This window comes from Amblyraja radiata, chromosome 1, assembly GCF_010909765.2.
Source record: "Amblyraja radiata isolate CabotCenter1 chromosome 1, sAmbRad1.1.pri, whole genome shotgun sequence".
NCBI lineage: Eukaryota > Metazoa > Chordata > Chondrichthyes > Rajiformes > Rajidae > Amblyraja > Amblyraja radiata.
This window is the reverse complement of record NC_045956.1, coordinates 70,190,839-70,335,017: the sequence shown is the minus strand read 5'-3', so window position 1 is coordinate 70,335,017 and position 144,179 is coordinate 70,190,839. Positions and strand designations below refer to the sequence as shown.

Here is a 144,179-nt window from a genome sequence, read left to right as displayed (position 1 = left end):
GTACAGAGGAGATTTACTAGAATATTGCCTGGGTTTCAACAGCTAAGTTACAGAGAAAGGTTGAATAAGTTAGGTCTTTATTCTCTGGAGCGCAGAAGGTTAAGGGGGGACTTGATAGAGGTCTTTAAAATGATGAGAGGGATAGACAGAGTTGATGTGGACAAGCTTTTCCCTTTGAGAATAGGGAAGATTCAAACAAGAGGACATGACTTCAGAATTAAGGGACAGAAGTTTAGGGGTAACATGAGGGGAAACTTCTTTACTCAGAGAGTGGTAGCGGTGTGGAATGAGCTTCCAGTGGAAGTGGTGGAGGCAGGTTCGTTGGTATCATTTAAAAATAAATTGGATAGGCATATGGATGAGAAGGGAATGGAGGGTTATGGTATGAGTGCAGGCAGGTGGGACTAAGGGAAAATAATTGTTCGGCACGGACTTGTTGGGCCGAGATGGCCTGTTTCCGTGCTGTAATTGTTATATGGTTATATGGTTATATGGTTTGAATGCGTCAGGTCTGAGCAAAGAGGATCAAAACAAGCCAGAGGAGATATGGACATTCTTTTAGGGCCAGCTGAGGACAAAGGTAAATTTCAGAGTCCACAGGTTGGAGTTGATGCGGAATAGCCAGAAACCGGAAGAATTGCTCGATCAATTTGTGACCCGGTGTCGAGAAAAGATTCTCCAATGTAACTTCACTGATCCCGAGCTCAATGAAAGAATCATTGAGTTGATAATCACGTCAACGCCCTATGAAGGTTTACAGTGAGAGGGTCTACAGAAGCCTGCGGGAAACACCATTCCAGAGGCGCTTACATTAGGCAGGCAGTATGAGGCCATTGCAGCAGGCAGACAGTGCATTGCAGATTTAGAGCCCAGGTCTTGCAATATAGATGCAGTCAAGACAAGAGGGACAACGAAGCAAAAGCCGCAAGATAAGGAGAGACAAAACCCTTGTGGCCAATGTGCTTTGTTTCACAAGCCCAAGCAATGCCCAACGTATCGCGACACTTGCAAGAAGTGCGGCAAGAGAGGGCATTGGGCAAGTTGTTGTAGGTCTAAGAAGGGTAATATACAGCCATCTAAATTGTCAAGTGGCAAATACAAACAGGTTGACGAGGTACGGTAACAGTCCCAGGGAGATTATGCATTGTACTGCGACAGTCAAGATGAAGGATCTCATAAGTTTTTCAATACTATCACCATTTCAAGTCTGGACAGGATGTCTCCAATAGGCGACGAGGCATTTGTAGTGTTGAACATCATATGCCCATCGATGAAGGGGCAACATCGACTGAAGGTGAAGATATACACCGAAGCTGGAGGAAATACCCTTCCCCTTCGGGTCATACAAGACTTGTATCCACGTGACAATTATAAGCAGTACATACGACCATGCAAAGTCTGACTGATGGCATATAACAGGACAGAAATCCCTTGTTTTGGAACTATATCCATTTCATGCCGATACCAGGGATCGATGTGGTGTCCTCAAGAATTCTTCATGGTGGACATGGCAGGACCCGCAATCATAGGCCTCCCAGGTATCAAGCAACTTCAGGTCGTCACGGTACATGCCATGGGAATAGAAGAGTACCCATCAAACGCTCCAGAAGGGGCAAGACAGTTTCAACTCGGTGGGAGACCTAATGAAGAGATGGCCTAATCAGTTTGACAGGATTGGCAACTTCAAGGAGCCAGCCACCCTTCATCTCAAGGAGAAGGCCACACCACACATAGACGCACCAAGGAAATGCAGTGTCCATATCAGAGACAAGTTGCGGGCCGAGTTGGTTAAAATGGAGGTTGATGGAATCATCAGAAAAGTAACTCACCATACGGACTGGTGCAGTTCGATAACAACCTCCGTTAAGAAAGATGGATCAATCAGGGTCTGCCTAGACCCAAAACGTTTGAATGCAAGTCTCAAACGCTGCCCACACAAGATCCAAACCCTTGAAGAAATCAATCCAGCTTTTGCCTATGGGAAATTTTTCACCAAACTCGATGCAAAAGCTGGCTCTTGGGCCGTCCGACTTGATGAGGCAAGCCAGGAACTTACCACGTTACAGACACCTTTTGGCAGGTATTGCTACAGAAGGTTACCTTTTGGCATGTTGGTGAGCCAGGATATATTCCAGCAACGTATGGACACAATCATAGAGCAGGTTCCTGGATGCATCTGCATTGCAGATGATATTGTCGTAATGGGATCCACGGAACAAGAACATGCCGATAATCTGAAGAAGCTGTTGGAGACAGCGTCCCAGGAAGGACTAGTTTTCAACAGTGCAAAGGGCGTAGTGAAGGCTAAGTCCATCAACTTCTTCGGGTCAGCCTATGCAGACGTAGGCATCAGACCAGATCTTTGTAAGGTGAAGGACATTCACATGATGCCAACACCACAGGACAAAGAAGATCTGCAACGGTTCCTGGGGATGATGAATTTTTTGTCGCCCTACATCCCAAACTATGCTGACCAGGCCGCCATCTTGAGGGATTTACTGATGAACGATGTCCCATTCTTGTGGCACGAAGAGCACCAGATGGCGTTCTGCAACCTGAAGGGCAGCATACAAGAGGAATCTGTACTCCAATACTATCGCCCAGGTGCTCCTGCCACCCTCGAGGTAGATGCGTCATTGAAGGGAGTAGGAGCATGCCTTTTGCAGGAAGGACGGCCTGTTGCATAAGCTTCGAAAGCTCTGTCTTCATGCCAGTCCAACTACTCCAATATTGAACGCGAGACTCTTGCTTTAGTCTTTGGAATCACAAGGTTTCATACGTACCTATTTGGGCGAGATCACAAGCATCTTGTCACTATCTGCAGCAAAGCTCACGTGCCCCAACACGACTGCAGCAGATGCTCATCAAGGTGCAAGGATACAACTTCACCATAGAGCACAGACCTGGGGCAGAGATGATCGTTGCTGACACTCCCAACAGACTGCCCAACCCGCAGAAGACAGAGAGCATAGATCTTGATGTACATGTTGAGAGCATCGTCTTCGCCAACGTCAAAGACACACTAGACATCGACTTGATGCACTTCGGCAAACTCAAAAAGAGGAGCTGCAGACAGAAACTTGTCTTGACCCTATACTGCATATGGTCATGCAGTATATTCATTCCGGATGGCCGGCGACCATACAGGAGATACCTACTGACCTGTGGCCCTACTGGCTTTTTCGTGACTAAATTGGGCATGTCAAATGGTGCCATGTTCAAAGGAAGGCAAGTAATCAACTCTGAGTCGATGAGACAGGATATCCTGCATCAACTTCATGTTGGCCACCAGGGCATTGAAAAGACAAGACTTCTAGCAAGACAAATGGTCTATTGACCCAACATGAACCTGTAGGGGTTTTGCGTTTCCCTTTACTCCACAAAAAGGATTCCCCTAGGTTCTAGACCTCGGAATTATGGTGTGATATGATAAAAGGTTGAATTGACCAGAGTGTGCCGATGAGAGAAAACAGAAACCAAGATGGACTCAAAGCAAGTCTAAAATTTACAGGCTTTATTAAACAATGAGAAATCGAATCTCACCAACACTACATAATCAGTGGCTAAACTTATGCTTTAAACTAAAACTATGGACGAAAACTATCGGGCACGTCGTAAAACTTACTTTAACACAAGTTACTTGCAAGCATACTCCCCCTTTGACCTTTCTCCCCTCAACCTCCTATTTCGGGAACTTCACCAGGTCACCGGGATACTTACAGCTAGGTCGATCGGTTGGGCTCACGAGCCGTCCAGCAGAGCAGGAAGAGCAGGAAGAGAGAAAGAGTTCTGGCTTGACTTCGACTTTTATACCTGAGCTTCCTTTGAAACCCCCAGGTGGTCCTCTGGATAAAAGGGGTTCTTTTGATGTTTCCCAGTTTCGATCTGGCATGAACAATAGGCTTCCGATGATAAGGGGTTTGCTGATGTCATGATCCCTCAGCCTGATCGTTATCATCCCCGATGGTGATTGTGCTTGTGCTGGCCTGTTTACCACCGTCTGCTGAGGCTTGGTTCCTCCCTTTGTGTATCCAAGAGAATCTCGTTATCTCCGTCTCAGCCTTTCCTGTTCACACCGTTGTGTGATGTCCAAGTCCACAGGCCAGACGGGTTTGATTCTTGATGTGTATTGGGGGGGGTTTTTTCCGTTGCAGCCAGCAAATTTGTCTTTTAAGATATCCATGTGCTTATTCAATTTCTTCCATAATTTTGGAGGATTTGCCCAAATAACTTACATGCCCCTACGACACGTCCAGGCTCGCACGGACCGTGTCGATTGACAAAGTTAGTGGGCAATCCTCCAGCCTCAAGAGCTGTAAACACTCCTGGTGAGAAGGTGAAATTATGTACCCCGAAAGCCCCCTTAATCGCTAAACTAGGCCCTCGAAGCACATTAACTTACACTATACACATTTTACTTTACATCAATCCCACAAACCATACAGTACCCTCACGACCATTCCCTGAAAATGCAGGGATTACAACTTATGTACAAAAACTATTGCACTAGAGTACAGACATTTTACAGTGATGGGGTGTCGTTATGGTGACGTCGGGCGGCTCGATTTACCAGCCGTTGTAATTTGGCCATCCTCCTCCGCCTTTTAAATTTGCAATTAATGCATAGCAAATACACCACAATTATCATCTGGCAGATGATCAGAACATGGGACACGATGCGGACCCATGCTGGTACTATGATCCAGGACTCCAGGTCCCACCAACTTGGAGACTTGATCTCTTCGATCTCCCTGGCGATATCCAGAGTCTTTTGTTCCAGGGAGAAGAAGTGTTTGTGCGACAACTCGACCGCCACCAGCAACTCTTTTAATTTTTCGTTCACTGGGGGAATATCATACCCAAAATGGGCAACATAATTAAATAAGTCAGTTACATTTTCTCGTACCGAGAGGTGAACCGAAGAAGGTTCCGGGATGGGTAATATTCGCTGCTGTGCCACATGGACTTCTGCCCTGGGTTTAAAGCAGAAGCTGCTGTGCGGTATCGGGCACCACAGCTGTGATCCGTGCTGATACCGCTGGGCACTTGTGGTGACACAGTACGTCCCACTGCCTATATACGCCACCTGTGGAGGGACATGGTCTGCCGCCATCGCCTCCATGGTGCAGTTTATAGGCTGTGCCCCAACAGTCCTGAACCCACACTGAGGCCTAGCCTCAGCGCCCATGTGCTGGGGACACAGGATTACCTGTGCTCCCCGGCTCCGACAACCCAAAAGGTCAATGCCTGTCACAGCTTGCTCCCTCACTATGACATAGGGCGAGACCTTCCCGTAGCGAATATGCACCCCCCCACGAACAACTCCCACGTTCTCCACTCGGTACAGAGGAGCTGGTCGTGCCGAGGTTCCCATTACCGGGATTCGTACGACCACTCCCATTATGGTGTGATTGGATTTTCCGCAATCCACCGGTACCGGGTAGGCCTCGGAGGCCACACGAAGCTGACAAGGACTCAAAGTGCTGTTATAAGGGTGTAGCGCTGCTAGGTGCTGGTTGCTTATCCAGGAGGGGACCCGACCTTGCCTCAGGTCTTCCAGGTTGCTCCTCCCCTCCCCCAACAACCACGCACCATACAGCCCACACACCTCATTCTGTGCAGCCTGATCGGACGCATTCCGGTCCTCTTTAATCAAAGCGTTTATCGTTTTTGCATGTGTCTCCAATTGTGCTATGATTTCTTTTAGATGTAGAGTCATTGCCACCTCTTCGTGCAGTCCCGATCCTACCACCGCATTTTCCTCCCCCAGAACCTTTCTTAACTGGCCCTTCAACTGATTGATCTGCAAGGCCAGTTCTACGTTGTCCATGCTATTAATAATAGATGTCCCCGTGTTAAATGCTGTAAACCCGTCATTAACCACCCCTCGTCTTTGCCTACCGGACCCCAAAGTGAAATCCCCTCCCCCGCGGTACATCTCTTCTATGTCTATGTCCCCAAAATCCAGGTTGTGGAATTTCTGGAACATGTCTTTTAGCAGGGCCTGATATAATAATTCCGTCTCGCGGGGGCACCATGCGGGTAACCGCACTTCAGTCAAATTCGATGGACTCCTCCGTGACCCCGCGACGCGCCGCGCACATCCGGAGGCACATCGTTGCCATCATCCATACGGCGGGGTTATCCATCTGGAAAACAAAGCAAAACACCTCCTTACCTCCACAAAGCTATCCGCCTAAAATGGCATTTGGGGTTTTGTTTTGTCTGTTATGGTCCACTTTTCCACAGCACATCCCTTCGATCCCGTACTGTCTGTCCCTGTACTCCCCTGTAGCTATACAAAACCTTATATCTAATTACCAAACACTACATCTACTTACACACAAACCAATGCTATATACAACGCCACCCGTCTCCGGGTGGCCAACTCATAACTGGTCCCCGTCACGCTGGGGCCACCCCTCTGGTGGGCCCTCCCGTGCAGGCCAGAACTCCTCCTGTCGAGGGGCCTGACTGCCCCTCACCTCCCTTTGCACTACGGGGTTTTGAGTTACCCCTACGTTCCCTGTGGAGACTGGGCTCCCTCCAGCCGCACTCCGTAGTGCCCTGTTTCGGCCACTCTCCTTCCCGGCCCTCCTGTGGCCGGCCCCAGCCCTAGGTTTAATTAGGGATGGGGACCACCTTACTGGGGGTTTAGGGACCCTGTCACTCCTACGTCTGACCGGGGGTTCCCACACCAGAGGTGATACCTCCATCTCCTCTGCTTCTGCTAGTTCTGCCTCTCTTAGGCAGTCTACGGTACCTGCCTGCGGAGGGCTGGAGTCAGCCTCCTTCTCCGCTGCTTCCAGTCCTCGCCCTGGAACACAGCCGGCTACTTCAGGCTGACTACCTGTGGACTCACCTGGCTCCCCTACGGTTTCCACATCAACCCGGGTCTGTTCTTGATCTTTACCCCCATACGGTCCCTCTATCATCTCCTGCCTGCAAATGGCTGCTGAGGCAGCCTTTAAAATGGGGTTTTGTGCCTGGACCATGGTCAGGTCCGGAGCCAAAACCACTCCCGCACTCTCCTTTTCTCGAGGCTGCTCCCTGGCTGCAGCTACCTGTCCTTCCTCATGGGGATCTAATGCTTTCCCACTCCTGGCTCCTTCCCTGGCCAAGCAATCCGCCCTCTGATTTCCCTCGCATCGTGGACTATAGGGTGCCCTACTAGATGGAGGGGATGTACGGGGGTTGTTCATGTGGACAATGCTACTGGAAGCACCAATGTCCAGCAGACAACTCCCGACCACATCCTGGACCTCCATCTTGACCCAGGGTCTCCCACATGGGCCACACTCTAACGGGCATAGGAATGTGGGCTGTTTCACTGGCAGTCATAAAGGTGCCGGGGGTGCGGATACGGGCGCGCCCTGGCCTGTTGCCATGGCTACCTGTCCGGACCCTCCCGCCTTTGACTGCAAATAGGTAATTAGATCTCTTACATCTATTGTTACCTCCGGGGCTGGGTTGGCCGTTACCGGGGTCCTGTCCCCCACTGCTCTACTTGGGTTTCTGCACTCCCTCTTGTAGTGCCCGGGCTTCCCACACCCGTAGCACACCGGCCTCATCTCGGAAGAGGTCTGGCTGCCTTCCTGTTTCCACTGCCTCCTTTTGGGGGGTGCCGGTACTATTTCGTGCACCTTGCCCTTAAAGGGCTTCTCCTCACTTCTCTCTCCATTGCGGTATGCAAGGGTGAGCTTCCTGATCACCTCCGCCTCGTTAAGGTTTGGGTCAGCTGGGTCGAACCAGTGCTCGGCCCTTGCCCTAACTCGCGGGAGGCAATTCGCCACCAGAGTCTTCAGCCAGTGAGCTGTTCTCCCATCTAAATTCTGCCTATCTAAAGGCATCCCACACGCTCCCTCATACACTGCCCACAGCCTGTCTGCGAACATGTCCGGGGACTCAGCTACCTGCTGCTTCGTCTCCCCCACCCTGGTGAAAGGACTACCCTGATTCAACCCCATGGCCTCCAGAACCGCTGTCTGTGCCGCTACCCATGTTTCAGGTCTTCCCCCTTCCCTGGAGGTCACTGCCTTGCATAGGTATGAATCTAGGGTCATCAGTAGCAGCTTTACCCGTTCTACCTCATCGCAATCGTTTATGTCGGCTGCCTGCTGCACCTCCATAAAATGCAATGACGGGTCTCCTGCCCTGGTTAACTTGGGAACCTGAGCCACCATCCCCCTCAGCACATGTGCCCCATGGGGAATGATGATATCACTCTCTATGGGCCCCCTATCTGCCTGCCCTACCGGGGAACCATATTTCCTTTGCCGTGCCGGGCACATCTGCCCTACTCTGGGCTGTTGCCCCTTTACCCCCAGCTCTCCCACCATGATCGGTAACCCCACCACCTCGTGGTGTGCTACACATGGCGCGGAAGCCGCTAACTGAGGGTGCTCTCCCGCCCCTCCTTGGGCCTGTCCCTCCCCGGACAACCCGAACCCCACCTGCCGACCCGGACCTATCCCCGGCGCCTCAGGAGGCGGTCTATTCCCCTTTGCCACTGGGGAATCATCTGCTGAGGGAAGCCCTCTGCCCCCGGGGGACCCCCCTGATCCTACCAGGTGAACCCGTCCCCTAGTCTTGGACAGAGTCTCCTCCAGCTGCGCTATCCTCGCCTGGCAAGGCCCGTGATCACTATTGCCTAGCTCGCTACGGGCCACCCTGTATGCTGCTTGTATATCCTGGAACTTTCCCTCCAGCTCCCTGCACTTCTGTGTACTCTGAGCCAGGAGTTCCTGGGCGTTCCTTTCCCTCTCCTTTGCCTCTACCACCTGGCATTGGAGGAATTCCTGGGCATTTCTGTGGGACTCCCTCGCCTGCAAGATACACTGCCTGGCTTTACTGCATTCCTCAGATAGCCCTTCCCCTTCTCTAGCGCTTTCTTCAGCGCTGGCCCTAGCTTCTCTCAGTTGCTCTTCCAGTCTATCTATCTGTCTCTGCATATTGGCTACCTGCTGTGATAGGCACGCTAGCCAAACTGCCTTTTCCTGCCCTTTACTATACGCTTTGCTTTCCGTCCATTGAGCTGCAGCTTCTGCGGGCTGCTCAGCTCTCAACAGTGCTATCACCCATTGTTTGGTGAGATTGATCTTTTTAAACAGATAAGAGGAGATTCTCTCCTCCATCTTGCTACGTTCTCTCACCCCCTCTGACAAATCACATATCCCAAACCACCGAGGTCCTGCCATGGTCGCCATTCTGTAGGGGTTTTGCGTTTCCCTTTACTCCACAAAAAGGATTCCCCTAGGTTCTAGACCTCGGAATTATGGTGTGATATGATAAAAGGTTGAATTGACCAGAGTGTGCCGATGAGAGAAAACAGAAACCAAGATGGACTCAAAGCAAGTCTAAAATTTACAGGCTTTATTAAACAATGAGAAATCGAATCTCACCAACACTACATAATCAGTGGCTAAACTTATGCTTTAAACTAAAACTATGGACGAAAACTATCGGGCACGTCGTAAAACTTACTTTAACACAAGTTACTTGCAAGCATACTCCCCCTTTGACCTTTCTCCCCTCAACCTCCTATTTCGGGAACTTCACCAGGTCACCGGGATACTTACAGCTAGGTCGATCGGTTGGGCTCACGAGCCGTCCAGCAGAGCAGGAAGAGCAGGAAGAGAGAAAGAGTTCTGGCTTGACTTCGACTTTTATACCTGAGCTTCCTTTGAAACCCCCAGGTGGTCCTCTGGATAAAAGGGGTTCTTTTGATGTTTCCCAGTTTCGATCTGGCATGAACAATAGGCTTCCGATGATAAGGGGTTTGCTGATGTCATGATCCCTCAGCCTGATCGTTATCATCCCCGATGGTGATTGTGCTTGTGCTGGCCTGTTTACCACCGTCTGCTGAGGCTTGGTTCCTCCCTTTGTGTATCCAAGAGAATCTCGTTATCTCCGTCTCAGCCTTTCCTGTTCACACCGTTGTGTGATGTCCAAGTCCACAGGCCAGACGGGTTTGATTCTTGATGTGTATTGGGGGGGGTTTTTTCCGTTGCAGCCAGCAAATTTGTCTTTTAAGATATCCATGTGCTTATTCAATTTCTTCCATAATTTTGGAGGATTTGCCCAAATAACTTACAAACCGTCACATTGATGACCTTGTACAAAGGTGTAGTCAGTGCCAGAAGCACATGCCAGAGCAAACGAGGGAAACACTCATACCACACGAGATGCCAGTCACACCTTGGACCAAAATAGCAATGGATATCTTTGAACTTGACAACATAAAATATCTTGTTATGGTAGATTACCATTCCAAGTTTCCGGTGGTGCATAAGCTGACAAGCACTATGAGTGCCATGGCTGCTAATATGGTGACTGCAACATTTGGCCTCCTAGGAGCACCGACGGAAATCATCTCCGGCAACGACCCACAATCTGTTGGAGAACCGTTCAAGTTCATGTGCAAGCTATGGGGAATCACCCATACGAAGTCCTCACCTAGTTACCCTCAGTCGAATGGATTTGTTGAGAGAATGGTACGAACGGTGAAATCCGTCATCAAGAAGTATTTGACAACGGAACAGAGTGTGGCAGCAGCTTTACTCAACTTGGGTACTACGCCGATTGATTCCAAGTTACCATCACCAGCAGAGATGATGTTTGGAAGACAGTTGAGTGCAGTTGAGAGATGTTCCTCCAGTGGAGGAACCAGGTTTTGGTCCTCACTGTGTCACTCTGGACAGCAACAGGACTGAGACCAATTATAAAGAGGAGGAACGACCGGCACATAATGCTGATGGAGAATACGTGACACGTTTAGGACGTGTTAGTAAGAAACCTGCACGTTACTGTTCATAATCATTACTATTGAAGGTTTTGGTGTTTATAAAAAGCAATTGTGTGTAGAGTTTTGTTTGTTAAGCATATTTTTATTTTATTTAAGACAAGGGGGATGTTGTGATATTGCAAGGACTACTTTGTTATATCACAAGGACTACTTTGTTTGCCCACGTAGCAACATGTATATGTGGGAATTACGTAATATGGGCAGGGAACTCTGGTTCCAGATGGCCGTGAAATAAACAGAGCCTTGATTTATGCTTGGCTTCAATCCCCTAAATATGTGGTCATTCCAGAGTCATGACAATGGTATAACAGATACTGGACCACAAAGTACAACAACTTTCATTGACTGATGAACAAGGAGCCCCAGATCCCGTTGTACTTCCCCTTTTCCCAACTTGACACCATTTAGATAATAATCTGCCTTCCTGTTTTTGCTACCAAAGTGGATAACCTCACATTTATCCACATTAAACTGCATCTGCCCACTCACCCAACCTGTCCAAGTCACCCTGCATTCTCATAGCATCCTCATCACAGTTCACACTGCCACCCAGCTTTGTGTCATCTGCAAATTTGCTAATGTTACTTTGAATCCCTTCATCTAAATCATTATGTATATTGTAAATAGCTGCGATTCCAGCACCGAGCCTTGTGGTACCCCACTAGTCACTGCCTGCCATTCTGAAAGGGACCCGTTAATCCCAACTCTTTGTTTCCTGTCTGCCAATCAATTTTTTATCCATGTTAGTACTCTACCCCCAATACCATGTGCCCTAATTTTGCCCACTAATCTCCTACGTGGAACCTTATCAAATGCTTTCTGGAAGTCCAGGTACACTACATCCACTGGCTCTCCCTTGTCCATTTTCCTAGTTACATCCTCAAAAAATTCCAGAAGATTGGTCAAGCATGATTTCCCCTTCGTAAATCCATGCTGACTCAGACCATTCCTGCTACTGCTATCCAAATGTGCCGCTATTTCATTTTTTATGATTGACTCCAGCAACTTCCCCACCACCGACATCAGGCTAACTGGTCTATAATTCCCTGTTTTCTCTCTCCCGACTTTCTTAAAAAGTGGGTTAACATTAGCTACCCTCCAATCCACAGGACTGATCCTGAATTTATCGAACATTGGAAAATGATCACCAATGATCACCCATGGGCCCAAGCCCTTACTTAGAGAGCTATTGTGTAGCACTTTATCAAAGGCTGCATGCACCACTCTAGCACATGATTCACATAGGTATAAAGAATTGAATCAGTTATGAACAAACTGGCAGACACTGGGATATAGTGCACTGAGAAAAGAAGAAAGGTAAGAAAAGAACCAAACCATTTTTGTCAATGTTAAATGTCTGTTTCAAATCCTACCACTTTATTCATCAAAAACAATACATGAGTGGTGAAGGAATGTTTCATGCAGAATTTCCCTTATTTGCACCACAGATTACGACATGAATGAAATGAGTAAATTGTAATTTCAAAAGCTAATGATAAGCAGCTAATGAAAACAAGTTTTACATGTTTACATAATATACTGTTGTGGTGTGAAATTACATGCCTCATCAGGCATGAAAGTACATATGGCATTGCATGTTACAATTTAAGGCTACATGACGTCACTAATGATACTCAATGTTTCCACAACACGTTTTGTGGATGAAGTCTGATCTACGTTTACAACAGAACCCAAGCCTGCAATTATACACAATTGTTCTTATGCCCTTGCTTGGAAATGGAAGAAGTGCTTGACTGCCAATAACTTATGATTTCTGGTCCATTTTCAGCAGGAATTTCCATTGTTAGTTCAATGTTGCAAGACAAATTAGAGACCGAGGCATCCAGCAGATAGGTAGCAAATTGACTCGCTTTAGTATTTAGTACCTCTTCAGTGATCGAGTCTGTAAGAAAGTGTTATGAATAGTGTTACAGAACACGTCTAATTTGTATTTCAGTTTTGAATTCTGCCTGCATATGGTGACAGAAGTGAAGTGGCTACTTTAAATGCTGAAGCATTATACATTTTATTTACCTGCCTGCCTTTCAGAACAATCTCTCTCCTTCACTTCACTGTTAAATACATCCCGCATTTACGGAGCTGAATGCAAATTTCTCTCCATCTCATCAAGCTTTCAGTGTTTGCCTTTTTTGACTGATATTGGATCATCATACTTAATCTAGGGTGAAATTTCCTAGTCTGAGCTAAATTACTCGTAGCCATCAACAGGGAGATATTTATTTTTTGCAGGACTAATGATCTGTCCTCCAGACCCACCCACTGATGGTTATTTACTAGGACCCAGATGCTTGAGCTCAAAATGACTGGTAATGTCAGCGGGTGCCATCGCTCATTCTGGTCACTGATTGAATTGGAGCTATCCCATTGACATTGACTCTGTGACTTTTAAGGCCATTACCCTGGGTGAGAGATGATCATCTCATCATCGCTCTAAACTGACAGCTGATTAGCAACAAATTACAGGCAGGAAGATGCTCAGCCATCAGGATAGAGAGCGGGGGGGGGGGGGGGAGACCAGAGCGCAGCTTTCTGTATATATCACCACCTGACAGAAGAGAAAGGCTTGAATGTTAGGCAGCTCGACAACTGTCAGGCCACCTCTTTGCTATAATTTATTTAGGGCAGCAAAAACAGACTTACACCATCTGCGCGGCATATCCCAAGATGCACAGCATTATGGAAAATTGAGGAGCCAGTTTTAAAATGTGACCAGATTATTTTAAATGCCACTGAGTTTACAGTTCAACCAAGATATAGTTTTGGACTTAGAGGGCAGTTGCAACCTGGAGATTTATGGCACTATCTCGCATTCTCCTCAGAATAGCATTCATTTACATAAACAGATAATACCAGATAAAAATTTCCATTAGACAAAGGTGAAATGAATCAATTTTCTCCAGCAAAATAAATCTTAAACAGGCAGGATCATTAAGTCAGCCACGAGTCAGAAATAATGTATTTAAAATCACCAGATAGCAGCAGTTTTCAGGGTTTCCAATTATCTTTAAGAAAAGCTTATTCTGTGGACAATAAAACACATTACTGCACAATATGATACAGTCCATAAAGATGATGATGTTTTATGAAAGGTTGTCGAAAAGCTCTGCACATTTAAAGAAATGCTTATGGACAACAAGATAGAATAATATTTAGTATGCAAAAAATAGAATTGTAATTGTCCTCCTGTGTTTGTACTGCGAGCTTCATATAAAGCTACAGTAAATACTTTTTTTATTTCAGGCAATAATTCTTCAGGCAAAAATGTATTTCATTCACTGCCTTAAGTATTTTCTTTCCTTTCGTAGCTAATCCTGTTTCAGCAGATTTAGGATGTGAATATTTATAGTGAGTTTTCAAGCCCACCTGTGGAATAACTTCCGATACATACAACGTAATACAACATCAATGCTATCACTGTGTTGCTTGTTTAGTATATGCTGTGCCGGTTGTCTGCCACTTTACATCGATGGTCTAAATTGTGTCCAATTTGCGTCAGTACGTAAACAGCAGGGTCAGTGGGCATTCAATCCATTCTGTAGTACTCCAAGTCGGAATGGGAATTTATGTGCAAAAACGAAAGAGCTGGAGGAACTCGGCAGATCAGGCAGCATCTGTTTAGTTTTGTTTGCTTAAGAGATACACAATGGAACCAGACCCTTCGGCCCACCGAGTCCATACCGACTATCAATCGCCCAGTCATATTATTTCGATGATTTCTTACGTTTGCATCCACTCCCTACACACCAGGGGTGATTTACAGAGGCTGATTAACATATAAACCCGCATGTCTTTGGGATGTGGGAGGAAACCGCAGCACCTGGAAGATACCCACGCGGTCACAGGGAGAATATGCAAATTCCATAGAGACAGCACCCGAGTTCAGCATCGAACCCAGGTCTCTGGTGCAGTGAAGCACAGCTTGACCCGCTGCACCACCGTGCTGCCCTGACTGTGGAGGGAAATGGACAGACAATGTTTTGGGTAAGGACCCTTCTTTTCTGGACCCTTCAGAACCCTTTTTTAAATGGCATCAAAATTGTGGTGTGAATTTGGGGTTGTGCAAAAGAATGTCACTGTGCTGTGCATATGTGACAATAAAGAACCATTGAGGTTTTTTGCGAATCACTGAAAACATACTCAATGGGTCATTTGAAATTATTTCAGAAGTAGAGCTGAAATAAATAGGTGCACGGCAGTCGTGTAATGTAAGCAGTGTAAGATTGATTCCTCATGTTAGGCCCGCACTGCCAGCCAACACTGACAAATTCAAACCACAAACATCCTATGTGTAGGAAGGAAATGCAGCCAAAGATAGGCTTAAACCGAAGATAGACACAAAATGTTGGAGTAACTCAGTGGGACAGGCAGCATCTCTGGAGAGAAGGAATGGGTGACGTTTCGGGTTGAGGCCCTTCTTCAGACCTGTCTGAAGGTCTGAAGAAGGGCCTCAACCCAAAACGTCACCCATCCCTTCTCTCCAGAGGTGCTGCCTATCCCGCTGAGTTACTCCAGCATCTTGTGTCTATCTTTAGAAACACCCTATGTTTACTTGCATCAAAATGGATAAACTGCTTTCATTGCATAGATGTATTAACTGCAGGATAACCAGCTCAATGGAAATAAAAAAACAAAACTCTTCCAGATTCTCCATTAAACTGGCAAACAGAATGTAGTTGTTTATACCTCTGCAACCATAAAATACTAGATATTTGACTGTTCCTGCAATTTAAATGTTTTACTGTTCCTGCAATTGAAGATATGTATTCACCGTGTGCGGATGGGCGCCGACAGACAAGAAGCCGAAGCCAAAGAAGCCGAAGCCAAAGAACCGAATAGAAACGAGGCCGAAACGCGAATGAACCGAAAGAGTCCGAAGACGAAACGCCTACTAACCGAAAGGATGGGATGCCTATGAACCGAAAGGCTGCGTCGCCTAAAAGCAAACTTACCGAATGGCCGCTCAGTCAATACGCCACCTACCCGAAAGGCGGCATCGCCTACAGGCCAAAGGACCGACAGCTGCTCAACAGAAAAGTCCAATAACGAACTTGGCGTTGATGGGGGGCGGGACTTGTCAGCGATTGGTCCAGACCCCCGCGTCCATCACATCAACGTGAAGGCATGAACATTGCCCCAAACCTCCGCTCCACCCGACCCGCAGCCCTCGGAGGGTGGCCGTGGAAGAGTGGGGGCTCCCCCGAGGAATGCACACCTTCGGCCGCTTTCAACTTGGTGCTTGGGTACAGATTGCCCAGTCACCTATGGCTTGTGTGGGAAAATGAACCCCACGCTCCCGTCTCCCCCTTGTCTCTCCCCCCCTCTCTCTCTCTCCCTTCTCTCTCCCTTCTCTCTCTTCCTCTCTCAGTTAATTAACTATGTTCCCGAATGTAAGAAGATTACTACATGTAATACATGATATACATTTATACATGGTTAATTAACTGGTGGCATTATTTCCCTGTCCTAACGGCCTTTGTTTTAGCCGGTGATTACATCAATTCCATCCCTCCCTCGCAAAGATGTGGGATATCAATTTGAGCGCACTTGTTTGAATAGATGCAAGCGGCATGTCCAGCTTCTCTCCTGGGCACGCAATACACGAAGCCAATGAAATGACACAACTCTCACACCAAAGAAAGACACAAAATGCTGGAGTAACTCAGCTGAAGCGGCAGCATCTCTGGAGAGAAGGAATGGATGGCGTTTCAGGTCGAGACCCTTCAGATGCACTCGACCGGAAGAATGGTCTCGGCAAGAAAAGTCATCCACTCCTTCTCTCCAGAGATGCTGCCTGTTTTGTGCGTGTGAGCTTGGGTGCGTTCCGCAAACACCGAGACGGTAATAAATTAACCATCGGTCCCCGCGGCCGGGGTGAATCACCCTGGTGTGGGTGTCAAAGACCGGGGGTCGGGGGGGGATCACCCTGGCGTGGAGGTTGGGGTCCGATGGCGGTGCATTGCGGCCAGTGACTGTGGGACGGTCCCGCGGGTGGAGACGGAGGAGAGAGGGAAGGGGGAGAGAAGGGGAGAGAGAGAAGGGGAGAGAGAGAAGGGAGAGAGAGCGGGGGGGGGTGGGGGGTGGAAGAGAGAAGGGGGGAGAGAGAGTGAGGGGGAGAGAGAGGAGGAGAGAGGAGGAGAGAGAAGGGAGAGAGATGGGAGAGAGAGAGAGAGAGAGGGGGAGAGAGAAGGGGGAGATGGGAGCGTGGGGTACATTTTCCCACACAAACCATAGGTGACTGGGCAATCTGAACCCAAGCACCAAGTTGAAAGCAGATGAAGGTGTGCATCCCTCGGGACAGCCCCCACTCTCCCTTGGCCACCCTCCGCGGGCTGCGGGTCGGGTGGAGTGGAAGTTTGGGGAAATGTTCATGCCTTCACGGTGATGTGATGGACGCGGGGGTCTGGACCAATCGCTGACAAGTCCCGACCCCTAGCAACGCCAAGTCCGTTATTGGACTTTTCTGTTGAGCGGCAGTCGGTCCTTTGGCCTATAGGCGATGCCGCCTTTCGGGTAGGTGGCGTATCGACTGAGCGGCCATTCGGTAAGTTTGCTTTTTGGCGACGCAGCCTTTCGGTTCGTAGGCGTTTAGGCATCGCATCCTTTCGGTTAGTTTGCATTTAGGCGCCCCATCCTTTCGGTTAGTAGGCGTTTCGTCTTCGGACTCTTTCGGTTCATTCGCGTTTCGGCCTCGTTTCTATTCAGTTCTTTGGCTTCGGCTTCTTTGCTTCGACCTCTTGTCTGTCGCCACCCGTCTGGGTACCGTATTCACAGAATATCACGGTTGCATTGATTTTTCTTTAGCTTCAGTTCTTAAATGTAATTTAAAAGCAGAATAGACCTTTGTGCTAAATTATTGCTGGATCAAAAATATGAACACAGGAAAGCCAGAACAGGAGTCAATTAGGTAAACAAATAAGAGTGAAAAGGTTGTGTTTTAAGTATTTCATGAACATATATCTGCCTTTACATTAGCATTCATTGTATGGATATTTTTCAACAAGGGAAGTGCATGATAAATGGATACACTTACAACATCAAAAGTTAGATAAATAGCAAACTTAGTTCATGTTGATGCCCGTTACTGTTTATTTAATATCTACATGGACACTATTTTAATGATTCTGCAGCAAAATATGTGTGTTTACGTGTGTGTGTGCATGCATGTATGTATAAATACTCACAGGTTAAATTTATTAATTTCTCAAAATCTCAGCTGTTATGATTACCATAAACAGAATACTCATTGAGAATAATTCAGATTCTCTCATAATAAGAATTCTCAGGATGGCACAAACAATATTTTAATATTTAATGTGCTCTAAAAATATAAGTGCTGTTGATCTGGGCCAGGGAAAAAACATATCATATAGCAGCCAACAAAACAAAATACTTAGGGAGGCATCATGACAACAAAATTATATCATTGGCATGCTATTATTTCTGGAATATAGTGTGACAAGGAAATCATGCCATTCTTCAAAAATACATATATTTGAATTAAACAATCCCCATTTTGCAGAAACTATTGTGTATTAATGCTGTAAGTATGTTTCATGCAAAAATAATAGTACAATGAGATTGCTGGGAGCTGGCATTGACTCAATTGGTCCAAATGGTTTTTTTCCATGTCATAAAATGTAATGTCATAAAATGACATTTATTTCCTATGGAAATGAAATATGGAAATAACAGATCTCAAAGCAGGTTATCACATAATTTTTCACCACATCATTTCAGAAGGTACCAGGGCAGGAGATCAAAAGCCTTCACAAACCAAAGGAAAGAGAGGTAGAAGCTTTCAGAGATATAAGGGGGGAATTCCAGAGTTTCAAGCCTTGGCAGCTGAAGATACAGCTGTTAATAATAGAATTAAAATTGAGGTTGCCCAAGACACAGCATTTTAGGACTGCAGATCACTGATTCGAGGAAGCACTGATTAAAGGCAGCAGAACAAAACCTGGGAACTATAGACCAGCAAACCTAACGTGTGTGGTAGGAAAGATACTGGAGAGGATTCTGAGGGATACTATATATATTCTTTTGGAAGGACAGGGATTGATTGGTGATAGTCAGCGTGGATTTGGGGCTGGGAGCTCATGTCTCAAGAATTTGATTGAGGTTTCTAAGAAGTAACCAGTAAGATTGATGAGGGCTGGGCCAGAGACACGGTCTATAGGGACTTCAGGAAAGCCTTTGATAAGTTCCATATGAAGGCTGCCTGGAAGGATTGATCGCATGGGATCCAGGGAAGCTAACTAACTGAACAGAATTAGCTTCATGGTAGGAATTGGGCATAGGGAGGAGGAGACTGCGATGGAAGTGGTGGAATGTTGTTTTTCTGACTGAAGGCCTGTGACCAGTGGTGTGCCTAAGCGATTGGTGCTGGGCCCATTTCTGTTTGTTACTTACATCAATGATTTGAATGAAAATGTACATGGCATGGTTAGTAAGTTTGCAGATTACACTCAAATAGGTGGTATTGTACACAATGATGGTGGTTATTAAGTATTACAGCAGGATCTTGATCAGTTGGGCAAACATTGGGCACATTGGGTGTACAAATGTGTTATGTTACAGTTGCCCAAGATGTTGGAGAGGTATTTGGAGTATTGTGTTTAGTTTTGGTCTCCCTGCTATATGAAGATGTGATTAAGCTGGAAAGAGTGTAGAAAGGATTGACTGGATGTTGTAAAGATCAAGGGCTGTAAGGAGAAGTACAGCATGCTAAAACTTTATTCCTTCCAACGCACAAGGCTGAGCGGTGATCTTTACCGAGGTGCATAAAATCATGAGAGGAATAATGCACTTGTTCCCAGAGTAGGGGAACCAAAACAGTAGAGGGCACAGGTTGAAGGTATGAGGGTGGTCGTTTAACAGAAATCTGAGGGGTAACTGGATGTTATTGTTAAGTTGGGCCAAAGGGCTTGTGTCTGTGCTGTATATTATATGACTCTATGATAATGATCAAGATATTATTTAATAGGCAGCCAGTGTATAGCAGAAGCATAGGGTCGATGAGCAAGCAGTACACAGTGCAAGTAATGCCCCTGTCCCACTTAGGAAACCTGAACGGAAACCTCTGGAGACTTTGCGCCCCACCCAAGGTTTCCGTGCGGTTCCCGGAGGTTGCAGGTGGTTTCCGGAGGTTGCAGGTAGTGGAAGCAGGTAGGGAGACTGACAAAAACCTTCGGGAACCGCACAGAAACCTTGGGTGGGGCGCAAAGTCTCCAGAGGTTTCCGTTCAGGTTTCCTAAGTGGGACAGGGGCAGAAGTGGGACAGGGGCATTAGGATATAACTGCAGTTTGGGAAGCTGCAGAATCACGGAGGACAAAATGTGGAAGGATATTAATGCCTCCACATGGAGAGAAATAAAACCTGAACATCTATGTAATGGAGAAGCCACAAACTATTGATGCTGGAAATCTGGAGAGAAAAAAATACAGCATAATAGGGACCACCTGTAAAAGGGAAACAGAGTTAATGCCCCTGATTGATGACCTTTCATGAGGACAAGATTTTAAATGTTTTAAATTGCAGAAAATGGAGTGCTGGTGAAAACAGAGAGATAGCTAAAGCAGGATAGAGATTAAGGGGAATTTAATGACAAAAAAAGTGGTCACTGTGCTGGATGAGAAAGTGTGGTGAAGGCATGTTAATTACAGATTATCTATCTGCGGGAGGTGTAAATAGGAGATTAATTTAAAAAAAACAAGAAAAGAGAAATAAATAAAAATAATGCTGTAATCAAGCCATATAAATACTGTTCGCTGGAAATCTGAAATGAATCAGAATACTGAAAATGCCCAGCAGATAACTTCTGGGGAGAAAGACTGTGTTAAGCTGCTAACCTTTTACCAGAATCATATTTATCAGTATATCTTCAAAGTTTAAGAATACATGTTCAATTACAAGGGTGATCCTGAGATTCCAGTTGTGTCCCACTTTAACTCTTCATCCCACTCTAACCTCTGTGCCTTTAACATCTTACACTATACCAATGAAACCTATCGTAGGAAATGGCATCCAACCCTCCAACTATGCATGCTGCAACCCTTAGCACTCAACACTTTCAGCAATTTCAGATAATTAGCCTCTCCATTTCTGTCCATGCCAGCTATTGCTGATGAAACATTACAAGTTGCTCCTCAGGTTCTTGTTAAATGTTTCCCCTCTCACTTGAAACCTATGCTATCTAGTTCTTAATTCCCTTAAGGTGGCAAGTTGGGAAAAGGGGAAGTACAATGGGATCTGGGGGTTCTTGTTCATCAGTCAATGAAAGTAAGCATGCAGGTACAGCAGGCAGTGAAGAAAGTGAATGGCATGTTGGCCTTCATAACAAGAGAAGCAAATATAGGAGCAAAGAGGTCCTTCTGCAGTTGCATAGGGCCCTAGTGAGACCACACCTGGAGTATTGTGTGCAGTTTTGGTCCCCTAATTTGAGGAAGGACATTCATACAGGGAATACAGCGTAGGTTTACAAGGTTAATTCCTGGGATGGCGGGACTGTCATATGCTGAGAGAATGGAACGGCTGGGCTTGTATACTCTGTAATTTAGAACGATGAGGGGATCTTATTGAAACATATAAGATTATTAAGGGTTTGGACACGCTAGAGGCAGGAAACATGTTCCCAATGTTGGGGGAGTCCAGAACCAGGGGCCACCGTTTAAGAATAAGGGGTAAGCCATTTAGAACAGAGATGAAGAAACACTTTTTCTCACAGAGAGTTGTGAGTCTATGGAATTCTCTATGGCGAGAGCTAGATAGGGCTCTTAAAGATAACTGAGTCAGGGGATATGGGGAGAATGGGGTACTGATTGTGGATGATCAGCCATGGTCAGACTGAATGGCGGTGCTGGCTCAAAGGGCCGAATGGCCTACTCCTGCATCTATTGTCTATTGTTTATTATGCCAGGAAAACGACTCTGTGCATTCACCCCATATATCCCTCATGATTTTATACACCTCGATAAGATCACCCCCTCTGCCTCCTGCACTCCAAGGAATAAATTCCTAGCCTTCCCAATCTCTCCCAAGAGCTCTGGCCCGAGTAATTTTCCTATATTCAAAAATGCTGCCTAAACTGCTCAGTATTTCCAGCATTCACTTTTATTTTAGGTGTTCAACAAATGTGATATTTTGTGACTGCAATTTCCTGTGGGGTTTTTTTGCTGAGATGTCCTGCATCTCCCGAGTGCTGTGCATTTCATTTTTGATGCTGTCTGGACCACAGGCTTTCTTTGAGTGGAGAGAATCTTTTTTTTTTTTTTTTTTCCTCTCCCTCTCCCTCTCCCCCTCTCCCTCTCCCCCTCTCTCTCTCCCTCTCCCTCTCTCTCTCTCCCTCTCCCCCTCTCTCTCTCCCTCTCCCCCTCTCTCTCTCCCTCTCTCTCCCCCTCTCCCCTCTCTCCCCCTCTCTCCCTCTCCCCCTCTCTCTCTCCCTCCCTCCCTCCCTCCCTCCCTCCCTCCCTCCCTCCCTCTCTCTCTCTCTCCAAATGCCTGACATGCTGAGCATTTTCAGATTTTTATATCTGTGAATGGGTCAAATCATTGAACGAAGAGCAAACAATGTTTACAGTATGTAAAAAAAGGCAGCTGTTATTGAAATTTAAATTCTATCTTAAGAGATAGCAATTATTTTTCATATTTTAATTAATTGTGTTCCTTGGTTCTCAGTTATATCTTTAATGTAGTGACAGAATGATAATTCACTCCAGTGAAAATTAAAATGATAATTCACTGCAGCAAAATAACACTTGGCACATTGTGCCAGCTAACTACAGAAACCGTGCCAACAGTTAAAAAGAGTTTTATCAGAGGGTAGATTGAGATTTTCTGGCATTGTGAGAGGGTTTAAAATGGAATATTCTCGTTAGCTTCTGAAACAATAAAAACCTTTTCCGATTTTACTGTGCAAAAACAGAGGAGGGCAGAATATAAAAGTATGACTGCATTTGATTGGCAAACCTTATCGAATCAGTACTATGTGAGGCTCGATGTTATTTCTGCAACAATTTGTTAACAGCCAATCTTCCCTTTATCTTGGAAGTGCAAAGTAAAGCCCCTGTCCCACTTTCCCGAGTTACTCAAGAATTCTCCCGAGTTTGCCCCTAGATTCAAACTCGGAGAATTACGGTAATAACCAGCCATAGGTACTCGGGGCTATTTTTTTTACTCTTGGACATTTTCAACATGCTGAAAAAACGTTCCGACTTAAGCCCCTGTCCCACTTTCCCGAATTACTCACGAATTCTCCCGAGTTTTCCCCTTGATTTAATCTCGGAGAATGTCCGTAGGAGACCGTAGATATTTTGTAGCAGCTCGTAATGCCAGCCGTAGGTACTCGGGGCATCAGGTAAGTCGGGTAAGTTTTTTTCAGGTAAGTTTTTTTCAGCATGTTGAAAAAAGTCCACGAGTAGAAACAATAGCCTGAGTTGACTGGCTATTACCATAATTCTCCGAGTTTGAATCAAGGGGAAAACTTGGGGGAATTTGTGAGTAACTCAGGAAAGTGGGACAGGGGCTTTAAGATACACAATACACCATTTTTTTCCAACGACCATTTTAGAAATTATGTTGCTGTGTACAATACATTTTAAGAATGTCATTATTCAGGGAGTACAAATAGAAATAATGTAAGAGTATGTATCAATTGTTTTAATTAATTTACTTTATACAAATTGAGTTTCATTGAAAACCAACCAATTAGAACAAGGTAATCAAGCACTATTTTACTCTCAACCTTCACTCTTTAAGGAAAAATAATGGAATGATTTGTAGCATTCTGAAATTTTATATTTAATTTCTATTAATATTTTGTGCTGCTGTGTAAAATCAATGGGCATAAAACAGTGTTTGTAAATTACAGTCCAAAGCAACAACTTCAGAGGATGTACACAAAACTTCTGACATTGGCGAAAAGCTGTAGAATTAATCAATTTAAATTTGTGTGTCTAAATTACCATAGATCTGTTTTTGTTTCTAATCCGTTAATCTTGTACATTCTTATAAACTTTTCTTTCAGTGCATTCAAAATGACACAAGATAAATTAAGTGTCAACTGGTCTCTTTAGAGCCATACTTTCAGACAAGGTTTGCAAGAAATAAACCAGATTAATTGCCCTGCAGTTTATTGTTTTCTGGCTAGATTATTTCAAATAAATCTGTTGTGCTGTAAGAATTTTTAAATGAAAATGACATTATAGCCTCAGATGGCATGTTACAATTAAAGTCTCACCCTTTCTGTATAAATTCTAATTTCTGAGAAAAATAAGAGGCACAGGGGAAAATGAACAGAACAGCAAAACAGTGACATCTTCAGGACAGTTTGAACATTACTGCACCATGTGGCATCTGCTTGAAAAATCCAATAAATACTTGCATATTGATTGCCTGATTGAAATATGCAGCATGGAAGTAAGTCCTTGCTGTAAATGGAATGCTTTCTTAAAGACTTGCATGACATTTTGCACGGGATCCATTTCCGCCATATTCCTCTTTTACGTTTGAATTTCCAATGGATTTGTAAATCTGGCAGAAGTTAATGAGAATATGGATGATCTCAGGATCATCAGGGAATACGAGAGTTTCCTGGACAGGAACTACAGCGAGATCGCTACACCAAAGATACCGGAAGAGAGAAGGTGGGTGACGATGGGGGTGGGAAGGAAGTTTGGAGTACAGGAGACCCCGGGGGATGTACCTCTTGAAAACGGGTTCACCCTCTTGGAAGCTTTCGGGACAGAAGACACTGCCAGTCTGAGCGGCGGACTGGTCTGCGAGTCAAAACGTGGCGCTGAAGCAAAGCCGAAGAGACAGATTTCAGGCAGTGCCATAGTAGTCGGGAGCTCCATTGTGAGAAGTATAGACAGGGGTTTCTGCGTCAACTGGCGGGATTCAAGGATGGTGTGTTGCCTCCCTGGTGCCAGGATCCAGGACGTCTCGGAGCAATTGCAGGGCATCCTCAAGGGTGAAGGTGAGCAGCCGGAAGTCGCAGTGCATGTCGGCATAAATGTTGTCGAGAAGAAGAGGAAAGAGATTCTACAGCGTGACTTTAGAGAGCTCGGAAGAAGGCTGAAAAGCAGGACCTCCAGGGTGATTATCTCCGGCTTGCTTCCAATTCCTCGTGCTGGTGAGAGCAGGAACAGGGAGATAGGGGATCTGTCAGTGTGGCTGAGGAGCTGGTGCGGGGAACAGGGATTTAGATTCTTAGACCACTGGGATCTGTTTTAGGGTAAGGGTGAATTGTACAAAAGGGACGGGTTGCACCTTAACAGGAGGGGGATCAGCATTCTGGCTGGCAGGTTTGCCACTGCTACACGGGTGGGTTTAAACTAAATAGTGGAAGGGGGGGAGACAAATTGTAAATACAAGAATGGAATTAAAGGGAAAGAGAGTATGGGAAAAGTCAAGAAAGACGCCAGAATTAATGGGACAGAAAGCTCACAAAGCGAGAGGAGAGTATGGCCAAGTGAAATAGGAATCGATGCGAAAGGTGAGATGAGTAATGGATTAAAAGTATTATATATGAATGCGCAAAGTATAAGAAATAAAGTTGATGCGCTTCAGGCTCAGTTAGTGGTTGGTAGATATGACATTAGAAACATAGAAACATAGAAATTACAGTAGGTGCAGTAGGCCATTCGGCCTTTCGAGCCTGCACCGCCATTCAATATGATCATGGCTGATCATCCAACTCAGTATCCTGTACCTGCCTTCTCTCCATACCCCCTGATCCCTTTAGCCACAAGGGCCACATCTAACTCCCTCTTAAATATAGCCAATGAACTGGCCTCAACTACCTTCTGTGGCAGAGAATTCCACAGATTCACCACTCTCTGTATGAAAAATGTTTTTCTCATCTCGGTCCAAAAAGGTTTCCCCCTTATCCTTAAACTGTGACCCCTTGGTCTGGACTTCCCCAACATCGGGAACAATCTTCCTGCATCTAGCCTGTCCAACCCCTTAAGAATTTTTGTAAGTTTCTATAAGATCCCCCCTCAATCTTCTAAATTCTAAGTACAAGCCGAGTCTATCCAGTCTTTCTTCATATGAAAGTCCTGACATCCCAGGAATCAGTCTGGTGAACCTTCTCTGTATTCCCTCTATGGCAAGAATGTCTTTTCTCAGATTAGGAGACCAAAACTGTACGCAATACTCCAGGTGTGGTCTCACCAAGACCCTGTACAACTGCAGTAGAACCTCCCTGCTCCTATACGCAAATCCTTTTGCTATGAATGCTAACATACCATTCGCTTTCTTCACTGCCTGCTGCACCTGCATGCCTACTTTCAATGACTGGTGTACCATGACACCCAGGTCTCGTTGCATCTCCCTTTTCCTAATCGGCCACCATTCAGATAATAGTCTACTTTCCTGTTTTTGCCACCAAAGTGGATAACCTCACATTTATCCACATTATACGGCATCTGCCATGCATTTGCCCACTCACCCAGCCTATCCAAGTCACCTTGCAGCCTCCTAGCATCCTCCTCACAGCTAACGCTGCCCCCCAGCTTTGTGTCAACCGCAAACTTGGAGATGTTGCATTCAATTCTTTCGTCCAAATCATTAATATATATTGTAAATAGCTGGGGTCCCAGCACTGAGCCTTGCGGTACCCCACTAGTCACTGCCTGCCATTGTGAAAAGGACCCGTTTACTCCTACTCTTTGCTTCCTGTCTGCCAGCCAGTTCTCTATCCACATCAATACTGAACCCCCAATACCGTGTGCATTAAGTTTGTATACTAATCTCTTATGTGGGACCTTGTCGAAAGCCTTCTGAAAGTCCAGATATAACACACCCACTGGTTCTCCCTTATCCTCGAAAAATTCTATAATATTTGTCAGACATAATTTACCTTTCATAAATCCATGCTGACTTTGCCCAATGATTTCACCACTTTCCAAATGTGCTGCTATCCCATCTTTAATAACTGACTAGCAGTTTCCCCACTACCGATGTTAGACTAACTGGTCTGTAATTCCCCGTTTTCTCTCTCCCTCCCTTTTTAAAAAGTGGGGTTACATTAGCTACCCTCCAATCCTCAGGAATTATTCCAGAATCTAAAGAGTTTTGACATTGTGGGGATTACAGAGACATGGCTGCAGGAGGATCTGGACTGGGAACTAAATATACAGGGTTATACGTCCTATAGAAAGGACAGGCAGGTGGGCAGAGGAGGTGGGGTAGATCTGTTGGTGAGGGGTGAAATTCAGTCCCTTGTAAGGAGTGACATAGGACCTGGCGGTGTAGAGTCGCTGTGGATAGAATTGAGGAATTGTAAAGATAAGAAGACTCTAATGGGAGTTATCTACAGGTCACAAACAGTAGCCTGGATATAGGGTGCAAGTTGCAGCAGGATTTAAAATTGGCATCAGGTTGGTTCTGGACCCCAAGAAAGGGAGTTTGTAAAGTGCCTCCGAGATGGATTCTTAGAGCAGCTTGTACTGGAGCCAACCAGTGAGAAGGCAATTCTGGATTTAGTGTTGTCTAATGAACCAGATTTAATAAAGGGAACTCAAGATAAAGGAACCGCTTCGAGGTAGTGACCGTAATATGATAAGTTTTAATCTGCAATTTAAGAGGGAGAAGATTAAATCAGAAGTGTCAGTGTTGCAGTTGAACAAAGGGGACTACGAAAGCATGAGAGAGGAGCTGGCCAAGGTCGACTGGAAAAGAATCCTAGCAGGAATGACGGTGGAACAGCAATGGCAGGAATTTCTGGGCATAATCCAGAAGAGGCAGGATAATTTCATTCCAAAGAGGAAGAAAGTAAGAGGCAACCGTGGCTGACTGGGATGGAATAAAACTAAAATAAAAGGTGCATAACATAGCAAAGAGTAACTTTCAAAGGACAACAGAAGGTAACAAAAAGAGCAATACGGGATGAAAAGATGAAGTACGAGGGTAAACTGGGCAAGATTATAAAGATGGATAGCAAAAGCCTCTTTAGGTATGTTAAGAAAAAAAGATTAGTAAAGACAAATGTGGGTCCCTTGAAGCCAGAAATTATTATGGGGAACAAGGAAATGGCAGAAGAGTTGAACAGGTACTTTGGGTTTATCTTCACTAAGGAAGACACAAACAATCTCCCAGATATACTAGAGGACAGAGGATCTAGGGAGACAAAGGAACTGAAAGAAATTCGCATTAGGCGAGAAATAGTATTGGGTAGACAAATGGGACTGAAGGCTGATAAATCCCCAGGGCCTGATGGTCTGCATCCCAGGGTATTCGAGGAGGTGGCTATAGAAATCGTGGACGCACTGGTGATTATTTTCCAATATTCTATAGATTCAGAATCAGTTCCTGTGAATTGGGGGGTAGCTAATGTCATCCCCCTTTTCAAGAAAGAAGCGTGAGAGAGAGAGAAAACGGGGAATTATAGACCAGTTAGCCTGACATCGGTGGTGGGGAAGATGCTGGATTTAATTATTTAAGAAGTAATAACGGTGCATTTGGATAGCAGTGAAAGGATTGGTCCAAGTCAGCATGGATTTATGAAGGGGAAACCCTGCTTGACTAATCTTCTGCAATTTTTTGAGGATGTGACAAGTGAAATGGATGAAGGAGAGCCAGTGGATGTAGTGTATCTGGACTTTCAGAAAGCCTTTGATAAGGTCCCACACAAGAGATTAGTGGGCAAAATTAGAGCACATGGTATTGGGGGTAGGGTATTGACATGGATAGAGAATTGTTTGACAGACAGGAAACAAAGAGTAGGAATAAACGGGTCCCAGTCAGAATGGCAGGCAGTGGCGAGTGGAGTGCCGCAAGGCTCGGTGCTGGGGTCGCAATTATTTACAACATATATTAGTGATTTAGATAATGGAATTAAAATAACACTAGCAAATTTGCAGGTGACACAAAGTTGGGTGGCAGCGTGAAATGCAAAGAGGTTGCAGTCAGTACTGGATTTAGATGAAGGGAGGCCCTAGGCTATTCCACTTGTGAAGCACCTCCCAATACCCCACCCCCATGACTAGAAGATGGAAGAGTGTTTTAAATAATTTGAGTAAAACCAAGGATGATGACGGGTGTTTAAAATTCCGCAATTCCTTCTCTAAAGGACATAAAATGTTATTGTTAACTACTGTAGTGATTGAAACAAAAAGCATAAATGTTAAAACGAACACTGTGAAAAACATTTGCCATAACCGAACTTTGTAAACATTTTGTGGAATAAGCAGGAATTTTTAGGAAAGTAAAATTGTAAGTTTACTGTTATATTAAAAAACAAAAACAAAAACAAACAAAAATGTGAGCTTAAAAAAATTATTGCCTGGGAAGTGTTAATAAGATGACCATGACTACCTGACAGTGACAGTGTGACACTTAGATCCTACTGTATGTTGTCATTAAACAGTTGGTTTTAAAATACATATTAAGAAATAAAGAAACTACAATCATCAAATTCACTAAGACTAAAAAAGTTTTTTCTAGCCTTCCTCATAGCAAAATCACCCAGAAGTTCATCAAGATTTGTTTGTCTAAGTTTGTCACTCTCAATGCACAGAACGCTCAGTGCAGACAACTTCTCTTGAGACATTGTGGACTTTAATTCATTTTATATTCTTTGAGTCTTGAAAAAGACCTCCCTCCCGAGCAGTTAATGACCATTAAGCTAAGAAACTCCCATTGCCGCCGAGGCCCCACCACCGCTGAGGTTCCCGTTACCGAAAGTGAACATGCAGGTACAGCAGGCAGTGAAGAAAGCCAATAAAGGGTTGGCCTTCATTGCGAGAGGATTTGAGTTTAGGAGCAAGGAGGTCCTACTACAGTTGTACAGGGCCCTAGTGAGACTGCACCTGGAGTAATGTGTGCAATTTTGGTCTCCTAATGGTGGGACTGACGTATGATGAAAGAATGGGTCGACTGAGCTTGTATTCACTGGAATTTAGAAGGATGAGCGGAGATCTTATCAAAACATATTAAATTATTTGAGGATTGAACAGGGTAGATGCAGGAAAAATGAACCAGCCCTCACAGTTTAAGAATAAGGGGTAGGCCATTTAGGACTGAGATGAGGAAAAACTTTTTCACCCAGAGAGTTGTGAATCTGTGGAATTCTCTGCCACATAAGGCAGTGGAGGTCAATTCACTGGATGTTTTCAAGAGAGAGTTATATTTAGCTCTAAGGGCTAAGGGAATCAAGGGATATGGGGAAAAAGCCGGAACGGGGTACTGATTTTGTATGATCAGTCATGATCATATTGAATGGTGGTGCTGGTTCGAAGGGCCGAATGGCCTACTCCTGCACCTATTTTCTATGTTTCTATGTTGCCACTGAGGCTCCCGTTGCCTCCGAGGCCCCCACCACCGCCGAGGCCCCCACCACCGCCGAGGCTCCCATTGCCATTGAGGCTCATGCTGCTGCCTCACAGAGGGTTTCTAGCCATTATGGGCTAAATGGCTGAAGGCTTGGCTGTAAAGGGTGGAATTAATAAAGTCAGCTATGTGCGAGAAGACATATTCTGAACGGTATGCCTCAGAGGATTGACACAAAATGCTGGAGTAACTCAGCAGAACAGGCAGCATCTCTGGAGAGAAGGTTGCACCCATTCCTTCTCTCCAGAGATGCTGCCCGTCCCCCTGAGTTACTCCAGAATGTTATGTTTATCTTCGGTGTAAACCAGCATCTGCAGTTCCTTCCTACATATTTGTCTCAGAGGATTGTAAAATAGAAGAGGTTGTTGACTAAAAGAGGAGAGCACATGTAAGGATCTGAACATGGTTTTTTTTAGGAGGAAATGTAGGAAACTAGAACCAGTTTATGCAGTAATACAAATAGCCGAACAGATTAGGATGGAGGCAGCCGAATTGGGAATGAATTGATCTCTACATAAAATGGTTGGCTGGAATACCACTTTGGAAAGGCTGGACGTGGCAAAGGCAAATGCATTATTAGCCAGATGAGCTGAAGGGGATGGGGAGTTTGGTGAAATAAAACACAGGGTGTCTACCATGGATTTAAAGTGCTTAACTATTTTTTGCATTATGGACTTTATCATAATCCAGGAAACAAAATGTTGGTGAGGCCACATTTGGAATATTATGTCCAGGGTCGGTCTATGCTTTAAAAAGGACGTCATTAAACTGGAGAACGTGCAGAGACAATTTACGAGGATGTTGTCAGGACTCAAAGGCCTGAGCTACAGGTAGAGATTGGACAACTATAACTTTATTCCTTGAAGGACAGGAGGCTAAGCGGTGATCTTATGGAGATTTATAAAATCATGAGTCTTTTACACAGGGTCAGGGAATTAAGAACCAGAGAACATAGGTTTAAGGTGAGAGGGAAAAGATTTCACAGGAATCTGTGGGGCAACTTTTTCACAGAGGGTGGTGGGCATATGGAACAAGTTGACAGAATAAGTAGTCGAGACAGGTAAATTGGCACAATTTTAAAGACACTTAGATACATGGATAGGAAAGGTTTAGAGGGATATGGACCAAATGCAGGCAAATGAGACTGGTTTGGTTGGGGCATCTTGGTTGGCATGAACAAGTTTGGCCGAAGAGCCTGTTTCCATACTATATGACTCTATGGCAGTCAATATGCACACTGCAAGTCCCTACAAAATAGCAATGTGACAATAATGATACTATCTGTTTTTCCTGTTTCTGTGCCATGTGGTATTTTATATCCCCCTGCAAGGACAACCAAGGCCTCAGTCTGATGGGAAAGCCAGCATTTCTAATAGGGCTGCAGCTTCCTGGTATTCCTCTGGAGTGCTCTTCCAAATTTTGCTTTTCTAAACGCAGCCTCAACCCAGCCACTTTCTGACCCTTTGGAGCTTGCCTAACGTATGGTGCTATCCAATAAATCCACTTGGACAGCTGAGTTGATCCTCTGCTCCTTTCATTCCACCTTACTAAGCCTCATAGAAGTTTGCTTTTCATGCTCTTACTCCAGATAGCAGAAGTTCTGAGGGAATGCTGAGTTCACTACAGTCAAAACTTTGAGCAATTACTGGAGCCACTCACTTTTACCACTCGAGTAGTAATGTGTCAGAAGAGATTTTGCATCCACCTTAGAAACCAAAATAAACACAGAAAATGCTGGAGACACTCAGAAGGTCAGGCAACATCCGCAAAGAGCGTAGCTGAATAAATGTTGCAGGTCAATACACTTTTCATTAACACTAGAAAATACAAAAGTGTGCTTTAATTTGCAGACAAGGGGGAGGAGGTGAAAAGATTCAAAGGAATGTAGAAAATATTATTTTAACCCTATTAAGTTCTAAAAATCACAATGATCTGATCCAAAGTCCCAATAACCCAATGAAGCCCTTGTTATGAGTGTAAGTTGCCATGGAACAGAATTCTTGCTGCCTCAGAACTAATAGTACCCAAAATCACTTCATCCTGCTACACTATCAGAATTTTACTTTCCTTGGACAATTTAACAAACATTTTGCAAGTCATATGTTGCCATCATAAACCCAGCAAAATCCATTAATCAATATACCTCCATTCAAACCTGCACATCAGACCTGAAGAACAGACTTGACTTTCAGTGAGTTTTCCATTAGGCTGCACCTTTTTTTCAGGAGTACGGTGAGAAAACTGACCCCATTGCCTTTACAGGACATATCTGGCTTTGTTGACCACCACTTACTGTATATAGACGTCAGTTACAATACTTTACAATCCCTTTTATATCTATTTAACATGTGGAAGAAGTAACCTACTTCTACATTGCTTTAGACAATAGACAATAGGTGCAGGAGTAGGCCATTTGGCCTTTCGAGTCAGCACCGCCATTCAATGTGATCATGGCTGATCGTCCCCAATCAGTACCCCGTCCCTGCCTTCCCCCCATATCCCCTGACTCCGCTATTTTTAAGAGCCCTTTCTAGCTCTCTCTTAAAGTATCCAGAGAATTGGCCTCCACCGCCCTCTGAGGCAGAGAATTCCACAGACTCACAACTCTCTGTGTGAAAAAGTGTTTCCTCATCTACGTTCTAAATGGCTTACCCCTTATTCTTAAATAGTGGCCCCTGGTTCTGGACTCCCCCAACATCGGAAACATGTTTCCTGCCTCTCGCGTGTCCAAACCCTTAATAAATTGTGGTCAGTTAGAATACTGTACATTCCTTTTTACATTTATTTTACCTGTGGGATAAGTAACCTACTTCTACATTGCTTTTAATGCAGCTTCACTGTTATTTGCAGGTATGGAATAAGGTGCTTTTAATAATTTCTTCAAGGCAGATAAACACCGTCACAATGCAAACAGATTCCACATATGTATGTCAACGGACCCAATGCCTGATTGCTAACAGTTTTATTTTGCTGTGATCTTACATGGATACTTAAAAATAATTTATAATACAAATATTAATTTGGAAAAGTAATAACAAAATGTACTACTGCTCAGAAGCGATGTTTCTATTACCAGTTAATAGCTACATTTATTTGTAATTCTGTGTTGAATTGGTACAGTTTAAATCAAAAGCTGACAGCAACAGCTGCCACCCACAAACTTGTCTTTGACCTTGTGTGCAACGAGTATCCTCGGAGAGAAGATAACGTCATGCCATATTATATAACATGTTCTGTATATCCAGTTTGTCTCAAACATAAAATTCCTCAGTCATTAATTCTATCTATTGTTCTCCATTCTTAAGATTTAGTTGGCAGGGAGATTGAATTGTAAAACATGGCACCTGGGACCTTGCTCTGAATTTGGTGCTGGTTGAATGAAGTATAAAAATGTTAAGGAGGGTGCAAGTTCGAATGAAAACATAGAAACATAGAAAATAGGTGCAGCAGTAGGCCATTCCATATGATCATGGCTGATCATCCAAAATCAGTACCCCGTTCCTGCCTATTATTATTAAATCTATCCCTTCTCACCTTAAACCTATGTCATCTGATTCTCGATTCTCCTATCCTGGGCAAGAGACTCTGTGCGTGTACCCGATCTATTCCTTTTTGTGACGAATCACTTCTCCACACAAAAGGTACAATTTATGAATATTCACTTCCCTCTCTGAGTGGATCACCTAATTCCATAATATTTGCTAATGCATTTGTGCCACTTGGACAATTTTGGTGTGTACCATATTGTAATAAATAATTTCAGGAACAGGCCCTTCGACCCACAATATCTGTGCCGAACATGATGCCAAGATTAAATCTTACCTGTCTGTACATAATCCATATTCCTCGATTCCCCATATATCCATATGCCTTTCCAAAGGTTTATTTAATGCACTATCCTATCTGCCTCAACCATCTCCCCTGGTAGCAGCTTCCAGGCACACCACCTTCTGCAAACTTCAAAGGTTCTAAGGTATTTTCTTGTCATGTGTACAGTGATATTCGATTTACCATACAGCCGTACTAAAAAAAGCAACAAAACACACAACTACATAAAAGTTAAGATAAACATCCACCACAGTGGATTCCCCACATTCCTCGCTGTGATGGAAGGCAATAAAGTCTAATCTTCATCCTCTTTATTCTCCCGTGGTCGGGGCAGTCCAAGCGGTCGAAGCCCCTGCATCAGGGTGATCTGAGTTCCCCCACGGGGGCGATCAAAGCCCCCGCATTGGGGCGGTTGAAGCTCCCGCGTTGGGACGGTCGAAGCTCTCGCATCGGGGCGGTCGAAGCTCCAGCGGCTTGGAGCTCCCGAAGTCGGTCTCTAACCAGGGACCACAAGCTCCACGATGTTAAGTCCGCAGGCTCCCGCGGTTGGAGCTCCCGAAGTCACTCTCCAGCAGAGGCCGCCAGCTCCTTGATGTTACGCCGCAGTGCAGACGGAGATACAATACGGAAAAAGAAAGTCGCATCTCCGTCGAGGTAAGAGATTAAAAATAGTTTCCCCCAACCCCCTACATAAATCATGCTAAAGATCACTAAAACATACATTTAATCACATACTATAAAACAATAAAGAAGGAATGGATGAAACAGACTGTTGGCGAGGCAACCATTGCTGGCGCCATCTGGTGGAAACTTGCCCTATCCATCTCCTTCTCAACTGTACCCTACGCACCTTAAAACTATGCCACCTGGGGAAAAACGTATCTGCATGTCTACCCTACCTATGCCTCTCATAGTTTTATCATTTCCAAAGCCTCCACATCCTTTAGAGTCACAGAGTCATAGCGTGATATTGTGTGGAAACAGGCCCTTCGGCCCAACTTGCCCACACCGGCCAACATGTCTCAGCTACACTAGTCCCACCTGCCTGTGCTTGGACCATATCCATCAAAACCTGTCTTATCCATGTACCTGTCTAACCGTTTCTTAAACGATGGGATTGTCCCAGCCTCAATTACCTCCTTTGGCAGCTTGTTCCATATACCCACTACTCTTTGTGAAAAAGTTACCCCTCGGATTCCTATTAAATCTTTTCCCCTTCACCTTGAACCTATGTCCTCTGGTCCTCGATTCCCCAACTCTGGGCAAGAAGCTCTGTGCATCTATCCGATCTATTCTTCTCATGATTTTGTACACCTCTATAAGATCACTCCTCACCCTCCTGAACTCCAAGGAATAGAGACCCAGCTGACACAACCTCTCCCTATAGCTCACACCCTCTAGTCCTGGCAACATCCTCGTAAATCTTTTCTGAACCCTTTCAAGCTTGACAATATCTTTCCTATAACATGATGCCCAGAACTGAACACAATATTCTAAATGCGGTCTCACCAATATCTTATACAACTGCAACATGACCTCCCAACTTCTATACTCAACACTCAAGTACCAAAAGCCCTTTTGACCACCTTATATACCTGCGACTCGACCTTCAAGGAACCATGCACCTGTACTCATAGATCCCTCTGCTCTACAACACTCCCAAGAGGCCTGTCATTTACAGTGTACAGCCTAGCCAAAATCCTATAAAGCGTCATCATGACATCCTGACTCGTATACTTAATGCCCCAATCAATGAGGGCAAGCAATGTGTCACCATTTTGCTGGAGTTAAGATCCCTCTATGCATCAATGCTGTTTAGGATCATGCCATTAAATGCATATTTTGCCCTTACATTCGACCTCCCAAAATGCAACACCTCATACTTGCCCAGATTAAATTGCATCTGCCATTTCTTCACCTTTATCTGTAGCTGATCTATATCCTGCTGTATATTTTGACTGACTTCCTCACAGTCCACGGCCCCAACAATCTTGGTGTCATCTGCAAACTTACTAAATAACCCATCTATAACCATCACCAAGTCATTAATATATACCACAAACAGCAGAGGTCCTAACACAACTTCCTGTAGATCTCCACTGGTCACTTTTGACAAACCTGAATATTGTCCTTCCACCTGTCTTCTATCAGTAAACGGTTCTGAATCCATACGACCAACTCACTATTAATCCTGTGCATCTTAATATTTTGGATCAGCCTACCACGGCAGACTTTATCTGAAATCCATGTGGACAACATTTGTCAAGGCTCCTGCAATCTTTGCTCTTGCCTATCTCAATAACCAAGGATAGATCTCATCAGGTCCTGGGGATTTATCCACCTTATGCTCTTCAAGAGTCCTAACACCTTTTTACTCTCAAACTGCCCTTGTATATTAGTATTATCCACACTGATCTCACTGTCTTCCATGTCCTTCTCCTTGGTGAAATCATGTAGAAAATACTTGTGTAGTACCTTGTCAACATCCCAATTCCAAGCACAAATTCCTTCCTTTATCCTTGAATGGTCCTACATTCTTCATGATTACCCTCTTGTTTTTAATGTAGGTATAAAATACTTTGGGATTTTGTTTAATCTGACTGGCAAAAGCCATTTTATGGCCCTTCTAAATCATTCATGAGTTATTTCCTTTTTTCTCTACATTCCTCAAAGGCCCTGACTGATTCCATCCTCTTAAAACTTGCATGTGCTTTCATTTTCTATTTGACCAAATTTACAGCCTCTTTGGTCTTCCAAGGTTCCCTTACTGTGCCATATTTATCCCTCTGCTTTACTGGAACATGTCAGTCCTGAACTTTGATCAACTAGTCTCTTAACGGCTCCCCCATATCAGATGTGGCTTAACGGAATAACAACTGCTCTCAGTGTACCCTCCTGCCTAACAACACTGCCATTTGCCTTACTCCAGTTTACTACTTTCCTGCAAGGTCCAGCCTTCTCCCGATTCAAACCTATCTTAAAACTATCCCCAAAATGCTCTTCCAATGAAACACCAGTCACCTGGCCAGGCTCATTTCCCAGCACAAGGTCCAGTTTGTTCCATTCTCGGGTTGGACTATCTACATACTGTTTCGAAAATCCCTCTTGGGCACACGTAACAAATTCTGCCCCATCTAAGCTTTTGGCACTGAGGAAGGCACAGTCAATATTAGGGAAGTTAATGTCATGCACTCAGACAATCCTGTTGCTTTGTCATCTTTCAGTAATCTGTTTGCATATCTATTCCTCCATCTCCCGCTGTTGAAGGGTGGGGGCTGGGGGCTATAATACCATTTTATTAGAATACTTGCACTTTTCTTATTTTTAAGTTCAACCCCTATCGCCTCAGTGGACAAATCCTCCAGTATGTCCTCTTGGAGTGCCGCCATGACAGTCTACCTGATTAGTAGCGCAACTCCTCAACCTCTTTTCCCTCCCTATCACGTCTGAAAAATTGAAACCCTGGAACATTGAGCTGCCAATCATGTTCGTCTCGCAACCACATTTTCACAATGGCCACATCATAGTTCCTAGCATCAATTTAGGCTCTAGGTTCATCTGCTTCCTTCCCAATACTCCTTGCATTGAAATAAACACATTTCAGCCCATCTGGTTCACCATTTTCCTTCATCTCTCCTTGCTTGCCTTTCCTTCGAATCTTACTTGACACAACCTCCACCCTCCCATCACACCTTTCAATTTCCGACCTACATCTCTGGCTCCCTCCGAGTCTCTCTTGTTTGAACACTCCCAAGCAGAACTAGCAAATCTTCCTGCAAGTATATTGTTTTAATACAACCTGTCCCTATTGTTCAGATCACTTCTGCCCCAGAAAAGATCTGCATTCCTGCCCCTCCACCAATTCCTGAGCCACTCATTCATCTGTCCTATCTTTAGATTCCCATCCCCTCTAGCACGTGGCATCAGGAGTAATCCGGTGATTAGTATCCTCGGGATAGACAAAAATGCTGGAGAAACCCATTGGGTGAGGCAGCATCTATGGAGCGAAGGAAATAGGCAATGTTTTGGGTCGAAACCCTTCTTCAGTATCCTCGGGATTCTGGTGTTTAACCTTCTGCCTAAATCCCTATATTCACTCCACAGGACCTCATCCCTTTTCCTGTCTATGACATTGGTGTCAATGCACACAATGGCTTCCGGCTGCTCACCCTCCTTCTTGAGAATGTTCCGCAACCACTTGGAGACATCCTGGACCCTGGCACCAGGGAGGCAACATAACATCCTGCAGTTTCATTTGCAGCCACAGAATCCCCTGTCTGTACCCCTAACTAATGAATCTCCAATCACTATGGCTCTGTCTGACACTTCCCTTCACTGCTATGCCTTAGAGCCAGCCCCAATACTGCAGACCAGACCACTGCTGCTGCTGCTGGTTTCCACTGACCAGATATCCCCAATGTCTAAAGGAGTATAGACATAAAATGCTGGAGTAACTCAGCAGGACAGGCAGCAGGTCTGGAGAGAAGGAATTGGTGACGTATCGGGGCGAGACCCTTTTTCAGTATCTTCCATTTAAACCAGCATCTGTAATTCCTTCCTACACATTCCAAATGAGTATACCTGTTGTCAGGCGAAATGGCTGCAGGGGATTCCTGCACACTCTGCCTACTCCCTTTCCTGGTGGTCACCCATCTACTCTCTGCCTATACCTTAGGAGTGATCACCCCACTGTAACTCCTATCTATGACACTCTCACACACCCAGATCATTCTGAGGTCATCCAGCTGCAGCCCCAGTTCTACAACAGTCAGTAAGGAGCTGCAGCTGAATGCATTTACTGTACGTGTAGACTCCAAGGGGACTGGAAATCCCCTTCACTTCCAACATCCAGCAGAGCACCATTATCCCACCTGTCGTCTCTACAGCACCAAACCTAGGAAGAATTGCACAGAAAAACAGACTGTACCTTAATCTGCAGTTACCCTATGCTCAGTCCTCTCGCCAAAGCCTCTTGAACAAACCCTCAGTACTGCATTTACCCTCAAATAACAGTTCACCTCAACACAACTTCACTCTCCCAACATGGCCACTCCCAATAGCCTGCTCTGCTAAACTTTCCCTTTTTTTATTAGCCGGTGGGCCTCTCACCGAGACAATCAAATGCCTGATTTTTAAGTGTTCCTCTTTTCACTTGAAAAAATGCCTCTTTGACCTATAAACAGTTATTTTCTCAACTCTCCCGCCAAATGATCTATAATGCTCTGCTCTCACAATGTGGTCACCAATATTGACTTTCATCTTGACTTTTGGATGTAAAAGGCATCTCCCGCAGTTCTTAACTTTCTCATCCTTTATTGGCCACTGGGGCCTCTCACTGAATGAATCATATGCCTGCCTTTCAAATCACCCTCCTTTAAGTTACTAAAAAAGACACCAAATGCTGGAGTAACTCAGTGGGTCAGGCAACATCTCTGGAAGACACGTGTTGGTGACATTTCAATACCGGACACATCTTCTAAATGATTGCGGTGGGTGCGTGGGAGGACTAGAAAAGAGGTAGGGTGGAACAATAGCTGGCGAATGATAGGTGGATACAGGTGAGGGAAAAGTATGATTAACAGCTGGATCGACAAAGGCCAGAGATGAAAAGGAGACAAAGTGTAGTTAGATAAGGAGAGGAGTGAAATGTAATGCAATGTAAGAGAGGGGGAGATATTGATGAAAGGGGATGGGGACCAGATAGTGGGAGAAATGGATATGCACCAGGGATCTGGGGGGTGGAGCAAAGGAAATTGAAGGGAGAGAAACTGGCTGATGTTATCTAAAATTGGCGAAATCAATGTTCATACTATTGGGTTGTAAGATACCCTAGTGGAATATGAGGTGCTGAAAGGTCAGCATAGCAATGGTAGGGAAAGTTGAAATGGTCAGCGACCAGGAGATTCAGTAACCCCTGCCAGACCGAGCACAAATGTTCAATGAAATGGTCGCCTAGTCTGCACTGGTCTTACCAGTGTAAAGGAAGCAGCATTGGGAGCACCAAATGCAGTAGCTGAGGTTAGAGGAGGTGCACGCAAAACTCTGTCTCACCTTGAAAGACAACTGGGGTCCTTGGCTGGAAATCAGAGAGAAGTTGTAGGCACTGGTGTTACATCTTCTGCGGCAGCAGGGGAAAATACCTGGGAAGGGGCAGTACTCCCACCCCTACGCTCCCCAGTTTCACTCAGTCGGCTATGTTGAGCAGAGCATTGTCTGGATGCCTAACACTGGGCTCCCAAAACAGACACTCCTGAACCCCTCCAAGGAAAAATAACAGGCAGACAGAGGAAAAGATTCAAAGACATGCCTAAATCTTTCGTGAGAATATGCAACATCCCCACTGACGCTGGGAATATCGGTTCCATCGTTTAAAAATCTTTGATGCTGTGGGTAATCATTTGGGACCCCAACACTGATACTTGCAGCATCCCACTACTTCCAGATTCCCAATTTGAAAATTAACCATTTCTAATATCCACGCTAGTATATTACCCCCAATCTCATGTTCTCTAATTTTCTTCATAAACTTCAGTGTAGCACTTTACTGAGGGCCTTTTAAAGGTCCAAATACATCCTGTTCACTGATTTCTCCATTATATCTTTCATTAGTCACATCTAAAATCTTTAACAGAATCATCAAATGTTATTTCCCTTAAACCTATCCCTTAAATCGATCCCTTAAATTGATTCCCTTAAATCGATCCCTTAAATCGATTCCCTTAAATCGATCGATTCATTGCGATCCCAAGATCGCAATGAATGGCGGTGCTGGCTCGAAGGGCCGAATGGCCTCCTCCTGCACATATTTTCTATGTTTCTATGTTTAAATGTCATAATTCTGAAAACGATGACTGATTCTCAGTTAGAAAGTGATGACTTTATTTATAATAAACTATATGGCACGTTGAAGATGGCCTTTATGTTTGAATAGAAAACGCTTGATCTCCATTCTGAGGCTGACATGGGATGAACAGAAGTTCTGGACAAATAGAGTACAATCATATCTTCATTTTTTCTGGGATGATGTTGGAGTTGTTAATTCTGGTTTGATTTATTCCTGGAGGATTGATCATGTTAACTTTGATAACATAGCATTTTATTTTGAGACAATTTTTCATGAAATAATTATGTAATTTTATCTGGAACACAACATTCTGGAGTAACTCGTTCGAAGGGTTGAAGAAGGGTTTCGGCCCGAAACGTCGCCTATTTCCTTCGCTCCATAGATGCTGCTGCACCCGCTGAGTTCCTCCAGCAATTTTGTGTACATTCTGGAGTAACTCAGTGGGTCAGGCAGCATCCTTGGTGTACATCGATAGGCTACATTTCAGGCATAGCGCATCCAAGTCATCCAGAGAGGTGCCTGGCCCGTTGAGTTAATCCAGCACTTTGAACAACTTTGTGTGTGTGGTTCCCAGTCAAATCATACTATATATGAATATAATCAAATCATACACAAGTGCAACATTTACTGCAGAGTGAAAAAATCACAGTACAAAATATAGTATTATAATGTTATAGCTTTATAGTTACAAGGAAAGTGCAGATAAAAATAGTGCAGATGCCACAAAAAAGTAGGCTGGGTGGTCAGCACTATACCCTTAGTTTGTGAAAGGGCTGTTCAGTTGTTTGATCACAGCAGAGAAGCGGCCTAGTTTAGTTTTAGTTTAGAGATACAGCTTGGAGACAGGCCCTTCAGCCCACTGAGTCCATGCCAACCATCAATCACCCGTTCACACTAATTCTGTTATCCCACTTTCTCAACCACTCCCTATGCACACAAGGTAATTTACAGATGCCAAATAACGTACACAAACCTGCACGCTGTTGGGAACAAACCCATGCAGTCATAGGCAGAATGTACAAACTCCGCAGACTGATCATTGTTTAGTTCACCTTATTCCAATCTACAGGCAGAAACTAAAATCTGTTAAGCCTGTGGTCACAAACTCTTTGAAGCACTTCCCTCCGGAAGGCTACGCGGTACTGTCAAAGCCGCCACAGCCAGACATAAAAACAGCTTTTTTCCACGAGCAGTAGCTCTACTCAATAACCAAAAATCTGTAACCTCCGTTTGCTCTGGTATTTTATTTCATTCACATGTTTAAACTATAATGCTTTATTATTAATGTTTTATTGTTTTATTCTTAATTGTTTACTGTATGTCGTGTTGTTACTTGCGAGTGGAGCACCAAGGGAAATTCCTTGTATGGGTACATACTTGGCGAATAAACTTATTAATTCATCCAGACAGCACCCAAGGTCGGGATCAATTCTGGTTTCTGGTGCTATACCAACTGCGCCAGCTTTACAGATGGTACATGCTTTCAAGCTTGTATATCTTCTTGAAAGCACATATAACCAGATTCAAAACTGCTACTTGAGTGCAGCCCAACCTAGGTTCACAGAGCATGGGTGAACAAGCTATGCCTGGGAGAGGGAAAAGATCAATACAGATTCAGATTCAGATTCAAACTTTATTGTCATTGTGCAGTGTACAGTACAGAGACAACGAAATGCAGTTAGCATCTCCCTAGAAGAGCGACATAGAATATGAGCAATAAATAAATATATTTACGTGCATAGTCATAGTAGTGCAAGGAGGGGGGGGGGGTGATTGGCAATCACCGAGGTACAGTGTTGAGCAATGTAACAGCCGCAGGGAAGAAGCTGTTCCTGGACCTGCTGGTCCAGCAACGGAGAGACCTGTAGCGCCTCCTGGATGGTAGGGGAGTAAACAGTCTGTGGTTGGGGTGAGAGCAGTCCTTGATGATGCTGAGCGCCCTTCGCAGACAACGCTTGCTTTGGACAGACTCAATGGAGGGGAGTGAGGAACCGGTGGTGCGTTGGGCAATTTTCACCACCCTATGCAGTGCTTTCCGGTCGGAGACAGAGCAGTTGCCATACCATACTGTGATACAGTTGGTAAGGATGCTCTCGATGGTGCAGCGGTAGAAGTTCACCAGGATCTGAGGAGACAGATGGACCTTCTTTAGTCTCCTCAGGGAGAAGAGACGCTGGTGAGCCTTCTTGACCAGAGTTGAGGTATTGCGGGTCCAAGAGAGGTCATCGGAGATATTGGCCCCCAGGAACCTGAAGCTGGAAACACGTTCCACCTCCGTTGCGTTAATGTGGATGGGGGTGTGCGTGCCGCCCCTAGACTTTCTGAAGTCTACAATGAGCTCCTTGGTCTTCTTGGAGTTAAGGGCCAGGCTGTTGTCAGCGCACCATCTGCATACTTGATGATGGTGTTAGTACCATGTACAGGTGTGCAGTCGTAGGTAAAGAGGGAAACGCTACTCATGGGGTATTCTATAGTTAGGAGGGCAGACTGCTATTCGCAGATATGGTTTCCAGCATGGTTTTTGGTTTCCTGGTACCAAGGATATCTCTGGATGGCTGTAGGATGTGGCGAAGGGTGTCTAGTGGTGGGGTGAGATGGTGAGATTAAGAGTAGGACCCCCAAGACAGTAGTTGCACCTCACGACCACAGACAGATGATCTACTTCTCGAGTAGTCCCACCGGGGGGGGGGGGTCGAGGTTGATCGTTGCCAATGCAGGATCCGCGGGGGTTGGTGGTTTTTGATCTCCCTCTACATTTGCTCTTCGGTCCTCATGCCCCATTTCAGCCTCTCCTCAGCACTTCACTCCCTCCTCCTCCTCATCCCTCCAGTCTCGTCCACTCCACCTTTACACGCTCTTTTGATCTCATGTCCCCCCCCCCCCCCCCCCTCCCTCTGCTCACCCTACACCGTCTCGGTCCCTCTCCTTCACCCTCTACACCTGATCTTTTGTCCTCATGTCCCATGTCAGCCTCTCCACTTCCTTCTTCTCCTCCCCTCAGCCCTTCAATTCCTCCTCGTTCGCCCTCCCGTCCCGGCCCGGCCATTTCTCCTTCTCTCTCCACAATTGCTCTTTTGTCACCCATGTCCGATTTCAGAGCTGGGAAGTCCTGCCCTCTCCTGCCCTGCCCTCTCCTGCCCTGCCCTCTCCTGCCCTCTCCTGCCCTCTCCTGCCCTGCCCTCTCCTGCCCTGCCCTGCCCTCTCCTGCCCTGCCCTGCCCTGCCCTCTCATGCCCTGCCCTCTCCTGCCCTGCCCTCTCCTGCCCTCTCCTGCCCTCTCCTGCCCTGCCCTCTCCTCTCCTGCCCTGCCCTCTCCTGCCCTGCCCTGCCCTGCCCTCTCCTGCCCTCTCCTGCCCTCTCCTGCCCTCTCCTCTCCTCTCCTGCCCTGCCCTCTCCTGCCCTGCCCTCTCCTGCCCTGCCCTGCCCTCTCCTGCCCTCTCCTGCCCTCTCCTCTCCTGCCCTCTCCTGCCCTCTCCTGCCCTCTCCTGCCCTCTCCTCTCCTGCCCTGCCCTCTCCTGCCCTGCCCTCTCCTGCCCTGCCCTGCCCTCTCCTGCCCTCTCCTGCCCTCTCCTGCCCTCTCCTCTCCTGCCCTGCCCTCTCCTGCCCTGCCCTCTCCCGCACTCACCGCTACCGTCACCGTCTTGTGCTGTCCCACTGTCCCACTGTCCCACCTCCTCTCCTCTTCCCTCCAGTCCCCGTGTCCTCTCTCTCTGCCCCGTCTCCACCAAAGACCCCGCTCCCCCAGTCTCTCCCCGGAAGGCAGCGGCTGCCCCCATGCGGCGGGGCCTGGGGTCGCGGCGCCGCCGACTCCCGTCTCTCCCCGGCTGAAGATGGCGGCGCGGCCGGGGCCGTGACGATGGCGGACGAGGATCTGAGGCCCGAGGTGATACCGCGGCCCGGGGGCTGGTTAGTCGGTTAACGGGCGGGTTGTGCGGCGGGAAGTCCGGTGGAGGGGACGGGCTTTCGGCTGGCGCCGCCATTAGCGTGGCGGTGAGTTATCGATGCTGGGGAAGAGGGAGACTGGTCACGATGCCAACTGGTCTGGTCATTGTGTGGACTGGCCATAGTGTGGACTGGCAATAGTATGGGCTGGTCATTGTGTGGACTGGCCGTTGTGTGGACTGGTCATTGTGTGGACTGGCTGTGTAGTGTGGGCTGGTCAGAAAGTCCACTGGCCATAATGTTGGCTGGTCATAGTGTGGATTGGCCATAATGTGGGCTGGTCATAGTGTGAGCTGGCCATAGTGTGGACTGGCCATAGTGTGAGCTGGTCATAGTGTGGACTGGCCATCGTGTCCACTGGCCATCATGTGCTGGTTATAGTGTGGGCTGGCCAAAGTGTCCATTGGCCATATCGCCTGCTGGTCGAATGCCACTGGCCACAATTATCACTGGCCAAGGTGCCCACAGCCCTATTGCCCACATGTGAGGATCCCCACTGGCGATGATACCAGTGACAACAGTGTTTGTTGGTGATGGCGCTCCCTGGCTGTAGGTTTTCGCCATCGGAGGTGTTATCCGGGTGCAGGGTGGGGAAAGAAGTAGACTGCCCTCTGGTCACGGTGCCTACATGTCAGTGCTTATTTGCCATAGCGACCAATGGACCTAGTGCCCACTGGTTACAGCACCCGCTGGCTGTAGTGCCAACTAGTCCATAGGGCCCACTTGGCACATTGCCAATTGGCCACAGTGCCCATTGGTCAAAACACCCACTAGTCCAGGTGCCCACAGCCCTATGCTCACATATGAGGGTATCCACTGGCGATGGTGCCTGTGATGACACTGTTGGTGATGATACCCACTGGCGATGGTGGTAATGGTAGTCAGTGGCGATATTGCCTCTGGTAAAAGTGTCCAGGGTAACGGTGGCCAGTTGCCAGTGGTGGTGGTACCCACTGGCAACAGTGCCCAGGGTGACAGTGCCAGATGGTGATGGTGCCTGCTTGCCACAGTGCTCAGGGCAACAGTGGCAGTGGTGCCGGTGCCCACTGGTTTCAATGCCCAGTGGTGAAGGTCATTTTGATTGTTAGTTGTAAATTGCTTTTGTATTACAATAAAAATTGTATTGGTGGCATTGCGTGTTCGAATGACAAGTCAATTTTATCTTTGGTTTGTAATGTCAATTTTAACTATAAAATGTTGCCTTGTGTTTTATTCTTTAATTTGCAGCACCATGCCTCAGAAGTTACTCAAAAGTGCTCACTTCATTGAATTAGGAAATTACGACTATTGGCCTGTGCTTGTACCACGAGGTATCCGCCTGTATACTTATGAACAAATTCCATCTTTTCTTAAGGATAACCCTTATATTACAGATGGATACAGAGCTTATCTACCTTCAAAATTGTGTTTAAAAAGGTGGGTTATAGATTTATTAAGCTACATCCCTCCTTATATTAGTTTGTTTGGATTTGTTTTTCAAGTTGAGTTAAACTCTGTTAAACTAGTACATTTGCTGAATAAGCCGTTTTTCTGGACAATTGGAAGATATTCTATCAATACGCATATTTTCCAGTTTAACTTGGCATGTTTAAGGGGAATGTTGGAAAACAAGGCCCTGGAAATTTCAAGGGAGTGTGGCAAACAGATGTAGGTGAGTTTTGAACAGAGTTCAGGAACCAAGGACCTAGTAAGCGAGAAGGGACCACATGAATCAGCGCCCAGGAAAGGTTTAGAATTGGGGGTGGGAGAAACTGAAGAGTAGCTTGTCAAATATAAGATCATTGTTTTTGTCCTGTAAAACATTGTTAACCAGCATACTCTGAAATTTGGTAGTGCTGAATTTCCAGACTGTTGATTGTTATTCAAAATAAATACTTCTGTACAGGTTAACTCACTCTGATGCAGGGTTACGGCTATGTGTGTGTGTGTGTGTTATATTAATGGAGTTTTACTGTTATGTAGGGAATGTTCAAAGTGGGCTAAAATTATCTGATGGAAGTTAAGTGAGATCCATAAAATGTTTATTTTATAAGCCATACTTTGCTAAACAGATTTTGTATGTTTAAAACTTTTTTTAAACTAATTTAATAAGTGCAAAACACCTGAAATGGTATTTGTTTTTAAATATTTGTTTACATGTTCTATGGTTCAAACACAGAGATTTTGTACAGTTTATCAGAAAATTTGTAGGTTCTGAAAATTAAATAGGTATACTTGTGCCTTTGTCATGTAATAATTAGCATTGTTCCCTACAGTCTTTTCATCCTTTCCAATGAGACGGTGAATATCTGGAGTCACCTTCTAGGATTTTTCCTGTTCTTCAGTCTTGGAATTTATGATATGATCATCGTACTTCCTGAAGCAAATGCCTCCAGGGATGATTATGTTATATATTCCATTTGTCTCTTCTGCTTCCAGGTAAGTGGTGTGGATGTATTTTTACTTTCAGAAAATATGGACAGTGATCATTTTTATTTGTGTGTTGTAGATATACCAGTGGCTAGAACTCTTGAAATTGTGATTTGTCTGACATCTCTGCCAAACAAATATAATACCACTATTTTATATTAGAACATTAGGATCAGAATAGTCAGTTACCGATGCTGGTGATGGGTAACAAATAATTCCAATATGCAAGTTCCCCCGCCCCCCCAAATCTTTTCTTGATGCCTAAACCACCCCATCCACTCCCATGTTTCCCCCTTCTACCTCCAAAATGTTTCAATTGAATGGACTACAATTTGTTGCAATTGCTTGCTGTCTTGGATGGTGCTGTTCCCAAACTAAGCTGTGATACATACTGATAAAATGCTTTCAATGGTGCGAGTTGTTCCTCAGCCTTCTAAGGTGGTAGAGGCGTTGGTGTACTTGTGAAACTGATGTGAAGTGTAAGTAAAGCACTGTTCCAGCATTCTAAGTATGAGAATAAATTCCATGACCATCCTTTTACTCATGGTAATCTGCTATTTTCCTAATTATAGGTTTGTTTGCTCTGTTCAGTGGGATATCACCTGTTCTGCTGCCATCGCTCTGAGAAAGCGAATCGTCGCTGGATGGCCCTTGACTATGCTGGGATAGCCATTGGGATTTTGGGCTGCTATGTACCTGCAGTCTTCTATGCCTTTTATTGCAATGAGGTAAATAGTGTCTTCTCTACTTTATTGATTCAAGTCATCTGAAACATCTAAGGACTGATTAGGGATGGTCACCATGGGTTTGTGCGTGGGAAATAATCTCTCAGAAATGTTGATTTGAGTTGTTTTGAAGAGGTGGCAAAAATAATTGATGAGGGTGGGGTGGTAGATGTTGTCTATGTGGTCTTTAATAAGGCTTTTGACAAGGCTGGTCTGGAAAGATAGATCACATGAACTAGCCACATAGATCCTAAATTGGCAAAGTAAACAGTCAAAGGATAGTAGTGGAGGGCTATTATTCAGATTGGAGACCTATAAATTGTTATCCAAATTGTTAATATAAATGATAATGTTGTTAACATGGTAGGTAGGTTTGCAGATGACAATCAAAAATTAATGGTACAATGGACAGTGAAGGGGGCTATCTAAGATCACAGTAGTATCTTGATGAAATGGGGAAGAGGACCAGAGAATGGCAGACGGAATTTAACTCTGAAATGTGCAAGGGATTAAATCGTGGTAAATTGAACCAGAACATGACTTGCATTTTTAATGGTAGAAACCTGGAGATTGTTGAATGATAGAGAGACTTGGGATTACTGGTATGTAGATCCCTGAAAATGGCAATACAGGTAGTCTGGGCATACTGGTGAGGGGATACTTTTGTAAGCGCCCTTTATGGGCGACTATTTGCATACCATGGGTATGCAAGCAAAGAATTTCACTGTGACTTGTCACATGTGACAATAAAGTATTCAATTCAATTCAGGATGTTGAAGAAGACATTTGGTTGGCTTGCTTGTCTTAGGTGTTCAGGAATTTGAGTACAGGAGACGGGATGCTATGTTGCAACCATCAAGTCATTGGTGAGATCAATATACTTGAAGTATTGTGTATAGTTCAGGTCGCCGATCTACACAAATAAAGTTATTAAATTGGGAAGTGCATGGATAGAATTCATAAGGATGTTACCAACTTCAGTTACCAGGAGACGCTGGGACATTTTTCCCTGGAGCACAGGAGAGTGAAGGACATCCTTGTAGAGGTATATAAAATAATGAGGACTGTAGATAAACTAAGTGGTTAGTATTCTTTTCCCTGGGAAGGGGGCTAGAGGGCATAGATTTAAGGTGAGAGGCAAAAGATTTAAAAGTGACTATTTTATAAGGGCAATTTTTTTCAGAGAGTGGTGGGTATTTGGAACAAGTTACCAGAGAAAGCTGTTGGGGAGGATACAATTACAATGTTTAAAAGATATTCGGACAGGTACATGGGGTGAAAAGGTTTAGTGGGATATGGGCTAAAGGCAAGGAAATGGGACGTTCAGATAGATAGCTTGGTTGGCATGGATGAGTTGGGCCAATGGGCCTGTTTTCATGCTGTATAACTCTAAAAGTTCAACTTATCTCATCCCTTGAGGAAGTGATCTCCAAAGATTCATGATCCTCTCAAAGGGAAAATGTTCATCTTATCTGTCTTAAGTTTGTAACCCGCTACTTTTACATTCTCATAAGACGAAACGTCATTCCCGTATCCGTCTTTAGAAGACCCCCTCAGGTTCTTGACAGGATGAAGAAGGAAAGGATTTTTCCTCTTGAGAGAATCTAGAACCAGGAGATTGCGTATTTAAGAGATGTAAGGTGAACATTTGTTTTATCACACATTCTGCTAAACTCCAGCAGATACAAATGTGCGGCACGGTGGCGCAACGATAGAGTTGCTGCCTTGCAGCCCTTGCAGCGCCAGAGACCCGGGTTTCATCCCCACTACGGGTGCTGTCTGTAAGGAGTTTATACGTTCTCTCCGTGACCGCATGGGTTTTCTCAGAGATCTTCGGTTTCCTCCCACACTCCAAAAACCCACGGGTTTGTAGGTTCATCGGCTTGGTATAAGTGTAAATTGTCCCTAGTCTGTGTAGGATAGTGTAAGTGTGCGGGGATCGCTGGTCGGTGCGGACTCAGTGGACCAAAGGGCCTGTTTCCATGCTGTATCTCTAAACTAAACTAAACTAAAGAAAATACAAGCTCATTCTCTCCATAATTTCCTCAGAAGTCACAACTGACTTTCCCACAATTTACATCCTTCCTGAAAAAAGGTGACCCAGATGCCTTTGCATCTCTGAGTTCTACCACCTCATAATTTGGATAATATTTTGTTAAAATGAAAAATTTAATATTTTTGCATATGTTACATCCTGCCTGACCTTTGTCCTTGCAGTTAAGGAGGCTATAAAGAGATACTAGACCAAGGGGGACCCGTTGGGTCCTGTCCCCTCAATGCGCGGTTGCGGGGGCAGCCTTCGGCGTCACACACACTAACCCCACTCCACCCCCCTTGATATTATATTGATACTAGACTAACTGGGACCCGTTGGGTCCCAGCATCACATTGTAGGGCTGGTCCCCCAACGCAATATTCCACCTCTCCACCAATTCCAATATTGGTGGCCAGTGGAGGGGGAGGTGGGCTTTCTGGAGCGCTAGTATGGGTGTTGTGGGCCGAAGGGACTGGTTTCCAGAGGGCTAGTATGGACATTGTGGGCCGAATGGATTCTTGGGCTGGCGGCTCAGTCACTCAAGCCTGTTGTGCTGGCAGCTCACTCACTCACGGCTGGTGGGCTGGCAGTTGACTCACGGCTATTCCTTGAAATTCCATTTCAAGCAGGGTGCAAGGCCACCAAATTCAAGTGCCGTTTCATACCACTTCAAGCAGGGTGCAAGGCCACCAAATTCAAGTGCAGTTTCATACCATTTCAAGCAGGGTGCAAGGCCACTAAAGACAGCGAGTCGTGACCTCTCCCTCCTCCATCTTGCAGAGACTGAGCCACGCCCACACTTCTGGGTTTAATAGTCCCTCCCCCTCCCACCAGAAAGGGCATGGCCTTCATGACATGATTGACAGGAGATAGAATCTCAACATTTTTAAAACACTAATAACTCTTTTATTTTTCATCTATGGGAATAATCCTCGGCACCTGATGAGCGGAGGGGGACTATGAGTAAGATGGCCAAAAAGCACAACCGTATGTGGTAGCGTTTTTCCTAAAATCAATATACAGTGCAAACAGGAAGTGGTCAAGATTAGACTTTTAATTATATAGACGGCAAGGCAACTTTAATTAGGCAAGGCAACTTTAATTAGGCAAGGTAATTTTAATTAGGCAAGGCAACTTTAGTTAGGCTAGGCAACTTTAATTGGGCAAGGCAACTTTAATTAGGCACGGCAACTTTAATTAGGCACGGCAACTTTAATTAGACAACACAGCTTTAGCATTTCCAAACCAAGGGCAACACAGCTTTAGCATTTCCAAACCAAAGGCAACACAGCTTTAGCATTTCCAAACCAAAGGCAACACAGCTTTAGCATTTCCAAACCAAAGGCAACACAGCCTTAGCATTTCCAAACCAAAGGCAACACAGCTTTAGCATTTCCAAACCAAAGGCAACACAGCTTTAGCATTTCCAAACCAAAGGCAACACAGCTTTAGCATTTCCAAACCAAAGGCAACACAGCCTTAGCATTTCCAAACCAAAGGCAACACAGCCTTAGCATTTCCAAACCAAAGGCAACACAGCTTTAGCATTTCCAAACCAAAGGCAACACAGCTTTAGCATTTCCAAACCAAAGGCAACACAGCTTTAGCATTTCCAAACCAAAGGCAACACAGCTTTAGCATTTCCAAACCAAAGGCAACACAGCCTTAGCATTTCCAAACCAAAGGCAACACAGCTTTAGCATTTCCAAACCAAAGGCAACACAGCCTTAGCATTTCCAAACTAAAGGCAACACAGCCTTAGCATTTCCAAACTATATTTTCAAACCAAATTAAGGGCACTGACAGGTCAGTAAAACCACTCACAGTTTAGTGAACATGTGTTCAGTGTTATTCGCAGCTCAGACTGAGAGACGTGACCCTCTCGCTCCCCCATCTTGCAGAGACTGACCGAGGCACTCAACACTTCCGGGTTTTATAGTCCCTCCGGAAGGGGTGTGGTCTTTAGGAGAGAGAATCTCAACATTTTTTAAACAGTAATAACTCTTTTATTTTTCATCAATGGTAAAAATCAGCTTGGCCTGCGCAGCGGAGAGGGACTCTGAGTAAGATGGCCAAAAATCATAGCCGTAAGTGGCAGCGTTTTCTCTAAAATCAATATACAGAACAGAAAGTGGTCAAGATCAGACTTTTAGTAATATAAATTATTCGTTTGCTTCTTTTACCCCATCCCCCGCCCTATCCACTCATGCAGGCGCGGCTAGAGAGGGGGGGGAGACGGAAGGGGAGAGGTGTAGAGATTACCCCCCCCCCCCCGGTAGTAGGCGGGGGGGGGGGGGGGGGCATGCGGCGTCACACACACTAACCACCCCACACACGCTAACTACCCCCCTTGTTTTTATATTAATATAATTTTGCTCCTTTTACCCCTAACCGCCCTATCCACTGACGCATAGCCCCCAACTCGCAGGCGCGTCTAGAGAGGGGGGGGGGGTAGATAGTGAGGGCAGAGAGAGAATGGGGAGAGACAGAAGGGCAAGAGACAGAGGGAGAGGGGGTTGGAGGGGAGGAGGAATGGGTGGGTGGGGGAGGAGGGAGAGAGAGATGGGAGGGGAGAGAGGGTGAGAGGGGGTAGGGGTGGAGGGGAGAAGGGTTTAGGGGAGAGAGGGCAGGGGGATGGGGAGAGGGATGGGGGCGAGAGAGGGAGGGGGAGAGAGAGGGAGAGGGGGGGGAAGAGAGGGAGAGAGGAGTGGGGCGGGGTGGCAGGTCACGGGGGCCCGATCGAGCCCGGGGACCAAAGATCCTTTGCTGAGGACTGCCAATAGCTTCCGCCAGCGTTACAGAGGATCGGGCCACTTACACGGGGAGGAGGTCAGGTAGAGAGGAGAGGGAAGAAAGGGAGGGAGGAGAGGGGAGGAGGTGACAAGAGGAGGGGGGGGGGAGGGGGGCAAGTGAGTGGGCTGCGAACAGCAGAGAGACAGCACCGGCTTGACTCTATGGAAACCGGCAGCTGAGTGAGCGGGCGGGCGGGGGATGGGAGGGGCGTGGCTTCATAGGCTGCATGGGCAGCGAGAAAACATCTTCAGCGCGTGGGTGCCTCTGACCAAAGATCCTATAGCGGAGTTTGTTATTGGATCTTTGCCTCTGACCTCGCGATCTGCAGAACAAAGATCCTATAGCGGAGCAGAGCTGTAGGATCTTTGCTGCAGAACTTTCTCGATCTTTCTGCGCCTTTTGAAGAACGGGGGGAGGGTGGGCTAACGTGCCTCCTGGAAAACTGTGCATTGTGAGGTCAGCAGCTGTGAGGGCATTGTGAGGTCAGCAGCTGGGCAACCTTAATATTTTTTTTAAATGTCGCTGGGGCCCCGGCAACCTGCCGCCCCGCCCCATTCCTCTCTCTCTCTCTCTCTCTCCCTCTCTCTCTTCCACCCTCTCCCTTTAGTAAATATCTCGGGAAATAATTGGCCAAATTTATTGATTGGATTTTTGAAATCAAGGAAAGCCTCTACCAGAAGATGTAAAAATGTCACTGTTATTGTAACGTCTGCAGCTAGTTTAAAAAAAAAGGTCAGATTGGTCAACAATTTTAATAAAAAATTCGGGAAAATAATGTACCAAATGTACTGAGGAGTGGATTTCTAAAATCACAAGGAACATCTCTACTGAAATATGTAAAAATTTACCCGTTTCGGCGTTTGGTTTTCGAGCAGATACGTTTCACAGGCAAAAATGACACACACACACACACACACACACACACACACACAGTTTTAATAGATACTAGACTAAGTGCAGACCCATTGGGTCTGTTCCCCCAACGTGCGGAGAGAGGGGGGAGAGAGAGTTGGTGAGGGGAGAGGGCAGAGGTGGGGGGAAGGGAGCTGGAGGGTGGGGGAGGGGTGGAGGGAAGGGGGTAGGGGGGGGAGGGTGGGGGAGAGAGGGAGAGGTGAGGAGACGGAGAAATGGGGGGTGAGGGGAGGGCGTAGAGGGGGTGGAAGGGAGGGGGGGTGGGGGACGGGGTGGAGGGAAGGGGGTGGGGGGGAGGGTGGAGAGAGGAGAGAGGGGGGAGAGAGAGAGCGGAGGAGAAAGATAGGGGGAGAGGGAGGCAGAGAGGAGAGAGAGGGGGAGGGAGAGAGGGGGGGGAGGGAGAGGGGGGAGAGAGAGAGAGGTGGGGGGGAGAGAGAGGTGGGGTAGAGAGAGAGAGATGGGGAGAGATAGAGAGGCGGGGAGAGAGGGAGTTGGGGAGAGAGTTGGAGAGAGAAAGAGAGGTGGGGGAGAGAGAGGGGAGAGGAGAGAGAGAGGGGAGGGGGGTTCGCAAGGTTTTTTTCAAAGCTCGCTTGCCCGCTTGCAAGGTTTTTTTCAAAGGACTTGCAAGCGGCGCGACTGGCAGCGTGTTTGGTTTGTAGCGGGAGGGAGGGGCGTGACTTCACTCGCTGCGCAGGGGGCAGGTTTCCCAGAGTAATGGCCGCGAGGGCCACCTTCTCATCGCGTGCCCCGCGCGACGATAACGGCCGCTGGCATGTTGTACCATCGGGCGGGGGAGACGGAGAGGATTCAAACACAAGCCGGTGGCCTCCGGTGACCGGCTGTAACCTGCTGTGACCTCTGGATCTGCAGAACGCTCGTTCTTTCTGTGCATTTTGACGGGGGGGGGGGGGGGGGTGAGTGATAACGTGCCTCGTGGAAAACTGCGCATGCGCATTGACATTAATCCAGAGCGGCGGGGCCACGAGCGAGCTGGGCCACGAGCAAGGGCATTGTGAGGTCAGCAGCTGGGCAACCATTATATATTTTTTAAATGTCAGTTTGGTTATAAATTTTAGTAAATATCTCGTGAAATAATTGATCACATTTATAGAGGACTAGACCAAGTGCAGACCCGTTGGGTCTGTTCCCCCAAAGTGCGGTTGTGGGGGAGGGGAGGCGGCATGCAGCGTCACACACACTAACTATCCCCCCCCCCCCCCCCGCACTCGCGCTAATTACCCCCCTTGATATTATATTAATATTATTAATTTCCTCCTTTTACCCCATAACCACCCTATCTACTGACGCATAGCCCCCAACTTGCAGTCACATCTAGAGAGGGGGGGGGTGTAGAGAGTGAGGGCAGATAGAGAAGGGGCAGAGACAGAAACACAGTGAGAGGGGCAAGAGGGAGAGGGGTGGAGAGGAGGAGAAGAGGAAGGGTGGGTGAGGGTGGAAAGGTGGGGGAGGAGGGGACGAGAGAGAGATGGTGAAAGTTAGGGGGAGAGAGAGGGGGTGCTGAGAGGGTGGGGAGCAGGGAGGGGGAGGGAGGAGGGTAGGGGGTGTGGAGGGGAGGGGTTTAGGGGATGGAGGGGAGAGAGTGGGGAGGAGAGGGGGAGGGGAGAGGGGGAGAGAGAGGGTGTGCTGAGAGGGGGGTGAGGGGAGGTGGGGAGCGGGGAGGGGGAAGGGAAGGGGGTAGGGGTGTGTGGAGGGGAGGGACGGTGGGGGAGGGGAGGAGGGGAGAAAAAGAGGGGAGAGAGAGAGGGGGGAGGGGAGGGGGGGAGAGGGGAGGGGGGGGAAGAGGAGAGGAGAGGGGGGGAAGGGGAGAGAGAGAGAAAGGGAAAGAGACGGGGGGAGAGAGAGAGAAATAGAGAGGGATAGGGAGAGAGAGAGGTGGGGAGAGAGAGGAACCCAAACCCACCAAACAACCATTTGCAGGCAGTGCTTTTTTATTTCAAACTAACCATATTTTATTTTCAAACCACATTAAGGGTACTTACTCACAGGTGTGAAGAAATTTGTTCAGTTTTAATCAGAGCTCAGAGAGCCCTCCATGTTGCAGAGTGATTGAGGCACACCACTTGCAGAGACTGATTGACGCACACCACTTCCTGGTTTCATAGTCCCTCCAGCAGGGGCAGCAGAGAGAATGGGGAATTGTGTAAAAACATTAATATCTCTGTCATTTTTCATCGACGGGAAAAATCCTCGGCACACATGCGGCGGAGGGGGGCTCTGAGCAAGGTGGCCAAAAATGACGGCCGTAGGTGGCGGCGTTCTCTCGGAAATCGCAGCACAGAAGGCCAAAAGCAGTCAAGAACAGAGATTTAGTAATATAGATTAGATTTTTGAAATCATAAGGCAAATTTCTACCAGAAGATGTAAAAATGTCACTGTTATTGTAACGTCAACAGCTGGGCAGCGGTCAGATTTAAAAAAAAGTTCAGATTGGTCAACAATTTTAATTAAAAAGTCAGGAAAATAATGTAACAAATGTACAGAGGAGTGGATTTCTAAAATCACAAGGAAAATCTCTACTAAAATATGTAAAAATCTCTGCGTTTTTGCGTCTGGTTTTCGAGGAGATACGTTTCAAAAGCAAAATGACACATACACACAGTTTTAAAAGTATGTAGATAGATATGATACGATAGATAGATGTAGCCTGTACAACTTGCTTTCCTACTATCGTTTTACATTCTGAATTATTTATATGAACTGTATATGTCTGTTCCCTGTGGCATTGCCATCTAGAAAACAACCTATTTATGCTACTGTTTTCAGTTAGCCATCTAATCTGAAATGCATACTAATATGTTACAAATAGTCAAAATCCTGCAACTTCATATCTAAAAGCACCCTGCGTGTAATAGTTACTGTGTGGAGAAAACTTTTGATGTACACTTCCATAATGTTTCGGACAAAGACCCGTCATTTATTTATTTGCCTCTGTACTGCACAATTTGAGATTTGTTATAGGAAAAAAATCACATGTGGTTAAAGTGCACATTGTCAGATTTTATTAAAGGCCATTTTTATACCTTTTGGTTTCACCATGTAGAAATTACAGCAGTGTTTATACATAGTCCCTCCATTTCAGGGCACCATAATGTCATGTAAATGAACGTAGTCATGTTTATTATTTTGTCGCATATCCTTTGCATGCAATGACTGCTTGAAGTCTGCAATTCATGGACATCATCAGTTGCTGGGTGTCTTCTCTGGTGATTGGTGATGCTCTGCCAGGCCTGTATTGCAGCCATCTTTAGCTTATGCTTGTTTTGGGGGCTAGTCCCCTTCAGTTTTCTCTTCAGCATATAAAAGGCATGATCAATTGGGTTCATATCAGATGATTGACTTGGTCACTCAAGAATTGACAATTATTTAGCTTTGAAAAACTCCTTTGTTGCTTTAGCAGTATGTTTGGGATCATTGTCTCGTTGTAGAATGAACTGCCGGCCAATGAGTATTGAGACATTTGTTTGAACTTGAGCAGATAGTATGTGTCTATACACTTCAGAATTTATTACACTACTACCATCAGCATTTGTATCAGAAAATGAAGATAAGTGAGCCAGTACCTTCAGCAGCCACACATGCCCAGGCCATAACACCCCCACCACCGTGTTTCACAGATGAGGTGGTATGCTGTGGATCTTGGGCAGTTCCTTCTCTCCTCCATACTTTGTTCTTACCATCACTCTAATATAGACAAAATGCTGGAGAAACTCAGCGGGTGAGGCAGCATCTATGGAGCGAAGGAAAACCTATTCCTTCGCTCCATATATGCAGCCCCACCCACTGAATTTCAACAGTATTTTTGTTTACCTTTGATTTTTCCAGCATCTGCAGTTCTTTCTTAAATAAATCACTCGGATATAAGTTAATCTTCATCTCATCTGTCCACAAGACCTTTTTTTCCAGAACTGCGGTTGCTCTTTTAAGTACGTCTTGGTAAACTGTAAACCTGGCCATCCTATTTTTGCAGCTAACCAGTGGTTTGCATCTTGCAGTGTAGCCTCTGTATTTCTGTTCATGAAGTCTTCTGCCGTCATTGACAAATCCACACCTGACTCCTGAAGAGTGTTTCTGATCTGCCGGACAGGTGTTTGGGGATTTTTCTTTATTATAGAGATAATTCTTCTGTCGTCAGCTGTGGAGGTCTTCCTTGGCCTGCCAGTCCCTTTGCGATTAGTAAACTCACCACTACCCTCTTTCTTCTTAATGATGTTCCAAACTGTTGATTTTGGTAAGCCTAAGGTTTGGCTGATGTCTCTAACAGTTTTATTCCTGGTTCTCAGTCCCATAATGGGGTGGAAGATTGCAACCTTCATGTCCAGGTGGGATACAGGGAAAGGGGGGTGAGGTGGGGTGGAGAGGGAAAGGGGTTATTTGTAGGTAATTTATCTAAAATTGAAGAATTCAATGTTGATACCGTTAGGTTAAAAGCTACCTGAACGGAATATGAGGGTATTTTCCTCCAGTTTGCATGTGGCCTCACTCTGGCAATGGAGGAGGCTCAGGTCAGAATGGGAAGGGGAATTAAAATAGTTACAAACTGGGAGATCCAGCAAGCCTTGGCAGACCACGCAAAAGCGTTTGGTGAACATGTCCTATGGTCATCTGCAGATTGAATAGGGAATAAAGAGCCCTGAGGGGACTTGAAAGGTTGGATGCGGAGGGGACATTTCCTCTTGCGAGAGAATCTAGAACTAGAGTCACTGTATAAAAATAAATGATGATTCAATTATGAAAGAGACGGGGTTGATTTATTTTTCTCTCTCAGAGGGCTGCCTGAATTTGGAACAGTCTTTCCCAAAGAGTTGTAGAATTTTTGAAGTTGATACTTAAAAACAAGCGTTAGGGGCAGGAGAATTGAAGAGTGAGGGAGAGGCAAGGAATCTTGAAAGCATGCACCACCAGACACAGGAACAGGTCCACCCCTCTGTTATCAGGCTTCTGAACAGACCTTCCATAAGCTAGGGTACTGTCCGATTCACCTCTACCCCATTGGGGACAGTGGACTTTGTCTATGGCACTGATGTGCTGCAATAATGAGAATTATAATCTGAACTCTGTAACTTCTCCTTTGGTCTATATATTGTACTTGAGTTTGACCAGATTGTACTTATGTGGAGAATATCTGATCTGTTTGGATGGTATGCAAAACAAAGCCTTTCATTGTACCCAGTACACATATCCATAATAAACCTAAACCTCAGCCTGATTGAAAGATTACTGTGGATAGACAGGAATGTAGAGTTACAGTTGCAATCAGTTCAGCCGTGATCTGGGGTGGAAGATTGCAACCTTCACGTGGTCCGCCCTGTTTCGACTAATGCAATCAACTCGACGTGCACAAACGGAAGATCAAATAGAACAAGTTGTCCTACAACTTTAGGCTGTGCATGCCACACGAAAGAAGAAGAAGTCCCATAATGACTTCTTTAACTTTCATTGGCTCAACTTTGGGCTTCATGTTGATAAACAGCAATAAAATTTTCCAAATTTGATGGAAAGACTGGAGGAAAGACTTGGTGCTGAGAGCTCTCTTATATCTGCATTAAGGAGGCAATTAAAACACACCTGAGCAATTGCAAACACCTATGAAGCCATTTGTCCCAACATTATGGTGCCCTGAAATGGGGGGACTATGCATAAACACTGCTGTAATTTCTACATGGTGAAACCAAAATATATAAAAATGGCTTCTATTAAAATCTGACAATGTTCACTTTAACCACATGTGATTTTTTTCTATTACAAATCTCAAATTCCTTCTGAATGCATTGAAACCAGATATTCTTTTTCTAAGAACTTCAATAAATTGATGAAACATGATTTCCTTTTGATAAACATGATAAACTTTCATTTATTTGATTATTTTTAAGTTTTCTAAGTGCCCATCTATAACATTTTTAAGTTTTGAATGTTTTCACTGTAACAGATAATAAACAAATTGGCTTGTCATTTCCTTTTTGTCTCTTTTTTTAAATTAAAAAATTGTGCTCTTTCCCAACCTAATGAAACCTGTCCTAATCTTGGCTTTTTTGAAAATTAAAACGATGTATCGTTTACCTTGACAAGCACATTTTTTAAGATCCTAAGGTTAAGTCCATCAAGACCAAAATGCTGCTCGCCCATAACTCCAACAGTTTGCATGGCCCTGCAGTCCTGGTGATAGTAATCTTCCTGAGTTCCTCCCTCCCTTTTGAATTTTGGATGTACAGCTCTTTCCAGTGTTAAGGGCCTGTCCCACTTGGGCGACATTTAGGCGACAGCCTAAAAAGAGGTTGTCGCGTCATGGTCGGGTCGTGAGGGGGGAAGAGAGGAGAGGGGAGTTCAGTCTACACTGTGAAAAGTTATAGAGACGCTGATCGGATCTGGAAGCGGACCAATACATCCATAAATAACACTGAACGACTCAGTCATCTTTTCATTTGCACAATTGATTTTATTGTATTAATTTTAATATATGAATGTTTAAAATCCATGCATTGAAGGAAGAATATTTTACAGCCTCAACTCTAACTTAAATACTGCATTTAAATGACGCATGACAGCATACGTCAGCGTGTATGTCGTGCAACTTGACGGTTTTACGGGCGTCAGTCACTGACGCTCCGCAGTCGCCCAAGTGGGACAGACCTTTTACTTGCATATTCACAGGAGAATGTTGCCTCTTACAAATATGCTTTATCTACAGGTGGAAGAGGCAACTTTGCTAAGGGGAAATTATATTTTTTAAAGACAATTGAACCAAATCTTAAAACTGCTTTTGGACCAAATCCCTATCTGGGTATCTAACCAAGATCGAATCAATACTTCCAGAAATATGCTATTTGTTCAACTATCAGAATTTCACAATTAATTGAATTACTAATCTCTTTAAGTGTAGTAATTCTTCTAACTATGAACCTGTTCATATTTTAAACATGAATTCTATTTTGTTTTTGTGCTTAGTTTTGGCGACAGGTGTACTTAATAATGGTGCTGGCTATGATATTGGCGGTATTCTTTGCACAAATACATCCATATTACCTCACTCAACGGTGGTACAGCTTGCGTGCAATCATTTTTTGCTGCGTTTCTGCATATGGGTTTATCCCAACAATTCACTGGATTTGGCAGACTGGAGGGATGAGTGCACCCATAGTTCAGGTAAGTGCAATAAGTTAACAAATATTAGTACAGATTTTAGTGTTTGTCAGCTTATATGTTTGAGACTATAAAACCCCATTCTGCATTTCCATAAAAACATCTAGTTCAGCAAGCAATCAAATATGACATTTTAGTTTTAAATGCCCAAAGCACATTATTTTGAGTTTAATAACATTTGGAATAAAATATATTAATTGTACATCTTACGCCACAGGTGGTTTATCTTCAATGTTAGCTTTGGCCCAAAATATTTAACTTTACTGGTTAATACCAGAATTAAATGATTTAAATTGGTAGTGTATTTGCATGATTTCACACAGCATAGAAGAACCTGTTCAGTCAAAATTCTACTCTAGTTGGTCCATACTTCCATGCAGGTCACATGGAACCCAAGCCTTTCGCTATTGGAAAGAGATCTGTAAGAGTTTAATCCTGGCATATTTCAGCCATATCTCTAAATCCCTCACTGTGGATGTACATTGTGTAGAGCTGGTATTTTAACATGGCTCTTAAACAATATTTAATGTAGCCGGCTCAGTGGTTATTTTGCAAACAACCACCTGGTGCCGCCATATTATCCCCCCAGAACCGGAGGCACAAAAACGAGTGGGCAGCCGAACGTACGTACGTCCCCATGCAAAGGTTTATTTTCTGGTAAGGATGAACTAGGTGGGACCCGAGACGGCGGACGCCCGAGACGGCGAGGCTGGGCCACCTGGACTGGCTCGCTCAGGTCCAAATGGGCCAGCTTCAAGCGAGCTACCCCCCCCCCCCCCAACCCATTTGACTGGGGGTGATAGGCCGTCGAGTGGTGGAGCTGAGCCCCTAACAGTCGAGCCATTGCGGACCACAGCTTCGACGTGAATTGGGTACCCCGATCGGACGAGATGTCCAGCGGTACCCCGAAACGGGCAACCCAATAGGCCATCAGGACACTCGCGCAGGACAGGGCTGAAGTGTCGACAAGCGGGATGGTCTCTAGCCTCCGGGTTAAACGGTCCACCACCATAAGCGAGTGCGAAATGCCCCAGAACAGAGGCAGCGGCCCCATGATATCCACATGGACATGGTCGAAACGTCGGCGAGGCACCGAAAAGTCTTGAATTGGCGCCTGGACGTGCCGCTGAACCTTCGATGTTTGGGAATGCACGTCCGGGCTCAATGACAGACCTGCTTCCGCAATCCGTGCCATACAAATCTTGCAACCACCATCGCCCGGATGGATGAGTGGGCCAAACCCTGCAGTTCCTTCTTGAACACCTTCTGCAGAGACCCTGCTTTCTCTACACTACCTGCCCTTAATATGGAGAATTTTAATCAAATGTGTTCACATAAATGGACCTAAATTGCTGTTTAAAGGCAGAAGTATGGGCAGATAAGAATGAATGTTCACAAATTCAAGTTTTCATTTGTTTTATTATAACTCAATTATTGTCTTCGCAGGCACTTGTTCCACGCATACTTGTAATGTATTTCATGGGAGCAGTGGCTTTTTTTTTGTACATCACAAAAATTCCAGAACGATACTTCCCAGGTGAGCATGAACAGATCGAAGTACATAATTTATTGGATGGAGGGTTACTCCAAGAATAGCATTTATTGTTGTTCTTAGTTTTCCCCACACAGTAACTATTACACGCATGGTGCTTTTAGATATGAAGTTGCAGGATTTTTACTCTATTGCAGTGAAAATGCAGTATGGAATGGGATTAAAGGATGTTACTAATGTGGAAGGTGCTATTGGAGAAGCCTTGTGGTATTACTGCAAAGCATCTTGCAAGTGATTTACAATACAACCTAAATATGGCCGAGAGCTGATGGTGGAAGGTGTTTTCTTTTGAGGGCTAGGGGATTAAAGAAGGGAAGAGGTGGTGGGGATGTGTGGAGTGGTATAGTACGCTGGGTTGCATCAACCTTTTAATTTGTGGAATAATCTGAAACTAGTTGTACAAAGCTCCATAGGTCGGGACTTTTGGGGATTACATCCAAGTTGCTCTCATATAGGCCAAATCCTGTGGAAAGCATGCTCACATATGCTTGTGAATTATTGGTGGTGATTATTGCATAGCATTTACAATTGCAATAGTTATAGTACAGGAGGCCACATAACATCTTATCTCATCAGTAATGGCTACGTATGAGCAATCCAGTTAGTCCCATTCCTTTGCTGTCTTTCCCCCTTAGCCCCGAAAACCTATTGCTTTCTGCTGTTTTGAATACTGCATTTAAATATCACTACTACTAAGTGCACAAAACAAATAGCTTGGATATATGATTCATAATTAGGCACGTGAGTTGCCAGAAGATTGGAGGATACCTAATGTTGTGATCCTAAGAAGGGCTCCAAGGAAAAGTCTGGGAACTATAAACCAGTGATCCTAACATGCTGTAGGCAAATTACTGGAGATTATTCTGAGGGATAGAAACATAGAAAATAGATGCAGGAGTAGGCCATTCGGCCATTCAATATGATCATGGCTGATCATCCAACTCAGTATCCTGTACCTGCCTTCTCTCCATACCCCATGATCCCTTTAGCCACAAGGGCCACATCTAACTCCCTCTTAAATATAGTCAATGAACTGGCCTCAACTACATTATGTGGCAGAGAATTCCAGAGGTTCACCACTCTGTAAAAAATGTTTTTCTCATCTCAGTCTTAAAAGATTTTCCCTTTATCCTTAAACTGTGACCCCTTGTTCTGGACTTCCCCAACATCGGGAACAATCTTCCTGGATCTAGCCTGTCCAACACCTTAAGAATTTTACAAGTTTCTATAAGATTCCCCCTCAATCTTCTAAATTCTAGCGAGTACAAGCCGAGTCTACCCAGTCTTTCTTCATATGAAAGTCCTGACATCCCGGGAATCAGTCTGGTGAACCTTCTCTGTACTCCCTCTATGGCAAGAATGACCTTCCTCAGATTAGGAGACCAAAACTGTACGCAAAACTCCAGGTGTGGTCTCACCAAGACCCTGTAATATGGGCAAATGCATAATGGGGAAATAACGGAAATTGCAGAGGAATGGAATAATCGCATTTCCTATTTTCACAGAATACCTGTCAGAAATTCAAGGGAACCCGAGATGTGGTGAGAATGAGCAAATAAGTACATCCACAAAATAATACTAGAAAGGTTTGAGAGACTAAAAGCTGATGAGCTGCATCAGGAATTTTTAGAAGTGGCTGTTGTGATAGTTAATGCCCTGAGCATCTTCATAAATTTAAGTGCATCTAGGGATACTGCAGGCAAATGGCCACACAATAGATTTACCATTATCTTGATGAGTGGGAGAGAAGGCTTAAGGAATCAAATGTCTTCTGTTATTTGTATTCTGAACCAATTGTGGCATAAAATGTTTTTCGTCATGTCATATTTGTTTTTTTTGCCGATTACATTGTGTCCCTTTGCTCTTGACACATTCAGTTTCCAATCACCCTGTTAGATTGTGGAAATCACCAAGTCTGTACCAACCAGCGATCACCCTGTACATGAGCACTATCCTACATACTAAGGACAATTTTACAACTTAGCAAAGCCAATTAACCTACAAACCTGTATATTTTTGGAGTGTCTCAGCACCTGTACTCAGCTTTGTACCTGGGTCTCTGGTGCTGAAAGGCAGCAACTCTACTTCTGTGCCACTGTGCTGCCCTAGCTTGAAAAATAACTTTCACTACCATGTTGTTTCTGTTAGTCAGTCATGCTGTTGTAGCCCATCTTATTCCATAGACTGCAGCCTTGTGCTAATATCTAAGTAACTGCAAATGTAAGGTTTGGAATAAGTATGGAAAAGGACGAGGACAACTCTGGAGAACTTAATTGAAAAGGGCAACTATCACTGAATAGATGTGGGTTAGGTAAATTGGAATCAAAACTGTACTTTGACATTGGAAGACCAACAAGGAAGCATGCAGGTACAGCACAGTGAAGAAAACTAATGGCATGTTCATTGGGAGAGGATTCCAGTTTAGGAGCAAGGAGGTCCTCCTGCAGTTGTACAGTGCCCTGGTGAGACTGCACCTGGAGTATTGTGTGCAATTTTGGTCTCCTAATTTGAGGAAGGACATTATTGTTATTGAGTGAGTGCAGCATAGGTTCACCGGGTTAATTCCGGGATGGAGGGACTGACGTATGAATGGGTCGACTGGGCTTATATTGACTGGAATTTAGAAGGATGAGAGATCTTTTAGAAATATATAAAATTCTTAGAGAATTGGACAGGGCGGATGCAGGAAAAATGTTCCCGAAGTTCCCAAAGACCAGAACCAGGGGTCACAGTTTAGGAATAAGGGGTAGGCCAGTTAGGATGAGATGACGAAAAACTTTTTCACCCAGAGTTGTGAAACTGTGGAATTCTCTGCCACAGAAGCAGTGGAGGCCAATTCATTGGATGCTTTCAAGAGTTAGATTTTGCTCTTAGGGCTAAGGGAATAAAGGCATATGGGGGAACAAGCCAGCACAGGGTACTGATTTTGGATGATCAGCCATGCTCATATTGAATGGCTGTGCTGGCTCAAAGGGCCGAATGGCCTACTCCTGCACCTATTTTCCATGTTTCTAAATGTTTCAGTTAACGATGATGCCATAGCACCTGCCTGGTGTGTTCTGGGTTATTCTGCCAACTGCACTATGGATATTGGAGAATATTTTCCCAATTTACTAACAAAATCTGTAGATTCCAAATAAATCAGAATATAAACCAAAAATTCTGGAAACATTTGGCTGGTATAGACAATAGGTGCAGCAGTTGGCCATTCGGCCCTTCGAGCCAGCACCGCCATTCAATGTGATCATGGCTGATCATCCACAATCAGTACCCCGTTCCTGCCTTCTCCCCATATCCCCTGACTCCGCTATCTTTAAGAGCCCTATCTAGCTCTCTTGAAAGTATCCAGAGAACCAGCCTCCACCACCCTCTGAGGCAGAGAATTCCAGACTCACAATGCTCTGTGTGAAAAAGTGTTCCTTCATCTCCGTTCTAAATGGCTTACCTCATATTCTTAAACTGTGGTCTCTGGTTCTGGACTCCCCCAACATCGGGAACATGTTTCCTGCCTCTAGCGTGTCCAAACCCTTAATAATCTTATATGTTTCAATAAGATATCCTCTCATCCTCCTAAATTCCAAAGTATACAAGCCTAGCCGCTCCATTCCCTCAGCATATGACAGTCCCGCCATCCCAGGAATTAACCTTGTGAACCTACTGCGATGCTCTCCCTCAATAGCAAGAATGTCCTTCCTTAAACTCAGAGACCAAAACTACACACAACATTCCAGATGTGGTCTCACCAGGGCCCTGTACACCTGCAGAAGGACCTCTTTGCTCCTATACTCAACTCCTCTTGTTATGAAGTCCAACATGCCATTTGCTTTCTTCACTGCCTGCTGTACCTGTATGCTTACTTTAATTGACTGATGAACAAGGTCAGATCCCGTTGTACTTTCCCTTTTCCCAACTTGGCACCATTTAGACAATAATCTGCCTTCCTGTTTTTGCTATCATAACCTCACATTTTTCCACATTAAGCTGCATCTGCTCACTCAACCAACCTGTCCAAGTCACCCTGCATTCTCATAGCATCCTCCTCACAGTTCACACTGCCACCCAGCTTTGTGTCATCTGCAAATTTGCTAATGTTACTTGTAATCCCTTCATCTAAATCATTAATATATATTGTAAATAGCTGCGGTCCCAGCACCGAGCCTTGCGGTGCCCCACTAGTCACTGCCTTCCATTCTGAAAGGGACCCATTAATCCCTACTCTTTGTCTCCTGTCTGCCAGCCAATTTATCTATCCATGTCAGCACTCTACCACCAATACCGTGTGTCCTAATGTTGCCCACTAATCTATTGGGACCTTATCGAATGCTTTCTGAAAGTACAGGTACACCACATCCACTGGCTCTCCCTTGTCCATTTTCTAGTTACATCTTCAAAAAATTCAAAAAGGTTAGTCAAGCATGATTTCCCCTTCGTAAATCCATGCTGACTCTGACCGTGTCCATGGAAAGAGAAACAGTCATCATTTCAGCTTTGAGTTCCTGCATTCTGACAGATGATCTTCAACCTGAAATGTTAACTATCCAATAAACTTGTGCGTTTGGACTATCACAATTAGTTCTAAAGCTAGCCAAGACAATTGATTTAGAAGGGGCCATTACTTCCATAGCAAATCAACTTGTTTTGGAAAGTGCATTCAAAGAAAATGGTATGGCTGGTGAGTGAATACAATAATAATATTGGCAATCAAAAATGAACAGAAATTAAGATCCTAAGAGCACATGAAGACTACTTGGTATTTGATATCGGATCTTCCAACTTTTTTGTAGAGGAGTATACCATATTCAATAGTTTACCAAGCAATTGGAATTAAGGTTTCCTATTAGGAGATTATGTAATCATGTATTGGCTTTCTGCTGACTGGTGAACACGCAACAAAAGCTTTTCACTGTACCTCGGTACACGAGACAATAAACTAAAAGATTAAGATCTTACAACATAATAATGTAGATATTGATTTTTCATTGTAATTTATCCTACATTCATAAATTTAAAAATGATAACCCAATTTATTACAAAGTTATATTTCATTGCAGGAAAACTCCAGTTGCTAACACTTTTGTACCTTTTTACAGGACAGGTGAACTACCTTGGTTCCAGTCATCAGTGCTGGCATGTCCTTGTTGTCCTGATGTTCTATTGGTGGCACCAAACTGGAGTATATATTACACAGTATAGACACAACCAACCCTGTTCTGAATTAATCAATACATAAACAAGCAGTAGCAGCTGCTGTGTAAGGATTCCTTGGAAGTGCCTAATGAAAATCTGTAGTGATATATTGAGCAGGGAAAGAGGATATTTTTTTCATCGTTAATCTTCTGTATGTGTAAATGCATTATTTAAACAACAGCAATTTGGTTTACCTCTGTCCATTCAAGCACTAATTATTTTGAACAAGCCTTTGAAGATGTCTTTGTTTAAATTTTCTACACGGGTACCACTGTTAGAATAATCCTTCAAATAATGTAGATAATAAAACTGGAATTTGTATACACATGTATACACATGACTTAGTTGTGATCAGGACTTGCATTTATTCAAAAACATAGCTGCAGTATCAGTGGAACAAGTCGCATTTCGGCATCTAAGGTTATTTAGATTTTTTAACTTGTCTTACACTCTTTTGATATCCCTGCTTGGAAAAACCCAAGGTATCTTAGGGGGTCAACTCATATGTTGTGTACTTTTGGTCAATAGGTAGCCACAATCAAGAGCTTCACTACCATTTTTGCATTCATGCAGATTTGAAGCTATTTTTCAGCAATACAATAGAGGTATAGTGTTTCTGATCTACAAACAAATAATGTTTGTGGATAAGACAGCCAATGTGGAGGAAAATAAGGCAGCTAAATGTATGAAACATACAACTTTGTGCATATAAAGAATAGAAATGGAAAGAGAATTGACACATTTGAAATTAACAGGCCGGTGGTGAAAGGATACACATAACATGTATTTAATCTTGAATTTATAACAGCATTTTCAAAAACTACTATTCAGTGGATGTCACTGGCTTAAAATGACTCGGACTAAAATCATTAAAGTAATTGTATAGCTAAGTAACTTTAAGTAACAATCTAATTGGGAGTTTGGGTAAAAAGTATGCCCAATACTTTGTGCACTGAAATTCCCAGCAGGTAAGGGAGAAAGGTGGTTACTTTTCCTTCTAATGTTGTACAAGTGAAGAGGTCACGCAGGCAACTAATTTGTCCAGGTAAACTGGGCCAGGTAGAATACTCAAGCAGATTAGAAATGGATAATCCTTTTGTAATTTAATTGGTAAATGTGATGGACAAAATACTAAAGTGCAAATTTAGATAACCATGCAGTGAAAAAAAAGCATTACTACTAAGCACCATTGACGATTTGTACATAAATTCTACAAAACACATCTGCCCAAGCACATTAAATTCACCTATGGAGGGTAAAGTGCAATGTTTTTTTATTTATTTTTGCACAGAAAATATCTAACCAACCACTCTTACAAAGATGTTTTCTCGGAATAATCATCTTTCTGGTTTTCATATACATTTTTACTACTTGCCCTTAAAAGGACAAGTGGGTCTTGTGGTTTTCAGATTTGTTCTGTATTGTATTCAGGCTGTAAAATGTAAAGTTTTGTTTTTTGTGAAGGGTGGGGGGGGGGGGGGGAGGTATGATAAAGTGGTGAGGGGAGAAAAGAGTTGGGTTTAACTTAATGTTTAAACTTTGCTTTTCCTGTGACTTTAGTGCTGAACTTGTCAATAAATCTTCTTCAGAAATGAATTATTATTGATTTGCATCAGTTGTTTCAAAATCCATGTTAATTGCAAAATGTCTGTCAACCCACCATGACAGAAAACGAGTTCATGGCAACAGTTGGGGCGCTGCAATTCGTTGTGCTTGCTTTATTCAACCTAGGATCGCCATGGCATTGCATGGAGATCTCAATGAAGAATACCCCTTCTTCCCTCCCCTCCCAGAACAATCAAAAATAGACAAAGGCTCATGTTGAATTAATTTCTGTGAAATCAGTTATTGTGCAAAGCAGGCAAGGCTGGTTCAATATATACAATTGGTTACTATCCAATTTCCATTATAAAGTTCCTTAGCTTAGTTTAGAGATACAGCACGGAAACAGGCCCTTCGGCCTACCGAGTCCACACTGACCAGCGATCACCCCGTACACTAGCACTATCCTACATACTAGGCACAATTTACAGAAGCTAATTAACCTACAAATTACATTTTTGGAATGTGGGAGGAAACGAGCTCCTGGAGAAAACCCACGCGGTCACGGGGAGAATGTACAAACTCCGTACAGACAGCATCCGTAGTCAGGATTGAACCCGGGTCTCTGATGTTGTAAGGCAGCAACTCCACTGGTGCTCTGTGCCAAAACCAAGTCACCATAAACTTATCAATACTCCACCGTGGGAACTGAAAACAATGAAATTTGCATAGTACTTAAAATAAAACTTCATTTTTAAAACTATAATTTCAAGTGGAATTTATTGCAGGTATCAATGAATAAAAGGAGTGTGGCAATCTAGTCCAATTGTTAAATTTTCATTTAACAATACAATTTGCAATGTAAAAAGTAAATGAGCAAGCTCCCCATGTGTTAAACAGTGGAAAGGCCACTAAATATAAATGATAGATTTAACAAATTTTAAACTTAATACAAAAAAAGACTCGCTCACATTCAAGTCTGAAAAGTGCACTTTAACTGTATTGCAGCAGTAAAAAGACTATGAACTTGATGTTTGATTTCCATTCACACAAAAGCAGCCTGGCTTTTTAATGCAAAAGCATTAAAACTTGGCAGACTTAATACAGGGGCATTTAAACTCCAGTTTTAAGCATATAAAATTGTTGGTTTAACCGTGGCTGCATATTATATTCACCATTACAAACAGCAAAACATATGGCATGATACTTTGCTAGTCTGAGGATTATTCAGCATAATTTACAAAGGAAGTCACTGAATCTACCTCAGCAAAAGCAAAATGCAGTCTATATGATTGGGTCCATTGTTTGGAGATTTCAAATGTTAGCCTTTTTTAGTTCTGCAAGCTCACATTTTTATTATTGATTTTCATGAAATGTTTTCAAGTTAAAATAATTAGGAATTGCAGTAGGAAGTTATAAATCCTTTAAAACGTGAAAGGATGGAATGGATTGTACAGTCGATGTCCACAGATTATTTTTGAGAGTGAGTGTCAGCTGGGATTTTCCCCTCTACAATGGCTCAGAGGTAATAAGTAGCATTGGGAAGAAGCCCTGCTCATAAGGCCTTTTGGTGGAAAGTTATCAAACCAGATATATTTTCTGTTGGAAGACTATTGTTTGGAAGGAAATGGTGCTGCACCAAATGGATCAAAATCACCATGTTGGTGTGCAACACTGTGTAAAACTAGTTCAGTAAAAGGCACAGCACCAAAATCATCAGTTTTTAGCCCATCTCCAGCATGAAATGCCCCGTGTATGGAACTAGGTCTGGATCTGTTAGCAACAGGATTGTGGTCTCCTCGATCACTTAGACCTTGGTACTGAGAGTTTCTGGCAAGATCTTGTGGGTAGAATGGCTTGGCACCAAATGGGTCAAGCAGACTTTCATCAGTAGGCAACAAATGGCATTGTTCCTTTCCATCTGAAAGTGCCACACTAATATTCTCTTTAGAATCCGATATATTCAAAAGTTCATTGCTACTTTGTGAATCACGCCTACCTACTTTTTTGTGCCTGCGCACTCGCTCTGGAGTTCTATAGTTAGGTTTGGAAGGTTTTCGTGCAGTTGTAGGTGTGCCATGATGACGTTTTCCATTTCCACCAGAAGATTCCTGTTTGGTGCGACGTTGCCTAGAAGAAAGTTTTTGTAAACTGCGCTGTTTTAATTTGTGTTGCTGACTTGTGGTGACCTCCCCAAAAGGTACGTGTCCAAATGCATCTTCTTTGCTTTCCTCTCTATGCTGAGCTGGATGAGGTGGCTGGAATGGAGTGGAGCCAAACATATCCACATCATTAGGCGAAATAGGTGGTGTTTGTGTCAGAGTACCCTCAACAAAGTAAACAGGATGAGATAATTTTCTGGCAAAAGGTGCATTACTAAATACATCAAAATCTTCCTGCTCTTTAAGAGTAATTGTTTTGAAAGGTGCCTTTTGAAAACTATCCTTATTCTCCATTCTTTTGTCAATTTGCAAATACTGTTGCAAACCAACAAATGGCACAGCACCAAACATATCTACTTCTTCTTGAGTTGTTTTGACTTCTTTGATTCTAGGGGAATCTGGAGGGGTGATGAGGGCTGTTGCCGACTCTATACTTGCAATACTTTCACCATCAGCATTGTATTCTGAACCTTGTCCTGTTATAGACAATTTTTCTTTACTCTGGTCAGAATCAGAGCTATGCTTTTCTTCTTCACCCACTTCTTCATCTTCATCAGATTCCATTAACAAAGGCCTCTGCCCAAAGGTTTCTGCTTCTACATCATCGAACTCTCCATGTTCATCGTGGAACTCCTCCTCTTGTTCTTCCTCTTCACTGCTTTGTGAAGTAGGTGGGTCAGACTCAAAATCACTATCAGAGTCTTCTCCATTTCTTTTGATAATATTTGGGTCATTGTTCTTTTCTTTGCTCTGGTCACTGAGTTGAAGAATATGTCCTTGTTTATTAGTTATAAATGCAATGTCTGAAATGGCATTTGAATTTTCTGCATTTTCTTCACTTCTTGCATTTGATTCTAAGGAAAAATAACAATTGTACCATTACTAACATTAAAGCATGAACATTGAGAAAACAAACAAATACTTTCCTGGATTCTACAAGTGGAAGTCTTCCAGCCTTTTTAAACAAGCACAATAGTCACATGTAAAAAGTACCTCACACAAGCAGTAAAAAAGTATTGATCGTTTTTTTTTGAATGGCTAAAGAATACAATGAAGATGTTAAGCTATCTGACAAGTAATTCAGAGGCAAATTTAAATCTCACCATGACAGTTAGTCACCATCATTCAGTTACTTGTGAAATCTGGAATTAATTCAAAAGCTTGGTAATGGTGACCATGAATCTACAAAATTGTAACAAAATTCCTCTTATCATAATTTAAGGAAAGGAAATCTGTAATTATCTTAACAAATTATTACTTTACTGAAATAGCTCTAAAAGCCATTTGTTCATCTGACCACCTGATGTCAACCAATGCAAAGTCCAGTTGATTCACTAATGCCTGGGCTTTAGTGTCTGAAAGTGGGACTACTGCCCCACAATATGGTCAAGCATAATCACAGTCGTACTTGCAGCATCATATATTTCAGTGCAATAATGGTGACCAAGTAAGGAGTTGCTGATGGATGCCTCCCTATACATTAGCGTCTATATGCTGCAGAGCCCTATCTTCAGTACTTGCAGATTATTTTACCATTGCACACACTCTGCCACATGAGTTTGACAAAGCAAAGTCCATCCCACATTAAGAGAAGTCATGTACAAGCACCTTTCACTCCTTCAATGCAAAGTTTAGGAGCTAGATTAACAGAATCTTACCGCCCTGAGACACAGCAGGCAGGAGATGGGCACCACACATACCAAGGCAGTCAGTATGTACGTTCTGTAAAAGTAATCCAGATGAGAAATGCCAGCTTTGTGGAATGGGTCCCCCTCTCCAAGAAAACTATGTCATCACCTTTTTTCCTGAACCACACAAAAAATATTGTAGGGTCGAGACCCTTCTTCAGACCCGAAACTTCACCTATTCCTTCTCTCCAGAGATGTAGCCTGTCTCACTTACTCCAGCATTTCGTGTCTACCTTTGATTTAAACCAGCATCTGCAGTTCTTTCCTACACAAGAAATATTGTAGGTGTCACCTGTACTGATGTACAGTGAAAAGCTTTATTTTGCAGGCGATCCAGTCAAATCAGATGTTACAATAAATAAATACAATCAAGTCAAACTCGTTGAATAAAGTCATAGAATCAGTGTGGAAGCTGAGCCTCCGCCCAATTTCCACACACTTACTAACATGCCCCATTTGCACTAGTCCCACCTGCCTGCATTTGGCCCATATCCTTCTAAACCTATCCATGTACCTGTCCAAATGTTTTTTTAAAGTTGGGATAGACACACTAGTTGTATTGATCTCGAATGACAATAAATTTGTATTGTATTGACCTACCTCAACTGCCTCCTTTGGCAACTCATTCCATGTACCTACTACTACTTTAAGAAAAGTTGCCTCTCAGGCTCCGTTTAAATCCTTCCTCCCCTCCCTCACCTTAAATCTATGTCCTTGATTTCCCTACTCTGGGTAAAAGGCAGAATAAGTCTTCACCCTATCTATTCTCCTCGTGATCTTATACACTTCCACAAGAACACCCATCGGCCTCCTGCGCTCCAAAGAATAAAGTCTAAGTCTGCTCAATCTGTCCCCACAGCTCAGGCCCTCCAATCCTGACAACATCCTCAAATCTTCTCTGCACCCTTTTCGGTTTAATAACATATTTCCTATAACAGGGGTGACCAAAACAGAACACAATACTCCAAATGTGGCCTAACCAATGTTCAATTCAGTTTAGTTTATTGTCACATGTATTGAGGTACAATGAAAAGCTTTTGTTGCATGTTAAGCAGTCAGAAGGACAATACATGTCATGTACAACTGTAACATAACCTCCCTAACTTCTATACTCGATACTCTGACTGATGAAAGCCTGCTTGACCACTATTTACCTGTGACACTACTTTAAGGGAATTACGTACCTGAGATCCCTCTGCTCTACAACACTCCCCAGAGCCCTTGCATTCACTGTGTAGGTCCTGCCTCCATTAGCCATTCCTCATTAAGATCCTGTTGCAATTTTTGACAATCATCTTCACTATCTTCAATACCACCCACTTTAGTGTCATCTGCAAACTTACTAATCATTCTCATCCAAATCAGTGGTAGAGATGGTAAACCGCAATGGGCCCCAGCACCAAACCAAGGAGAGCAGTCCTGAACTACTACCTCGTTGGAGACCCTTGCACTATCTTTGATCGGACTTTATAGGCTTTATCTTGCATTAAACATTACACGTTATTCGCTATAATAGTCTACTGCTCTGCACTCATCAACCTTTTTGGTCACAGCTTCAAAAAAGGTACAGTAAAGTTAGTGCCGAATATAGTTCTCCGCATTGTAACAGATCAGTTCCAGAGACAAAGAGAGATGAATCATACAGTAACCACCGGGTGGCGCCGTCAGCAATGGCAGCCTCGCCAACAGTCTGTCTATCTTTTTGTCTTTTTTGTTATTTTTAGTGTGTTTTAAAAAGTTTGTGTTAATGTTCTCTGATTTGTTTTATGTGAGGGGTGAGGGGTCGGGGAAAACTTTTGCTCAATCTCTTACCTTGCTGGTGATGCAATTGTTTTCCAGATCGTACCTCCGGTTGCTCTGCGGCCTAATATGGAGCTGGCGGCCTTGCTCGATATTGACTTTGAGCCCACCCACGATCCCTTGCCTGGGATCGATGCTCCAACTGCGGCCTGCGGATTGCAACATCGAGGAGCTCGCAGTCTCGGGTAGAGGCTGATGTTGGGAAGCTCCAGTCGCAGGAGGTTCGACCAGCCCAAACCCAGGGTCCGATCGCCCGGCGTGGGGAGCTGACATCCCCCCTGATGCGGGAGCTTGATCGCCCCAACGCGGCCTCGACGGCCGGCTATGGGAACCAAGATCGACCTGACAACGGAAGGCTCAAGGCCCCCGACCATGGGTGGACAAAGAAGGGAAGAGATTGAACTTTTTTTTCCACCTTCCATCACAATGAGGAATGTGGAGGAGTCACTGTGGTGGATGTTTATGTTAAAATGTATTTTGTGTGTTTCGTTGTTTTTTATTGGTATGACTGTATGGCAAATCAAACTCCTCGAATGTTGCAAAACATAATCATACTTTATTAGTCAAGTATGATGTTTATGACAGTACCCCAAGCTTATGGAAGAACGGTTGGGGAGAGGGAGAGGTTGGGCAGGATACGATTTTATTCCTTAGAACACCGGAGGCTGAGGTGTGATCTTAAAAAGCAGTCTTTTTCTAAAGGTAGGGTACTAAGAGGGGATGGGTTTATGGTGAAAGATTGAATAGGAACCCAAGGCACAAATTTGTCAGATAGGATTTGGATAGGATTGGGATGGATGGATTGATTGAGTAGCACAGTGGTAGAGTTGCTGCCTCACAGTACCAGAGACCCGAATTCAGTCCTGACTTTTAGTGCTGTCTGTATGGAGTTTGTACGATCTCCCTGTGACAGCGTGGGTTTTTCCAGGGTGCTCATTTCCTCCCACACTCCAAAGACGCAGTGCCTTCCATAATGTTTCGGACCAAGACCCATCATTTATTTATTTGCCTCTGTACTCCAGATGTGATTTCTTCTAGTACAAATCTCAAATTGTGGAGTACAGAGGCAAATAAATAAATGATGGGTCTTTGGCCCAAACATTATGGAAGGCACTGTATACATGTTTGTAGGTTAATTGGCTTCAGCAAAAAATTTGTAGGATAGTGTTAGTGTATGGAGTGATCACTGGTCGACGTGGACTCAGTGGGCTGAAGGGCCTGTTTCCACGCTGTCCTCTAAATTTTAAAGACTGTGGAAATAGGCCCTTCGACCCACAGCAACTATCAATTACCCACTCGCACTACTTCAATGTTATCCCATTTTCTCATTCTTCTCAGTGGCACAATGGCACAGCTGGTATAGATGCTGCCTCACAACGGCAGAGACCCAGGTTAGATCCTGGCCATGGGTGCTGTATATGTGGAGTTTGCACCTTCTCCCTGTGACCAGATGGATTTCCTCTGCGTACTTCGGTTTCCTTTCACGTCATAAAACATGTGAGTTTGTGGGGAGTAGAGGGACTTACAATAAGAATATTTAAAAGACATTTGGACAGATTTAGTGGGATATGGGTTAATGTGGGCAAATGGAACTAGCCTGGATGGCGCATATTTGGATGACACGGCTGGTTGGGCTGAAGAGCCTATTCCTGTCCTGTATGACTGTATCTACGAGTCATTGATCTGAACAACCATCTCCACTCACACTGCCAAATCTTCCTATTCTGACATTTTTGTTCAAACAACATGGTTGTCGTTATACCAGAAGTACGTGGAATCTCAGAGCAGTTAGTTAGGACCTGCGAAAACTGAAAGCTGAATAATATTCTCAATTCTGTGACGATCAGTTCTTAATCATAAACCAACATGAACATTAACAGCTACCATGGGAGAGGTACACTTGGCGCATGGAGTTAAGCAGAAAAGCATAAGAGTGAAACCAATTCAACACCAACCACAAATATGTATTAGCCAAGAATGTGCACACCAACATTAAGCACCCAGTTACACAAATCGCATTCTGCATACCCATCAAGCCTCCTCCTTTCCCATTCCACTCCCAGATTCTACCACTCACCCACACAATGGACAATTTACAGCAGTCAACTAAACTACCAACTCGGCAACTGGCATATCTTTGGAATGTGGGTGGAAACACCCAGAGGACACCCCACGATTATAGGGAGAGCAATGCAAACTCAACTACAGATTAGAATTGAACCCTGGTCACTCTGGAACTACAGGGCCTGTCCCACTTACGTGTCCTTGGCACGCAAATTACGCAACCTCGTGGTCGCGTTGAGCCGCGACGATCCCGCGAAGGTCGCGCGCGATTTCATGCGTACGCACAGCCTTCTGGAGCGCGTGACGTCATTTGAAGATGGACACAAAACCGGAGTAACTCAGCGGGACCGGCGGCATCTCTGGAGAGAAGCAATGGTTGATGTTTTGTGTCGAGACTCTTCTTCAGTCTGAAAATAAGGGTCTTGAACCGAAAAGTCACCCATTCCTTCTCTCCAGATATGCTGCCGGTCCCGCTGAGTTACTCCTGCATTTTGTGTCCATCTTCAATTTTCTTGGCCCCGCTCTGGGAGAAGAAGTGGGGGCGGATCCGGACCGCAACGGCCGTGAGCCCCAGGTCAAGCTCGGCGATCGTTTGCCTGCTTCTGCTGCTGTTTGAGGTGAGACGTTGCGTCACGCCAGGGTCTTGGGCCTGTCCCACTTTGGCCGTCAGTTCTGCGACAGGCCGTTGGCGGGCGAAGATTTGGTTCACTACAAAATTTTCGGAGCCCCGTGCGATGTCGCACACAACTACATACCGCTCCGCGCTTCTCAGTGGGACCGGCCCCGCGCGGCCACACGATGCCCGTGCGCCTCAACGCGACCACGAGATCGCGTAATTTGCGTGTCAAGGACACGTAAGTGGGACAGGCCCTTAAACCTAAGTACCATCCACAAGATGAAAGTAGGGGAAACAGAACAGCATATTGATATGTAAACTAGCCTTTTATTTCTATAGATTAAATGCTAATCTAGATTTATACAGACATTCTCCTTGACAAGCAATGTGGCATGCAATAATTAGCAAGGACCAATATGTTCACGTTCCTAGAGATCTGAAGCCAAGTTGTAAAATAAAAGGGCGGCACGTGGCACAGCAGGGCGGCATGGTGGCGCAACAGTAGAGTCGCTGCCTTACAGCGCCAGAAACCCAGGTTAGGTTGTGACTACAGGTGCTGTCTGTACAGAGTTTGTACGTTAGGTTTACTCCAAGATCTTCGGTTTACTCCCACACTCCAAAGACGTACAGGTTTGTGGGTTAATTGGCTTGGTATCGATGTAAATTGTTCCTAGTGTATGTAGGATAGTGTTAATGCACGGGGATCGCTGGTCGGTGCAGACTCAGTGGGCCGAAGGGCCTAATTCCGTGGTGTATCTCTAAACCAAAAAGAATACATATACATTGTGCACCATTCCAAGGTAAATATAGTTTTTACAAAGCTTGTTGCTGTAACAAAAACGCATGTATTCAATTTGAAATAATATTTCCAGCAACAATTCTAAATATTAATATATTTTGGCAAAAGGAACAATATCCGGTAAGCTGGCAATAATTTTGTTTTTTATTTGATGCTAAAGCATTTTCTTTCCAAAGGACATCTAATTGTTTCTGATCCAAACAAGACTTGAAATTATTAATCCACTTGATAACATTTTGAAAATGCAAATCTGCATAAATCACTAAAAATATGGATTTTAACTTTTGTGATGCACAAAGGATTATCACAAATTGCAATCATATTTTTAAAACCTCTTCAAACAGTGGGGCAAAAACACATTTAATCACATAAGATGATCCAAATCTTTGAAAAAATGTTTGTAGTTGATGTTCTTTTTCCAAACAAGAGATTAAAGCAGCTGATGTCTTGTAACTTGTAATTACATGCCTCGCATTCATGTATCAGTAGGAATATTTGGGTAAGGAACTTTGTAGCTATATCCGATTTGGAAACTCTTCCATGGACAATCCAAAGCTATTTGACACACTCTTTTAAGAGGGTAACCTCTGAGGAAAGCCCCCCTCACTCTTGTACTATTTAAGATTGCAGCTCCTTTACGGTAAAATTTCAAATTTGAGAGTGGAGAACGAGTTTACTAAGAACAATTTGGTCCCTTAAAATTTAAACTGGTCTTAAAAATAAACTGATTTTCCATGAGAAATTTATCAGTTCGGAAACATTCATAAGAGTGACTTCAACTTTGAAATTCCCATTTCTTCTAACTGCAACTCAGCTTGCCAACCACAACATTTTTGTCAATACTCACCTGCAAGTCAGTATCTTTGATATAAGTGTTTTGAACCAGATAGTGTGCCAAAAGCATTCTGGTGTGATGACATGGTTGCATAGCAAAAGCAGACACAGATGTTATTACAACTGTTTGGAAGTCTGTTATACTTATTTAGGTTGCTTATTTGAACAAATCTATTTACATTAAGAATGCAGTGGTTTGTCTACTTGACTATGTAGTTTGCACAAAGGACTATCCATGAGCCTGTTATAGGATGTCAAATGGGCCTGTCCCACTTGGGCGATTTTTCAGGCAACTGTCAAACCGGCAACTGGAACGGCAACACACACACACCGCTTCCTTCACCAGCCCGTTATGCAGGTGGGGGACAGGGCAGGTGGGGGGGGCGCTGTCTGAGTGAAACTCACACGGTGTAAAGCCAATGTGATACAGACACACACCGCGGCCTCCCCTGGTTTTCTCAAAGAGGCGCCACACAGACTGGAGGAACAGCACTGATAAAGCCGAATTAAGTTGTAAATATATAAGATGATATTTAAATTGGTTTTTGGGCTAGCTTACAGCTTATATTTAGTTTCAAATTAGGCTTGCCTCAGGTTGCGGTGTGTGAGATAATAAATACTATAACATTGTCTCCCAAGTGACGAGAGAGGAAGCAGATAAGGAGCTAGATAGATCTCTGATGTATTGGAAAAGTAAGATGTCGTAAACCGTGTCCTATGTTTATGAGGGACGAAGTGACGAGAGAGGAAGCAGAGAAGGAGCTAGATTGATCTCTTTGATGTAAAATGCCTGGCACCAGGTGTCCTATGTTTATGAGGGAGGAGGTGCCGAGAGAGGAACCAGAGTAGCTAGATCTCTTTGATGTATTTGAAAAGTAAGATGTCATAAACCAAATGGCCAATGTTTTTAATATATCTTGTACCATGTGACAAAATGCCTTTGATGTGATGCATTCTGTAGAAACTTATATTTTCCTGTACCTCTGACCATGACTAATGTCTGTGGAATGTGCTAAAGTGACAAAAAAACACTATATAATGCAATGTAATTCTGTTGTTCAGAGAAGTGGACTGAGGACAGTGAAGTGTCTACATTGGTCACTTGACTGGAGTTCTCCCTCCCTTCCATCGGCCGATAATAAGTAAAGTTTTGAATTCTCCAAGTTTAGGTAACTAACCAACAAACAACTCATTCCCTTTCTCCCCCTCTTCCTATCAAATATCTCCATCCCCTCATGAGCAAGTCCCACCCCTCCTCTCTTCCACCTTTATTTTGTCTCTCACATCTCCCCCACCCCCACCACAATCAATCAGACCAAAAACATAATCTATCCATGTTCTCCATCAATGCTGCCAGATCCACTGAATTACTCCAGTATTTATTTTATTGAAAATAAGCATCTGCAGCTCCTTGTGTCCATAAGGACAAAGCCATATTGTCCAGTGAGGCAATATTGCTGGAGCTGAGAAATAAAAGGGGGATGATCACATTGTTGAAATTGCACTAAGACCACACATACTCAACAGCAGTTAGAGGAATATATATGCCAGGAGATTGCACTCAGCTGTAAGACTAATAGGGCTGTCAAGTGTGTTCAGGAAAGTTTGCACAGGCTATGCATGGCACCTATAAGATGCTATGACAGTGCATTGTGACTTGGACAGGTTGGGTGAGTGGGCAGATGCATGGCAGATGCAGTTTAATGTGGATACATTTGAGGTTATCCACTTCGCTAACAAAAACAGGAAGGCAGATTATTAACTAAATGGTGACGTTGGGAAAAGGGGAAGTACAACAGGATGCAGGTACAGCAGGCAGTGAAAAAAGCGAATGGCAGTTTGGCCTTCATATCAAGAGGAGTTGAAGAGGTCCTTCTGCAGTTGTACAGGACCCTAGTGAGACTACAACTGTGTATTGTGTGCAGTTTTGGTCGCCTAATTTGAGGAAGGACATTCTTGTTATTGAGGGAGTGCAGTGTATGTGCACAACGTTAATTCCCGGGTTGGCTGGACTGTCATATGCTGAGAGAATGGAGCGGCTGGGCTTGTATTCTCTGGGATTTAGAAGGATGAGAGGGAATCTTATTGAAACATAAGATTATTAAGGGTTTGGACACACTAGAGGCAGGAAACATGTTCCCAATATTGGAAGAGTCAGAACCAGGGGCCAGTTTAAGAATAAGGGGTAAGGCATTTAGAACAGAGATGAGGAAACACTTTTTCACACAGAGAGTTGTGAGTCTGTGGAATTCTCTGCGTCAGAGGGCAGTGGATAGGACTAGGAAGAAAATTGGTTGACATCATAAGCCAATCATATGCGTTGAAAAGCAATCGTAGTGAATTACAGGAGTGTCAATTCCACAAAGGAAGATATTCTGTAAGAGTTGTTTTAATTTAAAAGTTAGCTCACACTCAGATCTATCAGTGAATGAATCCAAAAGAGCAATGCAAACTTACACAGGTGTCCCAGACTAGAACATTTCCAGAATACAAGATAAAATGAGACACAGGTGTCCCAGACTAGAACATTTCCAGAATACAAGATAAAAGAGAATAATCCATTCTCACCCTTAAAAAGATGGAAAACTAACCTGTTTGCGAAACAAACGGAACACATCCAAACAAGTCTTCCTTAATTGGAGTTTGTTGAATGGAATGCTGTTCAGTCTCACTCTCTATGGATGTTCTCCTCTGTTCTGGTTTGCCTATAGATATGACACAAGCATTTTCTGTGTGAAACCTATAGGTCAGCTTGTACAAGTTGTATTTCAAAGAGCAAAAATATTAGAAAAATTAGTAAGTTTCTCAGTACAAGGTTATATTAAAGGCATTGTGAATTCAAAGTTCAATATTGCTCAGCACATATCCAGCAGTTGATGTCAAACTACTTAGGTGAATCAAGATAATATAAAAACAAAATAATTGGCGATTTTAACTACATCAGTAGGAGCTGCTTGCTAATAATTTATTATTGTCATGTGCACTGAGATTTCCTTCCTTGGAAATCCCAGTTTCTGACAGTTACACAAGAAAATATTAGTAGTTTCCTCAAAATCCAAGACAATTAGTTTTTTTTTCCATTTCAGAATCAATGTTAAATTCACCATGCATGTGCCTTATGCAAATTGTACTTAGTGATGCAGTGTAGACCAACAAGGTGCCATATCAGACTAGGAATTGGATTTTGTGCTTTTCCCCTCTTAACAATATTTAGAAATTAAAGCATGCTGGTCACGTGACCTTGAATCTACAAATAATTCTTACTATGGTAAAGATTAAGACCACCATTCATTAATTATTTTCCAAATCATCTCAAATCAACTATACCTCAACAATAACAGCAATTTTAGGTGTGAAAGAAAATAAAACAAAATCTTTACCACTCTTACATGATCTGAGTTGATCAAATTCCCGATCAAGTAACTCTTCCTCGGTTAATTTTGAGAAATTGTCTTCTCCAAATGGATTCCATCCAGACATGTCGGGGGGGTTACTTATATTTTGTGGAAAAAATGTGGAAGCTTCATCTAAATCTAAACAGGTTGGCCTATAAAATGAGAATGCAATATTTTTTTTTTATATTAAGGAAAACAATTATAGGCATTTCATATAAATACAAAATCTAGACAAATAAAGGCAGCCAGCATTATCCTTCCTAAAATTTGGAAAATGGGCAAGGACCCACACCACGCTCTTGCTATCAGGAAGGTGGTATCCAGATTCAGGAACAACTTCTTTCTATGAACCACCAGGTTAGTTTTGTTTTTGCTCTATATTTGTTTTTTATTTATTGAACTTTTTTTGTTTGTTTGTGTTATCCATTAAAATACTGTGTTTACAAACCTGCTGCTACAAATAAGAAATGTGCCGCTGCTACAAATAAGAATTTAATTATTCTGTTTTGGAACATATAACAATAAAACACTCTTGACTAATGACAGAAAACATGCAATTTTGAGAAAAACAATGATTAGGTGTAGCTTGATTCAAACAATTTACGACCCAAGGATCCAAAAACATTTCAATGCGTTTTCCCCCTCTTCTAATGTTTGGGCATATTTTTCAGGATGAAATTGTCAAGATGACACAAGAATATTGTAAGAAAAATATCTGTGATATTTCTAATTAGGATACAACCTACCCATAAGACAACTCGGTAACAATGTTTTAAAGAATTTCAAGCTCCCATGTGTCAATATTTAAGTCATAGTCATACAGCATGGAAACAGGCCCTTCGGCCCAGCTTGCCCATGCCGAACAAAGTGCCACATCTACACTAGTCCTACCTGAACAAGTTAGGCCCATATCTCTCTCCACCCCCCCCCCCCCCCCCCAAGCCTTTCCTATCCATGAACCTGTCCAAATGTCATTTAAATGTTGTTATAGTTTTTGCCGCAACTACCTCCTCCAGCAGCTCATCCCATATATCCACAACGCTCCATGTGGAAAAACTTGCCTCTCAGATTCACATTAAATCTATCCCTTCTCAACTTAAACCCATGTCTTCTGGTTCTTGATTCCCCTACATTGGGCAGAAGACTCTGCATCTACCCCACCTATTCCCTTCATGATCTAATACACCTCTAAGAACACCTCTCATCCTATGCTCCTAGAAATACAGACCTAGCCTGCCCAACCTCCCCCTCAGGGTGACCAAAACTGAACACAATTCTCCAGCTGTGGCCTTGTGCAGTTGTAACATAACATCCCAACTTCCACACTCACCTTGTACAGCTGTAACACAACATCCCACTTTTACACCTGACTGATGAAGGCCAATGTACCTAAAATATTCTTAACCACCTTACCTATCTGCAATGCCACTTTCCAGGAACAATGTACCTGCACTCCTAGATTGTTCTGCTCAAAAACACTCCCAGAGCTCTTCCATTTATTGTGAAGGTCCTGCCCCAGTTAGACTTGCCAAAATGTAACACCTCACATTTATATGCATTAAAATCCCTTAACCATTCATCTGCCCACTTCCCAACTGATCAAGATCCTGCTGTAACCATCTTTGATATCTACAATACCACCAATGTTAATGTCATCTGCAAACTTACTAATCCTGCCTTGTACATTCTCATTCAAATCGTTGACATAAACTACAAGCTGCAAAGGACCCAGCACCAATCCTAGAGGCACACCACTAGTCACAGGCCTCCAGTCCAAAAAACAAGCTTCCATCATCATCCACTGCTTCCTTCCATTTTCTATTAGTCAGCTAGCTCTCACTGGACCCTATGGGACCCCACTTTGGATTTTTATCTTTTTAATACATAAATTGGACATTTTACAAATTTTAAGGATAGTGCCTGATAACAAGTTTCAAATTTTCACTTTCAAAGTAGAAAAAGCAAGTGTATTCAACTGGCAACATTAAAAACATGTCACAGTTTACATATAATGAACTGAGCTGCTCCAATCATTGGTACCAATTTTTCCCAAATCATCAATTAATATTATTAATCAACATTTTCCTCATCCCTCAGTACTGACCTAACTGAGTTGTTAGAAGTTTCCATCATTACTCCAGCAAGATGCACTGTGTTTGTTCCAGTAACCATAGCATATGAGACATCATTCTGAATTCTATGATGGCCAATGGTTTGAAGGGAGGTTGGAGAGGTTGGAGAAACAAAAGCTCTTAAAGCGGCTTGACATTCATGTGTTAACGGCTGAAAATTTGGGTTCTGATGCACAGCAACCTGAGATTGCACAAAAGCCTGTTGGTACTGCTGTACCTATTAGAAATAAACATGTTTAATGCATCCATAATTAGATTAAAATTTGTGCAATGTTTTATCTTTTCACTGTACCTCACTCAGTACACGTGACAATAAACTAAACTGAACTGAAAACCACTCTTTAAAAGAAAGTGAACTCAATAGCAATGACATCTTTAACACAGCAAATATTACAAGATGTTTCCTAAAAGTAGAATAGGCACAGCTCAGAAACTGGAACAATTGAAAAGGTGACAGAAGACTTAATGAAGTATTTTGAAGAATCAAAACTTGGCTTTAGATAAATAAACAAATTCTCCAGGAATGCAAGTACAGATGGATCTGCCAAACATGGAGGTGCATTGAGTGAACGCAAGGCTGAAGGAAAAAAAGGGACATGTGCTGCAGTGAAATGCCGTTCCTCATGCTCATGAAACCTCCTGAAAATATTAAATCAGCCTATTTCCTTACTGCATTCCAAACTATGACCAAGTTACAAGTCTGCTGATAAAAGGTTTATGATGTGAAGAAAGATGCAGACGACTCAAAGCAGTGCGTTTTAGGACGCAATACTTTGCAAGAAACTATTCTTGGTAAATTGGACTCTAAAACCCACATTGCAGGAAGGTTCAGTTAAACTTCACCGACCTGAAACACTCTCCAAAGATTCACCTAATCTACTCATATTGACAGCATTTTTGATTTCTATTATTAATTTGGTCTCAGATGGAACTGGATGCAGTCTAATGTACACCATTATGGGAATATATCAATTCATAATTTGTAATCAATGATAAAAGAACACTGCTCATCTTGATATATATGTTCCCACTAAGTTCTAGCAAACGCAGCAGTACAATTAATGTTTTTGGTTATCACTGAATTCAGCACCTCACGTGGGATATTTATAGTGCAAGCTGGTCACTGGCAGATCAGATCGAATAATCCTGCCAGATAACAATGTAGGAAGTAAAAACATTAAATTTTAAATACACTTGGGTTCATAGAACAAACAAAAAAAGATTGATACACACTTGTGATTAAGAGAGAAATCAAGTACAGAAATAAATTTAAAGCATTATAATGCAACTTAAAAATGATCTGCTACTTTTCCCTGAAAAGATGACTCAGCAGGTCTACAGATAATGTGACACAGGCAATGGGTTTGCCAAATATTATGATTTACTAAGTGATTAAAAAGTTATTCAAGACTGAACAGACTATAAACAAAGGGAACACCCTACTCCAAACACATTGTTTTAATAATTGCTTGCTATGCCACAGATCATCTGTTATACTGCAGTTCAGTGACTCTCAGAAGCAATTAAACAACTTTAGTGCACTGTGGCTTCCACAAAAGATCAAAGGTTTTTCAGCCTTTAATGTAATAAATAATCATTAATTTTAACATCTCCCATAGGTGAGAAAGATTGCAACTGCATTTTTGACAGCAATTTCACCAGATCTCCAATTTTAATTTGCCTACTATGGGGGTCCTTATTCTGCTTCCAGTATTAATGATGAGTATCAATATTTAACCATTATTTCTGCATCAAATGAATTAACTTTATTCTAGTGATTAATTCCAATTGTTCAAGTCTGTCCCACTTGTTTCCCGTTATTCTTGGAAAATACCTGTTCATGTCCTAAAGGTTCAGAATTTCTTGTATCATAACAAGGTTACGCCACTGTTATTACTAGGTAAAATGGAGGCAGTAACTTCAGGCAACACGCACATTTGTAAATAGAGAAGAATGAAAAATGCTATTAAAGATAAACTGTACCTCCATGAGTTGCTTTATTGCACACTGCCACCCAGCTTTGTGTAATCTGCAAATTTGCTAATGTTACTTTTAAATCCTTCATCTAAATCATTAATGTATATTGTAAATAGCTGCGGTCCCAGCACCAAGCCTTGCGGCAACCCACTAGTCACTGCCTGCCATTCTGAAAGGATCAGGTTAATCTCTACTCATTGTTTCCTGTCTGCCAACCAATTTTCTATCCATCCACCCGATCTGAACCCAATTGAGCATGCCTTTTACATGCTGAAGAGAAAACTGAAGGGGACTAGCCCCCAAAACAAAAAAACAAGCACAAGCTAACGATTGCTGCAATACAAGCCTGACAGAGCACCACCAGAGAAGACACCCAGCAACTGGTGATGTCCATGAATCACAGACTTCAAGCAGTCATCGCATGCAAAGGATATGCAACAAAATACTAAACATGGCTACTTTCATTTACATGACATTGCTGTGTCCCAAACATTATGGTGCCCTGAGATGGGGAGATTATGTATAAACACTGCTGTAATTTCTAAATGGTGAAACCAAAATGTATAAAAATTGCCTTCTTTCTCACATGGTGAATTGAATTGAATTTCTTTGTCAGTCAAAAACAAGTTTGAACAAAATTTCATGGCCGAAATGTATAAAAATGGCCTTTATTAAAATCTAACAAAGGGCACTTTAACCACATGTGATTTTTTTTTCTATTACAAATCTCAAATTGGGGAGTACAGAGGCAAATAAATAAATGGGTCTTTGTCCCAAACATTATGGAGGGCACTGTAGACATTATTCCATTACATCCCTGATTGGTTCCTTGGTGAAGTAAAAGGGTGAATCACTTGCTACAGAATTCCCTTCCTATCCAAACTTGCTCCTTTCGTCTTGCACTTTGGGGCGGTATGGTGGTAGAGCTACTGCCTTACAGCGCCAGAGACCCGGCTTCGATCCCAACTATGGGTGTATGGCGATTTAACCTGTAACCTGCATGGGTTTTCTCCAAGATCTTTGGTTTCCTCCCATACTCCAAACATGTACAGGTTTGTAGGCCAATTGGTTTGGTATAAATGTAAATTGTCCCCAGTGTGTGTAGGATAGTGTGATTGTGCGTGGAACATGGTCGGTGTGGACTCAGTGGGCTGAAGGGCCTGTTTCCATGCTGTATCTCTAAACTAAACTAATTTAGTCAGTGAGTGAATACATTTGAGTGCTGAAGGTGTAATGTTGAAACATACTCCTCCTTACCCCTATTGCCCTACCACCAGCCCATCAGATGCTAACAGTGGAGGATGTGCCAATAGCAAAGAGAATGAACGTTATGTGACGATAATCTTCACTCAGATAGCTTCACTAGCCGAGGAAGGGAATTAAACACTGCAAATCTTAAAGATCTATACTTTTTATTATATGATGGACATTGACCAAGCGGAGAATGGTTGAGCCAATAACACCATTTCGAGGAGTTCTTGCAGGAATATCCCAAGACAGAGACGACTGGTCTCAAGCAACCTCAATTATCTTTCTTGTGCTAAATTTGTCTCCAACCAGAGGAAGAGCTCCTCCATACCTGAAAGTGGAATCTCATGTAGATAGGGTGGTAAAGAAAGCTTTTGGTGTGCTGGCCTTTATAAATCAGAGCATTGAGTATAGAAGTTGGGATGTAATGTTAAAATTGTACAAGGCATTGGTGAGGCCAATTCTGGAGTATGGGGTACAATTTTGGTCGCCTAATTATAGGAAGGATGTCAACAAAATAGAGAGAGTACAGAGGAGATTTACTAGAATGTTGCCTGGGTTTCAGCAACTAAGTTACAGAGAAAGGTTGAACAAGTTAGGGCTTTATTCTTTGGAGCGCAGAAGGTTAAGGGGGGACTTGATAGAGGTCTTTAAAATGATGAGAGGGATAGACAGAGTTGACGTGGATAAGCTTTTCCCACTGAGAGTAGGGAAGATTCAAACAAGGGGACATGACTTGAGAATTAAGGGACAGAAGTTTAGGGGTAACATTAGGGGGAACTTCTTTACTCAGAGAGTGGTGGCTGTGTGGAATGAGCTTCCAGGGAAGGTGGTGGAGGCAGGTTCGTTTTTATCATTTAAAAATAAATTGGATAGTTATATGGACGGGAAAGGAATGGAGGGTTATGGTCTGAGCGCAGGTATATGGGACTAGGGGAGAATACGTGTTCGGCACGGACTAGAAGGGTCGAGATGGCCTGTTTCCGTGCTGTAATTGTTATATAGTTATATGGTTATACCAATTATCTGAGTGTAATTTTCACTATGTTCCCTGACTTGAGGATTGTTACGTTAAAGATCTATAAAAATCTTTAGCTTGGTTGAGTTACATCATGATAGAGCGCTAAATTCTGGCACCAAGTTTTGGAAACCTCAATCATAAATATAGCTTTGCTGGATTTGCAATGCTATTCCAGGTCTAGTTAATCATCGCTTCATCTGAATCCTCCACATCCTTTTCATTCACCTTCTGTGCTTGTACTGGCTCCTGATCTATGCAAATACTATTTTAATATTCTCTTTGAAATCTCACCATAGCATTGCTTTGCCCTATCTCAACCTCTGTCGTTTCTTTGTTCCATACAACCCACTTGCAAATTCAAGATTGCGTCACACTCCATCTTGATGGTCAAGAAGCTTTCAGCCAACTTAAAGACATTCCAACAATCTGCGACCAAGTGCTGTTCACCTATTCGCACTCTAATTTGATAATGTTTCTGTGAAATCCTGAGCATTATTGTACAAATGCTGAAGGGAACATAACATCTACATGATCAAGAGTGAAGGTGAAACTAAAAAGAATTTCCATGAAATGGTCTGTGAAACAATGTTTGGGAAAAGTGGTTTCAGAGGTAGATAATATATTTTTTAAATTCTGTACTTAAAGAAAATGAAGGGCAAGAAAATGTGATTAGAATATATAGGTACCATTGAATAATCAAGATTCTGAAACTCATTCCAATTGATCATTTATGCAGTCCATGCCAAACTAAAATTAGTTGTGGAGCAATTGACAAATTGGGAAAATACAAAAAAAATGGATAGAACACAAGATGAAATGTAATGGAGACAGGCATACTCCATTACTATTGTTGAAATAGTTAAAGTAGAAAGGCTTGTGAGCCTTCAAATACAAACGTAGAAAATGCTGGAAATACTTTATGGAGAGAAATAAAATAACATGCAAGGTCAGTTCCAAAGGCATATTTCAAGCCAATAGAAAAGGCAAGGCAAAATACCAAAGGTCTGTAATAAGCAGGATGATATAAGAATTTAAATAACAATTGGGATGATGTTGCAAGGCAAAATGGCATGGCAACAGTAATAGAGAAACAAAGAACTGCCTGATGAGAAAAGCAGAATTACCAACAGGAAATGCTGAGGATGTTCAATGAATCAAGAGCAACAACCGTAGCTAACAGGATGCTACAGGTAAAACAAGGTGACTTGAAAGGTAACTGGAGCAGGAAACAAGTTGTGAATCTTTTTTAATTAATTTGCAAGAAAAGGAAATGGATAATAGAAATAAACTAGAAACAGCCAAGTCTAGGACAGGAATCAAAATGCATCCTGAAAAGTGATTACCACAGAAGTAGACACCGCAGAGGTGATTACCACAGAAAGCCTTTGACCGTGTTAATCACAGAAAGCTGTTTGGTAAAATGAGTCAAAGAGGGGTGCCTAAATACATTGTTAGAATTCTGGCCTACTGGTATGCCCACCAGACTATGCAAATAAAATGGGGCAATAGGGTCTCAGCCTCATTTGGGGTTAGCAATGGTGTTAGACAAGGGGGAATTTTGTCCCCAGTCCTTTTTAATCTATATATTGATGATCTGTCTAAACAATTGAAAGCCTGTAACACTGGGTGCGTGATTGGTAATATTTTAGTGAACCATATTATGTATGCAGATGATCTTGTGGTCTTTAGTCCATCTAGCGCTGGTCTCCAGCAGCTCCTTACTATATGTTCTGTGTATGGTGTGGTACATGACATTAAATATAATGCTAGTAAGAGTGCTGTTATGATCTGTAGAACCAAAGAGGATAAATGTCTAATATTTCCTGATTTTAAATTGTCTGACAATAATCTTAGTGTCTGTAATAAGGTAAAATATCTAGGACATATTATTACAAAACAAATGACAGATGATGAGGATATTTACAGGCAACGACGCATGCTGTATGTACAGGCAAATATTCTCTTGCGTAAATTTGGTGCGTGTGCAGATGTGGTGAAGATGTCGCTATTTAGAGCATACTGCACACCACTCTACACTGCGCACCTGTGGTCGAACTATGGAAAGACAAGTATGCAGAGACTAAAGGTGGCATATAACGATGCCATGAGAACACTGCTAAGGCAACCTAGATGGTGTAGTGCCAGTAATATGTTTGTGGCTGCAGGAGTCAGCACTTTAGAAACTATCCTAGGACATCACATGTATAAATTCATTTGCAGAATAAATGACTCTAAAAATGTACTTATTGTGGCCTTGTCAAACATAAGGGTTAGCACTACACGCTACGAATCCCAGCTGTGGAGACACTGGTATCGTTGTCTCGTTGTAAGACATTGATCATTCTTTTAATCTGGATTTTTAACATGTATTGTGGTTTTTAAAATATATAAATTATGATGTTTTTATAAGTGATACCAAGATTTTATATGTATTTTATGATATTTAATATGCAATGCATTTTTTATGTAATGTTGCCCCTTGTCTGGACCTTGAGTCCGTAATAAAGTTTATTATTATTATAGATATTCAAAGATAGAGAAGGCAAAATCCCCAGAGGAGCTGTGACACTTTCAAACCATGCTTTGCTGCCCATTCTTCTCTATTACAGAATGCAAGATTGACTCAAGTTAACTGATCCTCTTAATAGTTCATTCTCCACCTAGAGTACTTTACTTACCATAGAGTGTTGAGGCGATTGTTGTTGATAATACATTGGCTGAATCATTAATTGCTGTTGTAACTGCTGCTGATGTATTGACGACTGCAAAGCCTGTTGATACTGTGAAAATGTTTAATTATTTATGCATAGAACAGGAGTCACTACACCTATATGTTACCAAACACATAAATACTGTGTTGCACAGGCACAACAAGTAGCCACCGATTGGAAACTAAAAGGAGATCATATTTATGTTTGGTCTAATACCAAATAATGTGATCTCAATATGTTGAGATTTCAGAGCTGATAAAAAAAGTTTTGATTTTAATGTCGAGTTACTTTACAAAAAGTATTTTTCCTCACCAACAATGAAAATAAACATACCAGCTTGTGGTTTAAATCATAAGGTCATAAGAGATTGAAGTGGAATTAGGCCATTCGGCCCATCAAATCTACTCTGCCATTCAATCATGTCTGATATATCACTCCCTCCTAACACCATTCTCTAGCCTTCTCCCCATAACCTCTGACATCTGTACTAATCAAGAATCTACCTATCTCTCCCTTAAAAAATATCCAGACTTGGCCTCCACAGCCTTCTGTAGCAAAGAATTCCACAGATTCGCCACCCTCTGACTAAAGAAATATCTAATCTCCTTCCTAAAAGAATGTCCTTTAATTCTGAGGTTATGACCTTCAGTCCTAGACTCTCCCACTAGTAGAAACATCATCTCCACATCTACTCTGTCCAAGCCTTTCACTATTCTGCATGTTTCAATGAGGTCCCTCCCTCATTCTTCTAAACTCCAGCGCGTACAGGACCAGTGCCAACAAACGCTCATCATTGGTGAACCTACTCATTCCTGGGATCATTCTTGTAAACCTTCTCTGGACCCTCTCCAGAGCCAGCACATCCTTCCCCAGATATAGTGCCCAAGATTGCTTACAATATTCAAAATGCAGCCATAACAGTGCCTTATAAAGCCTCAGCATTACATTCCTGTTTTTGTATACTCTTGAAATAAATGCTAGCATTGAGTTTGCTTTCTTTACTACCAATTCGACTTGCAGATTAACTTTTTGGGAAACCAGCACTCCCGTCCCTTTGCACCTCCAATTTCTGGATTCTCTCCCCATTTAGAAAATAGTCTACGCCTTTATTCCTACTACTAAAATGCATGACTCCACAATTTGCCACACTATATTCCATCTGCCACTTCACTGCCCACCCACCCAACCTGTCCAAGTCCTTGTGCAGAGTCCCTGCTTTCTCTACACTACCTGCCCTTCCACCTATTTTCATATCATTAGCAAACTTGGCCACAAAGCCTTCAATCCCCCTCATTCAAATCATTATACAATGTATATACAATGTAATATACAATGTATATACAATATACAAATGTACCGGCCTCAGCACCGACCCCTGTGGAACTCCGCTAGTCACTGGCAGGCAACCAGAAAAAGCCCCCTTTATTGTCCCACTTTGTCTTCTGCCATCCAGCCAACTTGCTATCCATGCTAGTATCTGCCCTTTTATACAATGGGCTCTTGTCTTCCTTAGCAGCCTCACGTGTGGAACCTTATCAAAGGCTTTATGCAAATCTAAGTAAACAACATCTACTGACTCTCCTTTGTCTGTCCTACTGTTTACTTCTTCAAAGAATTCCAGCAAATTTGTCAAGCAAGACCTCCCCTTCACAAAGTCATGCTGACTTTGGCCTATTTTATCGGAAATGTTCAGGTCAGGGCACATCTGTTGGAAGAGAAACCAAGTTAATGTTTCAGATCCAAAATCCTTCAGAACTGGAAAATAAAAAAAAGCCTTTGACTGTAGGAGGGTTGGAGGAAGGAAGTGGGGATTGTCTCTGAAGGGGTAAACCAAGGGTGACCTCAGAGATAATCTATAGACAAGGTTATCTGGTCAATGAAAGAATGGAAGTGGTTAGAGTGTAAGAACATAGAACACGAGACAAAATAATGTAAGAGTTGGAAAATGCATAACAGGATGACATACACACATGGCCAGCAGGTCAGGTGGGGCATGTCCTCCAATTCCAGAACAAAATGGATAAAAAGAGATAAAAACAATAAATGAGTTGACCTAATTCCACAGGACAACCAATACAGAAATAAATTTACCTAAAGCTGTAGACTTCAGATGATATCATGTAGATATCAAGTTCTGAAAGCTACAATGTGCCCAGGCAAAGACGAGGTGCTATTCCTCAAACTTCTGTTGTGCCTCATTATAAACAGTGCAAGAGGCTACAGATGGATCAGAGTGGGATTGAGAAGGTGAGTTAAAGTAGTAGGCATCAACAGGTCACCCTTGCGGGCTGAATGCAGATGCTCCACATGATCCCCTAGTTATCTCCCCGATTGGGATAAAATAGGGGTTTAGCCTATCAGAAGCATCCCTTCCTCCCCATCCCCACCATTTTCCTTGCAACTTAAACTTTTCTCTCCTTCCAGTAGTGACAAAGGATCTTTGACCTGAAATATTCCCGGTTTCTCTTTGCAGATGTGGCATGACCAGCTCAATATTTTCAGCTTTTTCTGTTTTTATTTTATATTTCCAGAATGTGCAGTTTTTTTATTTTTCTGTCTTGGGGTAGGATCTACATAAATAGCACACTGATAAAACATGCTATTTAGTGGCTCGGACACATAAGAATAAAAATATTAACAGCACTCAGGGTGATCTGAATTATCCTCAGATAGTTTAACAGTAATATGGTTTACAGAAATCACAATACATCTCATACTATAAAACATGTTACACATCAATAAAAATAAGTACCATAGATTCACAAAATAATTTAAGGTTGTAACACTTATGTAAAATTTAACTGAATAAATTTGAGACATCATGGAACAGCAGGGTACAGGTTTCAATTACTTTCCTGAGTAACTTGTGAATACATTTTTTACTGGTGTTCAAATTTAAGTGGTCATGTGTAAGAAACAAAAACTTTGATCATTTGTTCATTCTCCAAAAACAGCTCATTAAATCATAAAACTTACAATGCATGGTAAATGACACTCTCCTATCCGATATTTGAAAATTCCAATGATTTGGCATTTGGCTCAGCAGTTTACATCCTCCCTTTGCAAGGATTACTGTAAAATTATAATACTGAGTAACATCCACTAAAGATGAATCAAAAAGTGGGAACTAGAGACCAGCGAGCCTAACTTCAGTGGGTGCAAATTTATGGGAGAGATTATATCTGCATTTGGAAAGGCAAGGACTAATTAGGGGTAATCAGCATGGGAAATCGCATCTGACCAATTTGTTGAGTTTTATTGAAGAGGCAACCAAGATTGATGAAGGCAATGGGGTATATGTTGTCTACATGGACACCAGTAAGGCCCTTGACAGGGCACCTCCCAGTAGGCTTGTCTGGAAGGTTAGATCGTATCGGATCCGGGGCAAGCTAGCCAACTGGATACAAAATTGGCATAGTAAATGGCAACGCCCTGGAGATTGGTGTGGAGCAGAGAAACCTAGGGATGCAGATATATAGTTCCATGAAGGTGCTGACATAAATGAACATGGTATTGAGTATAGCAGTTACATCATGTTACAGTTGTACAGAATATTGGCAAGGAAATGTCTTGTACCACACTTGGAGTACATGCACAGTTCTGGTCACACTGCTATAGGAAAGATGTAATTAAACTGGAAAGGGTGAAAAATAAGGATTTATGAGCACATTTCCAGGTCTGGAGGGTTTGAATTACAAGGTAAGTTTGGATAAACTATGTTTTTCCCCTGGAGCTTAGAGGTATATAAAGTCACAAGAGTCACAAGGAATATTGATAAGGTGAATAGCCACAGTATTTTCCCTAGGGTAAGGTAGTCTTACACCAGAAGGCATGGGTAAGAATCAATAGATTTAAAAGTGATTCGAGGGGCAACCTTTTCCACACTGAGGTTGGTGCGTACATGCCACATAAAGTAGTAGTTGCATGCATTTACGACATTTAAAGCACAGACAGGTAAATGGATAGGAAAGGTTTAGAGGGATATGACCAATGGTCAGATGTGCCATTAGCTCAGTGGGGCAACTTGGTCAGCGGACAAGTTGGGCCAAAGGGCATGTTTTGTGCTGGGTAGCTCTATGACTAAGTATGTGAAATAAATCCAGAAAATCTGCCACTCCAGCACCAAAGTCCCAAAGATGCCAGATTATCAGAGTTTTACTGTACTCTGCTAGAATCCTCAGAATATATTGCCACTTCAAGATAAATAATTTGTTGACATCTGGTGCTCTGAAATCCAAATGATATTGAAATATGATATAGGAAATTATACTTTTAAATTCTTGACTGCTACCTTTTGGGCCTCATTAGGTATCTGTTGCTGTTGTTGTTGCTGCAACTGTTGATGATGATGCTTCAAGTCTCCCTCTTGTATCTGCTGTAGAACTCTATGCTGCTGTTGACTAGTCCCCTGAGCCATATGAATTAAATGTCCATTTCCAGCTTGCAAAACAGCTGTGAAGATATTTATACAAATAAATAGTAAGCTACCAAAAAACACAGCACACTTAATTTAAACTGTACCCAAAATAGAAAATATAAAAATTCTAAAATGGTAACTGAACAGATGCTCAAAGACAATCAAGATTTGAAGTATGACCTTTATGGGCCTGTCCCACTTACGTGACTTTTTCGGCGACTGGCGGCACCCGTCATAGGTCGTTACAGATCACCGAAAATGTTCAACATGTTGAAAATCCAGCGGCGACCAGAACAAGGTACAACTCTTTGGGCGACTACTCACGACCATACTGGCTTCACCCATGTCGCCTGGGTGTCGCCTGTATGGTCGTGAGTAGTCCCCTCAGTCAACCAAAGAGTCGTAGCATCTTTCTGGTCGCCGCTGAACTTTCAACATGCTGAAAATTTTCGCCGACCTGCAACGACCTATGACGGGTGCCGAAAGTCACCAAAATAGTCGAGTAAGTGGGACAGGCCCATTACTCTAACATGACTAGACATAATGTTAATCTCCAGAAACACACAATATGTTTCAAATTGAAGGGCACACCCTTTCATGACTAACAATACAGGTGCACAACCTTTTATCCAGAGTTCCGGAAACCGAAAAACTCCGAAAACCGGACATTTTTTCCCAGGATGTCGTCTGCACACCAAAGCTCGCGTTTGGCGCCAAACTTGACCCGAAACGACCCACGGTCAACCCAGGTCTGTACTACTGTAGCGGCTGCCTCCTCCCCGGAGGCCGGGGAGACACTTAAACATCTGTAAATCATTGCTTAAATGTTAGTCAGTTAGTTTGGAGGGCTTTTATGTGAGGGGGGGGTGGGGGTGAAGGGGGAAACTTTAATTCTTAGTCCCCTACCTGGTCGGAGAGGCGGGGAGTGGGCAATGCCTTACCGGGTCGCCGTGCAGTAAGCTCCGGAGCGCTGTGGCCGCCGATTACCAACATCGCGGAGCTGGGGCTGCGGGCGTCCGGCCGCGGGCTGCGCCGGTTGTAGCTCCGACCCCGGCAACTCTACCCCTGGCTGCGCGGCGCTCCAAATCCAGCGCGTCCCGCGGCCGGACGCCCGCAGCCCCACGATGTTGGGAGTCGGCGGCCACAGCGCTCCAGAGCTTACCGCACGGCGACCTGGTAAGGCATTGCCCGCTCCCCGCTGGTATCCCAGCGCTGTGGCCGCCGACTCCCAACATCGCGGAGCTGGGGCTGCGGGCGTCCGGCCGCGGGCCGCGCTGGATTTGGAGCGCCGCGCAGCCAGGGGTAGAGTTCGCCGGGGTCGGAGCTCCAACCGGCGCCGCCCGCGGCCGAACGCCCGCAGCCCCAGCTCCGCGATGTTGGGAGTCGGCGGCCACAGCGCTCCGGAGCTTACTGCACGGCGACCCGGTAAGGCATTGCCCACTCCCCGCCTCTTCGACCAGGTAGGGGACTAAGAATTAAAGTTTCCCCCTTCAACCCCCCCACCACATAAAATCCCTCCAAACTAACTGACTAACATTTAAGCAATGATTTACAATGATTTCCCGGTCTCCGGGGAGAGGCAGCCGCTCCAGACTTTTCAAGCCGCCCGCGATACCTACCTAATCTACACTAAAAATCTTCCATTCCGAAATCCGAAAAATTCCGAAATCCGAGAAGTGTCTGGTCCCAAGGCTTTCGGATAAAAGGTTGTGTACCTTTACTAAGCATTAAGCATTTAAGACAGAAAAGCCAATCCTTTCCGTATATTCAATTTTATTTCTGATAAATAACACAATGTGTAAAACTTGGGTGATCACTAACAGCTTGTATATGAATTTGTAATATAACTATGAACAAGGTGAATTCATAAATTAACCAGGTAAACTAAAATAGGACTGTGCATGGGACAAAATGCTTCTCCACAGGGATTTTAGTATAATAAAAACACCAAATAGGTCTTCACAAAATAAACTATCCATCTCAGTACTTGAGAGCATCCCAGTATCTGATTATTAATTAGCTACTGCACCAAATATACAGAGAAGGATGCTATGCTTTCATTAAATGATAAATTAATAGGGAAAATTAGCAGTTAGGACAACAACATTTTGAATCAACATTTAGTACTCATGCATTCTTACTGGGAATAAATAATTCAAAACATCTAAGGGGGAAAAGTCATAAAACATAACAAAGACTGAAGGAAATAATAAAGACGATTATGAGGTGATGTGATAGACATGTTAATATCACTTGAAAGTATTTCTTGATAGGAAAGGATGAAAGGAAGATGAAGAAACTCTGGCTCGAGATATAGTCAATTATGTTTTTAATATAAACTCAGAGACTATGACAAATAAGAGCTGACAAGGCATCAAAGATCACGGATTCATTTGCACCTCTTAACATTACACTTTCATTTCTTGCTATTTCCAGGATCAAATGCTTTAACAGGGAATATTAACGTATCATAAAATGATTTGCCTAAGACCAAATGCAATCTCGCAAACTCTCAGTAATTTTGACAGAAGTCCTCTGATGCACTAGATGTTAAGCCAGTCTCCAAGTAAGACAGATTTTGACCTTAACTCAGGGATTTCATAGTAACCTACTGGGCTCAAATGCTCACCCACCTCAAACACAACCACCTTCATGAAGATTTTGTATTCTTTAGGTAGTCCTCCTACAATGGCTAGAGTTATATTTTTCACCTCGCTGCAGATATACTTTCCAGTATCTTCAGTGGCCAAGGATTCTAGGTTGATCTGCAATAATAATGACCCTTGCCCCTGCAAGAAAAAATATCCAGGATCCCTTTCTCCCAGTATCCTAGGGACAGCAATGATTCCCAACAGGACCATATCAATATTTGTGCTGGGATCTTTTTTTCTGTGAGGATTTTCACACTTAGATTCAAATCCCCATTAAAAAAAAAATAAAATGCTTGCCATCATTTTAACAGTCTAATTTACAAATAATGCCATCCCAAGCACAGGTCTCCACAAATATCTCTGAATTGAAAGGTACATTTTCCTAAATAAAACTGCTAGTGGAGGTAACTAAATCCACACATCATAAACCCTTATCTAGATGCCAAAATAATTGTGCAATGAAGTATAATTTAAAATACTCAAAGTTATGCTGCCTCAGTTTTAAAAACAATATTGACATGTTAGTATTAATTTACATATTTAATACTTTTTCCCTATTGAGGAATTACCTTTTTGCCCAAGATTTCCAGCATCATTTGGAATTGATTTTTTCAATGGAGTTACTGAGCTCTGAATTGGTAAAACACTTGCATTTACAGCATTAGTGTTAGCTTTTGGTCTTCGCCTTGGTGCTATTGATGTCTCCGTTGGCCCTACTGCCTCACTTAATCTGTGGAAATTATGCATAATAGATTATTTAATAGTAATGAATATTAAAGTTGATAAATAATGAAGTAATTCACATTTTCACAAAACTCGACTAACAAAAACAACTGTTAGCCTTTATATGAAACTAACACATTCTGCATTCGCCAAATATACTGGAAAAATTGCCCAGTAGATTGTAATCGCTAACTATGAATTAAACTGAAATGCTAAGACACTATATTAATTGGGTCTATTATCATGGAAGGGAGTGTACGTTTTCTTTTTTAAAGTTTTTTTAACTAGAAGTCACCCTGTTCAACATTCCTCTCAGGCAGGATAGACACCATAGCAGGTAGTAGAATGAAGGAGGTGCTGGAGGGTAGGGGCAGAAAATGCTGCATGGTTTGTGATTGAAAATTAACACTGGATCAACCCATAACTTAGCAAGTTTTGAAGTTCCTTCTGTTCATAAAAGGTTTTCATAGCCCATGTACAGAAACATGTTTAGTTGCAGAATTCTGCTGCAGTTTTGATCAATTTGGCAACAATTTTTTGCAAGACTTACAATTTGGGGATTAATCTCAATCAGAACACTGTAAGTTCAATATTGACATGTTAGTATTACTTTATATATTTAGAGCTTCACCACACTTTATCTAAGGAGCTTCGCCACAATTTTAACTTAATCAATTAATTCCTCATCCATTCAGCTCTGGACATGGTGATCAGGAAACAAGGATGTGTACACCCAAGGGTTCTTAAATGAAGCACAAGGAGAAAGGGAGAGGAAAGGTTCTTTGACCAAAGGATCACAATCATAGGAATATAAAAAGGAATAAAATAAATGCAATAAATGAAAAACAAGGGTCCATGGATTGAAGATTCACTAATAAGAATCAGGAGGCAAGGGGAAACCTGCTGCTATAATTTCTACCATTCTATGAAATAACCATTATAAATCTGCACTAAGACATGCTTTGAAAAAGTTACCGCGGCCATTTAGGACGTTGTGTGTGAAGTGGCCAGCTCAAACTGTCACTTTAGATGAGGTTGGTTTGTTGTATTACACAATTTCTAATAACAGCTCTGAGACAATTCAATGTTATTACTATACAAAACCTCCCAAGTCCAACCTTTTGAGAACAGCATCTATATAACTAAAAGTCTCATCCTGTCTGCACTGTATATTGATTTTAGAAAAAGCACTACCATATATCGCTATGATTTCTGGCCTTCTTACTCACAGTCCTCCTCCGCTGAGGCAACCCCGAGGATTTTTCCGATCGATTAAAAATAAAAAAGTTATGAATGTTTAAAAAATCTTGAGATAAGCTGTTGCTCCTCTCGCCTGTCAATCTCCATGTGAAGGTAACGCCCCTTCCGGGAGAGGCAGGACTATAATACCCCGATTGCCTGGACGTGAGTCAGTCACTCTAGAAGATCGCAAGGGAGAGGCCACAACTGCGATTCTAAGCTGTGAATCAACTAAACTGTGAGTCTGCAATGTACTTGCAATAAATGATTTGTTAGCCCTTAATGACAATGCAATGAGTTGTTTGGCCTGCCCTGCCTGTGCTTGAAACTGCAATGCAAAATTGGAAATGAAGTGACAATGCAATGAGTTGCTTGGCCTGCCCTGTCTGTGCTTGAAATTGCAATGCAAAATTGGAAATGAAATGAAAATGCAGTGAGTTGTTTGGCTGGCCCTTGAAATGGATTGACTTGACTTGAAATGGATTGACTTGACTTGAAATGGATTGTTGGCCCTGCACTCACTGTGCTTGACTTGACCGACAACACCCATGCTAGCACTCCAGAAAGCCCCCCCCACCGGCCACCAATATTGGAATTGGTGGAGATGTAGAAAATTGCGTTGCGGGACCAGCCCTCCTGTGTGAACCTGGGACTTATTAAAGTTGGCATCAAACAGGGACACTGATCATGCCCTGTGCAGTGTAGAGAGGTATCTAATCGTTATTTCTAAATGAGTATCAATGAACAAGTTATTGGTAGAATTTTGACTCATCACTCCTATGTTATATATAACTAGGAATTACTGCATTACATCGATAATGACGGAATGCATCAGTACGAGATGCATGAGATTTCATTCAGTTATTAATTAGTGGTGGAATCAAAAGTTCACCCCATCTCTAGGTTTTCTACCTTGTGCATTCATTTCTAGCTCTTGGTTCTTACCAACGTCTGGAACCAAGCCACGAGAACAGATACTGACAAAAGACAAAACACTTCAGAAGTGTTTATGGATCTCATGTGTCCAAATATGACAATCATGCTGTGACCAGACCTACCCCAACGATCACTGTAGGAGTAAAATGTGAAGGCAAGGCAAGCATACAGACTATGGATCAGAAGAGGCATTGAAATAAGAAGAGCTCCAAGAAGCAGAAGAAAATATTGAATAGTCGTGAAATCGGAAATAAAACAGACAATGGTCCTCAGGTTGGACAGCACTAAAGAAAATGTTTCTATCTCCCCAAATGCAAGAAATCGATGAGGTTAGGCGGCGGATTTTACAGATTTTATTTATAAGGCATTTATTAAAATCCTCCATGGTAGGATGATCCTGAAGATTGGTGTTGACCTACTGATAGAAGATAGAGGTTGTGACGGAAGGACAATATTCAAGCTGGAGGTCTCTGAGCAATGGACTTCTGCATAGATCTGTATTGGGACTTCTGCTGTTTAAGATATGGATATATAGATATAGATATGAATTACTTGGACGTAAATGCGGATGGGTTAGTTAGTAAATTTGCAGATTATACCAAGATTACTGGAGTCGCATATTGTGGCGAAGGACGTCAAAGTATGCAGCGGGATATAGATCAATTACAGAAATTAGCGGAGAAATTAAAGAGAGTTTAATCCATGCAAGTGTGGGATTAAATGAAGAGGACAAGTAAATGAGGCTCTCAGAGCAAATTCGAAAAGTTTTGAAAAGGAGGTACCCAGTGAATGGTAAAAAAGTTTAAATCTCTGGTAAAATAAAGACCCCAGATTACAGAGTTTAGGGGTCAGGAGATCATGCACAGCATTTCCTGAACTTCTATTCCACCTAAGACTGTACCTTGATGTCGCGCAAATCATTTATTTCTCCTTTTTCAAGTTGTAGATCCAAATTATAAATGACATCTGTTGTTGGAAGATCAAATTTAGGTATAGTTACCTAGCTTTTGTTTGACTCTTCTTGGCAGCTGCCTCACTGGCAGTCATAGGTTCAGGAAGTACTGCAGGGATAGAAACATTCTGTAAAATAAAATGGCAAATAAGTTAATAACTAGAATTTTTAATTCAAAGATAAACATTAAACAAATATAAATGTGTTTTTTCCACCGACACTAATACAGGTTGAACAACAATTTTCCAGCAATTGATGGTCCGTCCATCACTCTAATCCGGACAAAATTACGAAAGCTCAGTTGAAATTCCCTGAGCAGCCACAGATATGAAACAAGTGCTCTTTCCAGTCGCGTTCCTCCGTCAAGATAGAATCAACTATGCTCTCAATCTTCTCTCCTAACTATTTAGTAAATACAAATTCAGTAAACCCTCATTTTAAGGACCCACTTACAACAGTTGTCAGATATAGCAGACTGACCTGCCTACCTATCCCCGGCTTGCACCATCTCCCCGGTCGTTTAGAGCTTCCAACCACACTCCAGACTCGCAAAGTGCACCAGCAAGCCTTTCTTCACCCACCGAAAAGACACAAATGCTGGAGTGACTCTGCGGGTCAGGATCTCTGGCGAACACGGAGAAGTGACATCGGGACTCTTCCTCAGACCGATTCAGTTGGCTAAGTTACTTCAACGCTTTTGCGTCAAAACTAGGCGCCGATGCCACAGGTCTGCACCAGCGAGTCCTTCTTCACCAGTTCACATGGCTATTTTTGCAACTCACACTGTCGCCCCTGGGGAGAGCACTTTCTTCAATGTTTCACCACCGTCAGAACGCGCTCGGTCACCGTGCAGCTCCCGCTCCTTTTACCTGCTGTCACTTCCAAGGCGACTCTGGGGAAAAGGAGGAGGTGGAGGCGAGGGGTGGGAGGGGGCAGCGACCAGAAGAGCTGTCCCCAGAGGCTACAACATAAACTGCAACAACAGCAGTCACGGGAATATGTGGTGAGTGCAGAAGGGCTCTATGGGGCACTTTGCGAGTCGGGAGTGGGGTCGGAAGTCTGGGTTCTAAATCGCCGGGAAGACGGTGGGAGCTGAGGATGGGTCAGCAGGTCATTCCATCCACATTTAGTTTACATTTGATATTTGTTTTATTTAGGTTTCTCGCACTCCATGGTAGTTTAGAGGCACAGGAGGAGAGTCATTATCAAGCTTGGGGTGTACTGTCGTTTCATTATCACGTGATCTCTGTTGGTCCAGGAAAACGGGTAATCCAGAATGGCTCTGGGACCAACAGAAAATCAGTGTTGAACCTGTAGTCAATTTTAAATGAATACATTTGGAATTAGTGCTTGAATTATCTAAACATATGGAATTTGTAGCATATGAATACATACGAAATAAGCAATTGTCATGGGCAAGGAACAGAACAGTAAATTGGAGACAAAGTAGGCCATTAATAACATTTCATGTTTAGTATTTAATTAATTGGTTTAATTTAGGACCACATAAGACTACACACATTTTAATTGTACTTTATGAAAATATAGCAAGCCAAATCTCACAGTTTGCTAATTACACTAATTTAATTGAATCAATGAATAGAAATGAAACATTTCAAAGGGTCATTGTTAGACTAAAGGGCAGAACTGTTGTAAATGGAGTTGGTATAATGGAACTATATGAACATTTATTTTGGATTCCATAAATATAGTTCAGTATGTTCGAAATAGAGAAGATAGAAATGGAGGAGTCATATAAATGAATCACACGGACTACTGGGCAAGTACAAAAAAGAATTTGAAAGGCTATATAGAAAGTTATCCTTTATCTAAAGAGTACCAGGAAACAAATGTACCAATTATAATTCCCTGTTCCTCTCCTACAATGATATTGGTGCTGGGACACCCACCCTACTCCAATAAAATTCATTGTAAACACAAAGACAAGTTCTACATCTTTCAATAAGCATCCTGTACTCGGTATTATTTTAAGTGGTTCTATTATTCAATTTAGTTTTTATACCCATCCATTGTTCCTCGTCACATCTCTTTTGTAATTTAACCATTCCTGACTTATTCTATATCATACTCTTTTTCTTTTCTCCTCAACCTTGTCCTCACACCCTAATTTCACTGTATTTGAAAACTGATTCACCTTTTTCCAGTTCTGATATCAAAACGATCAATTTGAAACATTAACTGTTTGTCTCTCCATATATGATATCTGAGCTACTGAGCATTTTTTTTAGACCAAGGCAAAAAAGAGAGCATAGGTCATATAGTAAGATTGCTGTCCTGCACATGATTTATATGAAGACTATTTATGAATAATGGAGCATATACAGATCATCTTGTGGGGAATTCTGGAACAGGCAGTTATAACTTTACAGTGCCATTTCATTCAGAAGAGATCATTGATCTGAATCACTTCCAAAAGTTGTAGAATTTTGGAAAACTCTTTCCTCTTTCCCAGAGCCAGAATACAAAAGCACAAACATGGCATTGCATTGTAGATTGTTAAAAAAGTGTGAAGGGATATAATTTCAACGTGGGTAATTAAGAATCAAGGGTCAGCCGTGGAGAATAGGCTTCAGGAGGGTATCCTGTTCCCTTATTCTTAAATGTCAATTGCTTTACAACACTGTAAAAGGAAGATTTTCCTTGATCTCTTTGATCAGAAAGGTGCATTTTGAGTGAAACTACAGTTGAAGGGTAGTTAAGAGTTTTTAACAAGAATTTTAACACTGGGACTGTCCTTGTGTTAACAAATCAAAAGCGTGAAGATCACAAATACTGTAGCATGGGGTAGGTGAAGAAATCAAACTTGTAAATTTTTCCCTGCCTTCAGGCTAACCTCAGAATCCACAAAACAAACACTGAATTTCACAGACATTGTTAGGTGATTTCCATCCCTTTTTGCTGATCATTGCATATGGGCTGGAGAAACTCAGCGGGTGAGGCAGCATCTATGGAGCAAAGGAATAGGTGACATTTCGGTCGAGACACTTCCCCTTCCGCAGTCTGCGGAAGGGTCTCGGCCCGAAACGTCACCTATTCCTTCGCTCCATAGATGCTGCCTCACCCGCTGAGTTTCTCCAGCATTTTTGTCTACCTTTGATTTTTCCAGCATCTGCAGTTCTTTCTTAAACATTGCATATGGACTCGTGGGTCTTGAAAAAATGCCTGCTGCAACTTCTGCTCAATCCTCCAGAATATCCAAATTATTTTATTGTTGCTATCCTAAAATACGCTTCATTTTTTATAACAATCATTGGGTGAAGGCTAATTTTATAGATTGGTTTCACAACTTTGTGCGCTAGAAAACTGAATCTTACTCAGTTCTACATATCACACTCCAGCATCCCAAATTATGAAAAATACAAAATAATCTTAAACTTACTTTACTTTAAATAATTGAAACAAACGTGTTTATAATTTCATTAGTAAAGTTAGAATTTCAGATTAAATTTATATAAATTTTAAATATTACAAGCTAACAAATGAATGTTGGCACAATGTGCTTTCCAGTAACATTTCTTCTATCCATTTTATTTTAAAAGGATAACCAAATCTTCACAATGGATCATCTTAGAGTAAATATACCGAACAGAGAACGTACACTCACATTTATATTTGGCAGGGGACATATTTTTCCAGTCAATTTAAAAGCAAAATCTGAAACTTGATAAATGTCAGGTCTCTTGTCTGGGCATGGTTCAAGCATATAGCCTTTTAAATAAAAAGTGAAAAAGTATAAATGAAATGCATTGTACATTAAACAACAGAAGCAGTCTTGTAAAATAAAATGGATTGCTCGGATTTCTTTAATACCTAAAGTACAATTATCAAATCTGCAACGGTGGACTTGAGACATAACACTGAATGCTCATGAACCCAACTCCAAAATTAATGCAAACTAATTTTTTTTAAAGACTAATAGAAAAAGGTATCAATCTAACAGATTTTTGCAACTATTCTGAGAACTTTGAAAGTGTCATAGATTGATGCGAATATATCATTTAATTTAAATTTGAAACCATATGCAATGACGATTGCACACACTCCAGTTTATAACACTCTACAATGCTTCTTCAAACTTTTAATTAGCAACTCAAGCAAAACAGAGGTTTTGGTTCTCATTATACCTAATTATTTTAGTTTCCTGTAGCTAAGGCAGTTAAGATGCTATTGAATTCACTTGGAATAAAAGGTAGATTCTCTGACTTTACCCAAGACATTGACTACAAATTATTTCCCATCAAATGGAATTTTGAATAGTATCCTGACCTCTCAATACCAAAATGGAATCTATTACCTGATGACATGGATTTTCATTTCTTGATTTATGTCTCCTCTTGCATAACAATAATTTAACTTCATCCTTTTTCTATCTTTACCCTTAGAAAACAGTTTATATCCACGAGTAGTTGCTCTACTCAACAGCCAAAAACCTGTAGCCTCCCTTTGATCTGGTATTTTGTTGGTTCACGTTTGATCAATGGTGTTTTATCATTAATGTTTTATTATTATTAATGTTTAGTGTTTTCTGAGATTTGTAACTGTCACTGTATGTCATGTTGTTATTTGTGGGCGGAGCACCAAGGCAAATTCCTTGTATGTGAATACTTGGCCAATAAACTTACTTACTTAGCAATTGTGAAGGACAGCAAAAACTATGAAGGAACTTTATCTTCTGTGCATTATATATTTCTCAACATTTGATCTGGAATATCCATAGGCATTTTTGGTAAAGCAAGTGCGTGCAAGTACCATTTTAATTTTAAAATACAAACATTTTCCCTTCAAGAATGGATCTCACTCTTAAGTTTAAGTTACCTGACCAACCATTTGCCCCAAAGTCAAAAAGAACATGGGGAATATTAAAATGATATCAAAAGCTTAAAAAATTGTGAATAAATGTTAAAATTTTTTTGGGATTAAATCATTTACAACATTTGCTTTAAAAATTAGGATGTTAAAAGAAATGATAAATTTCTGTACATACGTATTAAACCGTGCAATTTCTGAGAATATTTAGAGGTGTCTGGCACTGTAAAATTCCCATCACAGATTGCAACTTGACTCTCTCCAAAGGGCAGAGTGAAGAAACAAAGTTTGTAGAGCAAGCACCCAAGAGCCTAAAAAGAAACATAGTATTTTTCCAAAAATATCTGATCATGAATTTTAAAACCCAGCATATTCAACACTTGAAGAAAATAACTTCTACATTAAAATGTTTTTGTCAGTTAAATAAAATATTCAATATTCAAAATTATTAAAACTGTCATTTACTTTAGGTAGTGCTTGTCAATGGAAAAACAACAATTTTATATTTATTGCTGCAGCTCATTATTACAATTTGGTTGAATATTCTTCCTTTTGGTAAATCTGATTGCATATTAGATCAAACTTGCCACTGCTCATTAGCAACACTGCTATCAAGATGTACATCTGAACAGCTTAATGCTGTAACAATTTTAAATAGACATTGATCTATTTTGAAATAAGAAAGCTTGCAATGAAGAAAGGATGTGCACTCGTGCAGAACGATTGAAATTACCCTTGGTGTCATCCTACAAGGCACGCAGACATTTGCAAAGGCTCCGCGTGGTAGACTGTACTGGAATATTAGACCACATGAGATCGAGGAAGAGCTAGTTTACTGGATAGAGTGGAACAAAGCAGAGGGTGATAGTGGAAGGTTGTTTCTTAGACTGGAGGCATGTGACTAGTGGGGTGCCTCAGCAATCAGTTCCAGGCCCTTTGCGGTTTGTGGTTTATATCAAAGATTTGGATGAGAATGTACGAGGCATGATTAGTAAATTTGCAGATGACACTGAAGTGGATGATATTGTAAATAGTGAAGATGGTTATCAAAAATTACAGCAGGATCTTGAACGGCTTGGCAGGTGGGCTGAGGAATGACTGATGGAGTTTAATGCACAGAAGTGTGAGGTATTGCAATTGGAAAGTCAAACCAGGGCAGGACCTTCACAGTAAATGGCAAGGCCCTGAGAGTATTATAGAGCAGAGGGATCTAGAAGTACAGGTACAGTTGCCTGAAAGTTGTGCCACAGGTAGATAGGGTGGTCATGGCTTTTGGTACATTGGCCTTCATCGGTCAGGGTATTGAGAATAGAAGTTGGCATTTTATGTTACAGCTGTGCAAGACGTTGTTGAGACTTTGGAGTAATGTGTTCATTTATGGTCACGCTGCTATAGGAAAATGTCTTTAAGATGGAAAGAGTGCAGAGAGGATTTAAGAGGATGTTGCAAGAACCTGAACGCATGAGCTATAGGGAGAAGTTCAGTAGGCTAGGACTTTATTCTTTGGAGTGCAGGAGGCTACCAGGTGATTTTAAAGGTGTACAAGATCACGAGGGGAATGTATAGGGTGAATGCAAAGAGACTTTTACCCAGAGTTGAGATCATGAATCAGAGGTCATAGCTTTGTGAGAGAGAACATATTTATTTAGAACTCGAGGGACAAATTTTTCCACATAGAGGTTGGTGGGTATATGGATCGAGCTGTCAGAGGAGGTAGTTGAGGAAGATAGTATAACCACATTTAAAAGGCATTTGGTACATGGATAGGAAAGGTTTAGAGGGATATAGGCCAAACGTGGGCTGATTGTACTAGCGTAGATGGGGTATCTTGGTCGGCGTGGGCAAGTTGGGCTGAAGAGCCTGTTTCCGTGTTGTATGGCTCTATGACTATGAGGCAAGCTCGAGCATGAGAGAATGAGAAAGAAATTTAAAGATCAGGTTAGTGTCAAAAAAGATGCAATTTTTATTTTTCTCTGCAACAAAATAATGTTTAATGGCAGATAATTTTTGACTTGACACTCGTTTACTATCAGAATACCAGCCAAAAGATGTTCAAAGAAGCAAACTATTCAGTGATAAAGTATCATTCAGTGCCACTGGGGGGCGATGGTGATCTTTATAAACAAAGTGTGATTTTACACAATATTGTAATGTAAGCTCACTTAGGGTCAGAAGTCCCCAATGCCCGAGAGCAGAACCCACATTTTCATTCTCAATGCATAATGAACTCCAAGCTTACACTTTTTTTCTCATCCCTTTTTCAACAACTTTTCTCTCAATGTCAGCAAGACAAAGGAGATAATGATTTAATTCAGAAAGAGAAGTGGTACATTGACGGCTCCATTGTAATCATGTAATCTTTCCATTGACTGGATAGCACTCAACAAAAAGCTTTTCACTGCACTTTGGTACATGTGACAATAAACTAAACTTCTCTTCAGACTCTCCTTCACCAATTATCCTTTAATCTTCCATTTCCTTTCATGATTTCCAAGAACATTGCAACCCAAGAATCAACTCCTGGACTCCAGCACTCAATTCCGACAAACAGCTGACCCTAATATCCCTTGACGCTACCCATGTAAGCAGATGTTGCCTTTCCTTAAACATTGGCCCTAGTTAATTCACATAGAATGTTATCCCATTTGCAGTCGCTAGGGTGTAGGGAGTGAAGTGAACCAAGTTGCCTCATTGCTCACCACATAACTGGCTTAAGCTCAAATAGCTTCCAGTTTCTGTGAAATTTTGAAAGTTTTGCTCACCCATATATCAGCCTTTGTTGTGATCGAGTTCCCACCATAAAGATTAATCATTTCAGGTGCTCTATACGATAATGTTGTGTATCTAAAAAGATAATTACAAGCATTTACTTTTGTGCAATCGTATGCCTTTCATTTTTTTTAATACAACCAGTTTATATTTGCATTCATTGGTGTTTTGCATAAATTATCACAGGTGAAACCAACTATTATAGCAGCAATAAATTGAAAGGTGTTACATATTCTGGACTATTGATTTCAAAACAATATTAAATTCTGGTGCCTTCATTTTTGATTTTTTTTAATATAACGTCAGAATTTAAAGAACAAACTCAGCGGGACAGGCTGAGTTTGGTAAAAAGGAATAGGTGATGTTTCGGGTCGAGACCCTTCTCCAGAGATGTTGCCTGACCCACTGAATTACTGCAGCATTTTGTGTATATCACCTTTGATGACTGGTGCTCGGCTTTCGCCGGCACCAAGGGGATTAACCGACAGCCACTAGATAAGGCGAGAGGTGCAGCTGACGGTCCCCGGCCCGTCGGGGAACGGGTTCCTCGGGAGTTGGAACAGAGTTGAGCTGGAGTTAGTGCTTCTTCTCCACGCTGGCTGTAAGCCTGGGGCCCACACTGCTCCGGGCCGGTATCCCGTCAGTCCAGGGTCAACCGGACATCTCCGGTCGCCCCCGGACAGGGATGGGACATTCGGGAGTGGACGAGGACGGTAGTGAGATTCCGCTCATAAATTTGCCCCCTGGGGAGACCCGGTTCGATCCTGACTACGGACGAAACGCAGGTCTGTATACAGGCAGCAGCTCAGCTGCTGAGAATGATTTTCTCGAGTGACTTATGACCTGGGCATGCGCAGTCGGAATACCGAACTCGCTTATTGCAGCCTTCAAAATTGGTGTAAAATCCAAAAGTTTGAAGGGATTCAATGAAACAGAACTTACCTTTTTATTTCATCCTCTATGGTATTCACACCATGTACTTGAGGATTGAGGATTTTATGAGTTGCACTTCCAAAGTCACACAGAACAAAGTTTCCATCATTGTTTAACAAAATATTTTCAACCTGCAAAGGAAATGCAAGTACAGTTACTGTAATGAAACAACTAACACCAAAAGTAAACACAATTCAAAAATAAATTAGAGAAGTAAACTTATTCCTTAAAAAATTGTCCTTGCAATATAATTGTTTCCAATTTAAATTATCTTATTCTGAGAGGTTGCCAGCAATGGCTGCCTCATCAACAGTCTGTCTGTTCCTTCCTTCTCTGTTGTTTTTTAGTATGTTAAATGTATGTTTTAGTGTTCTTCAGCTTGTTTCATGTGGGGGGAGGGGGGTTGGGATTTTTGAAAAATCTCTTACCTCGACGGAGATGCAATTTTTTTCCGTATTGTATCTCCAATCTAACAGTGGCCTAACATGGAGGAGTTGGCAACGTCTGCTGGAGATCGACTTCGGGTGCTCCAACCACGGGAGCCTGCGGACTTTAACATCGTGGAGCTCGCAGTCCCTGGTTAGAGACCGGCTTCGGGAGTTCCAAGCCGCAGGAACTTCAACCACCCTGACATGGAAGTTTCGATCGCCCCGACGCGGGGGGGGGGCTTCGACTGCCTCGATTGCGGATGGTTCAACTGCCCTGACCGCGGGAGAATAAAGAGGAAGAAGTTTGGACTTTATTGCCTTCCATCACAGCGAGGAATGCGGGGAATCCACTGTGGTGAATGTTTATGTTAGCTTTTATGCAGTTGGGTGTTGTTGCTTTTTTTTTAGTATGGCTGTATGGTGATTCGAGTTTCACTGCACCTTAATTGGTACATGTGACAATAAACTGACCTTTGATAATTGTGGAGGCAATTGGGTTATCAAGCATGCTATACAATGAGAATAGGTGCATGATTAACTGTATCATACATCACTGATCCAGAGCTGCCAAGTTTTGTCAGAGCATTTCAGTATTCTAGTACCTGAAAATCAGTATTTTGCTGAGGAAATCAGTATTTTTACACGGTGCCATTTTGTTGGATTTTATTTTTATTTTTTTTAAATGTGCAGTCATACCCATGTAAGAGTACAAGAATGCATAACTTTGCTACCAATTGACATGTCTTCTACGCACTTTACTTGACAGTGCATTCATTGCCATCTCTTTGTATACTGCTGTTTGAACGGCTGCTTCCTGCTTTTAGCACCAGATGATGATGTAGAAGTCATTTTGGAAGCCACCCTCTCCCTCCCTTGCGCTCTCTCTCCCTCCTTCCTCTCTTTCCCTCCCTCTCCCTCCCACCCTCCCTCTCTCTCCCTTCCCTCTCCCCCTCCGTCCCTCTTTCCCTCCCACCTTCCCTCCCTCTCTCTACCTCCCTCTCTCCTTCCTTCCTTTTTTACCTCCCTCCCACTCCCTCCCCTAACAGTCTGTGACCCATAGCGCTGTGGCCATAGCGCTATGTGTAAAGCCCATAGCGCTATGTGTAAAGGCAATAGCGCTCCAGCTGGGAGTGCTATTTTTAGTACACATAGCGCTGTTCATTCAAATTCCCATGCGTTAAACTGACAGCGCTGTTTAAACCTGGAGCGGGACAGGCAGATCAAAGCTTCCAGATCTTGAAATTTAAAATACTAATTATTTAATCTGCTATAATTTTTAGAGGTACAGTATGACTTTTTATATCTTGCATTATGACTTGCATTTTTTAAGCAGCAACATGAAACAGGAAATCGGGCTGATTTTAAAAAAATCCGTATTTTACAAAGCAAATCCGTACATCGATCGCATTTCCGTACAAAATACGGAAAATCCGTACTACTCTGCTGACCAAAAGCAAAAATACTCGATATCCAAAAAACTAAACTAGTCATCATACATGGATTACTTTCATTCACATAAATAAAACTATTTATAATTATCCTCACTTTCATTCCATATGCATGATACATCGATTCCATAGATTATACAGCTAGAATAAATGCGGAAGGTCAAATTTTGATGAGGGTATTGTGACTGCAATGAGATAGAATGAGTGGTTGAAACCTTGCGAAATGGAGTTTAACATGGGAAAGTGAGAGGGTCATGTACTTCAGTAAGAGGAATCAAAAAGCAGATTACTTAAAGGAAATAACCCTGTGAAGTACAGAGGGATCAGGTTCTTGTGCATGAATGGGCAGCATGGTGGCACAGCGACAGGGTTGCTGCCTTACAGCGCCAACGACACTAGTTCAATCCTGACTACGGATGCTTGTCTGTACGGAGTTCGTACGTTCTCCCCGTGACATGCGTAGGTTTTCTCAGAGATCTCCGGTTTCCACCCACATTCCAAAGACATACAGGTTTGTAGGTTATTTGACTTGGTATAATTGTAAATTGTCCCTTGTGTGTGTAGGATGGCATTAGTATATGGGGATCGCTGGTTGGCGTGGACTTAGTGGGCCAAAGAGCCTGCTTTCACGCTGTATTTCTAAACTAACTTAAATTACAAAATGACCAGGTAAATGCAACAACTAAGATGGCATATACCATATTAGCTTCTATTGCAAAGGTTGAAGTTTAGAAATGCAATTACGATCAGCCATGATCACAATGGATGGCGGTGCTGGCTCAAAGGGCCGAATGGCCTCCTTCTGCACCTATTTTCTATGTTTCTATGATTTTCCAGTGTTGGTGGTGCATACCTGTGCATTAGTCAAGAAAGGATATCAAGCTAACTCCTAGAATGAGAGAACAGTCCTATCAAGTGGGGCCTGTATTCTTTAGAGTTCAGTAGAATGAGGGGGAGATGTTGAGATGGTTTCACTAATGGAATAATCTAGAAAAAAGAGGACAAACATACACAGTAAATGGCTGGTCATTTAAAACAAAAGGTGCATAGAGAATTATTTTTCAGCCAAGTGATTAAAGCTCTGGAATTATATGTCCCAGAGAGCTGTGGAAGCCAACTCATTCAAAAGATGTAAACTAGGGGTAGATAATTTTGTTTTACATTTTGGGATTCTAGGCTACAGGAAATAAGGTACAGCAAAAAAGTTGATGATTGGGGTAGAATGGCAAGGCTAGTTGGAGGGGCTGACTGACCTATTCCCACTTTATTTTCTTGTGCTCTAAATAGGCTTTCAGATAGTTAGGAGACACAGGGTCGAAGGCGATTTGCCAAACTGGATTCAAAATGACCTTATTGATAGGGGGCAGAGGGCAGTGTTGGAGAGTTGTTTGCAATCCTTAATCAGTCACAGGTCTATAAGCTATAGTACAATCTGAGAAAAATCAACTTTGTATATAACATGTGATCTTTCACAATTAAAATTATTCCTACAAACCAATTCTTACCTTCAGATCCCTGTGTATGATTGGGGTTTTGCACTGATGCAGCCTTGCTACCGCTTCACAGGTATCACAGAAAATTCGCAGAATTTCTGTTTCAGTAAAACCTTTTTGCAGCCTCTTATTCATTTGGTTCACAACCTGACCCGCTGTCAAATAAATTTTAAGTTTGCCTTAATACTATCAAGCTTATAGGTTTGAGACATACCTGGAATTTCAAAAGATCTTTAGACAAGCATGACAAAACATATCTATACAAAACGCTACACTGATGTAAATTATACCACAATGCTTACGTAAATTTTTTTGTGAACCTCTTGTTAATTCTGAGATGAATTGATACTAAAATCATGGCATCAACTGGAAAGGATTTAACATTGATATATTTCAAGAATATTTCAAGAATTCAACAAAAAAAGGTAGATAAATTAAAAATATTAAAACTCGGGGCAGTATCAAGGCTGTCATTGTTGACCATATATTTATATATAGTCAACAATACTATTATATATATATAATAATAATATCAGGGACGTCAACAGACTGTGGAACCAATATTGATAAATATTGATACATTGATAAATTGTCATGCAACAAAATCTGGATTTTCAATTTAGTAACTAGCTACAGAAATCAAAATTAAGATCAGAAGATGTGACATTGTCAGAATCAAATGGCCCATTACAAAAATTGTAAAATATTTATGCCTGAGAAAGACTCCATGTTAAATTTCAGGGCCAGCAACATTTTTCTAGTTGTAATTATGGCTTAGCACAGTAGTTATGCCTCACTCAAAGTGCCTCACCCACAATCATTTTTTTTTTTAAAGAGAGAATAATGAGCAAAAAGTTGAACAAAAAGTGTGTATTTATTCAATGATTTTAATAAGATTCCCATCTGCAAGGATTTCAACAACACTTCCTGTGGAGAAAATGGGTATTAGACAACAGACTCTGGTTTCCACATTTAACTGAATAAATTCTGGCTTTAGGGAAACAATGGCAAATAATATCACTATTATTACGGAGACATTTTACAAGAATGATCCCAGGAATGAGTGGGTTAACTTATGATGAGCGTTTGACAGCACTGGGCCTGTACCTGCTGGAGTTTAGAAGAATGAGGGGACACATCATTGAAACATACAGGCTTGAATAGAGAGGATGTTTCCACGAGTGGGAGAGTCTAGGACTAGTCACAGCCTCAGAATTAAAGGACTTTAGGAAGGAGATGAGAAGGAATTTCTTAGGTCAGAGGTGGTGAATCTGTGGAATTCTTTGCCACAGAAGGCTGTGGAGTCCAGGTCAATGGATATTTTTAAATCAGGGATAGATAGATTCTTGATTGGTACAGGTGTCAGGGGTTATGGGTTATGGGGACACCTGACACCTCCCTTTTGCAAAACCAAACCATTCGAAATTGCTGCAAATAGATCAAGAAAATTAATGGAATCAAAAAAAAGTTATCCTTTTATGAGAATCTGTAAAAATTAAAAAAAACTTCCAAGGGAGAAAGAAAGGGTAAAGGAGACATCAAAACAGAAGGTGTAGGGTTCTGTGCAAACAGAAATAGTTCAAACAAAATATTCTTCAAAGTTGAGCTGAGGAAGTGTTAATATGACAGCCTGCTGTCTCACCAGCGGGAGCACACCGGCGACCATCCCTTTGGCTGCTCCGACTGCGACAAGACCTTCAAGAGGGCGCAATACCTGAAGATGCACCGGCGAGTGCATACGGGCGAGAGGCCCTATGGCTGCTCCACCTGCGGCATGAACTTTCCCCGGTTGTCGGGGCTACAACGACACCGGCGGGTACACAGCAGTGAGCGGCCCTTCACCTGCTCCGACTGCGGCAAAGGCTACAAGTCGCCCATGCACCTGAAGGTGCACAGGCGCCTACACACCGGGGAGCGGCCCTACACCTGCAGCGACTGCAGCAAGAGCTTTACCAGCTCCAGCAGCCTGGTGCGGCACCAGCGCACCCACACCGAATAGGCACTGTTTGTGTAGACACAAAATGCTGGAAGGAATGGGTAATGTTTCGGGTCGAGACCGTCTTCAGTCTCGACCTGAAACGTCACCCATTCCTTCTCTTCAGGGATGCTGCCTGTCCCGCCCGCTGAGTTGCTCCAGCACTTTGTGCACTTTTTTGTAAACCAGCATGAGCAGTTCCTTGTTTTTAAACCATTCTGGTAAACCATCTCTGCACCTTCCCCAAAGCGTCCACATCAGTCCTGTAATGGACTGACCAGAACTATATGGGACGACAGATGGCACAATGGGCTAAGTGTTCGGCTGGCAACCGGAAGGTAGCCGGTTCGAATCCCGCTTGGAGTGCATACTGTCGTTGTGTCCTTGGGCAAGACACTTCACCCACCTTTGCATGTGTGTGAATGTGTGTGAATGTGTGTGAGTGATTGGTGGTGGTCGGAGGGGCCGTAGGCGCAGATTGGCAGCCTCGCTTCCGTCAGTCTGCCCCAGGGCAGCTGTGGCTACAGAAGTAGCTTACCACCACCGAGTGTGACTGAGGAGTGAATGAATAATGCGATGTAAAGCGCCTTGAGTATTAGAAAGGCGCTATATAAATTCCATCCATTATTATTATTATTAATATGCCCAACAAAAGACAGAATGCTAAACCACATTCTTACGTTGTACTTCACTGCAATAGATAATGGAAATCAGAGTAGTCGAGGAATAGAGGATTAAAGGAATGCACTGCCAGAAGCTTGGAATCATGCTTGTAGATTGAATTGTTTTAGGTAATACCAAGTAAACTACATTTAAGCTCCCCCACTGGCAAAATGCATTCCAAATGCAAAAGGTACAAAATAAATAAATCGCTGTTTCACCTGGAAAGTGTACGGGAATGCATAATGAGAAGCAATAAAAGATCCAGTGCCCAGTTACACAGAAAAGTGGCAGGATTAGACTATGTATTAGCAAAGAAACAAACCAGATATTTTGGAGTCATATCTTCCTTGAGAATGATAAAGAGGTAGGAAGGGAAGAGTTGTGAGTATGCGGAATTCTCTGCCTCAGAGGGCGGTGGAGGCCAGTTCTCTAGATACTTTCAAGAGAGAGCTAGATAGGGCTCTTAAAGATAGCGGAGTCAGGGGATATGGGGAGAAGGCAGGAACGGGGTACCGATTGGGGATGATCAGCCAATGATCACATTGAATGGCGGTGCTGGCTCGAAGGGCCGAATGGCCTACTCCTGCACCCATTGTCTATTGTCTAAAAGCTGTTGGTGTATATTAGAAAACAGTAACCAAGTCCATATGATAAGGACAGCTGCCTTATGGATTCATTGAATTTAGTTGAAGAAGCTTCACAACACTGGCAATATGAATGTACTCTCATGTAAGTTTTAAATTACAATGTTTTTGAGTTTGAGTGCAGATATTTTTTTAAGTGTGTGAACTTGGCCAATGTTTGCACGACTGAAGCAGGTAACAAAAAAACAAAATACTACTAGTTCAGTCAATGCTATGTCTCAATGTAGATCATTTGGCTTTGCATGATCAGTTTATAAAACAAAAGCAATGTAATTAATGGCAAAAAAAACAGAACACAAATGTATCATAAAATCTTTCAAAAGGAAAACATACATAAACAGACAACTTAAAATATGGTACACTTACCTCGGCAATATTCCATTAGAATCAGCACTTCCCAGACATTATCACTGACTGACGCAATTCCACAATCCAAATAACCTACAATATTTTTATGGCCCGATAGCTCTTTCTAAAAAGGAAAAAGCAGAAGAGCCAATTACGAAATAAATCATAGGAATTGTTTGTCTATGCTATATATTTCTAATCTAATTAAAAACACGGTGCGGTGAATGACACCACAATGTCGTTGATTAATATTTCCCACCTACAACAGAGATCACTGATCGGACCTAGGGTCAAAAGTTGGCTTCTTTTAAAATGTCTCAAGTTACAAAATCAGAGTTTGGGCCAGATAAGCAATTTTACTCAAAGACTGATGAGTAATATATCATGCAACTTCCATGGGTAATGCGGGTGGTCTTACATAGAGAATCCAGTTAGAGACAACTGATACATGGGGTACTTGGAATTTACATACCCAGGATATCCACATTCAACTCTATCACACAGGCACTGCAGAATTTATGGATTTAAAATTTACCATATCCAACGAGACATAGTAAGTAATCACCTAGACGTTCACACTACTCATAGCGTCTTTCAACATGTTGCCCCATCATATCATATCTATCATATCATATTAGATTAGATTCAGATTAGATCCCTTATTTGTCATTCAGACCTTTCGGTCTGAACGAAATGTCGTTGCCTGCAGCCATACATATAATAATAAACAACAAAACACACAATAAACACAAATTAACATCCACCACAGTGAGTTCACCAGGCACCTCCTCACTGTGATGGAGACAAAAGTCTTAAAGTTACTGTCTTTTCCCTCCTCATTCTCCCTCTGCGCTGAGGTGATATGTTGTTACCCCACCGGGCGATGGTAGTCAGTACCTCGGCTCAACCGAGCTCCGCGAACGGGCTGGTTCAAGCTTCGCGGCCCGGGGTGGTCGAAGCTGCCGCCCTCCAGTCCAGCGGACGCAGCTGTTGCCGCGGGGAGCTCCGGAAAACAGGCACCAACCTGTGACCTGCGAGCTCCCGACGATGTCGTCCACTGGCCCGCGGCCGAGCCCCGGATTCAAGTCGCCGCCGCCTCAGCCACCGGAGCACCGTCTCAGCCCCGAGTCAGGCCGGCCTCACCGGAGCGCCGTCTCAGCCCCGAGCCGGGCCGCCCTCACCGGAGCGCCATCGCAGCCCCGAGTCAGGCCGCTGCCACTAGAACGCCGGAACGCCGCCGAACTCGAAGACGGCCAGCCTCGCGTTGTAAGTCCTGGCTGGCTCTGCTTCCGGAGCCTCGAGGTCGGTCGCAGTTGGAGGCCGCCAGCTCCGCCATTCGGCCTCAGCGCAGACGGAGGCAGAAAAGGGGGGATACAACAGAAAGAGTCGCATTCCCCCGAAGGGAGAGACCCTTATATCTATATATCTAGTATATCTATCTATCTTCTATATACTATTAAAACTCTCGTGCCATCCGACCGGCTGCCATCCGGCTGCCTGTCTGCCTTTTGATTCGTTGACTTTCTGCCTTTTGGTTTGTTGACGGCTGCTCCTTCCTATCAGCTTCCAACACACTTTGAAACAAACTTGCAAGACAGGAACACTCTGAACCTTTCACTGCTGCATCAGGCAGGGGAGGTGCAATTGGATTTTTTTTTAAATCTACTGCTGAGGGAGGCAGGGGAGTGCTGGAATCTTACATTTCGGAACGGCTTCAGTTCCATTGGAGGAGACGAGTGCATGGTGGAATATTGGGTTGGGGGATCACACCATTGGGGGAGCAGACCCAACGGGTCTGCACTTGGTCTAGTATACTTTTAAAATATACTTTTAAAACTCTGTGTGTGTGTGTGTGTGTGTGTGTGTGTGTGTGTGTGTGTGTGTGTGTGTGTGTGTGTGTGTGTGTGTGTGTGTGTGTGTGTGTGTGTGTGTTGTTTTGCATGTGAAACGTATCTCCCCCTCCCTCTCTTTGGGGGCTATGTTGGGGGCTATGCGTCAGTGGATAGGGCGGTTATGGGGTAAAAGGAGCAAATTAATAATATTAACATAATATCAAGGGGGGTAGTCAGCATGAGTTCAGAAATCCACTCCTTGGTCAATTATTTCCCCAGATTTTGAATTAAAATGTTCACAAAACTCAATTTTTAAAATATAAATGCCGCTTGCCAGTTGCCGACATCACAATGCCCACATGCCCACCAATCCAGGCTCATCTGCCTCCTGGCCCCAACTGCCCCCCCCCCCGCTGCTGTGGCTTAAAGGCGCAGAAAGATCGAGAAAGTTCTGCAGAACAAAGATTCCGCTATAGGATCTTTGCCTCACGAGCTGAACCATCTCCTCATAAGTTCTGCAGAACAAAGTTTCTACAGCTCCGTTCCGCTACCGCTGAACCTTCTCCTCACAGCCGACACAGCTCGCGAAGCCCCGCCCAACTGCGCGATCATTCCAGCTGTGGGTTTCCAGAATCAGAAGCCGCATCTCTCTCTCTTCTATTGGCAGCCCGGCTCCCCCCCGGCCCGGCCCTGTCACGCTGGCGGAAGCCACAATCGACTGGTCCCCCCGCTGCTTTTCACCGTCCTCAGATCGCTCCGTGCCTCGCGCTCGGGCTGCCGCCCCACTCCTCTCCCCCCCCCCTCTCCTTCCCCCCTCTCTCCCTCTCCCCCAACCCCCTGCCCTCCCCCACTCGCCCCTCTAAATCCCCTTGCCCCCTCCCCTTCCATCCACCTCCCCCCTCCACCCCTCTCTCTCCTCCCATCTCTTGCTCCCCTCCACCCCCCCTCTTGCCCTTCTGTCCGTCTCTCCCCATTCTCGCTCTGCCCTCACTCTCTACCCCACCTCCCCTCCCTCTCTAGACACGCCTGCAAGTTGGGGGCTAAGCGTCAGTGGGTAGTGCGGTTATGGGGTAAAAGGAGCAAATTAATAATATTAATATAATATCAAGGAGGGTAATTAGCATTTGTGCGGGGGTATAGTTAGTGTGTGTGACGCTGCATGTCGTCGTCCCCAGCCCCCCCCACAACCACACGTTGGGGGAACAGACCCAACGGGTCTGCACTTGGTCTAGTATTATATAAAACTCTGTGTGTGTGTGCATGCGCGAGTGTGCTGGCGTGTATCATTTCGCCTTTGAAATGCACCTCCCCATGAAAACCAGACGCGGAAACGGGGAAATGTTTACATATTTCGGTAGATATTTTCCTTATGATTTCAAAAATCCACTCCTCCGTAAATTTGTTAATTATTTCCAAAGATTTTTATGATGATTGTTCACCAATCTGATGTTTTTTTCGAATCTGACCGCTGGCCAGCTGCTGAAGGCACAATGACGGTAAAATTTTTGCATATTCTGGATTATAAAAATCCACTCCTCTGTAAATTTGGTTCATTATTTCCCGAGTTTTATACTAAAATTGATCACCAAACTGACATTTGAAAAAAATAATAAAGCAGCCGCTGGCCAGCTGCTGACGTCACAATGCCTTTGTCCCCCGCGACCAGCGGCGCAGACTTTCAATGTGCAGCCAGTTACATGGATTGAAGCCCGTTAACACGTGATCAAGTCGTCCAGCGCGCTCCGCTGGGTTTCTTGAAGTTCAACAACATGGTGGCGGCGGTCGTTATTGCGGAAAGAACTAGCAAGTTCTGCAGTTCCCGAGGTCACCGGAGTTCACCGGCTTGCTTTTGAAGAACTCGCACGGCCGGGCCGCTCGCAAGACCTTTGAAAAAAACCACGCTGTCTTCTTGCTCCAGCTGCCGGGAGCGAGTGATTATTGCATTCAAGAACCAGCCCTCACCTCTGACGATGCACCCCCCCCCCCCCCCGCTCCCTCTCGCTCCTCCCTGCCTGTGTCCCCCTTCCTGCCTCCGTGTCCCCCTCCCTGCCTCCAAGTGCCTCTACCCCCCACCCTCTCTCTCTCCCCCCTTCCCCCCCACTCTTCCCCTGCTCGCTCTCCCCCTCCTCTCTCTCACTCCCTGTGTGTGTGGGGGTGGTTAGTGTGTGTGTGACGCCACTGACCCCCCCCACCCACGCAGAGGGAACGGTTCCCCCTTGGTCTAGTAACTTATCAAACTCTGGATGTTCGCTTGTGCGGATGCTTGCTTTCTTGCTTGAACTTTTTCTTTGATTCACATCTCCTCGAAAACCCAACGCGGTAACGGTGAAATCTTTACATATTCCGGTAGAGGTTTACCTCATGATATCAAAATACCCTCATCTGTAAATTTGATTCATTATTTCTCCTCATGACCAACTGCGCAGTTTTGAACACGCTGTCGGCTGGGCAATGTTTTCCAGGAGTGCCGTCACCACCTTCCCCTCCTCCCCCCGGTTCTTCAAAAGACGCAGAAAGAACGAGCAAGTGGGCTCTGTTCTGCAGATCCCGACGGCGCTTCCAAGAGCTTCACAGCGCTTCCAAGGTCACCCGAGGTCACGGGTGCTACGGAGCTTCCCGGCTTGCTTTTCAAGAACTTTCTCCTCGCGAGTGAAGTCACCCACGTCCCCCCCCCCGCTGCTAACCGCTCCTATCCTGCTACTCCCCCGCTGCTATCCACTTCAACTCGGGTTTCCAGAGAGATGGAGAGTGTCGGGCCCTGTACTAGAGCACTCTCTCTCTCCTTCTCTCTCTCTCTCTCTCTCTCCCTCCCTGGGCTCTCCCTCCCTGGGCTCTCCCCGCTTCTCGCACGTCCGACTCCCCTCCACCTCTCCCCCCCCTCCATTTCTCCCCCCCCCCCGTACCCCCTCCTCACTCTCCATCCCCACTACCCCCCTCCCTTCCCCTCCCTTCCCCCACTCCCCTTCCTCTCTCCCCTTCTATCTCCCCCTCCACCCCTCTCTTCCCCCTACTCTCCCCCCCTTCCTCTCTCTCCCCCTACCCACCTCTCCATCTCCGCTCCCCTCCCCCCTCTGCCCTCTCTTGCCCATTCTCCCCCCCCCCCCCCCCCCCCCACTTACCTCTCTCCCCCTTGGTCTAGTATAATATAAAACTCTGATCTTGGATGTTTACTTGTGGGGATGTTTGCTTGAACTTTTTCTTTGATTCGCATCTCCTCGAAAACCCGACGCGGTAACGGTGTAATGTTTACATATTCCGGTAGAGATTTACCTCATGAATTAAAAAAATAGCCTCATCTGTAAATTTGATTCATTATTTCCTGAGTTTTTTACTAAAATTGTTCACCACTCCTTTTAAAATCTAACGTGCTGGATGACATCACAATGCCTTTGTTCCTCGCTGCAAGCTGCACAGAATTTTCAACGTGCAGGGGCACTGTTTTTCACAGGCTGCGAATTACGTGGTCCAGCTGCCCTCCCCTCCCCCCCGGCTCTGGATTAAAGCTGAAGAACACGTGATCAAGTCCTGCTGCGCGCTCTGCTGGGATCCTTGAAGTTCTACAACATGACGGCGGTCGTTATCGCAGCGCAGACGCGGACAAGCGCAGTGGAAAAGTGGCCGTGGCTGCCGTCACAGGGGACGATCTCTTCTCGGTCTCCCCCCCGATCGTCGGTCACGCTGGTGGGTGTGCTTACCCTTGCGGAAGCCACGATCGGCCGACCCTCCGTTGCTTTTCACCGTCCTCAGATTGCTCCGTGTCTCGCTCTGGTCCACGACGGACGCAGCCTAGCTCGGGCACGACGCCTGATGGGGAGGCCTGCTCTACGACCTGGGTAGATGCTACCTCCACCCCCTCCCTCTCTACCCCCTCCCCGGGGCAGAGAAAGAGAGATGGGGGGGGGGGGGGAAGGAGAGAGGGTGGAGAGGGAGGGGGGATGGAGAGTGCCGCACACGGCTGTGGCATGCAACAGACACCTGAGCAGGCTCACGGACTCGCTAGCCGCCCGCCACCTCCGCGGGAGGAAGAGACCACCCCCCACTTGCACATGCAGCAGGAGGTTGAGCACTTGATAAAGTAGTCAAACTGTCAACATAGGCAGTCCTCGATTGTGTCAATACTCGCACTCGGCCGGACGTTCGCAGCGCAGCGCCCCGCCCCCCATTTCCTCTCTCTCCCCCCCCATTCCCCCTCTCCCCTCCATATCCACCTCCCTCCCTCCCTCCCCACCATTCCACCATCCTATCTCCCCCATCTCCTTTCCCCTCCCTTTCCCCTGTGTGTGTGGGGGGTGGTTAGTGTGTGTGTGTGTGTGTGACGCCGCAGCCCCCCACCACCACCGTGCATTGAGGGGATGGGACCCAACGGGTCCCCCTTGGTCTAGTAATTTTTATAATACATACCATTATAGTAACTTCTCTTTTGCAGATATTCAAATCATGTACATCATTAACATACATGCGCTTCAGGGCACAACGAACGCTGTTGTGAGTTCGAACTAAGAACACTATCGAGAATCCACCTGTAACACATTTAAACATGGATTTATTTATTTTTTTACACATCTTCAAAAAAGCATTGAATTACACAAATTTAAATTATGTTTTTGCAGCTCTAATTGGTCAATTCATGACATAATAGGGGGTTGCGTGTTGTTATATCTTATTTAATACAACCCCAATATCAGTATTTTTAGCTGGTAACTTGAAAATACTGAGCTTTTTATCACCTCAAAAGAGCCAATTAAAAGCTTATATCAGGATCAAGATCCTCTGTGGACTTATTCTTCCCTGCCTCCTTAGCTCCATCATCTCCTTTTCCTCAAATCTGGTAACCCCAAGAAACTTTACTGCACATTTGTTATTTCCCTTTGCCAACCATGAAATTCCCTCCCTACTAAAACACTGAAACCTCTCCTCCTTTGCAAGGGTGCATTCATAGAAACATAGAAACATAGAAAATAGGTGCAGGAGTAGGCCATTCGACCCTTCGAGCCTGCACCGCCATTCAATATGATATGGCTGATCATCCAACTCAGTATCCTGTACCTGCTTTCTCTCCATACCCCCTGATCCCTTTAGCCACAAGGGCCACATCTAACTCCCTCTTAAATATAGCCAATGAACTGGCCTCAACTACATTCTGTGGCAGAGAATTCCAGAGATTCACCACTCTCTGTGTAAAAAATGTTTTTCTCATCTCAGTCCTAAAAGATTTCCCCTTTATCCTTAAACTGTGACCCCTTGTTCTGGACTTCCCCAACATCGGGAACAATCTTCCTGCATCTAGCCTGTCCAACCCCTTTAGAATTTTGTAAGTTTCTATAAGATCCCCCCTGAATCTTCTAAATTCTAGCGAGTACAAGCCGAGTCTATCCAGTCTTCTTCATATGAAAGTCCTGACATCCCAGGAATCAGTCTGGTGAACCTTCTCTGTACTCCCTCTATGGCAAGAATGTCCTTCCTCAGATTAGGAGACCAAAACTGTACGCAATACTCCAGGTGTGGTCTCACCAAGGCCCTGTACAACTGCAGTAGAAGCTCCCTGCTCCTATACTCAAATCCTTTTGCTATGAATGCTAACATACCATTCGCATTCTTCACTGCCTGCTGCACCTGCATGCCTACTTTCAATGACTGGTGTACCATGACACCCAGGTCTCATTGCATCTCCCCTTTTCCTAATCGGCCACCATTCAGATAAGTCTACTTTCCCGTTTTTGCCACCAAAGTGGATAACCTCACATTTATCCACATTATACTGCATCTGCCATGCATTTGCCCACTCACCCAGCCTATCCAAGTCACCTTGCAGCGTCCTAGCATCCTCCACACAGCTAACACTGCCCCCCAGCTTCGTGTCATCTGCAAACTTGGAGATGTTGCATTCAATTCCCTCGTCCAAATCATTAATATATATTGTAAATAGCTGGGGTCCCAGCACTGAGCCTTGCGGTACCCCACTAGTCACTGCCTGCCATTCTGAAAAGGACCCGTTAACTCCTATTCTTTGCTTCCTGTCTGCCAGCCAGTTCTCTATCCACATCAATACTGAACCCCCAATACCGTGTGCTTTAAGTTTGTATACTAATCTCTTATGTGGGACCTTGTCGAAAGCCTTCTGAAAGTCCAGATATAATACATCCACTGGTGTTATATCAGGACTTTCTGCAGATTGTATGACATCAAAGATAGAGGCAACAGGATTCATGTACCGGAGATAGACAAAAAATGCTGGAGTAACTCAACAGGACAGGCAGCATCTCTGGATAGAAGGAATGGGTAAGGTTTCAGGTCGAGACCCTTCTTCAGACTGTGAGTCAGGGGAGAGGGAGACGGAGATAAGGACGGGTAAGGTGTGAAAAAGAGACATCCAAGGAATTAGGCTCAAGGAAGTGTAGAATAGATCATTGTTAGCTCGGAGAAGACAACGAAGCATACAGAGATAAAATTTAAACAGAGGGACAGTCAGACTGATTGGAGAACTAGGAAGGGAGGGATGGAGAGAGAGGGAATGTAAAGGTTACTTGAAGTTAGAGAAGTCAATATTCATACCACTGGGGTATAAGATGCCCAAGCGAAATATGAGGTGCTGTTCCTCCAATTTGTGCTGGACCTTACTTCGACCCAGGACAGAAAAGTCAGTACAGGAATGGGAGGGGGAGTCAAAGTGTTTAGCAACCAAGAGATCAGGTAGGTTTAGGCAGACTGAGCGGAGTGTTCAGCAAAAATGATCGTCGAGCCTACGCTTGGTCTCCCCAGCCAAACATACATTATCCACAAACTTTTAAGAAGGAACTGCAGATGCTGGAAAATCGAAGGTAGACAAATATACTGGAGAAACTCAGCAGATGAGGCAGCATATATGGAGTGAAGGAAATAGGCAACGTTTCAGGTTTGGCGGGCAGTTTACACCCCAGCGGTATGAACATTGACTTTTCTAATTTCAGGTAGTCCCTGCTTTCGCGTCCCCAGCTCTCCCTCAGCTCACTGTCTCAGCCTCTTCCTTTCTTCGTCCCGACCCCCCCACCCTCACATCAGTCTGAAGAAGGGTCTCGACCCAAAACTTCACCTATTTCCTTCGCTTCATAGATGCTGCTTCACCCACTGAGTTTCTCCAGCATTTTTGTCTACCTTCTTATCCACAAACTTAATCACTGGACAATTGGTGATGGAAAAGGGAGCTATTCAACATCCAAGACAAGACTGTCAAGCCAGATATCAGCTACAGGATGCATAGGCAATACCACGTGTTTAAAACAAACTATGTGTATCAGGATTGATTACCATAGAAATATAATTGAAAAGTAACAAAGCTATATTAAGTCTACATTGAAATCATTTAAACCGCATTTAGAAGACTGCAAAGTGTTCTAGTTATTGGATTATAAAAGGGCATTAGTGATTTAGAGAGTATCAAAAAGAGTTACAAAGAAGATACAATAAATGCGTGGATACACAGATGAGGAAAGCATAAACAGACTCAAGTTTCTTTGCCTGAGAAAAGATAGCTATAAGATGATGCAAGAGATCTATAAAAATCTGAAACATCTTTTATTTAGTTGTTGCAGAGTTAAGGTTCTGCCCATACCAAGAGGATAGATCAGTAAATAGAAGGGAATTCAGAAAAAAAATTAAATTCAAAGTGTAGTAAAAATGTAAAACTGTGTCAAAGGGATCAGCTGATGAAAATGGTACTCACATTTAAGGGTAAGATGGACAAGAACACAAAGGGAAAAAGGAATTGGGAGTTTTCATATATTAAGATAAGAAACAATGAGATGGGGGTCAAGTGGAACACATTCACTTGCATTCATTAGCTCTGTGGAGAATACTTGCACGACCCAAAAATGTTCTACCATTTAAAACTTTAAAACATTTTCAGAAAGTTTGCCACAAAACATTTTTTGAACGATTTACAATAAAAACAACTCATTCTAATTTACTGTGATCAGAATATAGTTGCTGCTATTCATAGCCTCTTCCTTCTTCCCCATAATGTGTTGATCTTATTTAAATACCAGAACAGACCTCACATGGTGAATGAAACAAAACCTGCCAAGTTGCTTTTAAAATGTTAGTCTTGCCTACAGTTCAAGACTAATTTTTAATCAACTACTTTCAAACAGATGGAGTAATTATGAGTTAACAAAAACATGACCAGGCTTGTACAGATGTTCTGTCAAGAGGAATGTGATAGTCTGGGCTTTCTGACATCCAAAGCTCTAGTGGACTTCAAGAGGCAGTCAGGCAGAAGAGACCTTTGAGCAAGCAATACAAAAGAAAATAAACATGGTCACATGGATGACTTTTCACCTTTACGAGTTTTAACATTGCTGGATCTTCTTCCAGATGAAGGCAGACATGGAAACTCTCTTCCTGTTCACAAAACCACACTGAGATTGGTTCTATTTGCAAAAACCATTCTGCCTCATTAATACCCATAAATCAACTTTATGTGGCAATGGAAGCTTGAACTTTCATTTTTACATCCCTTACTGCATTTCATCAGTTGATATCAACCAGTGAACTTATTTCAAAAATTAAAGAATTGGCTTCACCCCAGGAGTTAGTAGCAGTCAACACACCCATGCTTTATCTATCTCCAACTTACAGTTGCAGGTCACATCAATTCCCCTTCCCATTCTCACACCAACCCATTTCAGTCTTTTCCACTGCCATGACGAGGCAAAATGCAAACTAGAAGAACACCACCTCGTATTCTGGCTGGGGTAGTGGAGAAGGCTGAAACTGGAAAATTTGATGTTTCTAGCACTAGATTGTAGCCTACAAGCCATAGGAATGAACATCAAATCTTCCAATTTTAGGGAAACTACTTCTACGGTGTTACTTTCCCACTTTTTTGTTCACATTTTTCATGTCCATCATCTACACACTATTCTAAGTTTTTTTCTCCCTTGGCCTTCACTGCCTAAACCCTCCCTCATCTGCCCATCATTAATCCCCTGATCTAGTTCCACTCTGGTTTCATTTATCAGCTTCTAGTCTCTGTCTTTACCTTCCCCCTCCCCTCACCCCATCTGCCTATTGTTTTCCTCTCCAATTTCCATCCATTACCCAGCTTCTCTCTTAATTCATCTTTCCTCCCCAACTAGGTCGAATTGCCCATCATCCCCCACTTCCCCAATTCCTCTGAACACCTATCAGAGCCACCCTCACCTATCATTTCATTGTTCTGACCATCTTCCCTCCATATTCGCAGTTCTGATGTTGAGTCAAGACCCAAAACATAAACTATTCTTTTGCTGATGTTGCTTAACTCACTGAATAGAAACATAGAAAATAGGTGCAGGAGTAGGCCATTCGGCCCTTCGAGCCTGCACCGCCATTCGATATGATCATGGCTGATCATCCAACTCAGTATCCCATCCCTGCCTTCTCTCCATACCCCCTGATCCCTTTAGCCACAAGGGCCACATCTAACTCCCTCTTAAATATAGCCAATGAACTGGCCTCAATTACCTTCTGTGGCAGAGAATTCCACAGATTCACCACTCTCTATGTAAAAAATTATTTTCTCATCTCAGTCCTAAAAGATTTTCCCTTTATCCTTCAACTGTGACCCCTAGTTCTGGACTTCACCAACATCGGGAATAATCTTCCTGCATCTAGCCTGTCCAACCTCTTAAGAATTTTGTAAGTTTCTATAAGATCCCCCCTCAATCTTCTAAATTCTAGCGTGTACAAGCCGAGTCTATCCAGTCTTTCTTCATATGAAAGTCCTGCCATCCCAGGAATCAGTCTGGTGAACCTTCTCTGTACTCCCTCTATGGCAAGAATGTCTTTTCTCAGATTAGGAGACCAAAACTGTACGCAATACTCCAGGTGTGGTCTCACCAAGACCCTGTACAACTGCAGTAGAACCTCCCTGCTCTTATACTCAAATCCTTTTGTTATGAATGCTAACATACCATTTGCTTTCTTCACTGTCTGCTGCACCTGCATTCGTACTTTCAATGATTGGTGTACCATGACACCCAGGTCTCGTTGCATCTCCCCTTTTCCTAATCGGCCACCATTCAGATAATAGTCTACTTTCTTGTTTTTGCCACCAAAGTGGATAACCTCACATTTATCCACATTATACTGCATCTGCCATGCATTTGCCCACTCACCCAACCTATCCAAGTCACCTTGCAGCCTCCTAGCATCCTCCTCACAGCTAACACTGCCTCCCAGCTTCGTGTCATCCGCAAACTTGGAGATGTTGCATTCAATTCCCTCGTCCAAATCATTAATCTATATTACTAAAAGTCTGTTCTTGACCGGTTTTGACCATCTGTGCTGCGATTTCCGAGAGAACGCCGCCACCTACGGCCGTCATTTTTGGCCACCTTGCTCAGAGCCCCCCTCCGCCGTATATGTGTGCCAAGGATTTTTCCCGTCGATTAAAAATGACAGAGATATTAATGATTTTACAAAATTCCCCATTCTCTCTGCTGCCCCTGCTGGTGGCAGGGGGGAGGGACTATAAAACCAGGAAGTGGTGTGCCCCAATCAGTGTCTGCAAGCTGGAGGAAGGCAGAGGGTCACGTTTCTCTGAGCTGTGAATAACACTGAACACATGTCTACTCAAATGTAAGTGTCCTTAGTGGTTCTAAAACGCTTGCAGAATGTGTCTATTGGTTCTAAAATGTTTGCAAAAATTGTCTCTTTTGGTTCTACAATGCTTGCAGAATGTTTTTTAGGTTCTCCCCCCTCCCCCCCCCCCCCCTCCATCTCTCCCCTCTTTTTCTCCCCCCCCCCCCTCCATTCCTCCCCTAAACCCCCTCCCCTCCACACACCCCTCCCCGTTCCCTCCACCCTCCCTCCCCTCCCTGCTCCCCACCTCCCCTCTCAGCACACCCTCTCCCCCTCTCTACCCCCCCCTCCATCCCCTCCCCCACCCACCCTCCCTCCCCTAAACCCCCTCCCCTCCACCCTCCCTCCCCCTCTCAACACCCCCTCTCTCTCCCCCTCACTCTCACCCTCTCTCTCTCCTCCCCTCCTCACCCACCCTCCCTCTTATCCTCCTCTCCACCCCCCTATCCCTCTTGCCTCTCTCTCTGTGTCTCTGTCTCGCTCTCTGCCTCTTCTCTCTCTGCCTCTTCTCTCTCTGCCCTCACTCTCTACCCCCGCCCGCCCCCCCCCCCCTCTAGATGTGACTGCAAGTTGGGGGCTATGCGTCAGTAGATAGGGTGGTTATGGGGTAAAAGGAGCAAATTAATAATATTAATATAATATCAAGGGGGTAATTAGCGTGAGTGCGGGGGGGGGATAATTAGTGTGTGACGCTGCGTGCCACCTCCCCCCCCCCCCACAACCGCACGTTGGGGGAACAGACCCAACGGGTCTGCACTTGGTCTAGTATATATTGTAAATAGCTGGGGTCCCAGCACTGAGCCTTGCGGTACCCCACTAGTCACTGCCTGCCATTCTGAAAAGGACCCGTTTACTCCTACTCTTTGCTTCCTGTCTGCCAGCCAGTTCTCTATCCACATCAATACTGATGTGGATAGAATTTCTCCAACGGTTTGCGTTTTTGCTCAAATGACATTTACCATCTTAAGGGAGGGACTGACAAGGCAGATGCATAGCATTATGCAATTTGTTTCCATGGCTTCCAGTGGTGCTGATCCACCATCAATTAACCAGCAGATGAAGTTGCAATAAAGAAAAATAAAGATGACTACACAAGAATATCACTCTTTCATTCATTTGAACTTTTTGTTACATACTGATTGAATTTGTCCAAAGAACATATCTTGCAATTAAGATATAATCATACGACAATAGAATCAAAGCAAAAAAATCATTCCCACTAATAAACTCATTAAGGACAAGTTCATCCAGGAGACCATCAGCAAGTGATCACCAGTACACAACATGGAAATCCATCAGTGATAACTCTATAGGATGAGCTAGCCAAAATCCAAGATTTCACTTGCAATAATAACTTAATTGTACAGTGAAACAATTTGCAGTATTTAGGACTGGTACATTGATAATTTGTCCAATGAAGTTCAAACTTGAAAAGTAAGAGTCCCCAAATAGAAACAGCTGTGATGGGAGAAGGATTGTAAGCTGGCATCATCGACTCTGAGTGAGCAAGTCAGCTCAGCAACACAGCTCCCGATTGTTGCAACTATTGGGGATAATAGGGACCAAAGGCTCACAGAAGTTGCCTACAGCCCCATAACCGTTCGAAAATACAATCCTACCCATTCCATTAATCTCGCACAGACTTACTCATATGTAGGGGCTGTGCATAAGTAAGGGACGACCTGTACTACTCTGCTTCTTTCAATTATCTTGATCACAATAGAATGACTGGGATGCTGACAATTATGAAGCACAGCAGTGGAACACAATTATACATTTTATGAGACACTGAATCTACAAATACAATATGCCATCACCTGATACTATCTCTTAAAGCATCCAACTACTCAACCCAAAGTTTTCTGTTCCTCACTGACTTCATTTAGAATTATGCTCCAAACTTTAGCACAACCATGTTCAAGACAAACACGATTCTGACGGGACAGCACTTGATCAGTAATGATATAAAAGGGTCAGCATGGATTTAATGCTTAAGTCTCTACCATGAGACAAAAAAACAAAACAGATTTAACCATCAATGTTAACCCAATGCTAATATTTTAACACTGGGTTAACATTGCATGCACTGGATGAAAACTTAATGATGGCCAATCCAGTATTAACTTCCAAAAATAAATTGGACATGTCCACCACAGATTTTCTGGCAACTAGTGGTCTGTCACCTCCTTTAATCCAGACAAAATTACGAGGACATTTGAAATTAGCCCCCAGAAGTCTTCTCGATAATGTGGACTACTGCTCTGATTGGCGGGTCGAATATGCCCCCTGCAGCCGGGGCTCTGGAACTCCGGCCCTGCTGGAACCGGCAGTTCCATTCCCATATCCGACTTCCGAGGCCGATATCTCTGCTCCCAAGACAGCCCATTCCAATACCATTGGATTCCTCTCAGAGGCCTTCTGTTGGTCCAGCAACACAGATAGCACAGAAAGGCTTTGCAACCAAGTATGCCAGAAAAACAGTGGTGGACCTGTACTTTAAAAAGGAAAAGTTTGTAGAGACAATTGAAAGGAGAGAAAAAGGACAATATGCAGTACAATGAGCCAACTGTCTCTCTCCTAAACCGCTAAATTCAACCATTCCCAGTGGATCACTTACATTTCATAGAGATCATCTTTCATTCTTTTACACCTTCAGTATAGGCTCAACATGTTCAACTGTTTGTCAGAAGACAACACCTTGATCTCATGAATCAACTTCGTGAACCTTGCTGAACCGACTCAATCAAGCAAACCCATAAAATATACAGCTCACAAATGGACCTTTACACAAATTGTGGTCTCACTGTGAAGTTATTGCAAGGCATCCCTTCTTTTATACAATCTCCATTCCAGCATTGGCCAATATACTATTCTTCTTCCTAATTATTTACTGCACCTGAATGCTAATTGTGTTTCACATTCAAGGATATCTACATCCCTTTATTGAACCAATAATCTATTCATACAAATATATTAACCCCAATGCACAAGTTCTTACTTGTATAGTAATCCATAACACTTTAGCTTTTTGTTTGGAAATCCAACAGCAACGAATTTACTCGTTCCTTTCATCTAGCTTGCCAGTTACATCAAAGAATCTTAATAAATTAGATATGCATAACTTCTAGTAGATAAAATTAGGTTGATTCTGCATAATTGTGTTATGATTTTCTTAACATTCTGCCTCTATTTACTGAACAATGGATTCCAACATTTCTCAATAACTGACATTAAGGCCAAGTGGTCCAGTTTTCTGTTTTGTCTCCCTCTTTTCATCAATAGTTTTTAAATTTGCAGATTTCTATTCGGCTAGGACTTTTCCCAGAACCTAAGGAACTTTGTAAGACTACAACTAAGGACACCTCTGTTAAGCAGGTTTATCAGTATTCCATCTACAATCAAAAGTAACATCATTTTGTGGCAATTATACAAATTGTAGGAAGGTATAAATATCAAACGTACAGCATGAAGAACCTGTTAGGGTTTTTAGGAGATTCTATACAAACAGGCATAATTGTTGAAGCTAATATATGACATTAATTTTATACTGCAATACATAACTGATTAGATAATTTGACTATAGTACAAATTATCTCTGGGCAATAATCCAGGGACTCATTTATAAAGATCATGAATCCTGCCATTGATATTTTAATCCACTTGGTTTAACGTTTACATGCTTTTAATTTACACATATCTGGGATACTGAATTTGATTGACAATTTCATATTTTTCAAATGGGATCATCAACAGGAATTTTGTTGTGAGCTACTTAACCTTTACAAAAAGTGCCTATAAAATAACTGTAACTGTGAAAATGCAGGAATGGAGAACCACAGTCAAGATGTGAATGAGTAATACAGAATATTTCTATATTCAAGTACAAATTACTTTATCCTGCAAAATATATATATTGACAAGCTTAATACAAGCCTGCTTCTATCCTGGCCTGAACCAAATGATAGCGCAAGTCAGCTGCGCCAACATATGACCTTCAACTCAACTGAATTCCCCACTGCAAAACGTACATTTTGCTGCAAAAGTCTAAGGATATCATGCCCACTGACAGCTGAACATTTTGAAATAAACCACTTAATTAGTAGAATTTTAATTCCTCCGTATTTGGGCATATAGACACAAGGCTTTAGAGTACAAGTACATGCCTCCAGATTACAATTACTTTAACCATTACTGTACAATTTCACAAATCTGTCTAACTCGGCCTATATTCAGGTATTTTAATTCTGGCAAAAATAATTACATTCAACTATATGTTAGTGTTGGGAATTGCTGGTCGGCGTGGACTCGGTGGACTGAAGGGCCTGCTTCCACGCTGTATCTCCAAACCAAACAAATATCTCAATGACTTGCTTGCGAACAGAAATCCAATGTCTTTTGGACAATGCCAAAAAATATATAACACATCAATATATGTATGCAAAAGTACCTGCCAGCCTATTCTACAGCACCTCTGAAACCATTCATGATAACCTATTTGCCTAAAGCAAATTGGAAATGACATAAATTGGGCAATGCTATCATGGCTATTCTTAAATAGGGGGACAATCTTAAATAGGGGGACAAAGGCATAGTGGTCAAGTTCCTGAACTTGTGAATAAAATTCTGGTTACTACTCCAGAGACCAGTTTTCATTCCATTAAGCCAAATAAAATCAAGCAAGAATTATTTTAAAGGGGCTTGAAACTATACCATGAAGTTACTAGATGGTTCAAACTAGACTTGGATTACAAATGTTGTTCAGGAAAGTAAATCTACCATCCATACCTTATAAATCAGTCTGAAGAGGGGTCCGAACCTAAAATGTCATCTATGTTATCCCGAGATGCTGCCTGACCTACTAAGTTACGGAACCATTGTGGATTTAAAAAATAAATAAATACGTTTTATTTATATGCAACTCCAGAAACTTAAATGTGGCTGATTCTTAACTGCCTGAAATGCTGGAATTATTCATGTAAGTGATATTAAGAGATCCAATTTACCCCAAGAATGTATCTTTTACAAGTAAGCATTCATTCCTATTGTGTTGATCCATTCAATAATGCAATGGGTCAGTGGAATTATAACATCAAGATGTAAACCTAACAAGTGCCAGTATTTAGATAGAAGGTGTTGCAAAAATGTTTTGCAGTCACACTCTGACAAAACAGAATGTTGCTTATGAGAAGATCACACTCCAAAATATTTTGTTAGAATTAGTCTTCCCTGCACCTTTCCTGTTAATTGCAATTTGCCAAGAGGGTCTATTCATACACTGACAGTGAAGTTTCCCAGGAGGAACAAATTATGTCTCTGGAGTACAGACCAGGGATTTTTGAAAGCAGAATACAATCCTCCATTCAAACTTAAATCAAAATAAATGGAAGGCAGTGGACTAACTCAGGTTAACGATCAGTACAATACACAGGTCATGCATTGCAAGATAAAGATATGTGGACAATTTGATCTAAGTATTGAGCTAGAAGTCAGCAATACATCTGAAAGAGTTCAACTTTAATTTAAATGTGCAGATGTTTGATTAAGCTGCAAGATCTTTCAGCAACTTAAAATTGTTCTTTGAAGAATACATGCTATAAAAGTAGGAACAGAAGAGTCACATCCAAGTTAGCTGCACTTTAGTAAATCCTTCTGTTCTTAATTTTTTTTTAAATCACAATGTTCCTTTAAAGGAATGAACATATTTTATAGCTGCAATAGGACTTATTAAAACATATCTGGTTGTCATGTGCTGAAAAGATGAATTACACCCAAAATACACCAGTTATTACTTTTAGAGGCATTTGGCTATGTATAAATCCACTGTACTTTTATTGTATGAGATGTTGTTAGATGCATTGATGCAAAGCAGCACAACAAATCTAAAACGTTATATTTTGCTTCCAGCAAGACACAATCCCCTATAGAGGCTGACACACAAGCGTCCATTATCTGAGGTAATGTCCATTCCATTTTCTTGAATGAACATTTTTTAGGGGAATGAGAAATGACAGTAAGGTTTAGTTTTTATTTTAAATTAACCTTTTAGTTGACCTTTTAGTCTGTCAAAATTTGATTATTAACCACTATTTAGCATAAACTTGAATTGCATGCCCAACAAATGATTCAAACCTCAAGGAGATAGCATTGTTGTGATGGAATATAACTCAAGTGATTGGAAACAGCAATACAGTATGTCTCCTTCACCAAAAAGACCGAAAGATGGAAACAAAGTGTAAAAATAATATCAGATATCGAAAGAAAAATAATGAGCAAATGGGATAAAATTTAGTTTAAAAAATGGGATATGAAAACAATGAAAAATGTCCCTGTTTAGCTCAAGTTTGTCTCAAAAGTGCATAATGATGCTATTTGGTACACTTCGAAGTTGATAGCCCTGCCATTATTAAAAGGCTAACCAGGCGATCCAGGCCCACTTTAATGTATTAGCATTGAACAATTTTCTGTAGGTGTTAAAATCATGAAAGTTTAACTAATGCTGCAATTGAATTAACATTTATCCTAACACGCAGCTTTTACTGTGAAAAAAAACAGGAAACAGAAAGCAAAATTCTCATGTGGTCTCATACTGTTCTCAACATATTGAAGGTGACTTCAATCAAGTCCAGTTGTTTACATCAATGATGGGAAAACTCCACTGTTAAAATCAACAACTACATTTTCTGCCAAATGAGTGTCACAAACTTCAAAAGGACTTCTGATGGTGAGCTTATGTTAATGCACTGTAAGCAATTATGTACACATTTGTACGGTCAAGCATAATGATCAGGAAAGACAAATTAAATTCCAATGCATTTTTGGAATTAAAGCTTTCAGTCGATTAGTAAAAAGAATAAATCTTGCTGCACCTGAAATGTGCATCTACCCGTATCATAAACAGGTCTTGGAGTGAGAAACTTTACCATACCATAGAAGGTAATTAAGTTTAATAAAACAACAAAATGCTGGAATAACACAGTGGGTCAGGCAGCATCTGTGGAGAACATGGATAGGTGGAAGTGAGGAGAGGCAGGACAAAGCCTAGCAGGAAATAGGTGAATTTACAGAAGGCAGGGTTGGAGCGCAGAGGGCAGATGATGGACACAGGCCAGAGATGAAAAAACATAATAGTGGGCAGCACAATGATGTAGCGGGCAGCACGATGGCACCGCTGTAGAGTCGGGTTCGATCCCGACTATGGGTGCTGTCTGTATGGAGTTCGTACGCTCTCTCCGTGGCTGCTTCGGTTTGCCCCACACTCCAAAGACGTACAGGTATGTAGGTAAATTGGCATGGTAAATGTAAAAATTGGCCCTAGTGTGTGCAGGATGTTAATGTGCGGGATCGCTGGTCAGTGCGGGCTCGGTGGGCTGAAGGGCCTGTTTCCGCGCTGTATCTCTAAACCAAACATAAGATGTGCGACAAAAGGATTTTAAAGTTACAAAGCTGGAGGGAGAAATGTAGGTGAAAGGGGAAAAGGGAAATAGGTGTGTGTGGCACGGGGGGGGGGGGGGGGGGGATGGTATTGTAGTTACCTAAAATTGGATAATTCAATGATCATGCCATTGGAATGCAAGCTACCCAAGTGAAATAAGAGGTGTTGTTCCTCCAATTTGTGTGTGGCTTCAATCTGGCAATGGAGGTGACTCAGGACAGAAAGGTCAGTATGGGAAGAGGAGTTACAATGGTCAGCAACCAGGAGATCCTGTAGCCTTGGTAGACCGAGCGAAACGGACGTCAAACCTATGCTTGGACATTGACGTACAGGCCATATCGGGAACACCAGATGCAGTAGATGAGGTTGGAGGAGGTGTACGCGAGCCTCTCTTGCAGCCTTCTTCTTTCCCCCCCCCCTCCACAGTCTGAAGAAAGGACCCAACCCGAAACATCACCTAAAATGTCCTCCAGAAATGCTGCCTGATCTGCTGAGTTACTCCAGCACTGATATTTTTTTTGTAAAACAGCATCTGCAGTTCCTTGTATCTGTAATTAGGTTAAACTCAAAGGTTATTGAAAGAGAAGCCCAACAATCATGGGGCAAATGGAAAGTAGATGGAAGAATGAGTGGAGGAAAACCTATCAATGGAGTCCATTGAAGCCACAAGTTTTAAAAGGTTACTAGACCAGGTGCAGACCCGTTTGGCCCGTCCCCAAAGGCAATATTCCACCATTGACCCATAGCCCCCAACTGCGCAGGCGCAGCTGACGGGTTCCCGTTGTGATGCCAGAGATCCCCGTTTCACAAATGAAAATCAAAACTCAAAACAGGAAGGACAAAAAGTTTTATACCACTGTACTGATATGCATAATGCAAAGCAATAAAGCTACAAAATGGACAAAAGTTAATTGTAATTTTTTTTTTTAATCTCCAAGTTTGCGGATGACATAAACCTGGGTGGCAATGTGAGCTGCGAGGAGGATGCTATGAGGCTGCAGGGCGACTTGGATAGGATGGGAGAGTGGGCAGATGCATGGCAGATGCAGTATGTGGATATACGTGAGGTTATCCACTTTGGTGGCAAGAACAAGAAGGCAGATTATTATCTGAATGGTGTCAGACTATGAAAAGAGGAGGTGCAACGAGATCTAGGTGTCCTTGTACATCAGTCACTGAACGCAAGCATGCAGGTACAGTAGCAGGCAGTGAAGAAAGCTAATGGCATGTTGGCCTTCATAGTGAGAGGAGCAAAGAGGTCCTACTGCAGTTGTACAGGGCCCTGGTGAGACTGCACCTGGAGTATTATAAGCAGTTTTGGTCTCCTAATTGGAAGATGGACATTCTTGCTATTGAGGGAGTGCAGCATAGGTTCACCAAGTTAATTCCCAAGATGGTGGAACTGATAAATGTAGAAAGAATGGATCGACTTGGCTTGTATTCACTGGAATCTAGAAGGATGAGGGGGATGCTTATAGAAACATATAAGGTTCTTGAGGGATTGGACAGGCTAGATGCAGGAAAAATGTTCCCATGTTGAGGGAGTCCAGAACCAGGGGTCACAGTTTAAGAATAAGGGGTAGGCAGGCTATTTAGGACTGAGATGTTGTGAATCTGTGGATTTCTCTGCCACAGAACGCAGTGGAGGCCAATTCACTGGATGTATTCAAGTGTTACGGCTTAATTCAAGTCTTAAGGCTAACAAAATCAAGGGATATGGGGAGAAAGTAGGAACAGGGTACTGATTCTGGATAATCAGCCATTATTCGAAGGGCCAAATGGCCTACTTCTGCACCTATTTTTCTATGTTTCCTGTGCCACTCGCCATACTAGCCACAAAAAATAATGTACTCAAATTCTTTACAAACCCTTTGACAGTAATACATAAAGTGTCCACAGGAAACCAACTTCTATCAAATGACCTGAAACTATTGTTTAGATACATACTAAAAGAGGCCATCTCCCACTTCCATTTCAACACTGCTCCTTGCACTGAAAACAAATCAAAAACCTTGTAATAGAATTGGTCACAGACTTTGACATGGTTGCCATCTACAGTACAATATGTAAAGTGTGATTGGGGAAATTTTGAATCCTTGGACAAGGAGTTTGATTGTAACAGGAAAAAAAGCTCTAATATGGGAGGGAAAGCAGGGAAGCAAGAGAACTGGCAGGTGTGTTGGGACGATATTAAGCCGGTATGCAGACCGGCTGCGGGAGGCAGTGCAGTGCCTCAACAGTGGAGCGGGTCGCTGGAGGCCCTGCAACATTCTTGTGCTCGGCTGGACCGGGCGCTGCTCCAGTAGGCAAAGCACATGGACCGGGCGTGGCCGACAACATTGGAACAGCCAAACTTGGCCAGGCTGTAATGCCACTAGGACAGCAGACCTTCATGTGGGTCAGGTCACGAACCCTGCACTTATAACTGGGACTTGAAAATTGTGCCAAACTGACAACTGCATACTGTCTCAGTGTACTACTGCTATACACTTGTACTGCATCTGAAATGCTTCTCTCATATGTATCTAAGTGTACAAAACTGTACAAAAATTTCACTGTACCTTGGTACACGTGACATGTAAAGTATCATACACCCTGTGAAGTATTAGAGGGGGCTCCCAGAAGATTCTCTAGTTTTCTAATCAAACATCGGATTATACAATATTTGATATAAATTGACATTAGCAGCAAGGTAAGTAACAGCATAACAAATTTGCATTAAAATAGCAAAATATGTCCAATCATACTGAGAACACGTGGTGCTCTGAAAAATGATTTATTTCCTGTATCAGGTGCTCATCAAGCATTGAATGCAACCATCACTGTCGCTGCGAGTTACAAGTACCTCTGCCTCATTCTTTAACGATGGAAACAGAATAATCATAACCCACAACCATTAAAACAAATAGATAGTTTTGCTCTCACTTAGACCAAAACTTTGTGCATTTGAATGAATTTAGATATCATCTGGTATGTAACTAAAGGTTACATAAAAATAAAATAAACTAGTCGAGTGCTGAAGACAAATTGGCAAGCTTCCACACACCAGGTGGATCACTTTGGAAAAATAACAAAAACATTTAACTAGGTGCTCAAATCTGTGCAAACTAGAACATCATACTAATACAGGGCATTGATGTTGTAACACAGCAGAGTTAAATGACTAATTGGAGCTATCATGCAAAGAGATAAGATACCAACACCTCATCAAAGGATAGAAGAGTAGAAAGCTCAGTCAAGAGGATCTTAAAAGGAGCATTGATTTTGTGCATGTAATTTCAACATGTTACCTAAGTGTGAGTATGTAATACACTGCAGACAGACTAAAATGAAGACCATTTCATCTAATCAATGGGGCAAAAGAAACAGAATATATATTACTGAGGAAGGTCTTGTACTCAAGTGTGCTGGCACAGGAAGCAAGGTTGTAAGTGCAAGTTTTAAGCAAGTGTATGATGTGTCTAGATGCATGTCTGGTGGTAAGCCAGTCATAAATGCTTTGGATATTTGAAATCTTGAGCAAAAAACAAACTGCAAGAGGAACTCAGTAGGGTAGGCAGCATTTGTTAAGGGAAATGGATAGACATTATTAAGGGAAATGGATATCCTTTTTCATTCTGCCCATTTTCCTTCACAGATGTTGCATAAGAGAACCAGAATTCCTCCAGTACTGATTTTTTTTCCCCTCGAGAGGTAATTTTGGGGGTTATGGGACAAACATCTGACACAGCCACATTTATGTTGCAACATTAACAAACAGGACAGAATTAAGAAATAAAGTTGGACAGAATAGTATGCCAAGTTTTTACAACAGCCGGGTTAACTATAAACTAATCTTTGCATCAAGGTACCACTAAAATCACTTTAATCTAAAACACAACGTTCAACCACACTGTGTAACATGACACCAAAATATTGAATAAAAACAAATGTCTTAATTTTATTGATATAGGTTTGAAGTAACATAACGTATGAAGAGCTCTAATTTTTAATTGACTGAAATACAATGTTACATACACTTGTCATGCACTGCACTACACTGAAATGGTGTAACAAGTTATGATTTTGCCAAATAAGCTATTTTGCACACAAACAAAATTATACTTGCCACAAAAGTGCTAGCATAAACACTGTCAATTTCTAGTGATCAGATAATACATTTAGATGCGACTGGGTTTAAGGGAGAGAAGTGTCGGAACTCTCGTAAAGTAAACTTAACAGGGCTTATACGCAACATACAGTACAAAGAAAAGTCCAAAGCATTTTTCTACTTTATAGTAGGTTTGAACTATTATTGCGTTATTTTGCAGTGCCTGGGATGCCTCCTGCCCACCCCATCACACATTTCACATAGGTTAAAACGTTTTGTAAGTTTGATTTGTACGTGTTGGCCTGCAAAGAAAACAAAAACTGAAATTTGTCACACTTACATTAAGACACACGGCTGGCTAAGGGATCAAAAGAAGACAGCATTAAAATAAAATTCTACACCAGAACAAAGTGGGCAAACGACTACAAAAATGGGAGCAGGGGTGACACTATCATGTTGAGTGGGGTATCTCAAGTTCAGAGAGTGCAGCATCGTGAGCCATTACCCTACTTTAAACCTCTGGCTGACCTTTTTAAGAGTAGCTCGTCAGTAGGTAAACAAATACACGCTGGGAATGAAACCGAGAGCCTTTGCTGGAGGGCGCCGACGTGATGGAGTCGGGGGTTTGAAGGCTGCCCACGGGGCAGCGACTCCTCGGATGGGGATGAGGATTTGGCGATGGGGCAGAGACACCCTCTCGAACCCGCACCCTCCCTCAACTGTACAAAGCCTCGGCCAACACGCCCACCCACCATTCCGCTGCCCACCCGACCTACCCTCTGCGATCAGCTCCTCCACGGTCACCTGGTAACGTCCCACGCTGAACACCCTGCCCACATAGTTGCCAGCGCTGCCCGCCGACGAGCCGCCGCCCCCTCCTCCTCCTCCTCCAGCACCGACATATCCCGCTCCCTCGGGTTTCGATATACGCGAGAATTTCTTCATGATTCAAAAGAGGAGAAAAAAGCAACGAGCAACTTCCAGCAGTTGCGCCACGCCACGCCAGTCAGATGTTGCCGGCCACTGCTTCCTCTCCTGGCTGACTCGCTCCGTCCGTCCGTCCGTCTGTCTGTCGGCCCCGCCGCCTGCCCCGGGCCGGGCCGGCGGCAACTGCGCAGGAGGTGCCGGGCGGGCGCGCTCTTCCCCTCCCCTACCAGCCCAACGGCATCGCGTTCGGAACGGTTCAAACGGCTCGAAATTCCATCCCGTTGAAAGTTCGGAGCGAGCTCGGGGTGTGGCGCGCGCGTTGCTGCGTGAGCGAGCGAGCAGAGCAGCGCAGAGCCAGGCAATGTTAGTGCTTGTGCCGCGCTGCCAGCACGTCCGTCGCTCTAGTCCCCCAGCGATCTCTCTCTTTCACCCACAACTGACCGAAGATCATGGATCCTTGCCCCACAACCCGCCCCGACCTGCCAGCCTCCCAACATCACCCCACGCCCATTGGTCGGCCCGCCTCCCCACCTCCCGCCCCCTCCGGACATCTTTGCCGGTGGTTGGCTCGCACCGTTGTCAGTCGCGCAGCCGTGGTTGAGCTTCGTTCCGCCGTCAAGGGGCGGCGATGCGGCGCAGCGGTGGAGCTACTTCCTCACAGCGCCGGATACCCCGGTTCGATCCTCACCTCGGCCGCTGTCCGCACGGAGTTTGTATGATTTTCTCCTGTTTCCTCCTACATTCCAAAGACGTACAGGTTTGTAGGATAATTGGCTTCGGTAAAATTGTAAGTTGTCCCTAGTGTGTAGGATTGTAAGTGGGCCGAAGAGCACGTTTCTGCGTTGTATTCCTAAACTAAAGCCCTGCGTGACGCGGACGGAGAGCATTGGGTGGTGCTGCGGGGGTTCAACGGAGCGGACGAATGTTGCAAGTTGTTGAAACTGGCAACAAAACTTCATTGCAAAACCAAGCAAGTAGGTGTTTAAAATGCTCGCAAGCACACGAGCTGATGTCTTCAGAAACATGGTGGGCGTTTATTGCAGTAGGCGCCCACTCACCATCGCCCAGGAAAGTTTTCATAACTTCATACAAGTTGTAATTGACAGTTACCACAGAATTTTTTTTTAAAACAGGCAATAAAACTGAAATATATTTTCAAAAAATTTGATAACTTTCGAGTAGTGGCTGCAAGAAGATGACATTTGGGAGATTTGCGTGTTTATTCTGCTCAGGGGATTTTCCGTTTACCACTTGGTAAACCACAATGACATATTATGCAGATTCGTAGAGCGGTTCTGTTGTGGTGTGTTTTACTACACATAATA

General features: G+C 43.3%; 2 protein-coding genes across 4 annotated transcripts; one reads left to right on the top strand and one right to left on the bottom strand.

Moving 5' to 3' along the window:
- The first annotated feature begins 44,578 nt into the window (after positions 1-44,578).
- On the top strand, positions 44,579-69,135 carry paqr3 (progestin and adipoQ receptor family member 3). Of its 2 annotated transcripts, none has more exons than XM_033023943.1 (7): positions 44,579-44,709; positions 45,996-46,184; positions 47,024-47,186; positions 47,750-47,905; positions 60,606-60,803; positions 62,247-62,337; positions 67,443-69,135. In XM_033023943.1, exons 2-7 carry the CDS (start codon positions 46,000-46,002, stop codon positions 67,580-67,582), a joined length of 933 nt encoding a protein of 310 aa, XP_032879834.1. In that variant the 5' UTR covers positions 44,579-44,709; positions 45,996-45,999; the 3' UTR covers positions 67,583-69,135. The 2 variants fall into 2 exon arrangements, with proteins under 2 accessions (XP_032879834.1, XP_032879843.1); XM_033023952.1 differs by having other exon boundaries at positions 44,592-44,816; positions 67,443-67,757.
- A 704-nt stretch (positions 69,136-69,839) lies between these two features.
- bmp2k (BMP2 inducible kinase) lies at positions 69,840-143,346 on the bottom strand. 2 transcript variants are annotated; one of them, XM_033023921.1, is made up of 16 exons: positions 142,704-143,346; positions 124,208-124,326; positions 117,993-118,098; positions 114,357-114,499; positions 110,985-111,106; positions 110,036-110,117; positions 107,452-107,584; positions 106,072-106,175; positions 102,495-102,574; positions 99,166-99,326; positions 95,820-95,980; positions 91,496-91,597; positions 84,544-84,788; positions 82,434-82,591; positions 81,636-81,749; positions 69,840-72,097 (listed from the first exon to the last, which is right to left on the bottom strand). In XM_033023921.1, exons 1-16 carry the CDS (start codon positions 142,870-142,872, stop codon positions 70,692-70,694), a joined length of 3,405 nt encoding a protein of 1,134 aa, XP_032879812.1. In that variant the 5' UTR covers positions 142,873-143,346; the 3' UTR covers positions 69,840-70,691. The 2 variants fall into 2 exon arrangements, with proteins under 2 accessions (XP_032879812.1, XP_032879821.1); XM_033023930.1 differs by lacking the exon at positions 91,496-91,597.
- Between the last annotated feature and the right edge of the window lie 833 nt (positions 143,347-144,179).

Bases quoted from the DNA above. Each gene is read 5' to 3' on its own strand.
- paqr3 (XM_033023943.1), top strand. From the start codon at position 46,000: ATGCCTCAGAAGTTACTCAAAAGTGCTCACTTCATTGAATTAGGAAAT. The intron at 46,185-47,023 runs GTGGGTTATAGA...TGTTCCCTACAG, and splicing joins TCAAAATTGTGTTTAAAAAG to TCTTTTCATCCTTTCCAATG. The intron at 62,338-67,442 runs GTGAGCATGAAC...ACCTTTTTACAG, and splicing joins TCCAGAACGATACTTCCCAG to GACAGGTGAACTACCTTGGT.
- bmp2k (XM_033023921.1), bottom strand. From the start codon at position 142,872: ATGAAGAAATTCTCGCGTATATCGAAACCCGAGGGAGCGGGATATGTC. The intron at 107,585-110,035 runs GTGAGCAAAACT...GTTTCTTTTTAG, and splicing joins CAACAAAGGCTGATATATGG to GCTCTTGGGTGCTTGCTCTA. The intron at 106,176-107,451 runs GTATGTACAGAA...TTTATTTAAAAG, and splicing joins GAAATTGCACGGTTTAATAC to GCTATATGCTTGAACCATGC.